At 41.7% G+C, this 144179-nt stretch overlaps 2 protein-coding genes across 3 annotated transcripts; both read right to left on the bottom strand.

Moving 5' to 3' along the window:
- Positions 1-18748: 18748 nt before the first annotated feature.
- AQP4 (aquaporin 4) lies at positions 18749-29273 on the bottom strand (the record flags this gene model as incomplete). Of its 2 annotated transcripts, XM_084260562.1 has the most annotated exons (5): positions 18749-20082; positions 22798-22878; positions 23249-23413; positions 24326-24740; positions 29242-29273. In XM_084260562.1, 5 exons carry the CDS (start codon positions 29271-29273, stop codon positions 19804-19806), a joined length of 972 nt encoding a protein of 323 aa, XP_084116688.1. In that variant the 3' UTR covers positions 18749-19803. The 2 variants fall into 2 exon arrangements, with proteins under 2 accessions (XP_084116688.1, XP_084116689.1); XM_084260563.1 differs by lacking the exons at positions 22798-22878; positions 29242-29273 and having other exon boundaries at positions 24326-24733.
- An 18547-nt stretch (positions 29274-47820) lies between these two features.
- CHST9 (carbohydrate sulfotransferase 9) lies at positions 47821-131081 on the bottom strand. The gene is made up of 3 exons (XM_084260875.1): positions 130973-131081; positions 63774-63811; positions 47821-49361 (listed from the first exon to the last, which is right to left on the bottom strand). Exons 1-3 carry the CDS (start codon positions 131070-131072, stop codon positions 48264-48266), a joined length of 1236 nt encoding a protein of 411 aa, XP_084117001.1. The 5' UTR covers positions 131073-131081; the 3' UTR covers positions 47821-48263.
- Between the last annotated feature and the right edge of the window lie 13098 nt (positions 131082-144179).

Raw genomic sequence — 144179 nt, 5'->3', positions numbered from 1 at the left:
GGGGGAGTACTCTGCACACTCTTCCCCTGCTTCTAGAGGGTAGTTTCAGACTAGATATAAGCAAGAAATTTTTTACAGTGAGGGTGGTGAAGCACTGGAACAGGTTTCCCAGGGAGGTGATAGATGCCCCATCCCTGGAAACATTCAAGGTCAGGTAGGACAGGGCTCTGAGCAACCTGAACTAGTTGAAAACGTCCCCGCTCATTGCAAAGGTGTTGGACTAGATGGTCAGTAAAGGTCCTTTCCAACCCAAACCACTTTATGATTCAATGAAATCTTCTTCATACTGAACAAATTTAGAAATCTAAAAAATTTCAAATACATTTTACAATCCTTCCTTCCTTCCTTCCTTCCTTCCTTCCTTCCTTCCTTCCTTCCTTCCTTCCTTCCTTCCTTCCTTCCTTCCTTCCTTCCTTCCTTCCTTCCTTCCTTCCTTCCTTCCTTCCTTCCTTCCTTCCTTCCTTCCTTCCTTCCTTCCTTCCTTCCTTCCTTCCTTCCTTCCTTCCTTCCTTCCTTCCTTCCTTCCTTCCTTCCTTCCTTCCTTCCTTCCTTCCTTCCTTCCTTCCTTCCTTCCCTTTTCTCTATGAAATTAAGAAATGTTTTCCTCTTCGGATATCCATTTTATTGATCTGTCACTGCAGATGACATTTTGCTTTCTAGGTGTAACTAAACCCATAGAGTTCATTACATGGCAGTGATGTTGAACTAGACGACCTTTAAAGGTCCCTTCCAACCCAAACTATTCTATGATTCTAAAAGAAAGGAAAATTGTAGGTAGCCTCAGACAAATTACCATAGTCAGCATCACAAATGAACACAGATTCATTACAATACAATTTTCACAGAAAGATGTCTTTGGGGGAAAGCAAATTCCTGCTTGAACACACACAGAGATATGTTCCAGCCTTCATTCGGTTATGAAAGCAGAGAGACCACTTCTATTAAAAATTAAAAAAAATAGATAATGATCAATCTGGAAAATTTGGTGAAGGTTATCAGATACTGTACCATCACATGGGTTTGATTACAGCAGATATCATCTTTCTGGACCAAGACTGAATAACTGGGATGTTTCATAGAGAGAAGGATGCCCTGTGAACATTGCCAGAAAAAAAGGAGCTTCCTAGGAACTTGTCAGCAGTGTGAATAGTTGAGGAAGTGCAGATGATGCAGTGCACCAGCACAAGCACAATGCCAAGTACCCTTACTGTGTAGCCCCCACCTTGACATATTTTCAAGAGCTATTTACCCTTGAATTTCCTCTGGTTTATTCTGCTTAAATTGGAGAGGGTTACAAAGGATGGTTTTCTCCATTATGTTTTTAACAGGAGATAGATGCTCAGTTTCAATTTTGAATAAGGTCCTTTAGAAGACAACGTTTGCATATTCTGCAAAATACACTTCAACTCTCATAGAACATATTCATTTGAGTGTTATCCAGTATCAGCTCATTTATATCCCTGCAGATATATGGAGAGTTTCCCAGCCTTGAAAGCAAAAATCAAGAGACTAGAATTGGCAGCTATTGGCACTCATTTGGGTGAGAGTTTTTCCTGTTCCTTGCACAGGTCTATATTATTTTTATCCTTTTAGAATTCATTCTTTTATTTTTGGGACCGCTGGAGGGGAAGCTAAGGAAGAAACCAGAAGCCTTAAGGTAATGACTCAAGTAAGAGTGTTCACACCTCCATTTTCTATGTGTGTTAAAACAAGAAGGGAAGAAGGCAGGCATGCAAATGCAGTCTGAGAAACTAGTAAATGCTCAGAGTGCCACTGGCAGCAGAGGCAAGAGCAGGATGATGAGATTCCTGGCTGAGACACAGCCCTTTCCTTTTGGCACTAGGGTCACAAATGGTCATTCACACAGGTCTGATCCCAGAGAAGGGGAGAGGTGAAGTGCTGTGTATGAAGCATGTCAACCCCAGGCAGCAGGTGTACGGGCAAGATTTGGGGGAAGGCAACCAAGAGCTTGAATTGAAGAAGGAGTTTCTTTGAGAAGGATGGGGAAGGTAGGATGAAACAGAAAGAAAAACAAGGTATTGTAAACCAAAGTCAGTCTTAGTAAAGAATCATAGAATCATAGCATCATAGAACCATAGAATCATAGATTGGTTTGGCTTGGAAGGGACCTTTAAAGGCCATCTAGTCCAACCGCTTTGCAACAAGCAGGGACATGTTTAACTAGATCAGATTGCTCAAAGCCCCATCCACCCTGACTTTGAATCCCTGATCCCAGGGAAGGGGCATCTACCACCTCTCTAGACAAGCTGTTCCAACATTTCACCACCCTCACTGTAAAAAAATTCTTCTTTATATCTAGTCTGAAACTACCCTCTTTTAGCTTAAAACCATTGCCCTTGTTCTATCACAACAGCCCCTACAAAAACATTGGCCCCCATCTTTTGTGTAGGCCCCCTTCATGTACTGAAAGACTGCTCTAATCTGTCTCTGGAGTCTCTCTTTTCCAGGCTGAACAACCCCAACTGTCTCAGCCTGTTTTCCTAGGAGAGGTACTCCAGCCCTCTGATCAACCTTGGGACTCTCCTCTGGACTCATTCCAACAGCTCCATGTCTTTCCTGTACTAGGGACCTCAGATCTGGACACAGCACTCCAGGTGGGGTCTCACAAGAGCAGAGTAGAGGGGCATAATCACCTCCCTAAACCAGCTGGTCACGCTTCTTTTGGTGCAGTCCAGCATATGGTTGGCTTTCTGGGCTGTGACACACACAGCTGGCTTGTGTCCAGCTTTTCATTTGCCAGGACCCCCACGTCCTTCTCTGCAGGGCTGCTCTCCGTCCCTTCCTCACCCAGCCTGTATTGATACTGGGGGCTGTCCTAACCCATGATTGGGACCCTGCCCTTGTCCTTGTTGAACCTCATAAGGTTCACATGGGCCTACCTCTGTGTCTTGTCCAGGTCCCACTGGATGACATCCTGTCCCTCAGGTGTGTCAACCACAACACTCAGCTTGGTGTCATTGACAAACTTGTGGAGGGTGCATTCGATGCCACCATGTCATTAATGAAGATATTAAGCAGTCCTGATCCTAACGCAGATCCCGGAGGGATGCCACTTGTCACTGATCTCCATCTGAACACTGATAGTTCCAGGTGATTATAAGCTAACCATGAATAAATTCAGACTGGAAATTAAGAGTTTTCTTGCTCTGGGAGCTGTAAGTGCTGGCACAATCTTCCAATTAGAGCAGCTACAGAAAATCTGCGTACTCTAAAACTAAGAAAGGTTGAGATGTTGTGTAAAAAGTGTTGTGTTTTATGGTTACCAGAGACAGTAAAGGTCTGGGCCTGGTAGCCCATGAGATCCTTTCCTGGTCTGAGTTCCTAATTAAATGAAGTATTTCTTTGCTGTGTATCAAGCTGAGGGTATGTGAACAAACATCTCAAAGGCACAGAAACCTTTCTGTTCCTCCTAGAGCTTCCCCACCAGCAGTATCTTCCCCAGCACAAACTGTACTGTAAACAGTAAAATAAATGGGAAACTTGAAGAACAAACAAGCACACACCAGGGAGAATAATGCTTCTGTGCAGGTTAATGAGAAGGGCTGGATTCTAACATCCTTGCTGCCTGTCTATCATGAAAAGCATTTCTTGTGACATAGAAAACTGTAATTCGGTGATGGAGGCTGACTTAATTACACAGTTCCTGTCAAATCATCAAACAAAAAGTACAAGAGGAACATTTAAGGGTCATTGAACTGTGCTCCTGAGGGCTGGGCAGAAGTGGTGGAACTCCAGACAGCATCAGCTTACACTCCTCATTTCTAAGGCAAGCAGGGCCAAGGTAATCACCACATTTTGGATAGCTTTATCATAGGTTTTTAGCACCATTCCTGTGGGATTTGTCTCAGTTGAAATCCAAAGTGAGCCTGCAGGTAGGTTTCTACTTTCTAAAGATTACATTGCCTTTTGGTAGTAAATATCATCAGTCTTCGCATCAATAATCAGAGGCATTGGAACTGCTTGATGATTATATTATCATAATGAAAACCAGATTTTAGGCAGATTCTGCAGCAGAATGAGCTGCAGCAGAAGCTGCCTGATGGACAGAACAAGTGTTTCAGCTCTTTTCTTATTTGACTTTTTATGTTAAGGTGAAAGGGCATGCTGAAGTAAACATAAAAGGCAGTGAAGCAGAGGGAAAGTAGAAACACAACTACACTGTAGTCAGAAATACCAGGGTGTGCGTGCCTGGCTCCTGGGCACCACTATGAACCTGCACCCTAGGATGACAGGTCATCCCAGGAATAGTCTGTGCTTGGAGCATGCAGTGTTATCGGAGAGGACTTGTGCATACCGCCATGTGGTGCCAGGTTTTATCCTGATGGACAAGCCAGGAGCATGGCAGGGAAGGGCATTTATTTTCCTCATGCACATGAGTTTAGATCAGTTTTGGAATTGGAAACTTGTGGTCAAAATATATTTGATCTCTGAGGCTGACCAGGAACTTGGGAAGGATGCCTTTTCTATTCAACAGTGCCAACCACCACAGTAAAAGGCATCAATGCCACAGTTGCAACTCTTGCCTTGAGCTCTCAGGGACCTCTGTGTACTTTTAAACATTCAATGAGTAGAGAGTCCATATCAAATAAGCAGGAATAATGTTTCTGTTCTGATGTAAAAACTGAAAGGATGAGCTGTATGAGACCCCGAGTACTCCAACTATGATTTTGTGGGTTTGAAAATGCCTTGAGAGTGGGACCATCCTCAGTGAGCAGAGGAGGAGAGCCTGCTGGGAATGCAGGGGAGCTGCAGGAGCACTGAGCTTGGTACAGGGGCTCCAAGGTAGTAGAGGGAGGAGGTTTGAGAAGTAACAAGGCAAAATATCAGCAGAGAACAAGGTACTTGAAGCAGAGGGAGAGGAAGCCATGGGAACACAATCTTCAAAAGTGGGATCTGTTCTAATGATAGAAAGTTTACAAAATAATGACAATACTTTAGTCATTGTCTTACTCAAAATACTGTAGTAATACAGACAAACACATGCAGAGCCTGGCTTGCAGTGGAGCCAGCACCGAAACATTCAGTCAACAGACTTGATGTTATCTGTTAAATACAGTGTCTTTAACCAACAATCCTCTTTCACTTTACATATGTCTTGGCATGAAAGCCATACAGAGAATCATAGAATCATAAAATGGTTTGGGCTGGAAGGGACCTTAATGATCATCAAGTTCCAGCCTCCCTGCCATGGGCAGGGACACCTCTCACAAGACCAGGCTGCTCAAGGACCCATCCAACCTGGCCTTGAACACTGCCAGGGAGGGGGCAGCCACCACCTCCCTGGGCACGTCATCAGCAAATGCTAAACCTGATGACATTACCCTCTTACTATTTCATCTTGGGACGACGGGGCACTGTTTGATGGTCTGGATGTGAATCTTCAGGCCTGTCTCCTAGACATGCCGCAGCATACAGCGTTACAATTTTCTTCCCACATCTCATTTTCAGGGAAAAGAAAAAAGACAAGAACGAAACAAATCAAGCCACCCCTGCCTCCCTTCGCAAAACCACTGCAAAACAGAGAGAAAGCAACTGGTGTTGCCATAAGAGGGCACACTGCTGCTGTGAGCTTCCACACGGCCCAGCAAATCTCTCCCAGGGATGAGAAGTGCCGGTTGCTTCCTCTCTGAGGCTGTGCCGTGTTTGTGTACTGAAGAAAGCACAGCAGGTTTTCTATGGAGTTTCTCAAATGTTTTTCTGCTGGCTCCTCTATCCCCACCCTGCCTCTCACCCTTGGAGCCTTTCTTTGGATTGCTTTTAATTGAAGGTTTCAAAGTTCGCAGAACCGTTGTGCTTAAAGTTAGTATTTCTGGCCAAAGTATTGATGAATCTGTAATTTCATAGAATCGTGGAATCTCCTGAGCTGGAAGGGACCCATAAGGATCATCAAGTCCAGCTCCTGGCTCCACACATTTCTCTCACTTAGTGTGTTACATCCAGGGAGCACACAACACTGCTTTGGAGAGCATACTGTAGTAAATACAGTACAGGCAAAGGAATCCTGTCTTGGCGTGAGGAGATGTTCAACCCTCAGAGTCAGTCATAGGAGACATGTCAGCAGCACTTTTGCACTGAGTCCCAGGCCTTATATTGCTAAAAAGATTCCGTAATTGTCAGTATCAGGAATGCAGACAAAAATAAGGACAGTGATCAATGAGCTGAAGGGATCAACATATAAATCATATAAATGAAGAACAGCAGGCGTTCTTTGGTTAGAGTTGTATTAACAAATGCCACAATATTTATAGGCCATAGACTTGCTGGATAGAGAAACTACATAGCTCAGCAGAAACAGTGTAGGAAAACAGAAATGAGCAGAGGCCACTACAAATGTACTCCTGACTTTCAGAGAAAGAGCAGCAAAGTCCTTTTCCAGGTAGGGTGGAAAGGTACAAATACGTGAACTGTGGGAAACAAGTCATCCGTGGCAGAGGGGTACCTTGGATGTTCTCAGCATTTTTTCTCTCCTTAATAACATTGATAAAGAAAGGGATTAAGGATGAATTACCTTCTGTTCAAATAGTACTTAGCATAACCATAGAGCTTAACCTTTTTTTTTCCCCAGCTGAAAGCCCAAACACATCCTGTATCATTCCCTTTCCTTTTTTAAAAAAGTCTGGAGACATACCAGATTCTCATGTATGTCCATGACATTGAACTTACAGTAAAAGTTCAATCTATTGGAAAATTCCTTCTATCAGTGAGGCATTTCAGAAACTTGAAGAGAATCTCCTGCAGCTCACACCCGGTTCGATGTTCTCCTGTCTGCCTCTGCACTGTTTCATGTTACTTCTTCTCCCCAGGGCTGTTTGTTTCATCACCTTTCTAGCCAATAGCCATCTAGCTTGTTAGGCTTCTGGGACAGAAATCATTCTTTCTTATACCTCCACACTTTCTAGCACAGTGAAGCTCTGACCTCCAGGTTATCATACTACGGTTAACTCCTAGTAATCATAATCTGATCTGCTCATACAGAATTGCATGTAACAAAAAGTGATAAACATCTATGTCAAGGAGCAAAACTCACAGCCTTCCTAAGTAAGTTGACAAGGCTGTTACTGCATCCGTGGCTGCTAGAAATGCCACAAGTCCTCTACATTGCTGTCAACCTGGTTGTTGTCAAGAAGATGGAACTATCTGCTTTCAAGTATTATGGCACTAGTGTTCTATACCAGGGATCCCTTAAAAATACTTGGATAACACTTGCTTCTTGCAGACATCGCATACTCCTAACACACAGTGCATGTTACTTTTCTATCCAGTTGACTGGGAACGGTCAGACATCCTCTTGAAGAAGAGTCTAAGAGTTACTGCCCATCAATGACACGTTGTCCCTTGACTACGTCCTGAGCAAAGCTAGGACTGATAATGTCAACAGTCTTCAAATAGTGCAGACTCAGCGTGGTATAAATAATTGTCATAGGCTACTTAACTAAGGTTGCTTCCCACTGAGGGGTACTCACTTGCCCTTTCCTAGGTTCTGTGGAAGACGGGTAATCTGAAAAGTCAAGGAACAGGACAGTGATACCCAAATGTGTTCCCATTAGATCTCTGCAAATATGTCCAATATCTGCTGAAGCCCTTTAGTAGCAATTGCCACTCCTATGAATGCTGGAACTATTTCAGTCTTTGGCATAGCAAGTACACTCAAGAACAGCACACATAGAGGGAAGTACCTTAAAACCAGTTGCCTGAATCCCAGGTGGGTGAGCACAGTCTGAGCCTCTGCTTGTGAGAAGGTCAGTCATTGAAAACACACATGTTGACAATTTCTTCTCAAGATCCCACAGCCTTTGCCTGTGTTGATTACAGAGGAAAGGATTTGCAGACCTGTGGGACCAGAGCCCTGACACCTAGATTCAAGAAGTTTGTGTCTTCCAAGGAGCTCAGCTGCTTTACAGAGCACATTTGAATTTGCAAACCTCAGGTCTGGTAACAAGGATTTAAAGCACATAATTTTGTCATTTGAGTAATTTTTGTTGTCACTGGACAAGATACTGACCTATCCTTGCAGCACAACATTATAGCTTTGTTTCCATACATTAGTTTTCCAGCAGAAAAAGGACAACTTATTTCTTAACAGAGATTAGAACAATTTATTGCTGCCTCTGGGACGGTGTGCTTAATTTTGAGTTGACCTTACTAATTAACAACATAAACTCCTGCCTCCCATATGAAATAGGTTTGCAACTGGATTTTGACAGAAGCTCTGATGGTCATGTAAGGAATGTTCTGAGGGACTCCTTGGGATGACAAAGTGAAGAAAAAGAAGTAAAATACAGTGAAATTCCTAGTGTGAAACATTTAATGTGAGATATCATTTGCTATGAAATGTCTTTTGAAGTGCCTACTTTCATGCTCTTTCTTTCACCATCTATTTTTAAAACAAATTTTATTCTTAACACAAACACTTTTCCAATAGTCTCTTTGAATTTATGTCAGTAGGGTCATGCTGCACAAAACACACCACCACCACCACTACTGCAGCATCTCTGGCTATTTATGTTAACCATTGTTTGAGACAGCTTCCAAGCCACCTGAGGTCACCTCCTGATATGCAGTCCAAGACTTCTTATATCAACAGATCTAGCCCCATCCGGAGGTTTTTCAAGCTCCCTACACTGCTGTGAGAATGACCACCCTAATCTCCTGACAGCATCTAATCCCTAAATCATTCCCAGGGGAGATAACTTTGCCTCCTTCATTTCTTACAGAACCATGGTGTCATTAAGAAGAAAGAGCTAATGCAATTGTAGAACTTGCTAGTTGTAAATAGTTTAATTATCAGCCTGGCTGTATTCTTTAAATTCTAGAGTTTCAGACGATGATGCTTCCAGCTCGCACAGTTGTAAGATGATCACGTGAGGTCTAAAGAACTGGACAAACAAAATGTTTTTGATTCAAAACTCATCTGACTTTAGAAAGCAAAATTGTGATTCTGACTTCTACCACCCAGATGGCAATATTTTGGAATTGGCACACCAGTTATTGTGAAGATTTCCTAATGTTATTGCAAATCTGGTCTTCTTGTCTTGTTTTCACCAAATAGACAGCACAAACCAAACCAAACCCAGCCAAACCAAACCTTCCCTCTATTAATTAGCAGCTGTATGCCCTCCAGGTACTCACTGATGATATCTTTCAACCTCAAACTCAAAATTGTGGGTCTGGGACAGCTGAAGAATATCATACCACCCATTGCAGACTTTTCAGTCAGGAGAGCTGTCAGTAGTGACCACGGGGAAGGGAGCTCTGTCTCATCATCTAAAAAGTCATGACACCTTTTTACAGCCCTGCAACTGCCATTAAGGAAGGATAGGGGAGGCACAGACACAATGATTGAGATAGTACCTTTGGCACTACCCTTCCTTTGGTCTGCAGAAGAAAAATAGCTGATCCACAGAAATCACATGCCTGGGTTATGCAGATATCTTTTAGCCATCAACCTTACTAGTAAAGTCTTGTCTGTAAGATAAAGAAATTAAGCTATTGCTGTTATTTTTGTCAATGAATTATTGCTATTACAGGGTGCTCCAAGCAGGTGGAAGAACCAGCACACAGACAGAAAAAAATAAAGTGTCTGTTCAGGTGATGTTCTGAAGGAAAGGGTCCAGTAAGATCTACAACCATGGTTGGAAATGAACAGACTGATCTTCAAGACTTCCTGGTTTGGTTTGCCTTCAAGAATGTACAAACAAGACAAGAAAAAACCCATCATGTTTCAGAAAAAGCAAGTTGTATTATGTTTGCTCAATGTAGGTGTAATAATTTGATACTTATAGAGGGCACTCGTAGCTTCATGTTAAATCAAACTGTGATGGGTGTTGGTGGATGAGAAGCTTAAGATGAGCCGGCAGTGTGTCCTTGCAGTCCAGAAAACCACTGTATCCTGGGCTGCACCAAAACCAGCACGTCCAACAGGTCAAGGGAAGTGATTCTGCTGCTTTGTTCTGCTCTGGCAGGACCACACCTGGAGTACTGTGTCCAGCTCTGGGATCCCCAGTACAACACAGACATGGAACTGTTGGAACAAGTCTAGACGAGGGACATAAATACGATCTGCAGGCTGGAGCACCTCTCCTAAGAAGAGAGGCTAACAGAGCTGGGGTTGTTCAGCCTGCAGAAGAGAAGGCTCCAGGAGACCTCATAGCAGCCTTCCAGTAGCTGAAGGAGTCTACAGGAAAGCGGGAGAGGGACTTTTTATCGGGGAGTGTAGTGATAGGACAAGGGGTAATGGGTTTAAGATGAAAGAGGGAAGATTTAGATTAGCTGTTAGGAAGAAATTCTTTACTATGAGGGTGGTGAGATGCTGGCACAGGTTGCCCAGAGAAGCTGTGGCTGCCCCCTCCCTGGCAGTGTTGAAAGCCAGGTTGAATGGGACTTTGGGCAATCTGGTCTAGTGGAGGGTGTCCATGCTCATGGCAGGGAGCTAGAACTAAATGGTCTTTGAGGTCCCCTCCAACCCAAACCACTCTGTGATTCTGTGAAAATGCTGTTGGTGTAACAATCATGAGAGCAGACAAGGCTGCCCATTTCCAGACTTATCTGCAGAATAAATACTTGATGTTGGCTAGAGAAATGTTAATACTCATAAGAGAGAAAATACCAATGGTTAGAACAAAAGAAAGGCAGTCAGGCTGCCTACTTTATCATCCTGTTTAAAGATTACTATTAAATCTTTGGCTAACCAGAGCACTTCAATATTGCTTTACAATATATAATATATACATATATATCATTTAAGTACACACAAATATATATGTGTGTATATAAGCGTATGCATATATGTAACGCAAATATTACATATTATGCATATATGTAATTCAAATATTACATATACTATATATATGTACACATAAATATAATATATATAGGCATGTAAAAAAGAAATTGCAAAAACAGTTTTAGCCATTTCCTAGAACTGCTGGACTTAGTATTTGAAAGATGTTTTAGCTGTAAGATTTCCTTCTTGGAACTGGAAAGCTTGTCTGCTGCATCCTTTCTTGGACGTGGAGGGAAGAACTCTGTCTACATGCCTCTACAGGAGTGTCTGGAGGAGCAGCCCAGAGCGACACAGCTCATTTCTTCTTGATATGTCAAGTGCTTTTCCCCTTCTCTGCCTGTCCTCAGCTTGTCTCCTTGTTGACTCTGGTCATGCACAACCCTGTATTTATTTTATTATGCTTGCATTAAACACAGAAATTAGTTCAGACATGTGAAGTCCTGCTTGCTCTGAATCTTCTGCCCACAGAGACACTCTGAATGGAAAGTACCTTCAGTCTTGGCAATGGCAAAGGTGCTTTCAACTATTTAGGTAGATTTATCTTTTGAGCTGATTCAGTCCCAAACTATACAAGGCAATTTTTTTACACATGACAAATCACTTGGGAGCCATTTCCAGAGCTGAGGGATATGATGTGGATTAAAAAATTAGCAAAATGTTGAGAAAATGGATAAAATATGACTGGAATTGGAAGAAAAAAAATGAGGTCCACCATGAAATAAAGGTCATAGAAACTATGTGTGGTTTATGATGCAAAATACCATCTGAAGTGAAAATGAAGAGTTTGAATCCAATAAAGAGATGCTTGAAGCTTCATTGTAAAAACCTAAGCAATCCCCATATGGCCCCAAATCCATTGAAGGACAGCTGTCTATACAGGAAATAGGGACAAATGGAGACTATGTGATGGAGGGTGTCATCAGATCCTGCATAGCAAAGGCATTACACAGCCAGTAAAGTTAAAGCATCCTCAAGTGACATTCTTTGACAAAGGAAAAAAAAGACAATAAAAAGGATAGTGAAAGACTTTGCTAGATGAGAAAATGAATTTTTTTACTTATTCCATAAAATTTTTCAGAAAAAACATAATACAGTGTGAAAGAAGGAGAGGTCTGTAAGAGGAAAGAAGACCAAATTCTGCACCCACCCCATCCAAAAAAAAAAAAAAAAAGGCCAAAAAACCCAAACCCCAACACAATGAACAAGGAACAAAACCCAAAGTGAACACACAAAGCAATTTTTCTAACTGGGGAGAAAATAAGATAATTTTGCTTTGACCTTTTCCTCACTACTCAGACACAATAGCAATAGCTGCTATATATAAACCTTCCATGCTTTTCAGCTGCTCTCAACCAAAGGATATTTATTTTTACTTAGAAAGGCTAGTGGTAAAAGAAGTTGGAGGATATTTTATTTACAGTGATAAATTAACCTATGGATCTCTTCTCTAAGGGTTGCTCTAGGAATGACTAGGATGCACAGAGATCCAGATGGACTTTTTGACCTCCTTTGCTAAAGCTCCCTCCATGGTATTTGCTGGGCTTTTTCAAAACTTAAAGGTTGGAGGACACAAAGCTTTATTCTCACATATTCATCCTGAGGCAAGAGAAGCATCTTCATTTATGGCCTAGCAATGTTTGCCTCCAGTAAATCTGAAGTATGTTGGGCAGCTGTGGCAGGAGGGAAGAAAACAAAAAAAGCCTTGTGTCTGAAACATTTGTGTTCATGTGCATCTTACCCTGTACAGCTGGTCTGACTCAGCTCTGAGGAGATGCTGTGCAGCTGTTTCTCTGGAGCAATACCTGTGGGCACACAGCACAGTGCAACATCTATGTACATCTTCCTGATCTCCAGAGTTCATTTTGTCCCTGCTCTGTCATCTTTAATCAGGAAGCATTAGGCTTTCTCTAACCGGATGTTCGTGCGCATATGTTCAGAACTTACAGGGCCAATCGACCATTGTTCCAGTTTTCCTATTGATGTTTTTATTGCAAATCGGAGCCCAGGGACCTGCCACAAGCTCAAGTCCTATCTTTTCAAAATGGATTACTTCTTTGCTGGATGCTGTTTGCTCTGCTGCAATTGTCTAAGACTGGGTTTGGCTGGTGCAACCCGACTTCATTTCTTCTGTGAAGCTAAGGCAGGATTTTGCTCTGGCAAGCCAAGGGATACGCAAAGTCCCCCTCTGGCACAACTCTGCTGACACCTAGAGAAAGTGGCCTCAAGTCCAAAGTGGCTGTAGCAGCTTCAAGAAGCTCAGAGGATGAGGCTCTACAGACTAAACCATCTCATTCCAGCTCTGATGAGCTCATTCAGCTGGAAAGGCAGGGAATAAAGCAAAACAAAGCAAAATAAGCGTGCGTTCCTATCTGAAGAGGGGACCACAAGGCAGCTAGGCACTGAGATACCAAGCAAGTGGAAAAAAATTAAGTACTGGAACAGAATAGTGGAATTATCAAAGGAATTTTTTTAAGGAAAAATGAATGAATCTTCAATGCCCTGAGATTTGCTGTTCCAAGGTAAAGCAAGAATCCCAACAGGATAAATGGAGCTAACCCTAAGGTAGAGTGGGATAATTCTAAAATGTTTCTCATGCTAGAAGGTTCCAAAATGTGTCAGGTAATATATTTTTAAATGGTTCAAGTGTGGAAGAAAAACCCTTATGGCAAATGAACCTTGAGAGGAAGAGCAGCAGAACTGGCTCCATGGCAGCAGACAGACGTGACCCCTCTTCAAACTGGAAGCCATATGGCTCAGAAAAATGTGCAAATAAATGACTAAGTCATTAGGATCTCAGTGGGGTGTGCAACCATCTCAAATGGGAGCCAATGTCACACAGTTTTACCCACTGATGTGGTCCATTGCTAGGCAGGAGTAAATCCTGAGCAAAATTGTGCCTCTCTATGCATCTTTCACACACAGGTGTGTGTACATATGGAGTCTATTAACACAAACCTTTAGACACACTGGGAATTCCAGAGCTTTGAATGCAGGTTCATGTCAAAAGGGAAGTAGAGACAAAACACAGTATGGAGGTCATTGCTGCGCGTGAGCGGAGAAGAGCAGTTGGGAGCTATGTGTGTCAGGTACGGGCCAAGACAACCTCTGCCTCTCCCCATCACACAGGGCAAGGTGAGAGACAAATAACATAAGCTCTGTTCACGTTTCAAAAGCACCTTGCAATACCTTTTTTAGCTAGATTATTCCATGGTCTTTGTACTTGCAAGGATTGTTTTTCTCATGAGGTAAGAAAGGTCAAAAGAAATTAAAAGGCAAGATAACAGTTATCAGTCTGATATAAAAAAAGCAGCTTATAACACTTGCAAAAGACCATAATCTGCAACAGATAAAGGAGTCTAAAGCCACAGGAGAGTTCAAAAGGAAGCTGATATTGGGAATATCTACACTCTTTAAAAGTTCTCTTTTTAAGCATGTGGCTGAGCCACAGTTGTTTGCATTTGTTGCTGCTGAAGCCAGCATTGCTTCAGCAGGAGCTTAGACTAGGGACATCACTCATCCAGCATGGCTCATACTCTTCCATTTCATGGCATGGATGTGATCCATAAGGCTACATGCACATCCTCAAACAGCTGGGACCACGTTTTTGTCCTGTAAGTGAAATCACAGTGCTAGCAGACACTGGCTAAGAAAGAAGTACACTACAAAGATCCCCCTTGCCCACAGTGTTGTTTTCCTGTTCTTTCCAGGACTCTTTTTTCATCTTAAACCTGCAGCACAACTTGTTTACCTTCCTAATTGTCCAGACACCTGGATTCCTGTTTAGCGAGTGTCTCAGAATGTCAGAGTGGCTCCTGCTTTATGTGGTTGTGTCCGCAAAATAATTTTGCTAGTTCTGCCTAAATTCCTGCAGGAACCTGTTTCATTAAGGTGTAGATCATATGTTGTAAGTTATAATGCACACACACAGACATACATACACCCCCTCTCCCCCCTTAAGCCTCTTGAGAGGTGTCCCTGGAGCCTGGATGCAAAGAAGCTGAAGGGAAGAGCTGAACCTCTGCAAAGGGTGAGTTTCAGTTACAAGTCTGCTCACAGCTCTTCCTGCTGATTAGATGCTATCCTAGGTGATGGGTTTTCATATTAATAATTTTCAAGATCCTAATTTACCTCCATGAATGTCATACGTGTCTTAAGAGCTAGCATTTGCATTCTGAGCAAGGAGCCAGACAACCAGAAATGTAATTGCTACGGGACCTGATTTCCATTGCTGAAATTCCTTGTGGGAGCTTGGTCTCACAAGCCATGCTTCAGAGCAAGGACTCTGCAGTGCCAGTGCCGTCTCTGCCACTTCTCAAATCCTCTAGTCCTATGGGTTTTATAAGCATCTGGCAAAATAAGTGATGGTCATATACCACTGTAGTTTCTCCTCCAATTGGTTTAGCTCATTTCCATAAAGATATTAAACCTCTTTCACAATCACCTCTCCTCACTGACAAGTATTTTTTCACAGTAAATCATTCATTCTCAGCAGCACATACTTCCATCCCCTTCTTCAACATGTTCTATTGTCTGGATTGAGATTTTTTTCTTTATCATTTAATCCTGAGCTTTAGAATCCAGTGACCACGTGGTGCCTTTTTTTTTTTTAAACATATAATTTATTTGCAACAGTATTGTGAGATACAGTAGAGTAGAAGTTGGAATCAGATAATCATGTATTATTTTATAGTGTCTTTTTCAGTAGATTATTCCAAACGTTACACATGGAAATTTTAAATCCTATAACATTAGTTCTGACATCATGGTGACTAAGCATTTCAACAATAAGCACTCTTGTGGAAAAACCCGTGTATGTTGTTTTCTTTCTCTCAGTTGTCCTAAATTACAGAAACTGCATCAGTATGATTTAGAACATGTAAGTGGGTAACACAGAGTTCAGTCTATATTTGCATCTTGTCTATTTAGTAAGTCCTTGAGAAAGATACACACAGGTTGATTTGAGATACAAAAAAAAGAAAATTTAAAAAATGTGCATGGTGTTTTCATCTCTCACCTTAGAAAGAAGAGTTCACAATGGAAATTCTCAGGTAATACAGATTAAAAACACTGAAACTGTGTATAACATTCTCAATGCGTTATACAGACTGCGGAGCACGGCAGTACCTGCTCTGACACCACACAGGAGAAAGGTGCAAACTTGAAGGCCATCTAGGCTTTCTAAGCAGATACTGTGGCCATTACTAATAATCAGAAATAAAGTGTATTTTTAAAAGCTCATGTGCAAATATCTGTGACAAGCTCAAACACTGCGTAAGATGAGTCTTCCTCCTGCATCGACTGAATGAAACTCCCAAATCCTTCAACAAAGGAAAAGCTGTGATGGCAACTCAAATGCTGCAAGTTTTTTGTGGTGATTTTTTTTCCTGAGAATAGTTAGAATTTGGCTGATAAACTCCTCAGAGATCATGCAACATGTATTGGTGTGCCTCAGTGTAGCCACCCTTCCTTTTCTGAAATGCCATGATTAAGTATTTTAAATGTGTTTATAAAGGTGCAAATATAGTTTTAAAACAATCATGCCATCATGGGGGAGTGAGAGACTCATCTGTGTTCTTTTTTAGGACCGCAGAATAATGACATGCCTGGCAGACTTCCTGTGATATCCATTCACCATCAGAAACAAAAGACATTTATCATGTCCCACCCCAATCAATAAATACTTTCAGGGAAAAACAAGTTATGTTATGGGGTGCAATTTAGAGTTGAAGGCCTTTACAACATGTCACTCAAGGAGTACTAAAGTACACATTTTTAAATCCTGTTAAGGCAAAAGTATTTCCAGTTCATAAAAAGGTCACGCTAGTCTATTATTTAACCAAATGTGACTATTTTACAGTGATGATACCACTGCAAAACAACTTAGAGAAGCCCATATCCCTGCAGGACAAATCTAAATCGAGTCCTAAGGGATGCTGAAGAGTGACGTTCCCTTACATGAATGGTGATCTCTTGCAGCAGGGCAGAACCATCTGTGATGACGGCCACTCCTAAGGACATACTTTATGGTGGGTCATAAACCTCAAGTTGAAAGCATATCTTTCCAGAATTAAGTATGTTGATGAGAGACTCTGATTTTTAAAAAAACAGAGGGAATTTCATGAGAGAAGCCATCAGAGCCTGGAAAATCCCAGGATCATTTCCACTGCAGTCAATGGCAAACTCCTCCATGAGTCACACTCTGTGGGAGCAGGAGCAGACCTACCGTATCTGGCTTTGCTACTAATGTCTAATGCACAGCAACATCTTTCCCTGTCTAGTGGTCTCTATTTTAGTTTCCTTTCTTTCTCCTAGTCTTTGTAGAAGCCTCAGAATCATTACCACACTTCCTTAATACAGACTGTTTCACGGAGGGAAAAGAAAGTCCTCCAGCCTTAGGTGGTGGGTGCCACGTGTGTTATGTTCACCTCGGCAGCACAGTGGGGCTGGCTGAGGAGAATATGCATCAAGCCATTTGTGTAAAGGACCCTTAAGCATTAAGCAAATCACAGCTTCTTATTTAAATAGCACAGCACCATGCAAAATTCACAAGTTGAGAGCTTCTAAGGAGAGTCTTTAATTAAAAAAAATGCAAAACTTTGTTTAAAAATCTGTCAATGCTATGTGTCTTGCTCTTCACCTGTTTAAGCCATGCAAAAGGTTTCATCAAAGTGTCCCTCTAACAAATACAGCATTTGAAGGAAAAACATGAAAAAGGAAAAGAAACCAGAATGAATCCCTAGATGAAAAATAAACCCCACAAGTTGTGATCTTTCTGACTGAATCTGTTTAGCGCAGCGTTCACCCATCTGAGCAGAGGTGTGCAGGGCAACCTGTGTTGCCCCTTCCCAGGAGACCCAGTCCTTGCTGTGGAAAGGAGCTCTTATTTGTGACTTCACATTGTCCCTTGCAGGTCCCTAACCATGCTCTAGCCCTCAAACTGTGATGCTGAAACTACCTTGGAGCACAGCGAAGGACAGGTAAGAGCTGTTTTACTAAAGTTGATCAGCAGCCGCCGCTGTGATGCTGCACAGGTACATGATGGGGAGCACAGCTGCTGCTGCTGGGTCACCTGAGGAGGTTCTGTCCTGTGCCCACATATGCCACATGCTGTGCTCGGGGGGGGTTGCAGGGAAGAGATAGTGGTCCAACTGGAAATGCATGGAGGAGACATGGATCTCGGTCTCAATGCAGGGAGCTTGAGTGATACTTTAACAGGGTTTAAGACCAGGAAAGTGTGAAACTAGGAAAATGATTATGGCAGGACATGCTGGGGCTATACAGTGCTACGAGCTGGGATAGTAGAATTGCCTTTGGATCATAGTGCACAGATTTGAGTATAGCAGTGGTTTATGATCTCATTAGAAACATCTAATTCCCTGTAATAAAGATAGCATGTAGAGTATGTCAAAGAGCAGACAAGGCTATTACAGCCCACAGTCAGGACTAGCATTTTCCCTCCCCCCCTCTTATTGCTAAATAGGCAGGGGTAGCTTTTCAATTTCAAAATAAAACCATACAATTACAGTAATAATACCATGCTCCTGACTGCTCTGCAGCTGCATATTGTAAAACTCAAAGCCACTGATCAGAAACAAAAGCAGTAAGTCACTAACAGCTTTACAGAAACGTTCTGCTGGGGCAATTATGTCTGTCAAAATACTTCTGTAAGGGAAAGACTGATTACTAAACATATTTCATGTCCCTTTCCCCCTAAAAAACACTGCAAGGGCTTGATTTTTTTTCCCTAACAACAGATTAAATAAAACCTTTGCCAGAGGTGTAATTAAGATTATATGAACACTAGAACAAGCATGGATGCTGTTCAAATAGTTAGGTATCGGTTACAACAAATAAACCCAGAAGCAGTCATATTTTTATGATCTGTTATAAAAAAATATCTCCCAATCAGTGTTTCAATACAGTTAAAAGTTAAAGCCCCTCTACATTACTAATAAATTAAAACCCCCATGTCTCCAACCATCTTGTAAGAAAGTAGGTAAGTAATTTAAACCTTTAGTTTACATAAATTAGCACAGAAATGTGTATTTGAACAAGTGCACTGAAAACAGATATGCCTTCTTTTCTTCTGATATCTCTTATTTGAGTTATTAAGTAACAGGAAAGCCTTTATATTCTTTGCATGACCTTGAGAGTCTGCTAACACTAAATGGTCAATAGTCAAACCCCAGGAGAATGTTTCACCAGATAGACAATGACAAGAGGGAGCATGAAGTGCAGTCAAATGCTTTGCAGCCTTATTACTGTAGATTTCAACATTCAATTTCAGCGTATTTACTCCTGGGAGGGGATGAAGGTAATATATTTATACTCCAAATCACGAGTAAAATTTGATGGGTTGATAGGAATTTTTTTTTTAAATACCTATTAAACTATCATATTTTCAGAGGTAGTTTGCAAGGCAATTGTGATGTACAGCAGTGGAAACAGTACTCCTTTGCTTGACTGTGGATAGAACTCTTGAGTACTGTTGGTGCTGTCCCTGAACCTCGCAGAGAACACTTAATGGATAAGATGTTCTAATCGGAGCTGACAACAGCCAATTAAGTGTCAGAAGAACAATCTGATAAGTAGGTCTTCATGTCTATAGGCATTTCCTGATATGTCTTAACTGTCAATCTGAACATTAAACATCTCTATCTTCATCTCATTATTGACTGATTTATTAAAGAAGAATGCTTCCATTTTTTTATTTTTTTATTTTTTTTTACTTTGGGATTATTCCAGAAAGAAGGAAAGGAATACAGTATGAACAACTCTCAATTTGGAATAATAGATGGGGAATCCTAATTATAACGAAGTCAATATTCCAACTGAGCGGGCATATGCATTGGTGATGCCACCAACATGCATCTGCCTGCACCACAGCTGTTAAGAGATGCTAGATGCTCAGTTTAGAGGAGATCTGTTTCTTTAATAGGTGGAAGGATATCTGTGGACAGGCTAGCAGGCTGCTCTCTGTTTTCAGTGCTTCTTGCTAGTCATACAGAAGACAACACCTCGCTGGATGGATCTCTTCCCTTCTTGTCCTCACCCCTGTCAATATCAATCACATGAACTACGCCAGGCTTCAGGATCAGGTCGTCGGTCTCTACGTGGCTCCTGTTATCATCCACCTCGATGTATTTCCCTTTGGAGGGCTGGGTAGCCTTACTGAAGACGTCTTTAAAACGGCGCTTGAGTTCGACATCTGGGCAATAGACGTACTCATAAAGAGCACCAGCAAGGACTGCTCCTATTATTGGTCCCACCCAGTACACCTGCAAAAAGAGGTGGAAAAAAAAAAGGCAGGCATTAAGCTCTGGAGCAAATAAAGATGCCAGCGTCTTGGAGAAAAGCATGTCACTACAGATTTTATTGAGAATTCTGCAGAATATCCTGGCCCAATCCTTCAAACCCACTCTGCTTTCCAGAAATGCATGGTCATGTTGCCAGCTTTCATGAACTGGGATGGAACCTGCCATCATACCAGTTTATGAGGCAGAGAAGTGTATCTACCTTAGGTTTCACAGATGGTGACCTGGAAATCAGCAATTGACTCCTCTAAAAAAGCCACATACGGATTTGGTCAGAAGGCAGTCTCTTATGCTACTAATGGCATTAGTCCTTTATTGTGTCTTTTTTTTTTCCTTTCCTTTTCTGCCTGCTCCCAGAGTATTCAACTCCTCCAGAAATTCTCCCTAGTCACCTTGAATCCAGTCATCTAAGAAGGACCTATGCTGACATGTCCATGAGATACAGTTAATACTTCCCTGATGCCTGAAAAAGATTGCAGACTGCATGTGTGGTTACCGACCTTCTCAAGCAGCTGAGTGGCAGCAAAGCTACAGACATCTCCCATGGACAGACACAGAGGCGTCCTCTCTGGCTGCCCTACCTTCTGTTAATGGAAAGTAGCTGTTTTCCCCCACACACTTTATGGGAGATTTAATTTATTTTTTTAAACTTTGTCCAGTAACAAAAAAAAAGTACAGGTTCTTTAACTTCCTTAGTTAGATCAACTGTAGTTATAACATTCCTTGAAGCCCAAAAAAAGGCTACAATCCTGCTGGAGTCATAAATGACTCGTGAAATACACCTCTCTGGTCACATACAACACAGACCTGCTCCGGAATAGCTTTGCTTTTAAACTAGCAGGGTTAAGATGACTGCAAAGCAGGCCCACATCTTTGAAGAGAAGCAGTTTTGTCAAGTTTTATTGATCCATTTCTGTCCAAGAGGCCTCTTCTAAATTTTCATTGCTTACTGTCAGACACAGACAACATATATGGGCTGTTTGCAAGATGACACACAGGATAAACACAAAAGCAAAAAACTCTCTTTCTCTCTGCATTGTCACTCAGAGTGACAATAAACTTTTAAGGAAACAAAACCTTTCCTAGTGCACGTACAGGCAGCTCTACTTCAGTGTGTAAGACTCACATTTCCAAAAGAATCCAAATCTGGGTTTTCCCACAGACAGTCAGCTACCTGATTATCTAATTTGAGTAACCAAATACAACTGACAGATGCAACTTTGTTGGATACCTATCTATTTCAGCATGACAGGCAGCAGTCCTGTAACAATAGTAGGTGCAGAAGCCCACAGACTTGTGTCAGTGGTTTGCCAGTGTCACTGCACAGGAGAAAAGACCATCTTTCCAAGTGACCAGGAGAGTAGCTAAGCTTTTCCTACAAGTTTCTCCATGGTACATTTGTTTATTGTTTACAGCTTTAGTTACAAATTACAGGCTCCATCAGAGTATGGATAATTAATCTTGTGAAAAACTACAGCGTTTTTTCATACGAACAAGCCGTTCACTGATAGCTGGGTAAATCTGCCTCAATAGGATAACTCTTGGGAACAAAGTTACACATGGTATCGTGTTTGCAGAATTGGAGCCTTAGGGCCTGAAGACAATGCCATTTCTGTTATTAGCTGCAGTGGGAGCAGTGTGGGCTTCATACTTTAAAAATCAAGAAAATCCTTACATGCACTGTAATATGCAGCTCTTCCAGTTAGCACTGAAACTGTCCCTAGAAGTGCTTTCCCTGCCTTTAATTAGGTGAGGCTGAGCTGCAATCCATCTCTCCTTTATAAAATGAATTTTTTTTAAATAAGTTTAATAGTGGGATGCTGCAGAAAACGACTGCATCGCTCACAATCTGTTTACCAAATTGTTTCCTGCGCAAACTCTCCTAGTTAAGCTGATGCTTTCAAATTGAAGTGGGTAACATTTGGCCTGGTCTGCAAAGACCAGACTGCAACCCCTTCATCTCTCGCTGCGGGCATTTGCAGATTTCTCTCCCCAGGGAGCCAGATCACAGAGGGTCCCTGCTCTCGTTTTATGTCTGCCCCAGTTTGCCGCGGAACCAGGTGAAACGTGAAACGTGACAGAATTACTTCCATAACTTCCCACCAGCATGACCAGGGGGTTTACAATCTGCCTTGGAGGATTTTTCTTTCTAGCAGTTCAGTTCTTTCAGCCTCACTGGATTGCTTTTTTTAATTTTATTTTTAATTTTTTGTATGATTTCCTTTCTACCTCAGCTACAACCTCCACACAAACAGCCCCCAAATAACAAGACACTATTCCACAGAATCATGGGCTGGTAGGGGTTGGAAAGGACCCCCGGAAATCATCTGGTTCAACATCTGCTAAAGCAGGATCACCTCAAGTGGGTTGGACAAGATTGCATCTTTGACAGGTTTTGAATGTCTCCAGAGAAGGAGACTCCACAGCCTCTCTGGGCCTCTTGTCCCAGTGCTCCGTCACCCTCGGTGTGATAAAGTTTTTTCTCATTCCAATGTGCTGCAAACCGCAACGTGGTCCTAGGTGAGGAGCATAATTATACTTAGTTTTGTGGCAGGTCAGTGCCTGTCTTCCTCAGCGATGGTCTCTATTGGATGTACTGGGATAGATCACTAACAACGATGTACAAAAAATCCTGACAGCTGTTCCACAGGATGGCAAAGGAAGCGTTAAAGCCGTTACCCATTGGTTTTCCCATCTCCCCATGATGACAGCAGGTCCAAACGATCGAGCAGGGTTCATACTGGCACCGGTGTAATTGATCTAAAGCACAGACAAAATGTTACCTGTTATCAAAATCTTGAAGACAGTTATGCAATTCCTGCTAGTCCCTGTACTATGGGGACACCCTGGTTTTGTAGGACTTCTAGTCTTGACAGCAAGCACTGCCACCATTACAAGTCTTATCACAAAATTAACCCAGTCCTCATGTAAGCAGGCAGAAAACTTCTGATGCAACACCATGTCCAAGGGGACCCTCCTGCTACCCAAAGGGATTTTGACGTGGATCCCTAAAGGATATAGCAGCTATATAGCTATAGCAGCTACAAAGGCCACAAAACTTTCCACTTACTTCTGAAGTGGTCATAAAGGGACAAGGGGTCTAGTTTTTAAAGAAAAGCCATTAACTTACAGCAAATAGATGTCCAATTGCAACAGAAAATCCAATTGCTAAAGCTACTGAACCAGTGACATCACTTCGTTTTGAATCACAGCTGGCAAAAATAGTAAAAACCAGCTGGAATGTAATTATCAGCTCCACCAGGAGTCCATGGCCAGCGGAAAGATCCCCGTGTACCTGGAAGAAGGGAAAGAAACACCGGAGATGAAACAAAGGTGATTTTTATAAATCAGAAAACCTCTGCATACATTAATTGTGTTTCAATTAAAGGTGTTTCTAAATGGTACACAGTGAAAGACAACAATGAAATTCAGAGGTACAGGTTGTTCCTCCCCCCCCACCCCCCCCACCCTTCCTGACTTTTCTCCCTTTTTTATTTTTATTCCGAGAGCCATGGAAAACTACTGCTGGACGGAGGACAGAAGGCTTAGAAGTAACATCCAAGAAGAACTTCAAAGTTAGGCTGCAGAAGTATAGTTTATTTTTACACAGGGATTTGCAAATGCTGCACTTCCCCTTCACCATTTTTTTTCTTGGGAGCACTGTAATTTACTATTCAATTATAAATTCATTAATTAGCCCTGACTTAATTAATTTAAATTTCAATTAAAAATTAAGCAGTGTGCGGCTCAAGTGCATTTTTAATAAGTCCTGCAACAGGGCTAACTGATGGCATTCCTTATTAGTTTAGAACAAAGCTGAAATCTAAGCCACAATCTATTTCAAAAGTATGTCATTTTAAATTGATGTTTTTTCAATCCCCATCATAATGGCACAGAATTAATTTCTCCCTCCCCAGCCCATATAAAAATGGCATTTCATGCATATATTATTTAAATTCTGTATGCAAATTAGCATTACCTGCTGTCATCAGATTTGGGGAAGTTCTAGGAAGGAGAACTTCTATAAAAAGAACAGCTATAGATACCATCCTGCATAAACCCATCCTAAGGAGAGCTTTTAAGCCCTGCCTAGATGTTGTAAATAAACCAGCAAGCTCATGAAACCTCTACTTGAGCTCTCCTTTTTGCTGCGTGACACTGACTATATCTCTTAGGCTAGTTCAAGAGCTGGAGGAGCAGTGATTACCGCAGTGACTCCCAGGCCTCCCACCACGCTTGGTGGCGTGACGAGGTAAAGGATGCCTGCACCCACAATGGCTCCCAGGCACTGGGCAAGAATGTAGAAGATCGACTTGGCGAGGCTGATCTTCCTGGTGCAGACCATTGCCACCGTTACAGCAGGGTTAATGTGACCTCCGCTGATGTGCCCAAAGCACTGCACCATGGTTGCAATGCTAAGTCCAAAGCAGAGGGAGATAAGGACCATGTCGACAGGCAAGGGCTTCTCTGCTCCACCCCAGTTGATTGTGGAACCCAGGCTGAGGAGGACAAAGATGAGCATGGCCAAAAATTCTGCCGAAACGGCCTTCCAGAAGGGCTGAGTCCAGACTCCTTTAAACGCCACCATGATGCTCTCCCACTTACACAGACGTCCACACTTACTGGAAAGGAAAACAAAGCTTTGTCAGAAGTCACCAAATAAGCCTTATGCTCTCCTGAGTATGAAGATAAGTGTATACTTCTATCCCAACTAACGTCTGCCTGACTTAGAATCTGTAAAGCCCCTACCACTTCTAGTGGCCTGTTGACCATCCAACTCGTTAAATCAGTGGGCATCCTCTTTTTTCCTAAACAAATCTGTGCTTATCACAAAGCAGGTATGACAGTTCAATAATAAACACCACCTTAGTCAAACCCAAACGTTTTTGATAACAGTGTAGCCTTGGGAAGTCCTGGGAGCTGTAAGAGAGAGTCTATTTGTTTGAACACTCACAGAAACCAATATTTCAATTTATATTTATGCAACAAGCGGTTTCTTCACTAAAAAAAAAAAAAAAAAGAAAATTGAATTCAGTCAGGAGAACACATGCAGTCCTAAAATTCTGACCTTTGAATTAATCATGTAATCAATAAGGTGCTTTCTTTTGGTCTAAAGGTGCCAAGTAAGCTGTCAAATAAAGCGGTATTTTCTGTATGTGTGGTGGGCAGGACTCTGTGTGGCAAATAAAGAAGCGTCTCAATTTTCCCCTCTGTCTGGAGATGCTATTTATTAGTCTACACTGCATTCCTGACGAGTTACAATTTTGCTAGATGTTCAGATACCTATGAAAGTGGGTCACCAAAGAAAAGTTATTTGTGGTATTAATAAATTAGGAGAATGAGCCAAAAGGGAAGCATTTTAATGAGTTTCTAAGGAATGCTAACAAGATTCTTCTCTAAAAACAAAAGCAAAAAACCCCAAACCTCCAACCCCTCCAAAAAAGAGAAAACAAAAGGAAGAATATTCAGCTGCTACGTTTGGGAACAGAATTTCAAGTGGAGAAGGGATGAATTTATGCTCAGTTTTCTAAGGTAACCGAGCGACAATGCATATTTAATACAGCTTACATCAGAAAGAAGCATAAAAAGCATGTCTGCCCTTTTCAAGTTATTGCAAGAGGAATGGCCCATGAATTTCTTAACAGTTGCAGTGAGTTAGGAAAAGGCAATTTAATCTTGTGGATGGAGCAAATAATTTGTTTCCCTGTCTCATTTCTTATGCTAATTTACTGTGTATTTTGGATAGGTCATTTGAACTCTATCTCAGTTCTCCAGACTATCAGATGAGAACAAAAATTGCATTATCTCCTGCAAATGGCTGTTGTAACGGCTTGTGAAGTGACCTGAGAGATTTAAGCGGAGGTTGCTGTCTGCTGGATTGAAGCTGGAACCTCAAAAGAGAATAAGGTGATCCCAAAATCTTCTAATTTTGTCTCAAACTCGAGACAAACAAAAAGATGTTTTTGTAAGATCTCATAGTAACAGTCAGTTAATGACCAACTATCTTGACTAGACTTTTTGTTCAAAATGTCCCCAAATCATTGCCTCCTCTAATGACAAAGTCTGTAGGTTGATCATCTTTACCTTAAAACAGTATGCCCATATTCTCACAGAAACCTAAAGGTTTACCTCTGACACCCTTACTACTTCCTCACTAATACTCTATTTTAGTGGACAAGGGTGCTAGATCCATACTGAGAAATACTCATTTTCCAGGGGCGTGCCCCAGGTGAACATTTCTTACAGGGATGAAGCCTATCTTGAAGCCCATGGAAAAGACACCTGGATGCACAGAAAAGGGAAACAGCACTACGCCATCCTTTCGTGCCCAGCTCAGTTCGGATGCAAGCTCGATTTTCCTAAGCAAAATGCAAACCCTAGTGTGATATTCCAGACTTCTGCAAAATTTCCAACCACCAAGGGCACTATGGGGGGGAATTTAGGTTTTTGGAGCTTGGGATAGATGGGCATGGTGACATCTGACTTCTTTGTCAGTGTGCCCTGACGCTCACTTTCTGTATGCAGAGAATACTGAGCTCTTCAAATTAATTACACTCCTTTTCCTGTAAAAGAGGATAAAAAAGGGTGTTCATATTGGGCATCAAAATCACAGCTTCCTCTAGTTGAGGAACGTCTTGGAAGGACACATTAAAGGCAAGCAGGTACATGCACGTGTACAAGAGACAGGGAGGATCTCGAAGATCACACCTTCTACTGAATTCTGATGGGGCTGCCTAGAAGGAGGCTATGACTTATGAAGGGCAGATCTCATACTGCTTCTCCAGCTGAGATCATGCCCAATCACTTCAGTCAATATTATTTACAGCCCCGAAAATGCAGAAGTGCTGCATGCAAGACAAAAATGTAACTCAAGCACAGGAACTTGCTCATCAACCTAAACAATGTTGCTGTTCTTTTAAAACAGCATGCTATGTGGAAAAAACCTAGAAGTGGTAGAACCACATTGCCAATCGTACTTTGATAGTTAATGTTCTAAACATCTATTTTTAATGCACACATCTTTTTTCTGAAGCAGACTGGTTTTCTATGATTTCATCACCCAGCAAAATGCCCAGCTGGCATGGCCAAATTTTTCTTTCAAACTGGACACCTTTCTTATCCACATAAAAAAAAAAAAACCAACAAACCTACAAATGTTAATAAGAGCTTAATAAGGTGTTTGAGCCCTGAGTCCAGTTTTTCACTTAAATCTAAAGCCTATCATCAACTTTGGAAACAATGCTGTCTCAAACATCCACTATTTTTCAGCATGCAGTTAATGTAAAGTTTTAAGATAAGACAGAGCAAGTGGTGAGTGGTTGTGCCAGGTTTGGAAACAAAACGTGTCTTTCCAGCAGCTGAGATTTGCCATCAAAGTTGCAAAACAACTTTTTTTTTTTTTTTTTTGTTCATGGATGCCTTAAATAAACACAAAATACAACAGAAGAACAGAAAGACACATGATATAATCACACATTAATTTCACATGTGGCCACACGTGAAATTCTGTGGTCTGGACTACAACATTACACAATAGATTGTGTTTGATAGGATGCATGTTGCCATCAGGTCTGCAGATATAAATATGGCTTCAAAGCAATAATAATATAAATAATCATAGAATCACAGACTGGTTTGGGTGTGAAGGGACCTCAAAGACCGTCTAGTTCCAGCTCCCTGCCATAAGCACGGACACCCTCCACTAGACCAGGGTACCCAAAGCCCCATCCAACCTGGCCTTCAACACTGCCAGGGAGGGGGCAGCCACAGCTTCTCTGAGCAACCTGTGCCAGTGTCCCACCACCCTCACAGTAAAGAATTTCTTCCTAATAGCTAATCTAAATCTTCCCTCTTTCATCTTAAACCCATTACCCCTTGTCCTATCACTACACTCCCCGACAAACAGTCCCTCTCCATGTTTTCTGTAGGCTCCTTCAGGTACTGAAGGCTGCAGTAAGGTCTCCCTGGAGCCTTCTCTTCTTGCAGGCTGAACAAGCCCAACTCTCCCAGACTGTATTTGCAGGAGATGTGCTCCAGCCTGCAGATCGTCTTTATGTCCCTCCTCTGAACTTGCTCCAACAGGTCCATGTCTGTGTTGTACTGGGGATCCCAGAGCTGGACACAGCCCTCCAGGTGGGGTCTCACCAGAGCAGAAGGGCAGAACCACCTGCACTGACCCGTTTGTCCCACTGGCTTTGGTGCAGCCCAGGGTACATAATAATAAAGGTTCCAGTACTGAAGTTGAACAGTATTTTTAAAAGTCTTCCTCTTCTAACTAGTAGCACCTCAAGGAACAGAGCAAACAGCCTGGACGAGGCTTGCAGCCAGCCGCTCAACATGACACCACTGTCACCCACAAGTTTTGTGCGCATGGCAGCTATTTACAGTCCTATCTCCGCAGCAAACTCCCCTGCTCCCCAACCTGTGCTGGCACCGGGGGCTGTAGCTCGAATGGACGCAGGGCACCCACTTGCCAAACTGTGGGGCAGGGGACAGGCTGCTCTTGGAAAACAAATACGCTGCCGCGGGATTTACTTCTGATCGCTTTGCCTCATTTTCCAGCACGATGCTGGGTGAGGGACTGACACGGACGTGTCCGCAGGAGGTGGGAAGGGGAGTCTCTGGAACCCGGTGCTGCGGCTCTATGGCTGTACGGGAGCTGGGCTTCCTGCACACCCATCTCTGTCGCGGGACCACGAGTGTCGAATAAGACAAAGTTTTAGGGTGCGGAAAAGGAGGGTGCGTGCTTGAGACCCTCTGCCCCCCTTCGCACCTCCAGCGTTAAAAGTCACTGAAAGTCTCCAGCAGTACCTTCTGCCTTCGGGGAGGGGAACGGCTGTGCTGCCCGGGAGCTATCCCTCGGTAAAACGCCGGGGAAAGGCAGCTCGCAGCAGCCCCGATCCCCCACCAGCGGCGACCCGGCTGCGCACGCCTCCCGGGACCGAACGACCGAGCGGGGGGGTCCGGCGGGAGCGGAGAAGGGGCTCCCCTCCCGCGGCCCCACCCGCCCTCCCCCCTCTTCCTCTACTTTACCCATAAAGTCATCTCCGATTTGGGTGTCCCCCCCTTCCATTCCCTCCCCACTTCCCTCCCTCCGCGCCCCGCGGAGGGCCGCGCACTCACCCGCGGCGCGGAGCGGCCGCTCCGTCGCTCATGCCTCCCCGGCGGGCGCGGAGCCGCGGCAGCGCGGGCGGGGGGTGAGCGGCGCTCGCCGGGGTGGGCTCGGGGAGCGGGGCGGGGGGGTGGCACGGCTCCCAACCATGCGGCCGGCCAGCGCCGCGCTTCCCAGCCGCGGTCCCCTACCTGCTGCTGCTCCGAGCGGGCGGGCGAAGGGTACTTGAGGAAACTGCCGCCGGAGCACCGGCTGCGGGTCATTTGCGATCATGTGAATATGCAGATTAATTCAGGGGGTTCGCGGCTGCCGGTTAAAAGAAGGAGCCGGGGCCGAAGCGAACCCACTCCGCTTCTGTAAGCGGGGGCTGCGCGTCTCGGGGAGGGAAGGACTCGGAGGTTCCTTCTCTGCCACACGCTGTATCGAAGGAGGAAAAAAAAAAGGCTAAGCAACTCTGCAGCCAGGGAGCTTTATCCACCTGAAACACCTGGCTAGAACTCGGAGGCAAAGTGGCTTTATATGTTGGGAGTCGCTAAATTCAACAAAGTTTTGCCTAGTGTGGAAAGCCAACACGGGCCACTGAAAAGAATTGCTGGAATTGGACCTTGATGCTGTTGAGCAAGTTCACTGTATACACTCTGGGTTCTCCTCAAGGTGGGGGCTGTTTGAATTTGCTCAACTGCATCATGGTCTTAGTATCATGATGTGTTTCAGCACTAAAGCAATCCAGTGAGAACAGCTCTTGGTGTAATAAAAAAAAAAAAATCTCAACCCCCAAACAAGTTGCCTGAGTTTCCAGGTATATAATTATTTTGTTACAGTACACCTGGAAACTGTGTCTTGAAGAAGACAGGGGTGAAAATGGAACAAAATGTTGAGAATATATATTTTTCTTTTCCAGTGGCTTAGACCTCTGCATGCAGCAAAAGACTATATGGCGTGTTACATAGAAAACATTTAAAGGCATACATTCAAGTGTTAAATGACTTTAAATAGCACACACAGACGAACTGTATCTACTGCCATGCATCCATACAGCAACAGAGAAAGAATTGAAATTTGACATGATGATCAGCCAGCCTATATGGGACGTGCTGTACCAGATAATCCTTCTGACCATTAGAAAACAGTGCAAGGTCTGAAGAACTGCTTTGGGTGTGGAAACCATGGACAGAAAGTCCTCTCTTAGCTACTGCTAGGAGACCATAGGTAAAAATTTATGCCAGCAATAAGCAAGTATAATGTGTAACACTATCGATTCAGGATGCACTGGAATAAAATTGCACGCAGAGCAATAAAGAAAGGTGGTCATAAAGTACAAATGTAGGTGTTTCTCTCACGTTTGCCTGCTCTTCCCCTAAAGCCGTGCCATAAAGGATAGCAACAGACATTCACGATTTAACAGCAAAAGCAAAACAGCTGGCTGGATCCTTGTCTGTCTTGTTGTCAGGTTTCGCTTCATTTGCTCATGGCTTGAGCTTAGTTCAGAGTGGGTGCACTCATCACCATCACACTGCCCTGCTCTTTCATTTGGTGTGTGTCTTTTCGAATCCATGCCCTCCACAGCCTGCTACAGTGATTCCAGAAACTTCAGGTCCTGACACTGTTTTGTTGACACATAAGCCCACTACATACACCCTATACTCACTGACCAACTTTTTCTGCCAAGGCTGCAGGAGTGGCTCCTCACAGTGAAAGGAATTCAGTTAGGATATTTCTCTGATGAAGGTGGGTTGGGTTTTTTTTGCCCCTATTCCCTTTCCCACCTGTGCCAGGAATTACTGTGCAAATCCCTTCTTTTTAGTGCTCTGTTTCAAATGTCTGTGGCTTCCCTTGGTGTGGCATGAACGTGCCACATCTTTTTGCACCTGTGTTTGGCGAAGCATCGTCTGATTACTTCAGCCTTTTATGCCACGACTGCTTCTGTCATACAAATCCTTTCCTCTCTTGTTCCAAAAGCTACAAAAGGCACCCGTACAAACCTCGAATTTCTTTCCAGCTTTGGAGCTGGCTGTTTCAAATCAGGGCTGAGTTTGCTTTCACAGCTTTGCCCTGACAACACACTTGCTTTTTGGCACCTTGTGAACACTGCTCCCGCAGCCCGTTTGTTTGTTCACAAACCGAATTCACTAAGCAAACCCAATAATTGCTTTCCCTTTTCTTTCAGATAGCACCTATCTACCCTCTTTTTGGTCTGCAGAGCAGATCACCGCTGCACAGAGAAGCCAGAACATTAATAGCTTCTGTCACTGCTACCATTCTTCTTGCGCTGGATCTTCTGGAGGATTAGACAAGAGTTGTGGCCACATGAACAGAGAAAGGCAATACTTCAGGCACAAACCTGGGGCAAACTGCGCTGTGCCAACTCTGATCAAACAAACCAGCTATGTTCTGTTGAAAGCACAGAGGCAAGGGAAGTATACCTTGAGATGACACAGGAAAATAGGTGAAAGTTGCTCCCCTGATTTTTCCAGGGACAAGTTTGTCAGAGTTGGGAGTTGATTGGGTTTTTTTTGTCAGGGTTGGGTTCCCCCTGCCCTCCCCCCCCTTATATATTTTCATCTGTATAAAACCTGGGTTAACTCATTTTTTACTTCTGCCCAAGGATGAAATACTCCTCCTGCTGCTGTTCTCAACACAGTTAAGGAAATAACTTACAGAAGAATATAAATTAAAAATTTAAAAATGGTGGTAGGGCTCAATCCATGTCAGGGGCTGAGGGGGTGGGGGAAATGCGCAGTTGGATCACACTGTGCCTCTGCTTCTTGCTGCCTCACTGAACATTAGATCTAAGTTTCTAAAGTCATTTTTAGGGCATCATGAATTAAAGATCTCTGTAGGAACATAAGCCATGTTGAGAAGATTCTGCAACACGTAAGACACATCCCAGTTCTGAACAAGGAGTTCCCAGACAGTTGAAACGTGCTGGATCTGGGATTTCTGTTTGGTCTGCTATGGAGGAGAAGGCACTCTGCCAAAGTCAGAGAGGAATGTGCAAACAACTAATTCCAGCTAAAACAATATGAGGGAGAGCAACAGAAAGAGTCCTAGCACTAGATTCTGTCACCTTACTGAGTGACAGTGTGGGAAGAATCCTGTCTCTCTTATGGTGAGTCTCATGGGTATCTATCCTGGGCGATTCTGTGTGCTTTCTCAGTGTTTAAGACCTTTGCCACTTGCTCCCAGCAGACCTGGACTGCTGTCCCTTATATTGCTGCCGTTAAGCTCCTCAGCTCGTGTGGCTCCTCTTGCAGCCTCCCTTCAGGCTTTCGGTTTCCAAAAGCAACGAGGCTTACATACATCTTCCCCTCTCTTTCTCTGGGTGTTCCTGCCCTTTCTGAGGGATCTTGAACCCGCCAACCATTTCCAGCTACAGCTGATGGAGGATCAGAAATCCCCAAGCTGTTTAGGCTCCTGCCAGCCCTGTGAGTGTGAATGGCTGTAGGTAACCACAGCGAAGGGGACGCTCGCTGCCGCTGGCAGGAGAGGCTCCAGGAGGATTTTTAGAAGTGCCTGAGTGATGGAGGGATTTAGTTGCTGTTTTCGAAGTGGTGTGGACTCCTAGGAGACTGAATTCCTTTGACCTTCCTTGGCTCCTGTTGACAAGAGCCTTTGAGAGCAGGCTGTAAGCCTTTCAGAAACCATTGACACTTGCAGAAACTCTCAGACTTTCTTCCCCGACTGACTGAAAGTTTCATTCTGTTGCCACTAAAAAAAAAACCCCACCCCTCCCCTCATCAATTTATATTTTGTAAGTTTGGGTTAAGCTTTGTCTACTAAAAGGATCTTACATAAAACACCGCTTACTGAAATGTGATCTTTGCACATTTCTGAAGTTTTAATTTTCCCGTGGTGTAATCTTGTTACTTAGGTCATTCATTTTGTCACGCCTTGGTATCAGTCTGGTCCAGGTTTGGCTGCAGGGCTATGTTCTCCTGACATTTAGAGCAAGAATTCCTCGGGAAATCAGTCAAGAGATTTGACATTGCTGCTGGCCAAGCTCCAGCGGGTTTAGTTTTACTCCCCTTCTCTATTTATTGTGAAATCTGTCCGTCCACAAGCTGCACATTGAGTTCCACGCTAGAGAAGGGGAACTGAAAGGGACAAAATGGCCATTCATTTGGGGGATTCATTCAAGCTTTTCAGAGAGGTTTTACAAGAAGCTGTGCTCTTAGATGACTGCTGAGCTTCCTTAGCCCTGCTCTATTACCTCCCTCGTGAGACAGTTTGGATTGACTGCCTTTTCTTTTCTCTCTCCCCTTACCTCAATAGGCAGCAATTACAGTTGGAAAAGCAAAATTAAGAGCTAGGTAGAATGGGAACCACCTGGAGGCTTTTCACCTCTAGAAATTCAAACATGGCACAGGCAGGCCCTTTCCTGGGAATATAGGGGGGAAAAAATGGTGATTTTTCTCCCCTCTTGCCACAAACTGCCATGACTCCTATTGCAAAAAAAGCTGCACCAGTGGCAGAGAGTATCAGGGTTTGATGGATTGGAAGGAAGGAGCCTGAAAGCAGCCCTGCTCACTCACAGGAGTACAGGAGAGGTGAGAGAAGAATCCTGTCTCGCCTGGAAATGGGGGAGAGAAGTAGCTACCTTAGTAGGCTGGGCGGGGAGGGCACTGACATGCATCAGCTAAGGGCAGGGTATAGGAGGCTCTACCTGTGCTGGGACGCAAAAACAGCCCAACACGCTGATGGTCTGTGTGCTGAGGGTTGTGTAGTCTTAGCCAGAGGGGTCAAAAAAGATTTGCCTGACTTTGCTAGGTGAGACACTGAAATCACTGAAAATCAGCCACAGATAATGAGGTTCTACTGTGGTATGCTCTTGTAACATCCAGCCATGCTTTCCTGACCAATCTGAGTTGCTCTCCCTTACAGTCCTGCTGCTGTTTCTGAGCTCCACAATACCAAATGCTTAGCCTCTTCCCTCACCACAACTACAGTTTCCTAGAGAACAAAGCTTAGTCAAAAATCATGGAGTTTAAGACTAGATGGATTTTCTCATTAACTTTATGCATTGTAGGCCATTACACTTCACCTCATGACAGGGCAAGAGGAAATGGCCTCAAGTTGCACTAGGGAAAGTATGCATTGGACATTAGGAAAAATTTCTTCATCAAAAAGGTTGTCAAGCACTGGAACAGGCTGCCCAGGGAAGTGGTTGAGTCACCATCCTTGGAGGTATTTAAAAGACATGTGGGTGTGGTACTGAGGGATGTACTGTAGTGGTGGACATGGTGTAGCTAAGCTAATGATTGGACTTGATGATCTTCAATGTTTTTTCCAACCAAAGTAATTAGATGATTTTATGGCACATTTAGTGAGTTTAAGAACTTATATTTGTGTTTTGGCTTTGCATGTCAAGATTTGTGGGGTGTGGGGTGTGGTGTGCAGCGGCTGCAGGGGTGGCTTCTGTGAGAAGTTGCTAGAAACCTGCTCTGGGTCCAACAGAGCCAGAGCCAATACCAGCCATCTACGAGACAGACCCACTGCTGGCCAAGACCAAGCCCATCAGTGATGGTGATAGCACCTCTGTGATAACATACTTAAGAAGGAAAGAAATTAAAGTGTAGTGGTGGCTTTTGCAGCCAGAGAACGAGCGAGGAGCTGTGAGAAACAAAGTCAGTGAAGAAGGAGAGAGAAGCTCTAGAACAAAGATACCCCTGCAGCCCATGGTGAGGCAGGCTGTTCCACCTGAAGCACATGGAGGACCCCACAGTGGGGCAGGTGGAGAAACCTGAAGGAGGCTGTTACCCAACGGGAAGGCTGTGCTGGAGCAGGCTCATGGCAGGACCTGTAGCCTATGAAGAGACTGGGCTGGAGCAGGTTTATTGGCAGGACTTGTAACCCTGGTGGGGACCCATGCTAGAGTAGTCTGGTGCTGCAAGTCTGCATCTCCTGGAAGGGACCCATGCTGGAGCACTTTGTGAAGAACTGCAGCCATTGGGAAGGACTCACGTTGAAAAGTTTCATGGAGAACTGTCTCCTATGGGAGGAAAGCCCATGCTGGAACAGGGGAAATGTGTGAGGAACCCTCCCCATGAGGAGAAAGGAACAACAGGGACAGTGTGTGATGAACTGGCCCCAATCCCCATTCCCCATCCCCTGTGTTGCTGTGGGAAGGAGGTAGAGAAATTGAGAATAAAGTTAGGCCTGGGAAGGGAGAGGTGGAGGGGGGTATTTTAAGACTTGGCTTTATTTCTCATTCTCCTAATCTGACTTAATTGGTAATAAATTAGATTATTTTTTTCTAGTTGAGTCTGTAATTGGAGAACAATCTCTCCTTGTCCTTATGTTAGCCCACAAGCCTTTTGTTGTATCTTCTTCCCCCGTCCAATTGAGGACAGGAGTAATAGAGCAGCTTTGGGGTTTACTGGCATCCAGCCAGGGTTGACCCACCACCATTAAAAAATATATTTTACGAAAAACACCCTTGCTTTTCTATGGGATAGAAAATCCACCCATTCCCTTGGCAGCCCATTCCCAAGATGGAAAATTTTCATCATCAGAAATGGTTTTTGTCTATAAACCGCTTTTGTATGAATTCACCACATTGTGGTTCTTATTATGCTGTTCTCTCCTGGATTAAAAAGGCTCTTGTACTTCTCCTGTGTCCCCAAGAGGATACTTATATAATGCGAGCAAGTCATCTCTTCATCATCCTTTTGATAAGCTAAGCAGACTGAGGTCTCAAAGTGTCTCACTCTAAAGAAACGTCTCTAACTTCCTTTTTCCCCAGCTCTTGTTTGTATCTTCACCACTTTTTCAACATGCATTTTAAAATGCATTTTTAATATGGGGCTCCCAGCAGGCATATTCTAAAGTAAAAGCATTTCTCATAGCACACCCAGGAATTGAATTAGCCATTCTTACCACAGCATCTCACTGGGGAAACATTCTTCCTTGCTCCTCCATGAAAGCTCCTCAGGCCTTCTTGGGATATAGCCCTCATTCTGCAGATAAGTCTTGTTTCACTCCAAGACATGAACTTTTACAGACACTCTGTCTGACTGGAATCATGCTAGAGAACAATCCAGGCTGCTGTGTTTGGCCATCCTTTTCTCAACCGACTAATTTAAGTCATGTTTAACTTATACCGGCGGTGAGTCTATATTTACTTCCAGATTTACTCACTGAGGAAAACCCCGAAGCACACAAGGACTCAGGAATCTCTTCAGACCCCTGACAACTGCTGCCATGATGAGTCCATTAAGTACTTTCCAAGATTTGTCAACCAGGTCTGAATCCATTTACCGCTCCATGGGTAACCTACGCTGGCGATGCTTTAAACAAATGCCACCTGGCATTGTGGTAAAGCCTCTAGAAAGACTCAAACACACTGCTCCACACAGCTACCTCTGTCACCCAATGTGTAATTGAGAAAAAAACAACCCTAAACTTGCTAAATTTGTCACGTGTTGTTGGTAGTCTTCTTCCTTGTTTACTTCTTTTGGCAAGGCTGAGCCTCAGTGGCAGAGTGCCCCATGCTAGGGATTTGTACTTTGTCCTAGCCACCTGCTGTGATATAATGATAATATATATAATACATATACAGCCTCATATTCACAGGATTTATATACCTACTGGAAATGTGTGCTGTGAATTGGCTTATGTAATATCTTCTGAGAAAGACAGTTTTACCTCAGATCGTTCAGGCTACTTTTGTAGATTACAATAGCAACTGTCTTCTTAATACTGTGTATTTTACAGGATTTTCCTCCATCTCAACATTAATACCTCCTAAAAGCTAAAACCTCAGGCCATAGAAGTGATGTTGATCTTTTTTTTTGCTATGCAAAGGTTCATCTTTCTTTGAACTAACTGAAAAGCAGGGTCTGACTATGAATATTTACAAGTCAAAGCTCTTTTGTCCATAGGCTTCTAAAGAAAATCTGACAGCATGGGGTTTTCTTTCTAAGTCCTTTGTAGAACATTAGTTTCATTTCTGACAGTTTTTCATGTTTACATCTTGAAAAAAAACATCAGATGAAGCCTCATAACTTGTGATGCAGGTGCCACCTTTTCACTGGACTAGGAGGAAGGTTTCAAACTCAGAAACGGGATTTGGAGATAGTGTCTTTTATGGCAGAAGCTGTACTGCTTTGGAGATTCTTGTGTTGGCTCAAATGTCAATAAAGATAGTAGAGATTAATGCCAAGAAACAAACACTTCTTGCTGCCATCTTCAGCTTTACTAATAAACAGATTATAGTTGATGTGTGAATGGAAGGATGGATGGATGGATGGATGGATGGATGGATGGATGGAGAACATAGGAGAACCAATCAGTTAACAATGTTCTGTCTTCAGCTACTGAACTCCAGTGGGTGCATTCTGGGAGTACATGCAGCCACAGAAAACATTCATTTAAGTCATAAAGCTCTAGTCCAGTATTTGCTTGTATTGGCAGCCCACAGGGATGGAGGATGAGTGGAGAATGCAATCTGCCAAGACTGAATGAGATCAAGCACAGGGCCAGAGGGCTCTCCTACAACTTCCACATCTCGTGTTCCTTTATAAGCAACATTTTCTAATCTAACCTCCATGCCTGCCTTCTTTGGGCACTTACAGATTGGCAAACTGCTCTTTTGCTAAGCCAACTGAAGGGAAAAAAAGCTGAGAGCTGTGTGAATAATTAAAAACAATGCCAAAAGGCATTTATTCCAGAAGACTTTGGGAATAATGAATATTATTTTAACTTGTTTACAGACTTATCTTATTAATACAGAGCAACTAGTCTGAGACTATTCTTTATGGCTTACCTCTTTAGACTCATCAGTCTTTTCCCTTTTCCTTCCTCCATGCTTTGCACAGACTGTAAGTAACCCTGCTGTAGGTTGCTGTTACAGTGGATCTTGTGAGTTTCATGGAGAGAACTGGTTTTGTGAAGACAGATATTGTATTAAATTACTATTTAAAAAGGAGGAATCATACCTCTTCAAAGATATGAGCCAAAAAAGTCTGATTCCTCTTAAAAATATATCTACATTTCTAAGAATGCCCATAGAGAAAAGGAAATTTCTGAGGGGTTTATGGCTTCACACGTCCCTCTTTTCTACAAGCCAAACATCTACAATACCCACCTGATTTTCAGTTTCACCCTGCATACTTGACAGACACGAGCACATTTTTCTTACCAGCAGCGTGGCAAAGCCAACATGCCTGTGAAAGGGATTCTTTTCAGCTACATGCCTCACCAGCACTGTCATCACTGAGGTTCCCGCCATGACGTGGCTGGTCCCTGAGGTGTGAGATGGGGCAGAAAGCCACCCAGCCTTAAGTGTTGCAAGGTAGAGTTTGCACAATGGGCTCTTCAAAGATGAGTTTTGACTTCTAAACTGAACTTACTTGGTGTGAAAGGCACAGAAGGGCACTTCCACAGAGCCTTGTGACGCAATTTTTGCTGTCCAAAATCAGAAACTTGTAATTTATCCTTAATAGGCCACCCTGATGCCAACTGCATTGCTTCAAAGAGCTGACACTGTACCTGAGAAACTGTAAATTTTTACAAGTTTCCAAAACCATAAAAAGGTATAAATGCCTATAAAATCTTAGTAGCCTGTAGCCAAAAATGTTCCCCTCACCTCGTCTTCCCTTCCCTTCCCTTCCCTTCCCTTCCCTTCCCTTCCCTTCCCTTCCCTTCCCTTCCCTTCCCTTCCCTTCCCTTCCCTTCCCTTCCCTTCCCTTCCCTTCCCTTCCCTTCCCTTCCCTTCCCTTCCCTTCCCTTCCCTTCCCTTCCCTTCCCTCTATTTTATTTTACCCTATTATATATTTTTTTTAATTTTACTCATGTGAGGATGCTGAAGTGGAACAAAGATCAAGTCTTGGAGGGGAAAATAATCACCTGAGCAAGTGTAATTTGTTGGGAAAATGGAGAATTTAAGTCACACGAGGAAAACAAGTGAATGTAAAGCAATAGGGATCATAGTGTAAACCAAATGTCAAACAAATAGAAAAATGCATCAGGGGTTTCTATTGTAATCCAGAGCAAGGAATTTTTAGACAGGAGTCTGTCCTGATTAAATAAAGAATAAATAAAATACACATCTTGCCTTACTGTTCCTTTGAGTGTAGAAGATACTGAAAGTCCTAGACCATTTCAGAAGTCTGGGCACACCATTGATTCACTTGGGTTTTGTGATGAGGCCAGAAAGAAGAGAAAAAAAAAAAAAAAGAGCCTGGGAAACCCTATAACTGTCCAGTCTCAGTGGTTTTGTTACTGTGCCAAAGTAAGGGGTCAGGGCATAATAGCACTAGAAAAGCTCACTTGCTGTAGATTTTACATAACAAGTTCCCAGCTTCTCTCATTCAGCCTGTGTGCCTGGTTCTACAACCAGGAGAGCAAAGGGAGCAGATCTCTGCTACAGAGGTGTCAGTGGGAGATCTTGTTTTCCTTTGGTAAATTGCAAGAAGTAAAAGAAATGCTTTAGGACTTGGGGAGTAAGGGGGTGGGGTGTCAGGTTGGGGGGGGGGGGGGGGGGAAGAAAACTGAAAATGCTAAAAGGAACCTCTCACAATTTCCCAAATTATTCCCTCTCCATCTCCATGGCTTGCTCAGAAACCCATGGGTTTGGCAAAGCAGCCTCTGCTGCTTCCAGTTAAAGTATGTTTAGGGATATCCTTTTATGCTAAAAAGCTGTTAGGCAGAGTTTCCTGGGAATTGGGTTCTTCAGTCACACTCAGGACTTTCCTTTAGGGCCCAGCTGCTTTTCAGAGGTGTCCCCTGCAGCTCCTATTGATGTGCCTGACAGCAGCGGTTGCTCAGCCAAAAAGTTTTGCTTGCTTCCTCCGAACACTGACTTGTGGACAGAGTAGCCTAACATGTATCAGCTGAAGCTGGCAACAGCAGTCCTTTTTAAAGTAAGGCAAGGCAGAATTGTGAGCCAGATTCTGCCCAGTGACAGCATTTGCATTGGGGGTGTTTCTGTGTGGAGAGGCAGTGTGGTGTCCTGGACCCACTGAACCCACTTGGCTGGAGACAGCCAGAAAGGTTCAAAGAGAAATGGGAGAAAGGAATTTGCTGGCAGCACGGTTGAGACACAAAACAATTTTGTCTAACTTTGGTTCTGTGTTTGTGTTTTCCCTGCTATTCAGGAGGACCTGCAGGGATCACGAGGATTTCGAGAAACATCATCCTCCCTCGGAGCTGAGCTTTGCTGTGATGTAGTCTCAGCGTGCTTTCACAAGAGATACAACAGCAAGGCAGCACTTTCTTAATGTGCACTGTCACCTCTAGCCACAATTAACATTCTCCGTTCTCATTAGAGGTTTTCCCTCTGTCCCTTTTCTGTTTTGCTTTGTTTTTTCCTTTTCTTTTTAAGAGAATAGCAGGTCACAGGAAAGGTGACAGCTGCTATCTGTGGCTTGGAGTGCATTATAGGTGGTAACACTGTAACTTCCTTGAAAGTGGAGATGCTGCAAACTTCCCACTCCCCCTCCTCCCAAGTTGCCCATCAAGGAACCTCCTGTAGCCATATCCATGACCAGAAGCAGGTGCAGGTGCCCAAACTGCAGACCATGGGCCCAACAGCATCCTGTCCTGTGCAAGATAAAGAAGAGAAAAGAAAACCTGTGCAAGAGTGAGACTTGCAGCCCCTGCAATGAGCTCAGATTCATTTGGAATAATGTCGTGGCTCTGCAACATGCCAATAAAATATCTACCTGGCTGTACAGCATCTGATAACTTTGCACGTACAGTGTTACCATACTCATTCTCTGCTATAGCCAGAGATAATCTCAGTCCTATCTATACATCTGAAGCCAACAGGTGGGAAATCACTTTCTTTAGAGAGTGTGTGCCTTATGTGCAATTAAGAACTTTAAAGTCAAATGCAGGGCTTAAGCTGAGTAGCTCCTCCTCCTATTGCTGAGACACATTTGGCTGAATGCTACAAGACTTACATATGTATGCCGTGCAGCTGCATGTGCCTTTATTAAACACATGCATGCATTTACACGTGCATTTGTGCCAGTCGGTAGGGACAGAGCTTCTAAGTAGGCTGAACTCATCTCCTTAGACCCACATCATGTCTCAGATGAACTGCAACTCACCATCACGGGTGGCCACGAAGATGATTAGGGGCCTGGAACATCTCCCCTATGAGGATAGGCTGAGTAAGTTGGGACTCTTCAGCCTTGAGAAGAGAAGAATAAGGGGGGACCTAATTAAAGCCTATAATTATCTTCAGCAGGGGATGCAGGGGGAATCAGCCAGCCCCTTTTCAGTGGTCTGTGGGGACAAGACAAGGGGCAATGGCTGCAAGTTGGAGCACAGGAAGTTCCGCACCAACATGCGGAAGAACTTTTTCACAGTGAGGGTGACAGAGCCCTGGGACAGGCTGCCCAGGGAGGTGGTGGAGTCTCCTTCTCTGGAGATATTCAAGACGCGTCTGGACGCCTATCTGAGTGATATGTCCTAGGGAGCTGCTTTGGCAGGGGGGTTGGACCTGATGATCTCTTGAGGTCCCTTCCAACCCCTACAATTCTATGATTCTATGATCATCCCTAAAACTTAAAAATCGGTCTCTGTGTGCATGTGACTGCTTTTATTAAGAATGAGACAATGCAACAGGCAGGTGCCAGTCTGCCTACATCCAATATTTACACCCAAGTAACTAGCTTGGGAAAATGAAACCTTTAGCATTTAAGATCCCACTGATGTGTATCTACAATCCACCAAGTGTTCATTTACATTTCTGGTGCTGAAATGCCCAAATAAACCTGCTCTGCTCCTACACCTTATGTCTCTGAGTGCTGTTTTTGAATGCAAATTATATGGGATGCTTCAAACTTGCAAATCTTGGGAAATTAACAGTATTGGGAGGTTCTATGGAAACTGGGGTTTCTGGGAGGAATTTGAGAAAAGAAAAAAAAGCTGAGATAGGAGTAAATTCTACACAACATGGACAGGACAGATACTTGTGCACAGATGGTGACTGACGGTACCATCCTCTGAGGCAGGCTTATTTGTGCAGCCTCAGTGCCATGATAACATAGATGTGCTGGACTGGAGCTGGCTCACGTTTGACAGCTGAGAGCAAATCAACAATTAGTCTCACCCATTTGTGTTGACATGCTTAAAGAGGGTGGGACAGTGTATGTGAGATGTCAGAGGAAAGGAAGCAACAGTTATGTATTCTAGAAACCAAAACCAAGCTATGGTCATGGCTTTGAGATTCTTCCCTTTCCTTTCATATGGACTCCTTCCCCTCTCTCAGGGTTGTCAATCCCATCGATTTCTGAAGGCAAATAGAATTAAGCAACATAGTCTGTACCAATGCAGTCCCTGTGCTATTGGTAACCTCCACAGAAAAAGCAGCTATGTTAGTAGGAGATACATCCTGAGAATAGCTAGCAGCCAGGTAAACTGGAGACTGTCACAAACCTTGAAGGACCTCAGCAAGGTCTGGGGGGAACACAGCCCTGGGTACTGGGCTATGCAGTCCTGGTGCCTGGGAAAAGGCAGGAGTTTGCGTGCATGGGTGGAACCCACTGCTGCTGCAGAGCTCTCTAGTTGAAAATTGCTTTATTTAGGGCTACTGTACCAGAAGAAAACAGCTTCTCTTCATTTGGGCTCAGCACAAAATGAGATGGCAAGATTCTCACCCTGTCTCTGTCTGCTCCTGCTCCTCTCTGTACAAAAGGAACCGGAGGGGCACTTTCCCCTGGTCAGACAACCTGGCAGTGGTTTTGTGCCGAGGCAGTGCCTGGGCAGGCTTGACAGATGCACAGTGTTTTGAAACAGAGCTTGTATTCTTAAGGCTGCCAACTGCCCAAAACAGAGCTGAATGATGCACTTCTCGGCTGGAACAAAGCTGGGAAGTCCCCGGCTTCCTCCAAGCCACTGGAAGTAAAAGATAAAGAAAGGCCATCAACATCCCATGAATTAAATTCCATATTAATACCAAATTTCTAACCACAGTATTTACCCACATAGTTCAATGATTTTAGAAGGCACATAATTACTTCCCATTTACAGGACCACTTCACCGGTGGGGAAAACTGAGGAAGACAGCAGCTCCTATTTGTCCAACGAGTGCACGAAGTTACAGACCTTGGAGGAAGATCCAGGTATCTGAAGTGCAAGAGCAGAGCTACACCTAACATTAAATAAACCAGTGGAACTCTCTGCAATTAAGGACAGCACCAAGAGCTCAACAGTTCTCCCAAGAAATAGATATTTTTATGACCAAATTTAATCTAAGATAGTCTCAATAAATTAAATGACTGTTTCCTACACCTACCCATGTATACACATTTCAAAAAGTAAATCAGTGCAGATCAGTGCAGAAAGTAAATCAAGGCAGATTCCCTTGGCTGAGTCAGTGAGTTACACCTCCCTCAGCACTTTGTTCCTGCCCTGCCCTCTGAACTGTAAATTAATTGGCTGATACAGGATGGGTGCATCTGTATTTTTTATGGTCTTGATTTCGGACATTAGGTTCTGAGGCCAAATTCATTTAGTTTTGAAAGCATCACAGAAGGTTATATACAACTGATAAACTAGTATTAACATTACAGTTAAAAAGACTTATCTTATGCATTGGTAGCCCGAAGGCACAAACAACATTTTTATATATAACCTACATACACAATACAAAGCTCCAGTAAAATATTTTCCTCTCAGACTTTTGCAAAGTGTCAGACTGTAACTTTCATTTAAATTTAAACTACATTTAAAATTAAAGTGGTGATCTCCAATGACATATCACCAAGATAGAACAGCCCGAGTCAGGAGTAGCTCCAATAAATTTGGCCTTTTGGGGGAGTCACACCAGAGCACATTCCAAGAGGATGTTCAGTGCTTGATTGCACTGTGGCTGCACACCTCTGACTTCTAGAAAGCAACAGTTTACCAGCAGTTTTAGAATAGATGTGGGTAATGGCTGTGTTGGACTTTTGCACACTAAATCCTACATGGAAAGAGGAAACTGGCCCATGGTAGGTAAATATATCAGAATTTGAGAATGCACACCTATGCTGTTTATTTATTATTTTAATTTTGGTTGAATTTATCTTTTAAAATATTTTTACTTTATGATTATATAAAATAATTTTGATTGTGGTTCATTTTAGAAGAACGTGGAACATTGTTTTCCAAAAATCACATTTTTTTTGTTTCAGGAGGGAAACACGACTCTATGGCATTTGGAAGAGACAAATGAGCCAAGGGAGCACTCTCCTCCCACTCCAGCCCTTGTGCAGGCTGGCTGTAATGCCTTTACAGCACATTTGACTTGCCCCGACAACCGACCTGCATTAGAAAAGTGCTTAGAGATCTTCAAGTGAAGAAACATTCATGACTAAAAAGCATTTACTGTAATGAAGCCTCTCCAAAGAGGCTCTGCGTGCTGCAGCTCAGCTGTATTGGAAGTGTAATTGCACCGAATGTTGTGGAGTGTGTTTTCATTCCTCTTTTGCATACGTTCAATATAATTTTCTGAGTAAAACAAACATCTGTGCACAGCTGTGCACATGGGATCATATACTAGTTATAGTGGATGACCTTCTTTTTGCCTAGCTGCCTGACAGAATATGAGCCAAGTTACAACCCAACCTCACACTTTGACCTTTTAAAATTTACTTTTAAAAATAGAGGTTATCTTTTATGCTGCAAATTATGCCTTTATCTCTTATAATCCCATAAGTCAGACATCACAGTCCCACTTCAATTATGCTAAACTCTTATGTTAATTTTAAATCATGTAACTTAATTCTTGGCAAAGCAAGCTGGTGATTTTCAAAATGTGGTTAATGAGGCAGTGTACAATCTAGATTCCACTACTGAGATCATCTGAATCCCTTAGGTCGCTGAAGATGACTATGGAGAGGCTGCTCTTTACAAAAGTCTGGGTTAGATTTTCAAAAAATGAATTTTTAAGTGCAGTTAGGGGCTATGAAATTTGAAGTTGAGCATACAGAGAAGTTAAATTACTTTCACTAGAGCTGTGGAATGACAGTATGGCTAAAACAATTATGCTTCTGTGCACATACTCACTTTCAAGGCCTTAAGTAGCACCCTCCCCTTTTAAATCACAAATGCCAACCATACCAGATTTTCAAGATGACAATCCAGGGACTTGATGTCTATGTCCATGGATGCAATATCATTTTCCCCTCTCATTTGCAGAAGACAAACATTTGCTAATAACTTCTTTCACCCCCCCACCTTGACTCAAACAATAGCTTTATCTATGACCAGTTAGTAGATGAAATCTTATGAGACTGAACAGTTTTTTTCAATACAATTATGTTCCCCCCAAGTTTGTCACTGAAGCAAGCTCAAGGTGAGGCTTAAGTTCTTCAGAGACTTCGTCATCTACTATTGTTTATTTCTCTGAATTAATGAATTAATACAAAACTCGTATGTAGACTGTTGCTTCACATGTTTTGTCGAAAATATTGACACATAATTTACTTTTTATCTGTAAGCTAATAATGAACTAACACATATCCACAACAGTCAAGACAAACCAAACAAACATTCAAAGGTTGGTGTACATTTATTTTTTATTTAACAGCTTCAATAGCCTCCCTACAAGGCAAGAGAGATTCATTCAGGATTTGAGGTGGGAATCAATACTCTCCAGGACCTGGAGAATTCTGTTGCGCCTGTGGAAAAGACGCTTTTTATACCAAGGTCAAATCCAAGTGAAATGTAAGTTAGTTTTTATGTGAGTTAGAAGGTTGGATGACACAAAATCAAAACTCTGTCAGGATCTGCTCTTAACATTCTAATGCATTATCCCACTTGAGAATGACAGTCATGAAAGTGCATGGCTGAAGAAAAAAGAGCAATAATAAACTATGCTGGGTAAAGACAGAGGGTAGCTCAGTAACAGCCACCGGCCAGCATGCTGCCCCGCGGGCTGAGCTCCTGGCTGTAGGGCACCTGCGGTCCTCGTAGTGACCTGGGAAAAGGGGCGCAGCCCTGGTGCTCCCTGCTCTGAGACTGAGCCCCCTGGAAAATTGGGAGGGATTTCTCTCAGAAGTCAGACACCATCTTGAGTCTAAAAGGGGAGACAGAGACATGTTGTTCACCTGAGGAAAGGCGTGCATCAGGGCAGTTGGATAGGATATCCTGTCCCAAATACTTCTCAAGTTGACACCTATGGTCCATCTAGGCACAGCAGCAACTCATACAAGTAACAGTGTACATTTACCTGTCCAAGACATCCCTGTGTTTCCTCATTGGTGCCAGAGAGCTGTATCTCTCCTCACTTCATGGTAATGGTGGCTTGTGGGCTTCTTCCTTCTCCTCCTCTTCACTCCACAGCCCCAAAGAACAGGCTGGCTTTGGTTATGGGTTCTGCAGGTCCTATACAGCAACACCTCTGACCTGGACTACCCAGTATGCTTTACCTTTCCCCCTTGGAGCTGCTCATTTGGCTGCAAACAGAGATGTGCAAAGCCTGCTTGGTTACAAGCTGGTACCACAGAAGCTGGAGATGGCTTTTTTTCCTCTTCTGAGGAAAGAGAAAACCGAGGGAGAAACAAGCAGTGAGGGTATGTAGGAACACTCTCTCCCTTCAGGAGGGACCCACTATTACACCTGTGGAAGGACTGAAGCTGTACGTTTACCTGTGATGAGGGAAAGAACAGCAACAGCACTGGTCATGAACAGTCATTGGAAACAGAGGAAAAGGACGTTTTACTTGCATCAGATTCCTGTCAGGTTGTTTCCTTATTCCACAACTTGCTACATCAAGATGCTGGAGCAAGATGTCCCAAACCACTTCAGAAAGCAAAGAATAAGCATCACCCTTATTTTGGAAGGGCATAGAGATTTCTCCCTACCTATTTTGCAGATGTTTCCCTTCCTCCTGGGACACAGTGGCCACCCATCCTGCAACACCTTGTGCAACTGAGAGCTGCAGGAATAACCATATGTATTGGTCAGACAGCACTTGAAGGAGGAAAGAGGAGGACAGAAGGTACATTTTCCTTTTATAACCAGGACTATGGGACTCTGGACACAACTGCCTCTAGGAAAAATCACCAGTACCCATCCCACCACATAACACTGCACCATCCACTTCACCCCTTAGGTCTGCTGGCTGCTGACAAGGCAGGAAGGACAGCAAAACGCAGGTGACTTCAGGAACCTGTGGGGACAAAACCAGTGCCTGGGTTTAGGAAGAAATGGGCATACACAAGCATCCTGGGTAACAAATTGCTGGGAGTTAGGCTGATGATTGGACACTGGCAGACCAAGAGCAGTCACAACAGTTGCAAAGAAGATGCTTCACAGTGCAGACCTTATTTCAGAGCTACAAGCCCTAAGACTTTTTCCTATCACCAATGATGAAGACCATCTTCAATACTGGGACCACAATATGCATCATGGCGTTGAGTCCATCATAAATTAGTGCACCAATCAAAACAGGGTAGTGGACCATGACCTCAGACTGCAGGCTTACCCAAACTTACTCTGCTCAACAGTTGAGCTACTGCGTCATTTGTAGTTTTATGAATTTGTATTCAAAACATCCTTCAATAAAAAATTACCAGATCTAAAACCAGCGACACTCTAATGTCAATCAAACAACCAAAAGCCTTAATACTGAGAACACTGCAAGCATTTTAGAAAATTAGTCAGTGTTTCTTTATTAATAAGTGACAGAAAATAAAAAAGACATTTAAAAATAGTTTCAAAAACTTTTGCTAAAGCAGACACACACACAAAAATCATGATATAGCTGAATGCTTTTTCCTTAAACCCTAAAAAGAACATTAGGTAAGCTAATGCAACAGCTGTCTGCACTACCACTTCCACAGTATAATCATTAATGGTAAAAGCAGCTTTTTCAGGCATTGTAGTGCAATTTATAATGCTTACAGGTCTTTTTTTTTGTGTTCATTTTCCTATAACTCAATGTCAATTGATTTCAACCTAGCTTACAAAATCCCCACTAAGACAAGACAACTCCACTTAAGCAGTAATTTTTTTTCCTTTCAGGGCTAATATCAAAGAAGTTGTTTTGAATCCCAAAATGATAAATATCTAATAGAAGCCTGGAGCTGTTCTGGTGCTATACAATTGGTGATGTATAATTGAACATTAAGTAATCCAAGTAATAGAAGTCATAGGTCAGCTGTCGCTCCTCCTTAGACAATTCCTTTAAGTACTGCCTCACTACTTCTGCACTTGTTCTCTCATCAGAGGAATGTCTGTCTTTGAATTTAGGAAACTTCAGCTCAGCTGGAGCACCTACCAGCTGCAGAAAGTAATTGGCATCTTCTTCCAGGGTTTCAAATTTTCCTATAAAGTCATAGTTGATGAGGCAGGGATAGCAGAGTTTACTGACTTGCTCCCAATGAATGTCCATTCCTACTGGGCGATGGGAATCTAATAAATATTGGATAAACTCTTTGAACCTAACACCTGATCCTGTTTTCAATGCCTCTTCATTTGCATTTTGTCTATACTTTTTAATTATTGCCTTCCCAAATACCGGATGGTAATAGCTGTTCGGGTGTTCAAACTTATCCCTGAAAGCAGATACCAGTCTTTCCATAGGATCACGTACAAATATAGCCTTGGTGTACGTGTTCAAGCGTGTGTGTATCCCTTTCAGGTCATAACTGTCCAGTTTCCTTAGATGCTTTCCATAGTGCACATCATCATGGGAAATGTTGTGTGCTGAAGCAGCGAGTCCGTTGAGCACCATAAGGACCCTCTTCCAGTTGGAGCAGCCTGCTTTTGGCACTTCACAGTACAGGACCTTGTGCCTGTCCTCCACGTAAATTCTTGACACCAGGTGCACGAGGTGGGTCTGGAGCTTCTTTCTGCTGTTGTATCTCTCACAGAAGTCATGCAGGAAGGACCTGCGCTTTTCCTGGGCACTATCCACATCCTTCCACTTGCCACCCTTGATGAATGTCTTATTTAAAGGATGCAGTGCAGGAGGTAAATACACCCCTCTGAACCGGCCCAGAGGGGACTCACTCATCTTCTGCTGGTCAGACAGTTGGCTCACCAAGGAGGCAGCCACCACACCAAGAGAGTCAGCTTTGCCCCGCCAGTGCTTGCCACCTGAGATGGCCATCTTGTGCTCACTGAAGCCAGGAGGTGTGCTCCTGCTCCACACTGCTCTCCTTGGCATCCCAGGAGGTGGGAGTGTGAGATCCTGCAAACATGGAAAGGAGCAGAGCTTACAATACAGTGACAGCCTGACACAGCCCATTCACATTGCAGCAGCAACAAGGATGGTGGTGCCTGCTTGCAATCAAGACACATTTAGTACTACAAGGTATTTTTTAAAAACACTTGATCAATGCATCTAATTTATCAACAAGCTGGGCTAATTACTGAAACACACGCTTCTGAAGCTTACCTGTTAGCACACAGTAGGTCTTCCTACAGAAATAAATAGCTTAAGCCACACTTTTTATGACAGAGAAGCTGATAATCCTAGTAGGGGTGGTCAGGTGCTTCTCTCTACCACATTTCCCCCCACAACAGCACTGGTTGCATTGCACAGCCGCCAAGAGCTCTCTGAAGTGCACTGGTGCAGCTACACTAACAGCTGCTAGATCTGCTTTCACTGCTGTGACTTGGAGCAGGCCTTGTCCCCCAGTGCTGGTAGGGGACATACCCATGGCTCCTAAAGAGCTGGCATCAATGGGTTTGAGCAGGGTGTAGTGACAGACAAGATTCTCCCTCAAAAAAGGTCCTATACTTATCCCCTGCTAAAACAGATCACAGAAGTGGGATGCATGGGACTGCACGCACATATAGGTGTTTGACACACTGATGTCTGCACCTGAGCTAGCTGCTTTCATGGATAAGGCAAAACCAGTACCTTCAGAGCCTATTCCATCTGACTTATTTAAACATCAATATAATGACATCAACTAACTAAACATCAACTAGTGACCCTGCAAAGAATGCAAAAAGATGAGACTTTCCTCCCAAACATCTCTTTTAATGTCTCCAAGCCACCAAATAATCCACAAGAAGCAGAAGCCGTAAAGCTTTGATCTGAGTTTTGCCATTAAATTCTTCAGAGTCCTGTATTATCCAAGTCGATGGAAGAGTTTCTTGCCATTTAGGAATTTCCTGAGAGGATTCCATGTGCCTACTATGGCTTGTAGATTTTTCTCTTTTGTCAGTAGACAAGCCTGCTGCACTGAGACATCTACTCAGATGCCCATTTTCATTACACTTCTGCAGAAGTGGGGGAATGATGGTCAACAGGTTTTTGAACATCCTGTTGCGAATACTAGATAGCCAGTTAGATGGACACACACATGCAGACTGCCGTACTGATTTCAGAAGTCTAACTTTTTTTGGAAACCTACATAAAAGGGACTCTTCTGCCATAAAGTGATTACACATTTACTGAAAAGCTGATTTGTGGACTGGCAGACCACAAGTGTGGGTTTGGGGGGATGGCAAAGTTCATAGGCCAACTCAAATAAGGCTGTTAAAAATTCAGAGGAGTAATGTAAGAAATGGTAACACATGGAACACAACTTGAATTCCAAGTTGAAAGAAAGCCTACGGAAGAACACGCAGTTCCCAGAAAAGTTCTCCCATCTTGCTGAGCAATAATTTCCAATGACAATAACAGAACTGGTGGATCATGCTATTCTGTATCACTGCAAACCACTGATGGTCAGGTCTTTGTTTTCACTGAAATGATTGCTGTATTGGTTAAAGCAAACAAAAGATCAGAGCCATGCAGGACTTGTCCCTCTGTGAGAGAGGGCAGGTCAGTGTTTTTAGAGATTCACAAGGATACTTGGATTCTTTCAGTTTGGTGTGGTCAGGCGTTTGGTGATTTTTTGTTCTTGTTTTTTTTTTAATTCTGTTGTCTAATATTTCATTTTCTAAAACAAACACAACCACAACTAGCTAGATATGTATCCATTCTGACCTAGGGCAGAAAGAATTCTGGGGACTAGCTAGTGCGTAATAACAGAAGGTAGTATTAGTAGTAAAAATGGGAATGGCTATGAGCCTAATGGGAATTTCAACTTCCCAGTGAATGGTGGCTTGCAAGTGCTACTCCTTAACCACAGTCTTACAAATAAATTGGATGCTTTGGTCTTAAAAGGAAAGCATGGAACTTTAAAATGTGCAAGTTAAGAACATGGGATGCACAGAATTCAGCAACACACCACCAGGATCAACAGAAGTAAGAATAAAGTTATACCACAATGCTAAAGTAACCAAAGATTGTACACTCGGTGCAGCTCTAGGGAATTTTATCATTTACTAGACAGTCTCCAGTGATAGGTGACTACACTGGTGTTTCTCCAACATGGAGAAAATTCAAGACACAGCAGCAGTACCTCATGACTTCCTATGGCACGCAATCTGAATTTATCGGTCTATTTCAGTGCAACGACACTTAAGCCATTGCAAACTAAAGCCACTCAAATGAGCTCTACACATCAGAGGAAAGTTCAAGCCTTCTGAATTCAACCTGCCATCTTGGACTAGTGGAAGATGCCTCAGTTCCACCAGGCCAAGAGGGAAAAGGACAGACTGAAAGGTGTGTGGTCTAGATTTTGTTTCATTTCAAATGGGATCCAGGACCAACCTCAGGGGATAACCCAAGGAGTTACCAGAAGATGATTGCATTTCAGTCTTACAAACTGTGAATGCAGCTGTAGGAACCACTACTGAAGGATTTTTCATGGGATTAAAGACTTCTAAGAAGGATGAGCAGACATGTTCAGAGAAATCTCAGGTAACACCCTAAAGGAACAACACATGAACAGTGGGAGTCACTTGAAAGGGGCTTCCCCCAGTGAGATGAAGCAAAAGAATAAAGAATCTATCAGTAAAAAACAGGCCCAAATAGAAGGAGTGGGGGAAGAAAAAGTCAGAGTAAGAAACAGTGACATGGAAAGTTCTGAGGACAAAAAAAAAAAAAATTAAATATGTAAAATACTATTAGTGTTTCCCCTCCCCACTTTCCCTGTCACTGAGACACACAACCCATAGTAAATACAACTGCACTGGCTAATAGTTGCTGTTACAAGCTCCACAAAGGACAGTGTGCTTGCAGTAAATGTTGGCTGTAACTTCCTCTGTCTAAGAATGGGAACAGACAGTGGTAATTTTCAAAAGCATAAATGGCTGTTATGTTGCCATGGAAGTTTTCCAACTCAACCAAAAAAAAAAAAAGAGAGCCAACCTTTCTATATACTTGCCTGAGTAACCTGCTTAGTAGTTAAAGGTAAGATAAACGAATTAATCAAGCTTTACTTTTGATGAAAAATATTTAAACTAGAATGTTTTCTTAGGACACTAACAGAAATTTTTAAATAGTGCCATGTTTCTTGAGTAAGACTACCTGACAGTCCAGCATATTTAGCTGCTGCCACTCCTAAGTGCTCTTATGAGAGAGCTGAAAGCCCCACGCTCCGAAAGGATTTTCAGGTTTCACATTACATAATGTGTTAGTAGGCTTGCACAGAGTGAGGTGCCTTCTTTGGCTTCCTCTTGGTGCTGGTGACTTTTTGATGACCATTTTATGGCACTTTAAAGATCTGAATGTCTCCATGTTATATTGAATTTTTTCACACCCTGAACAGGAAAACTTGCAAATGCAATAAACAGTACACCTACTTTCCTAACAGTCCACCCCAGAAGCTGCTTAGCCCTATTATTTCAGAAAAAGCCTGAGCATACACCAACAACAAGCAGCACAAAGGAAATCCTGTATCAGTCACTAACTCTGAATCCAGGTCTTGCCATACAAACAGTCCTTACCAAACTTCTCAAGCCAAGTATTGAAGTGCAGAGACGATCAATTTATGGCTTTCCAAAGAGCTGCTAAGTTTGGGAAAGATGCCTGGCATGGGACATGAACGCCATGGTCGCCTTGGACAGATGCAAGGCTGTCTGTGAGCTCTGATGACAGCCTATGCACCAGGTTGTGCACATTTCATCCAAGAATTAAAATCCAGTGAGGGGCTGCACCTCTCAGTAATTATGCAGACTGCCTTGTACTCAGTTAGTGTTACTGCATTTGAAAGAAAGTTTAAAAATGGCCATGAGTCTAATTTAGAAGAGTATGCACATTCCCTCTGTCTTCCTTTAGCTAGGTAGGAACCGAAGACAGATTTTAAAATTAGTTTAAATAAATAAAAAAAGGAATACAACAGGATGTTAGCATAGTTTTTGGCTACTGGCAGGCAACACAGTGAAGCTGCTGAAACAAATGGCATTTTTTAGTCATTAATGGGTTCATTGATCTTTTTTGACATTTTTATTGCTGGAGATTCCCTGTTCCTCCCCATCCACAAAAAGATTTCATTAAAAAAAAAGAAGTAGCCAATACTTTCTTTTACATACACTGAAGCTGTCCTTTCCTTTACTTCATAAACTACTGGGAGAGAAGAGATTGACTACTGCCAAGAATGGTTAAGACTCATCCAATTATGCTTTGTGGTGGTTTTACAATACACAAGTGGGATCTCATCTAGACAATTTGCAATTAGAGCAACCCACCATACAAAAAAAAAATCCAACAACGATGCATCAAAAAGGATGATATTCCAGGGCTGATTTACAAAGATTTAATGGCCTACAGTGCAGACAGCACCGTGTTTCCTAAATGCTTTAGTATTGGATCTTAATTTTTACTAACAAGAATAATAAAATTGAGTCCAACAGAAAATGTAGGACAAAGAATAGTGAAAGAAAGAAATATTCTGGTTTATCATGCTTTTCTGTGCTGCCAATAACTTCATTAGTATTAGTAATGTATGTTTGGTTCTCAACATCTTGCTAATCTCTCTTCTGTTCTAAAACGTTTCCTGAAATAGTCCTCTATAATGCTCCTTAAGGAGCAACTGCATGAATCACCTGGGTGCCTACTGTGCTCTGCTTTTTACCGTGGTGTGCCCTGAGGATCCTCTCAGAACTATTATACTAAATAGCTAACATGAGTGCTCTGCGAAGACATGGGTATTCAAAGATTATAAACTTCAGTCCTTAAGACACGAGTAGGTTGAGATTATGGTTTTTTTTCCCATATGAAACTTAAGAAAAACAGTTATTTAGAAGAACAGAGCATTTGTGTTTTCTGGGGTTCTGTAGTACATACTCACAAAAGTCCACAAGAAGCAGCAAAGGCCCACCCCACCCCAGTGATGAAGCAATGTGAGTTTGAAATACATGCTTGGAGTATATATTGTATCTTCACCTATATCTCAGTCCTCTGCTACCAGGTGTGTTTGGCAGTGCCAAAGTTCAGCACGAACTGAGAGCACTAGATACCATACAAATCTATTTCTTTATGTTGCTTCTTACACGGGGATTGTATTATGACCATATAATTTCAAGACCTTACTTATTTGCCTAAGATCTCTCAGAAGGTTAGACAGAAATGCTCTTCTGAGGCAGGGTTCATTTTCCAAGTTGCTCTCTGACTTTCTGATCAGGGAGCATGTGGAGATCAGTCTTGTCATTTTGGTGTTTAGATAAATGCAGCTGGAATACTGGAGCGCTGCAAAACAAACATCCTCTTACCGGCATTGTAGGCGTGTGTGTCTTTGAAAAGGTAATATATACTTTTAGCCTAAACCTTATTTGCTTAAAATATCAAATTCTTCACATAATTGGGCAGTTAGAAGGATTTTTTCAGCAGAGGCCCATGATTGTTGCAGATGTCTCAGCATTAATAAGTAGTTGAAATACAATTAAAAGTTTGCACAATTCCCATCTTCACCAAGCCCGGAGCTATTACTACCTCACTTTAGCTATAAAAACACATAGAACTACACTTACACATGTATGTGCAAGTTTTCTTTAGCGTGCCAAGAGAAGGGATTATCCTGAACTTTTTTTGTGTGAGAAGACTCTTTACAAAACTAAGACTATTTGCAAAGCATAATTCAGAATGGCCAGGCTCCTCGAGCTAGCACCTAAATGTGCTCACAACTTTCTCCTGTCAAAGCAGCTGTGTCATGTAGTGTTGGTGAGCTAAACAAACCCCACAGAACCTCCCAGCAGAGAGGCTATCCAGGCTGGCCACGAGTGACATGAAGTATTTGCTGATGAGGTGCTTCACCTTCTGTGAAGTGGAGATAAACCTCTTGATTCATCACTTGTGCTTAAAACAGCTACTCCAGAGATAGACGTCACTAACCCCTCACCTCCCAGTGGAGCCATGAATTTATGGCTTATCTAATTTATTCAGGGCAAATCACCACTGCTACATTCCTCACAAGGCAGAGCTGACAGATGCATTCCTTGTGAACACTGCCATGGTACTTCTGTCTGAGATACCTCATGGCTCACACACAATTGAAGAGGAAGAGGAAGCATGAAACAACTGGGTTAAGAACTTTCATAGTTCTTTCTGCTTCTAAAGTTCTTTCACATACGCATACACCCCTCTGACATTAAATAGCAGAAAGCATATTCCTAGATTTTAATCTAGAAGAAAGATGTTTTGTATGTGGAGCCATCAGTCCTGCCAGGTAAAACTTACTAAAACAGATACCATGTTTTCCTATGGGATACGAATCCCTAAAGCACATGTGCTTCCCTGCACGCCTCACAGATACACAACTCCTGGCTTTGCACAGAGCTCCCCCCCTTCTCCCTGCCTTCCTCTACAGAAAGCAGAGTCACCTGTGCTAATGAGGCCAGGCAGTCTGCACGAGCCACTTCCATGAGCTGATTCATATGGTCAGCAACTTGGATGAAAGAAATTAATCTCTAATTTCACTTGCCAATTCTTGTTGACATCTGGAATTAACTCCCTCCTGCTTCTGCCCTCACAGTTGAAACATTTAGTTTCTCCAAAAACATATTCAGAATGGAAAGGATAAGAAAGATCAAGGCACAGTTAATAAAGTCCCAATAAAGATGCTATTACTACCAGAAGTAATATGTAAGCTTGAATGACACATTAAAGATTCACCAAGACAACTGCAACCAAGCATTGCAAATAAAAACGAGCACCCCACCCCCTTATTACTAATGAAGAAATTGTCAAGGTTGATTGATGGTAATGATAAACTGGCTTCTGGCTAGTGCACTGCTGCTGATGCTTCCCTAGCTTTCCAACAACGGTTTCACAGGGCTGGCTCTTTGGAACGTAACTTACAGACTTGCAAATAAAGCACAGACCCATTTCAGCCCAGGCAGCCTGTGCTTGGACGGAGCCTGCAGCCAATTTGCATGGAGTGCTTGTCACTAGATATGTAGCTAAGATGCAACTGTTAATAAAAGGCAATTTTTCAGATCACGGACCATTTAACATTTGGGCATATTTATTCCAGCCTCCTTTGCACTTGTTTTGGGTATGGGTAAACCAGTATGTTCAAACAGCGTTTAATTGTGAACTCAGATGTCCTCCTCTCTGTAAACTGTTAATAAAACGTAACTCAGCCCTGCAGTTGGTAGCCAGAAATCTTCATCAGTACTCTCTCATTTCTGTACAGAACACAGCAGCTTATTCCTGAAATTCAAAATGGACTCAAAGTAGGCAGAGAATACTCCATTCATGAAGAATAATGCTAGAAAAAAAGACTTTCTGGTTCCACTGACTGGTAGGGTTTACTGTATGTATCATCTGAAGACGACGTTTTCAGGGAATCCCTATATATTACACATTGGTCTTTGCATATTACAAATGTGAATTCATTAAATAATGTTAACATGCCTACTCAAAGAACAGAAGCAAGTTTAAAAAAACCTAAACAGCTCCTTTCATTGACAAATGCAATTCTGAAAACTGTTACTTCCAAGTGTGAGGTAATTCATATGCACATTCCTTTTATGAAGATGAAATAATGCCTCTTGCATGTTCACAACTCAAGCTAGACAGATTTTTGAGCACATTACATATTTTAAACAACATCTATTTTCCTCTATAAAGAGAAGGACTGCTGTTTGAGGCTAGACTCCGACATCTTTTTATGCTGAGGGATCAGGGACCACCATGTCCTGGCACTTGCTGACCAACACCCACCCTGCACAGGGCATACCCGGTCCCCATTGCCCCATCTGCATGAGTGGACACATTTGCCAGGAAGGTGGTCTAACTGCTGGACATTATCTTTGGAGGTTAACTAGCCCTTCATACTGGGACTGAAACCCTGGGTCCTCTCTTCCAGGGAGTGCTGTAACTACCAGATATTGGAAGAGCCTGCCTCTCTCTCTCTCCAGCTCACTGTTATATACAGGAAGGCTGCATCATGGATCTTACAAGTAGCAGAACTTGTAAGCTTGAATCTGCTTGGGCAGAAGAACAAAATTAGCCTGGACTTCCTTGAATTCAAAGAATCACTCAGTTTTCACATATATCTCAACACCATGTTAAGACCATCACATAGCATTCTTGTAACTGGTGCAAGTCCAGTCTGCCAGGTATTGGCTTTCCGGGTGAGATGGCCTTTTCTGGGTTTCCACCACAATGAGATAAGAAATGCCTGGGTTGGATGAGTCCTGCCAACGCTAGGGCACACCTGTATCTGCAGAGAAACAAGCCTGTGAGGCTCAGCTGCCTCCTCTGGGAGGTCATGAATGAGCAGAAACTTGCAGATCTGGATGTGAAACTTCAGCTTTCTTCCAAACCTACCTTTCCTCCCACCTCCTCCCCCCGCCCCCCCCCCCCCCCCCCCCAAACTAAACAGTTCCTTAGATATTTGTTCTGAGTAGCCAAATGTAGAATTTGGATGCCCATTAAGATATTTGGCATAAAAATGGGGCAAAGAGCATATGTTATATGGGGAAGCAACATCAGAAGCCCAAAGGGCTTCAAGTCAGGTATCAAATCCATTCCCTCAGTTACCTGAAAGAAATTACTTCAGTTACAAACATCAAGCTAAAAACCAGCTGTTCAACAAGGTATCTTTACAAGTGGTGATGCAAATAGTAACCTAATTTTGGAGGAGTTTCAATCGCATTTTCCCCGTCCCTTCTCTTCTTGGCCAGCACTTCCAGTTCCTGCGTGGACCAACTGGCAGTAGTGGGCAATGCTGTGGCTCACCACCTGTATTTTTACTCAGTGGCCGACCAGCTCTCTGCCCTCTCCGAATATGGAGCTGAGATACTACTGACTGCCTTTTTCTGCATCGAGAACAAGGTTTCCCCTCTGACCACACACCACTACTCAGCTCCTTTCTTATAACTATGTCAAAGTTGGATAAAATTGTCCCCAGTTTCAAATGTTACTGCAGGAGGACTGAGAGGGAGATGGTCTGACAGCGTAACTGGACAGGTCTCCCTAAGGCACCCAGAGCATTTTCAATCAGCAAAACATAATAAAGAAGATGATAAACATCTGTTCTCCTTCCCCACAAAAGCCACCATGCCCTTTGAGAAGAGAGGCCTGCAGTGTAACACTGTGCCTGTGCACACACAGCAGGATTTTGCATGTTAGTGGCTGTGGTAAAATCCACAGGGTATTTTTTCTGGTAAACAGAATCCGTCTGTCCTGTCTGCAGGTAAACACACGTATCTTCCAGCAACAACGAGACATCTTCCTCTTTTAGAAATGGTATGAGAAGTTTCAAATGTAACTAGGTTCAGTTGAAGAATATTAATGTATAGTCAGGCATGAAGAATTCAATTTCCCCCAAATTGCTTTGGAAGACATAGTAAGGTCTCTAGAGGTCTCAAAGCATTTTCCCCTCAATCACAATTAGCATTTAATTCAAATTAGATGACTTTATTGGTAAATAAAAAATAAATAGAAATGTATAATGCACTCTAGGTTGGCAAATATCTCAAACCCATGTTTGCCTACATCCATACACTTTTAAACAAAATCACGTGTTCAATTTTACAAAGAAATATTATTACTTGAGAACTAATTACATTCATTAATTACTGTGGGACAAAATAGGCTGTCAATTTACAAAGGGGATCATCCAGCGTGCACTCCCTCCTCACACTGACTGAAAGGTAGCATACCCTGTTTTCTGTGGAGGGGGTTAACTCATGCTTATTATCAGTAGAAGAAAACACCCTAGTTTATGCCATAGCAAGTTTTTTTGGTACAGCTACCCGCTCGGTATGCATTAATCTGCAAGCAGTGCCACCAACGATCAGTGTGCCATCCAAACACTAGCTAGTTCAAGCACCACCCCTCCTTGAAGCAGAGGAATAATGAGAAAGAAGGGCGCTGTGGTTAAGGGTAGATGCACTGGCCAAAACCACAGTGTTTGGTTTTGTAACTGAACAAGTCCCTTGACCGTCACACTTCATTTTTCCATGTCTGCAATACAAGGGAAGATAATAATTGCCTACCCCATGTGAATATTGTTATTCCTAATTTCTGATTAACACAGCTAGAAAATCCTTGCCATTTAACAGAGCAAGAAAGGACAGCCAGAAATCTGAGAATCAGGATTGCAATGCAACTTCCCAGCCTGTATCTCCTTTCATTGCTCAAACCTCACACCTCTTCTCTCAATACTTTTATCAAACATCCAGCCTTCTCAGTCTGTTGCATACTCTAATGCTTGGATTTTTTCTCCACAAGCAGAATCATTCTTCATAAAATTGAAGATATTTTTATCTTCATACACTGCATGTTCCTATCTGTACAGCCTGAGAACTGGTTTCCTCCAAAAGGGTACTGAAAAGGTTCTCAAAAGTTATCTGCTGGTCTTATTTGAATAATGTGTTTTTCTGAGAGTCACCACCTCAGTACTATACATTATTTAAATCTTAAGAATTGTTATGTTATCTGAACTGGCAGGGGGCAAAGGATGCAGCCCCAATCAGCCTGGAAGAAATCAAATGTTATGTGTAGGGCAAACCTGAACAATTTTTCCTGTCCAATTTTCCCATTTAATCAGATATCATGTAACAAAAGGAAAATTAATTTTTAAAAAATGTGCAGTTTCTGCTTACTGGTAAACAAAATGTGCAACAGGAGCAGGAGGGATCTCATAGTCAACCAGACAGGGCTTACAGGTGCTCACCTCATGCATATGCACGTAAACAAGTGAGTACCCACAGGACAGCATGAAGGGGGAAGCTCTCCCAGCAAATCAGCATGGCCAGACGCCTACGCAGTGCCTGCACATGACTGCATGCTGGACAGGGAGCAAACGGGAGGAACTAGAGGTCTGTGTGCAGTCTCACTGGGATCAGAGAGACACAGTGAGACAGAGCTGCCATGGATGGGTACAGGCTCTTCAAGAAGGGCAGGCTGTGACAGCAAGGCAGAGAGTCACCCTTACAGTCAGACAGGGGAGGGGACACATGAAGTTCTGCCTTTGGGCAGATGTCAGTGGAGAGCATGTGGGTCATGACTACAGGGCAGACCAACATGACTAACACTGTGGTCGGTGTCTGTGACAGAGTGCCTGGAGATGTAGATGAGGTCTTCTGTGGACAACTGTAAGCAGCCTCATGTTTGCAGACTCTGGTGTTCATGGGATATTTAACCACCCAACTTCTGCTGGAGGAGCAGCAGAGCAGGGCACAGGCAGTCCAGGCTTGGGGCGTGTACTGATGAAAAATTTCTAGCAAAAGTAATCAAAGATCCAATGATGAGAGGTTGTCTGCTGGACCTCACACCTACAAATGTGATAGAGATATGAAGGTCTTGATGATGGCAGCTGCCACGAGAAGGCAGAGTTCAGGATAATGAAAAGAATAAACCAGGCAAGCAGCATGGTCACAACTCTGGGCTTCAGGAGAGCAGAATTTGGGCTGTTCAGGAACTGGCTTAGAATAAACTTAGATATAAAGAAAAGGTGGCAGGGGTCTGCACGTGTGAAAGAAGAACTTCTGCAAAAAAGTTAAACTTTATGAAAAAGCATACTAGAGGTGGAAACTGGGACAAATCACTTGAGGGAATACAGACCCAGTGTGACCATGCGGGAATTGACTTGGTAAAGCCAAAACCCACATGGGAAGAATGAGAAAAGCAACAAAAAAGGCTTCCAGAGTTCTATCCCCAGCAAAATAAAGACTAAGGAAAATGTGAGCCCACTGTTGATTTAGGCACCTGCTGACAGAGGATATGGAAAAGGCTGAGATACTCAGTGCCTTCATTATCTTGGTCTTTATTAATAAGACTGACCTTTCCATAGGTCTCCCATGCCCCTGAGATCTAAGTGAAAGTCAGGGGCAAGGAAGTCTTCACCTGGCAGAAGAGGATTAGGTTAAGGATTATTTAAATGACCTGGACATAAACAAGTCCACAGGACCTGATGGAATGCACCCACAAACACTGATGGAGCTGGAGGATGTCAAATGGAGTTTATTCTTGATTATCTTTGAAAGGTCGTGTTGATGGGGGAAGGTACCTGAGGACTGGTAGGTAAGGGTGACATTTGCTTTCAAGAAGGGCATTGAGGAAACCACAGGCTGGCCAGCAATGGTGCTCTCATGGCAAGAAAGCCTCCTGTGTTATATTAGGCAGACCACTTACATGCTTTTGAGAGGCACTGGGCAAAACCACATGTAGGAGTGTATACATTAAGGCCACAACACCAACAAATCTGAGTGGTAAGGATGAAACATCAAGGATTGCCTTCAACCACCTTTTGAGTGGCAGGCTGTAATGTGTTTCCTAGCTGTGGCTGTTAGAATTAGAAGCACAAAGCTATTGCTGTTTCCTTGTACTTCCCTCAGCAGTAGTTAATGCGCTACAGCTAATCAGGCTGTACATTGGCACCAGGATTTACCCTGAAGTTGCAGTGGTAGTTCAAAACAGGTATTGAAAAACAGAGCACATACCTGTTCTGGATGTCTCTGCTCAGGCAGAGTGGTAAATGACCTCTGCTGTTAAATGAGCATACATAAGTGACAAAAAGGCTGCTCAAGAAAAACAAGCAAGTGCCTTATGATCAAAAGGAACAGGAGCCAGTGAAGATGGTAACTAGTCAAAGGTTTCTGGAAACAGAATTAATTTTTTAATCTATGTTGTAGTTCACCAAACTTTGTTTAGGCTTTAGAAAGAGCTAAGAACCACACAGAAACAACAGTGGTCTTCAAGACCACAGACAGGGAAAGGTTTACCTGCCTAGCAAGAGATCACTAGAACAGCAGGTTTATCATATCCCCATCCCCTCTTGGTTTCATTCACCTCTCAACAAGACATTTCCTGCTATTTGCCCCTTTGCACTCCTGCTCCTGTCAAGTTATAACATCATTCATCTTCCGCAAAGCTACTTCTCTCTCACTTAAATTTCTGGCAGCCAGTTTAACTCAGTGTTACTGCACTGACTTAAAGGGGACTGGAGGATATTAAGACAGAGAAGTACCTTATCCTGCACATAACCTTTCACAACCAGTATTGCAAATGAACAGTATCCTTCTATGGGAGTTATTCCATTAGGAGCAACCCCAGTTCAAACATTTTTATTGAAGTAATATTACTACAAATCAAATGTGCAGTGGCTCCACAATTCTGCCAAAAATAGACTAGAAAAATTAAAATTATTTCTAATTTGAAAAATTCTTCCATTTCTTAGAAGTCCAAAGGAATATTGTATGGAATGGGGCATCACCAGTTTCACTGGTATTCAGTTAAAAGTGAATGTCTACTGTTTGTTCCCAAATCAGCTTTATTACAGCTTTGTAAAAGACATACTAAGACAACGCTGTTTTCCTGCAAAATTAGGTGTTCTTATGTTGACTGCAGAGAGAGAGAACTGGTGAGAAATTCAAGGATAGCAAGCCAATGACATGTGAGACCAGACCAAGACGGGATACACAAAATATATTACCTAATACACCTTTTGCAACTGCGACAAACACCTTTTTTACCACAACACAATCTTCCTCAGAAAAGGGCAATGTCATCCACAGAGCTGGTTTTGTCACAGAGAAAGCATGCAGAATAGGTCTTCCATCAGCCATTCAGTGTCCTGTTAATGTAGCCTCAAGTTGTGTTTTAAAAATACAACTGCCCCCCCTTCTGGCCAAGAAGGACTTCCAAAAGTGGTTTTGTAAGACATTTCGGAGCTACTTTTAAAATACATGTTGGTTTATAAAAGTCAGTTAGACTTGTTTAAGGATATAAACTCTCAGTCAAAGCGCAGAACTTCCATTAAGATTCAAAGTATTTCTACACTTAGAAAAAGTGAAGGTTTTCATTTGCTTATGTAATGCCATATTCTGGGCTAAATGCATTCACTCATCTATTTCTCAAGACAATGGGAAAGTTGTAATAACTCTGGATATTATGCGGTATCACAGGACCAGGCTGCTTCCTATAAGCTTCCAGATACACAAGAGCTGACTCGGTCAGAAGCAGTGCCAGCTGAGGCCACTGCAAGTGACCACAGTGACATGGTGCTGTGCTCTGCCATGGCAGGGGCAATGCTGTTAGACCCAAAACAGGCTGCCTTAGGTGGTCAGTCACCTGGAAGGTTAGTCCTCCATCTAGATGATCAACTGACATATAACAGTGTTCTAACGATGCCAATGCCTCTAATTACACTTTTTAAGGAAGACTACTTAAGGAAGTTGTCTGATCATGTGGTCCTTAGCACACCTAGGTAGTTAATATTAGCCTGTTCTGTGATGTTATCCCCTGTAATTACTACAATTCTTCTACATGAATAATTGAGTAACAAAATGTATGAAAGTGTCAGAATACCTGATTAATTACCTGTTGTTGCAATTTTTCTCCAGACTCTGAAAGAGAAAGAAAATAGTTAGTTTGTACATAGTTTAATGAATATGTTCATGTACACGCAGAACAAAAAAACAGTGAATTCAGCAAAAAAATAACCAATCCTTAGAATTAAGAAATGTATAAACAACTTGAAACTTCAAAATCAAAATCCACCTGAAGTAAAAGAAACACAAGCCCCTCTTAATCAGGATGTGATAAGAAGATTGGGATAGGTAGCCAATCTTGATAACCTCGAAGCCCATGAGGAATTACAACATTTAAAGTGAAGACAACAAATTTCAAATATGTGCTATGAAGCACCTTAACCTTGTGAGATGTACTGCTGCACGTATACGTGCCTGAAAGACTGGTAGCATCCAGCTCAGGATTTGACTGTTGGAGGAGAAAAGCGGCTTCTGCCATTACCCTAAAATAAAATTACATGCCTGTGTCAGGACTGAGGTTAGGCACCAGCTGGCTCAAGGGAGAAACTCTATCCTGATAATATCCATGAAGTGGCAAGCTGAATTACGGTCTTGCTTCCTTACTCTGGCCTTCTTCTGCGGTGTCCTTCAGCGTGCTCCTGAAGACACGATCAAAGCCTAGACAGAACATTGCTTTTCTACAGCCACCTGGGACACCAGCAGCAATGACACCTCAAACCTATTCTTTCCTTTTAAATCAAAAGGGACAGTAATTTTTGCTTCATTTACTGTTCCCGTGCACTAGTTATCAAAAGGGCAGCTGGTATCAATTACCTTCCCTTTGCTACTGGAGACCATCCACATGTATTGGGGAAAGTCATGAATTTCACACTTACCTATCCAGCTAGGCTACGTGAACCCAGAGGGGTGGGTTGTTTTTTTTTTTTAAAGTAATGATAGGACACTGTTTACAACCTGCCAGTATCACTATTAACTGTCAGTGTCACCTGCCTGGCATGGGTGGCTGCCACTTCCAGCACTGGAAATGATATCCCATTCCAATAGAACCTTTTTTTGAGCTGATACGTGTGGCACAAGATAGAATTTTTTTTTTTAATTAGGTGAAAATATTTGAAGTGTTAAAATATAGCATAAAGACTCTATTAACTAAAGGAAAATGATCTTACCTACCCATTCCTGAGAATACACTTCAAGGAAAGCATTATAGATAATTTTAGATGAAGACAATCACTTAAGGCTATAAGATTGTCTCTCATGATAATGATTTCCTTCATGCTTGTGTTGTGTTTTTATTTGGAAACAAAAATTGTGGGGTTTTTTATACCCACCCCCACCCCCAACTATCATTTGGGGGTGACTTCTCAAAACATTGTTCACAAAGTTCATCTTTGGGATAAGTATTAGTTACAACAACAAATTCTATTTTAACCAAATAGATTGTTGGTAATAGAAGATTAAAGGAGTATGTGTTTTTAGCATTCTCTAATGATATACAAGTTGCTAGGAAAGCAGAGTGTTTGAAATCTCTGGTTAGATCAACACTGTTTTGCTCAAAGGTTTGTGGACTTTGAATACTGATGCTTTCCTGTTTCCCAGTACATTTGTTTTTAGGCTATTTTGATTCACTTTAAAGGAATTTTAATAACTTTCTGTTGACAGCATGGACAGCTGGTCTTGAGAATTAGTGAAAATTCACTTGCTGACTGAGGAAGGAAGTGACATCAATGAGTTTCTAAAGTCAGCCCAGGGGGAAAAAGTGTGCTCCGCCAGAGTAGCCTTTCATGCCATTCATTGTATTTCCAGTGATGCCTCAAGATGCAAATTGCATTATCAATCAAACTTGTGGTTTCTACCTCAGACAAATATATAAAAAAAAAACCCAAACAAACCCACAACAGAAAGACTGGGAAAGACCTTTATGGCCATTCCTGACACTGCTAAGGAAAAGGCAAAGATGAATTTATGGTACTTCTCGTTCAAGTCTTAGTTCTTTCTTCTTGTGATTTAAATACTATAGTATCAAGGAAAAAAAGCAGTTGCAGAAGTGCCTATGCCAGTAATGATGACATGGGTTAAACAGGACAGAGATTGACTAGGCTGTTAAGGATAGAAGAGAGATCAAATTCAAGGTCACCAGCAAATTGAATACTGTGTTCCCCATTTATTTGCTAGATGATCCTTGTCCTCATCACAGAACAACTATGTGAATTTGGCACAGTCAGCAGTTGTGCTCAGAAGAGGCCAAGGTCTGTAATAACAGGGATGCTGCAAATGAGGGTGGAAATACATTGGCACCATTATACGGGAAAGGCTGCAGTGTCCTGGTGAGTGCTGTACTTTGTTTTAGGAGAAAAGCTACAGAAAACAGTGAAAAAAATACGAATCCATGAAAACACCTTTTTTCTTTGCCTGCATAGTCTATTTCCCTCTTCCTTACCACTAATAGATCATCATTAAGTCAAAAAGAGAGATTCTTTCAAAACCAGAAACTATCAAATAAAATTGTCCCTCCAGAAGTCAGCTTTAAAAAAATAAATTATTTTAAAAGGCACAAGAATGTTACACAGTGACAACACCTACAGCTCTGAAAGGGAGTTCAGTGATGACTAAAAAGCAGATCAGTAGAAGGCTTCATCACTGAAAGAGAAGAGCACCTCTCCTGTGAAGACAGGCTGAGAGAGTTGGGCTTGTTCAGCCTGGAGAAGAGAAGGCTCTGGAGAGATTTTATAGCAGCCCACCAGTACCTGAAGGGGCCTACAAGAAAGCTGGGGAGGGACTTTTTAGAAGGGCATGTAGTGATAGGACAAAGGGGAATGGTTTTAAATTGGAAGGTGGTAATTTTAGATTGGGTATTAGGGAAAAAATTCTTCACTACAAGCGTGGTGAGGCACTGGAACAGGTTGCCCAGAGAGGTGGTGTCTGCCCCCTCCCTGGCAGTGTTCAAGGCTACCTGTCATCCAGCAAACTGTTCCCAGGTGGGCTCAACAGTGCCATCTGACCAGCCTTGAACACACATGCAAATCAGAACAACTTAATCATAGACAACTCCACCTCACTGATACTTAGGTTAAAAGGATATATTTGCCAGTACAAACTACAGTTCTTATTGTCTGCAGCTGTGCTTTCCTGCCACTCAAATGGAAGCTAAAATGGTGCAACTGGATCCCAATGATGTCTTTGCATCAGGACTAGAGAAAAAGACCTCCCAGATTCATTTTTCTTTTGTTTCAAAAAAAAAAAAGCATAAACCCCATACTTTCGTGTGGGTTTGGATAGTTGGGATAAATGACCTTGGCAGTTTGACCTCAAGCTATATCACTTTAGAAAAAAAAAATATAGCAAACACTCTAAAATATTTAGCTGTATTTTCATACACCAATTAGTGCACTAATTCTCATTTCAAGGACAATCTGAGCTTCTACTTTTTTTCTTTTTTTCTTGCTTCCCTGTTCTTTTTATAAGGAAGATTACCTTTAAGAGGAATAATGTATGTTTTTCTAATGCAGCTGACCAATGCAAGACATGCCATAGTTGATGCTGTCACAAGAAACTGCAACATTGACTTCCCAGCCTTATGCACACAACGTACACAAAGAACAACATGTAATTATGCACACTATGCCCTGCTTACTTCCATACAAAGGAATGTGATATTTGTGCAGGTTTACAGATTAATCTGATGTAATTCCTTTTAATGTTAAACTACTTCCAGCTCAAATATAATTAAGATCACCAGGTACAAAAGATTCAGATTGGAAATATGAGTACACCCCAGCAGAACAAATAACAGCTTGATTGTGTTTCTTATGTTCACGTAGTTGGATACACTACGGATTCTGACAGCATGTTTGTTCCCTCAGTATGTAGCAGCAGGGAAAAAAAAAGGTTTCATTTCAAAAGGCAAAAGAGTACTACTGCATTTAATTAGAGAGCAAAATCCCTTAAATACGCAGATCTGCCAATTTATGTGACGTGACTGCAACAAGTCCTAGTAACAAATTATTTTTTTCATCCCCCTCCAAAAGCAAATCCCAATTTATACTTTAAGAAACCATCACCAACATCAATAATATGAAGGCTCTGGAATCAAAGGTTTGTTTCCTTAAATCTTCAGATAATCCTACTAATATTTGTGGCATGGCAGTAAGGCAGAGGAGAAAAAGAAATGCTGTCTGTCTCCCTATTCCCAGCTGTCTGAGGGTTTTCTAGGCTGAGAAAAGTGGGGAGAACCCCAGGGGGCAAAGGGGACCCTCAGCCTTGATGTGAAACAGCTGTACACGTAGCCTGAAACTGTCATATTCACACAACTAAGTGGGAATGGCAGTACTAAGAAATCTGTTTTGAAGAGGGAATTCAATATTCTAGTATCAGTTTAATTTTGTTTTCCTAGTTCATGACAGAAACACTAACAGCTCTGGATTTCACTTTATTTATATAGATCTAAATAAAACCATACATGACCTATTCGGTTATGATCCACCCCACTTTCATTACTTGTTTTCTAACCTACCAGAGCAGAATCTGAGAAGCAAAAGGAAACCAAAGTACTCAGTCGTGACAAACTTCTGCAACAATTTCCCATGGCACCAGAGCCCGAGGAAGAAACACTCAGATTTATTTTTCAGACTTCTAACTGAGAAGGTGTGACACTAACAGATTATCTTCTGTGAAAGCCTGCAACTTGGCACAGAAAGATTAAAATATTTAGGACAGAACCATACATTTCCTATAAATTATCTGCACAATCTACGAGGTCTGTAGGCAACGGGTCCCACAGATGTGCAAAGCATTTTCCTCCTCCCTCTAACAAAGAATTCAGAAAACTGAAATGGCTCTTTTATACTATTGCCTTCTAAACCTAGTTTAGCTTACTTTTGCACCTCTGTGATAATTATGCAACTGAATATGATTACAGTGGCCTACAATGTATTAATCTCATCTTCATGGTATTGCATAATCCTTCTCAGTTGTCAGAACGCCAACTCATAAGTTGCCCTGGCAGTAGTAAACATAAAAAGAAACCCAAGTTGATACTGATTGAAGCAAATGAAGGAAAGTTGGCCATCTCAAAACACTGAAACTCTCACAGCATTCCAAGGTTTCCCTAGCTAATTTTTTCTGATTACTTTTGATATGAAAACAGACCTTTAATTGTCAGTGTCTAATAAGGATGCAGAACTGTTCCCTGGGAGGTTCAAAGGACCCTGGGAAACTAAACATTTACGAAAGCTCAAGTAGCCAAGTGTCCTATGTTGATTAACATATACCATTCAGTTTCCACCTAACAAAGTCATAACAAGAAGAAATCCCAAAGGAAAAAAAAAAGTAATGGAACTGACAAAGAAGCATTAGTCTTAATAGGACCAATGGCCCTCATTCATTAATTCTGTTGTGCATAAAAAGGAGAGGAGGTGTAATTCAAATCCATTCATGGACCAAATTCTGCATTGACTAACATTGTCTAACTACACTTACAGCAAGATGTTAGAATTAATTAAAATTTTTAAGCTTTACATGCCCCCTGCCACATCAGAATTGAGACCTATTTTCAAATTACACAGAACTGCCAGGATGCCCACTGACAGAATTAGTAGGCAGGCTTGTTTGCCAGTTTTCTTCTAAAAGGTTGTGTTTTATATATCTGGGAAAAGTGAAAGCAAAAAAAAAAAAAGACACCTTTTTCCTTTAGGGATGGAAGATTTGAGATAATGGAAGCATGCCAGGCAACATATTTGGTTTTAACATCAACACAATATTGATATCATGGTTTGGATGGTTTCCAGCTAAATGTCAAGTATACTATCAATGCCTATTTGGCATTCATCCTGTATCCAACAACAAGAATAGTTTGTTTCAGTTTTGGTTTACAGCTCACCATGCAAACTTCTTTGAAATGCCTTTTTCCTTTCGTCCAGCTACTTCCTGACTTTTTCAGACTCCTGGTCTCTTAAGGAACTGAACGGAGCAAATCATGGATTCCTACTCATCTGCAGTTATGCTGGCAAAGATGAATTAGTTATGGATTAGCAGATACACTTCCTCAAACTCTATCACATTGTGATCCAAGTCCTAAGGTAGAAACTGCCTCAGTTCTCATGCTGGAAGGGCAATTGCTTTTTCATTTGAAGTCACATGGATGATCAGCCTCCACTTTCACATTGCCAGTTATGTATGGTGCTTTATATTGTGATCATCTAGAGGATAGGTCATATAATCTGTTAAAATGCCTTTTCAACTGCACTCCAGTGTTTAGCTCAATTGCTTATCCATAAAATAGGTTTCTGGACTTTGACACAAAAGAAGCTATTTCCACCCATTAGTTAGTCCACTGCAGTTTCCTATATCAAGGTTATTAGTATGTGTTAAATGAGGGATGATTGACCCTGATTTGTTTTATTGATGGAAAACCATCTGGCATTTACTGTAAGAACAGCATGTTAAGAGCTGTCATGATAGAAAAGACCATGGGGAGCAACAAGAGCTTGAATCTACCTACTCAGACCCCACACAGAAACAAAGCTGTGGGCATACAACTCTTATTCATCAAGTCTGTTATGGTCTTGGGCAGCTGAAGCTTTGCATTGCACTCACAGTGGGGCTGAAACATTCCAGTAGTTTGTGTTTGGTTTTGGTTGCTGCTTGGTTTCTGTCTCCATTAAAAACATAAGGTTACCCCTACCCACATGAGGAACATGACTGCAGTTGAAATTTGCAGTCAGATTAACCAAGTCAAGGCAAAGCCACACAGAGTCATGACCATCCAATCTGGCCGACGGTCATTCGCTTGTAGTGATAATGACTTGATACCCAGCTCTGGAGCATACTATCCTCATATAAACTTAACTAGAATACCCTGGAAATGGCATATAAAGATCAAGGCAGTAGTACCAATGGGTACCTACAGGGTGATGCCCACAGAACCTTGTTTTGGACTCACAAACAGCTGAGCTACAAAGCTTCTCTGGTACAAATCAGAAGTAGTGGTGTGCAAGATGAGCATGCAGCAAGCCCAGACAGAGGTGGAAAAAAATCCAGCTTCTTCATGCTAATTACAAAGTAGAGTCCTCCAGCAAAGTTTGCATAGGAAGCCTTAGTCTACATTTTCTGTATTTCAAAAATTAAAAAGGAGATTAATTGTCTATACAACATAAGGCCAGGAAGCGACCAGTGTTGATGATAGCAAATATGTTGTCAATTTACTACTCTGAGTTTTACCCACATAAAAATCCCCCAAACCTTGTACTTTTTTGAATCTCCTATGTTTGGTTATTTCAGGTCTAAATCTACCACTCTAAGACATGCTTTTAGCACACTGGCCTCACATAACTTCTTTGAAATTATGCCATCTGGAAGTAAAACATTGCCTGATGAGAATGTGACACTCACAGAAAGACACCACCTACATTTACTAGGAAGATTACATGCCAAAATATCTGCAATTAATCCACTGGTAAAGAACAGAGGGGAAGAGGAAAGGGTAAAACAGGAACCCTTTAAAATAGAGCCTTAACACCTGGAAAACAGAAAAATTCTCTGAAACAAATAATTTTATAGGAAAAGAAAACTAGTAGGAGAAAGACAAAAGAGAAAAAAGCTAGAACATAACCTTTCCTAATACATGACTCAAATTAAGATTGGTCAGATACAAAACAAAAACCCTACAGCAATCAGTTGCTGCAGGGAGTACAAATTTATCTATGCTTTGTATAACCAGAGTATGACCTTTTGTGACCAGCTCTTGTGGTTGAATTCAGTTGTAGTTATTGGAAGTAATTTGTAAAAGGTCATCCATGACTGAGAATATAATATGAATCTAAGATGCACAAGAGTTCAGGTTTGTGCTACTCAAAAGAAAATGGGGACAGAGAACTGTGTGGGAAGCTCAACCACTATTACAGATGTTGTTCTTAAATGGAATTTGATACTTTTGCAAGAGTAATTGAAATAGTCAATTTCTGATACATGAATTATTAGAAAATATATGGTTTTCCATGCTTGTCATAAATCGTAGAATCTTTAAGGTTGGAAAAGACCTCTAAGATCATCAAGTCCAACTATCTGTCCAATATCACCAAGTCAACTACACCATGTACTCGAGTGGCAGGTCTTCATGTTTTTTGAACGCCTCCAGGGACAGTGACTCCACCACCTCTCTGGGCAGCCTGCTCCAATGCCTGACCACTCATTCAGTGAATAATTTTTTCCTAATATCCAATCTAAACCTCTCCTGAAGCAGCTTGAGGCCATTTCCTCTCATCCTATTGCTAGTTACTTGGGAGAAGAGACCAATACCCCCGGCTACATCCTCCTTTAAGGTAAGTATAGTGTTGTGATAAGATCTCCCCTCAGCCTCCTCTTCTTCAAGCTAAACCACCCCAGTTCCTTCCGCTACTCCTTGTAAGACCTGTGCTTCAAGCCCTTCACCAGCTTCATTGTCATTCTCTGGACATGCTCCAGCACCTTGATGTCCTTCTTGTAGTGAGGGGTCCAAAACTGAACACAACAGTCATGGAGCAGTCTTAACAGTGCTGACTACAGGGGGACAATGATTTCCCTAGTCCTGCTGGCCACAGTATTTCTGATACAAGCCAGGATACTATTGTCCTTCTTGGCCACCTGGGAACATTGCTGGCTCATGTTCAGCCATATCCTTCTCTGCCAGGCAGCTTTCCAACTTCTCTTCCCCAGGCCTGTAGTGTTGCATGGGGTTGTGCTGACCAAAGTGCAGGACCTGGCACTAAGCTTTGTTAAACCTGACAGAGTTGGCCTCCAACCTGCCCAGATCCCTCTGCAAAGCCTTCCTGTCCTCGAGCAAATGGACACTAGCATCCAATTTTGTCATCTGCAAACTTACTGAGGGTGCACTCCGCCCCCTCATCCAGATCATTGATAAAGACATTAAGATTGGCCCCAAGACAGAGCCCTGGGGCACACCACTTGTGACTGGTTGCCAACTGGATTTAACTCCATTCACCACAACTCTCTGGGATTGGACTTCCAGCAAGGAAGTGTACTGGTCCAAGCCACGATCCACCCAGGAGAATGGTGTGGGAGACAGTATCAAAGGCTTTGCTGAAGTCCAGATAGACAACATTGACAGCTTCTCCCTCATCCACTACGCAGGTCACCGGGTCATAGAAGGAGACCAGGCTAGTCAATCAGGACCATGCTGGCTGGGCCTGATTCCCTGGTTATCCTGCACACGCCTAGTGAGCACATTCAAGATGAACCACTCCATGATCTTCCCTGGCACAGAGTTCAAGCTGGATCATCCTTTTAGCATTTCTTGTAGATGGGCATCAAGTTGTCTGTGATCTCCCCTGTTAACTAGACTGTCAATAAATGATGGAGAGGAGCTTGACAAGCTCCTCTGCCAACTCCCTCAGTATGCTCGGATTGATTCCACCCAGCCCCATGAACTTGTGAGTGTCCAGGTGGCACAGCAGGTTGTAAAGAGCTTCCTCCTGTATTATGAGGGTTTATTCTGCTCTTCATCCCTGTCTTCCACTTCAGTGGGCTGAAGGCCCTGGGGACAAATGGTCTAGCTAATAAAGATTGAGGTAAAGAAAACATTAAGTACCTCAGCTGTTTCCTCATCCTTGGTGGCCCTGTCCCCCTCTGCATCCAATAATAGATGGAGATTCTCCTTAGCTCTCTTTTTGTGGTTAATGTATTTATAAAAACAATTCTTGTTATTCTTTACAACAGTGGCCAGACTGAGTTCTAGCTGGGCTTTGCCTTTCTGATTTTTTCTCTGCATGACCTAACTAGATCCCTGTATTCTTGTTCTGCCTGTCCCTTCTTCCAAGAGTTGACTACAATCCTGAAAATGTTACCAAAGAAGTTTATATTACAAATAAGGCTATTTGTTTGCTTATTGTAATTGAGTAATTTTTTGACATCTAGAGCACTGTAAAACCTCTTCTTCCCACTGTACCTCCATTATGGGAAAATATTACAGACACAGAGCTTTTCTTGTAATAAAGGAAGCCAAAAGAAAGATGGTGAGGGATTTAGTATCAGGGAGTGCAGTGATAGTACAAGGGGTAATGGCTTAAACTGAAGGATGGTAGATTTAGATGAGATATTGGGAAGTTCTTACCTGTGAGGGTGGTGAGGCCCTGGCACAGACTGCGCAGAGCAGCTGTGTCTGCCCCCTCCCAGGCTGACCAGGGCTCTGGGCAACCTGGTGTAGTGAAGGGTGTCCCTGCCCATGGCAGAGGGGTAGATCGAGATGATCTTTGAGGTCGCTTCCAACCCAAACCATTCTGTGATTCTATGAAATAAGGTTCTTGGCTAAACATCTATATCTGTCTTTCTGCACACACAATTTAGTACTGGCTTCGGTTTGTTGGGTTTGTTTTTTTTTCAAAACATTTTTGTGCCATATTTTAAGGATCTCCTTAAAAGGAGCATCTATAATGATGTTAAAGCAATCCTCAACAAAAAAAGTTCAGTAGACACATAAAAGCACTGTAGATATGTTGTCTGAACGTGTTTTTGAACATCAGAAAATTCAGACCATCGTTCATACTGAAAAGGCAGTGGACTAAGGAAAAAGACACAGTAATTTACGGGTAGAAATAAAAGAAAATTCATGCAAAATAGATCTGATGGGAATTACTGAATCAAGAACATCTCCCCAGAAATCCAAAATCAACCCTGCAGGACATTTGGCAAAGGATTCACCACCACTACATGAAAGCACGTTTTAAGCTTTTGCCAAAAAAAGTCTCAAAGGAATATTGTCTGTAAAGCCAAACCTCCAGTTCAAGCTTGTAGTCTGTGCTACCACTAACTTTGGCTAGCCAAGTAGCAACTGAGTATTGCACACACTGTGGCTAATGGCAACGTCCTCCTTTCCTGCAGGTGGAACACCCTGATGCTCCAAGCCTCGCAAACTGGACCATACTCTGCTTTGGGAGGAGCCTTTTGCTTACTTTAGAAACTCTCATCATACCTCCCTCTGCATTGCATCCTTGCTGTGCTAACTTGGATAATGGCAGCACTCAAAAGTAGAAACAGCAGGGATTGTGAAGCAGATTCATCTGGGGAAATCTGTGAGAACTGGACTCACACATCTTACTGAAAACGTGGCTAAATGTTTCTTTTTAATTAAACGGAGACGGAAAATAACAGCTGTAAGGTGGTACCCATAAACTGCAAATTGCCCCAATGCTAAAAGCATAACCAATACACTGTATCCATCTGATCACTGAGGGAAAGCACAATTAGATGTTCTCGGGTACAGCATGCCTTTTTCATGCACAGAAGGTAAATTGTCAAATGGACTTTAAAGCCACTCCTGCAGGTTTTGTAGACACAAGCGTTTTCTGCCCACAAAACACACTGCTGCTGCTTGCAAAGGACCACATGTATGTGCCAAAAGCTGGTACCTAGGTACAATCTGCATCCATAAAACATATGAGTGCAGTTTTATAGACATCTACGAAAAGAACATGACCATATAGCACACAACTAATATTTACACAGCAGCTTTCAGCCAACAAGCTAAGTAACCTTCTTGTAGGACATGCCAGACACAAAAAGGGGAGCTAGAATTTTAGGGCTGAAGTTGCAGCCACATTCATTACTGGCAGACTGATTTAAGAGATGAGTCTACCAAGCCCTGGTTTGCAAACCATGGGCATGTACTAATACCTGCATCAACGATGATACCCCAATATTCTGGGGGTAAGATTGTTTCATCTGCTAAATTACAAAAGAATTCTGAGGGAAATCTAAGCACCAAGTCATTCAAAATATTTTTTCATGACTAAAAACCCCCTAGCTTGTTTATTCTTCCACAGTGATCTTTTTCAGGCATTACAAAATAATCCTGAGTGCCTGACATGAATCAGCATGTGAATTACTGACCAAATTAGCTTCAGCAAGTACTAAGCAACATAGTCATAATAAGGTGCCTTTATTTACATGTAAATTACTAATTTCTACTGAACTGAGCACAGTGGATGAGTCATTTCTGTTCTTCTGACAGGAGAACACAGTCAATATTGTATCTGATAATCAACAAAACTTGTTATTGGCTTCTTGCTAACCACAGAAGCAAGGCCTTCACATATTTCCACAGATTAAGGGGGAAAAGATTAGGTCTTTTTACCTTATTATTTATAATGGACACAATTCTTTATATAGGATCTAATTAAAGGAGGTAAAAAAACCACAGAGGAAGTGTGGAGAAATTATCTTCAGACTAGAAAGTATTTTGGACTAAAGCCACACCAATTGCTATTACTTAAATAATTAGTGAATAGTAAAAAACCCCAATCTGACAGGACTGAATTTCCTGCTTTCTAAGGGATCAAAAAAAGAAAATGTGATAATTGAGCATCCACCCCCCAACACAACTTTTGGGCATCACTAACATATTGACCTATTGCTATAATTAAAGTGATTTGTGTACTTTAGACTGTTTACAATATAAAGGTCCAATTATTGCAAGTATATGAGAAGCAAATAGTCAGAAAATTAATTTTCCATCTTGATGTTGCTGGCAGGGAGTGAAAGGAGTGGCCAGGATTTTTAAATGGATGGTTAATTAGATGTACAGCCAAAGACAGGAATAACAGAGCTGCAAAGCAGCTCAGAGAGCTTTCTTCTGTTCATATGAGTGTATCAGTAAGGTACTTACTTTCAACAATACTTTTTGTTAGCTAGCTTCCAAGAGCACAGAAAAACAAACAAACTGAAGCACCTGTGGGTGCTACTGTGTAGCACCAAACTTACCTTAAACTTAGTAGCAAACCCACTGGAATAATGGAAGCTAAGCTTACAAATCATGGGAGAAAGACATCCAGACACAAAGAAAATAAACCATAAAGAAATCCCCTAGTTTTTAATCCTTGTTTCTGAGAAGAGAACAAGCCACTTCTATTAATGCAACATGGATTCCTATTAGTGCAACATGAGCTCCTATTTTTTTTTGCTGAAGACAAATGACATCACACAACCACCTATTCATGCTTAACGCCCACATAATCTCAGCAAAAAAAAAAAAAATAGCACTTTAGACAAGCTACAGACACACAACTTTTCTTAGGGTTTGGTGTTGTGATTGACTTAAACTGCTCAGTGTGTGGCAAAAGTGGACAGTCCAGCTCTTGCCACAGCAGTGTGACGTGATCTTTCTCCTCGTGCCAGTACAAGTGCAAGTGCATTGTGTGGTGAAGACACATCACAGCCCTGATTCAGCTAAAAATCAACTTGCTTAGTAGGCTGGGTTTTGTCCATATCAGCTCTGAACAGCTACATCAGCTGTGCAGATGGAGACAGATGTGTGGCTGGGAAGAAGAGCAAGCACAAAAAGTGCCCTCCTGGGGAAGCTCACATGTGGATCAGGTTAAACCTGCTGCAAATCCACATCCTCAGAGCTGTCATCTGCTCCTGAACCATCAGCACCAGAATAGCAAGTTGTCACAAATGACTGAATAGCTCAAATGAGCAACAGTAACAGGTCTCTTGACTGCCTGCTATTTTCGTTCAGGGCTTGCATAGTATGGGACTATTTTTTTAAGTGCTCAAATACATTGTGTTTGGCTTTCCAACAGGTATTATCATAGAATCATAGAATGGCATGGGTTGGAAGGGACCCCAAGGATCATAGAGCTCCAACCCCCCTGCCACAGGCAGGGCCACCAATCTCAGGCCTGGATCTACACAAGGCTGCCCAGGGACCCATCCAACCTGGACTTGAACACCCCCAGCGATGGGACATCCACTACTTCTCTGGGCAGCCTGTTCCAGCACCTCACCACTCTCTCTGTAAAGGACTTCCCCCTAATATCTAATCTAGACCTTCCCTCCTTTAGCTTTAATCCGTTCCCCCTTGTCCTGCCATTGTCTATCCTTTTAAAAAGTTGAATCCCCTCCTGCTTATAAGCTCCCTTCAGGTACTGGAAGGCTGCAATGAGGTCCCCCCGCAGCCTTCTCTTCTCCAGGCTGAACAAGCCCAGTTCCCTCAGCCTCTCTTCGTAGGGCAGGTGCTCCAGCCGTCTAATCATCTTTGTGGCCCTCCTCTGAACTCTCTCATGATAACATCTCATGAGACTCCTGAAGAAAACTTAACAGGCACAGAATTAGTGAGAACATCTTTGCATGGATTTATAAAAGAGACTGTTTAAAAGATAGGAAATGGGGCATAGGTGTATAAGAGAACAGTCTAATTTCACTGTGAAGAAAGTCACCAGTGGAGTCCTACTCCCTCATGTTGGAGACCCACTCTTCAACATGTTCTAAAAATCACATGATCAAGAAGATGACAACATTTGCTGATGGTATTAATCTATTTGGGGTAGAAATGGTGAAAGCTGAAGAACTCTTTACAATTTTGTTGGTAATAAAATGACATATGAAATGCAATTTATGCAAAGTGATACTAGGAAACTTTTTGGGGAAAACTTTTAAATGAAACTTCAAAGTGGTGGACTCTCACCTGAGTTCTGAGCCCATTGCTACTCAGGAATGAGATCCTGGGTTGGTAAAACTTCTGCGTAAACATCATCTCTGTGCTCACAAGTCAGAGAAAGCAAACTGAAGACTAGAGGAAAAACACAAACCCCCCCCATTGTGTTACTGTTTATACACACACTCACATCTTAAAACAGTCGATGCGATTCTGATCCTTCCAGCCATGTGCAGAACTGGAGAACAAAGGAGGGTAAGGAGACGGAGTGGAAGGACGGGGTGGCTTACAAGGAGCAACAGTCACAAAACCTGGCAAGGCAATGATCCAGAGGGGAGATGATAGAGATCTGTAAAATCATAAGTGACATGGAAGGGGTGAATCAGAACTGACTATTCACTGCCTCTTTTAACAGAAGGCCGGGGGCATCTGATGAAGCAGGCAGATGGCAGGTTCAAAACAAACATGAGGAAGCAGCTCTCCACACAACTGGGAAAGGAAACTCGGGAACTCTTCGCCAGGGGATGTTATGGCTGCTAAAACTTTACATGGATTCAGGGGACAACTGAACAAGCTGAGAGGCGGGAAATCCTTTGGGGGCTGCTAAGCAAACAGAAACCACCTCTGGCACAGGAAGTCCCTGAAACACAAACCGGTGGAGTTGTTGAAAGTCACATGAGGGGGTTTCACTTTGCTGCTGGGATACTGAGCAAGACTGAGCTCTGGCCTGATCCAGTACTGCTGCTGCGGTGTGCAACACGAGACACTAAAAACCAGGCCCCAGTTTAAAATACTTCAGAGCCCAGACACCCGCAGTAGGTAGGTCCAGCATGGCTTATTGACATGGCCCACTGGTAGCAGGCAGTCAAGGGAAGAGTAAAGCTCGCACCACTCTGAGCAGTAGGGGTACATCACGCAGCAGTGAAATTCTCACTTCTTGACCCTCAGAGAAAGTGTTTACTATGGTAAGCAGCGGAGCAGCCAAAGGGGGGACAGCAGTGTCCTGCTCTGGGGGTGGACACCTGACCTAGCAGGGTGTGCTCACACAGGAATGTGTTGACCTCTCCCATTGAGCCAAGACACACACCTCCACTCACAGGGCACTGACCAATGCATAGTCAAGTTTCCAAGGAAGAAGAGACCTGCCAAATATTAAAGGTATTATCCCACAATGCTGTGGGGTAAACATGCACAATGACCCTCAGTGACCTCCAAACGTACCTAGAAAGTGTATTGCGAGCAAGGGATTGACCTGCAGTGTCCTAAGCCACAAGTTAACACCAGACCATTATTCCACACCACAGGCTAGAAACACCAAGTGCACAGGAGGCATTGCAGGAATTTGTTACCACCTGTCAGTTTTCTGGTTTCCTGTTTTCCCTCCCTTGGAACCACACGAAAATCATTAGAGAAAAACAAATGAGCTTTTTTGAGAGTGGAGCTGTGCTGGACTTTTTGTTCATATAGCAGATATTAATTTAAAGAATACAAATAGCCCAACAGCCATTAAAGTGAACTCTTAAGCACAATTTCTAATTATACTGCATTGATTAAACACAATTATATTTTAATTAAGCTTTGTTCACATAGTAGTCCTCCTATGGTTTTTATCCTTCTAGAGAAAATAAATCTCTTCTAGACATTTGTTTTCATGGCAAATAATGCTTACCACTTCATTTATTTTAGAAGTGGAAGCCAAAATCTGCACAAAGCACTAGATATGTCAGTTGTGTTGGGAAAAAAACCACCCACCACAAACCCAAAAAACCGTCAGCTTTAAAGTTCACCTGCACAGAAAACCCCAAAGTCAAAGCCCACAGTGTTTTCATTCCTGATTCTTATGTCCTACCAGCAGGCCCACTTCTACCAGTTTAAGATGCTACAACTTCAGCTTCTGGGTTATGTTAACATATTGTAAGAGTGCTTCCAGACTATTTCGATGTAAAACCAGGTTACCTACAATCACGGCTGACCACCAGCCAAGTGATTTGCACAGCAGAGAAGATACACCTAACGTTAGCACCTGCTGCCCTCTACCTGCTTCACTTAAAATGTATGACCAGTAAAGCCAGAGAAAACTTCACTTTCCAATTTTTTTACTTTCTCAGTCTTACAACTAAGCTGGTCAAACCCACTCTGGTCATAAATGATTTCTAATCCATTTCTCTCTGATTACAATAGTAAGAAGTATTGTTGCTCTCTAGGCTGCGAATGATATGAGGGAATGCCATTACAAAATGTGCAGATATTTAATTTCTTGCATATTTTTACCCCTTTTTCATAAAACCTAATTTTAAATTTCCCTTGACAACACTCAGTAGGACTGAGAATTCAGATGTCCACCTTATCTTTCCAGGAAACGTGGTGAGAGCTGCACTGCTATGAAGTTCATCATGACAGACAGAGAAAAAAGAATTTCACCTTGTCAGTCTGTCCTGCAATACGATCCGTGCACCGAAACATTTCTCCAGGCTATCTGAGAACCTGGCACATGCTACAGAAGGGCAGACCCTGATGCCTGACAGATAAGACTACACCATAAAGGACAAACTTCCTATAAGCCATAGCAGATAGCCACTACCATGAAGTGAAACTCAGAAAAAGTTTGTCTGAATAGTTCTGACCTAACATCCAGCCTAAGTGATGCTTCTGTAACCCACAGTTACCATGTCTGACTCACATTTTGAATTCTAAATTCACCCAAAAGAATTGTTTGAAATTACTTAGGTTTAAAAAATTGTCAGGAACTCTTTTCTCTTGTTTTTTTTTTTTTAGAGGCTACACCTGTGCAGTCTGTACTTTAATGTGGCTTCCCTCTGAGCTACAGAATAAAAGGTATTGCCATGTCCATGTGGAGAGGCAGAAATGCTTCAGAAAGACACTCAGACAGCCAGACCTCGAACACATGCATGCAAAAGCTGTGTATGCATGTCCATTAATTACAAGAAATGGTTCTAAAACAGAAAAGATACAAGAAATCACAGCAATCTACCTATTACCATCTCACTTTCCCACCTGTGGGTCTTCCAAAACATACCACAGAAGCATTCCTTCCAGGTAAGGCAGGAGATACATAGAAATATAAACGCTCACTTCAGATATTCAGCTACTTGGACCCATGTTTTCAAAGCTTTCTACATTTCCACGCTTTTAATACACTTTCCAACAAAGATGCACCGCAACTGCATGCCATGCTCGATGAAAGGTATGTGTAAACCAATACTTGCATTCTGCATGCCTCAGCATGAAGCTGGCCTGGCAGCCACCATCCCCAAGTGCCACTTTTACTCTGTGATTGGCAGTAACAGCCAGGAAAAAAAGCCACATAAACCCAGCAAACCCCACCTACTTGGGACACGCCTTGGTTCACTCTCCAGCCCACTGTGACAGTGTATCCATCAAAGGGGTATGAAGAAAAGAGGTCCCATAGCAAACTCCCACAGCCAGTAGGTAAAGCTGTCTTTGTGTTGAGAAATAATGCATTTCTACAGGTGTACTAGGAGCTGCCAATGTGCCTGGGTGTGGACAGGCTGCCAGTGAACCTTAAGCATCTCCTTAGAAGCTCACTGGTGTACACTGGAGTCCAGGAAAACAAACCACTACAGCATAATCTAGGTGGTACACAATAAAGTACTTTAAACCCTTTTATATCAAAAACGTGCACCCCACTTGGTACCTTAGGTGCTTCATGATCACTGTGTGTAAATGAGTGAGGGTTCTGTTTTGGTTTGTTTTAACAACAGGAGTTTTTGCATTTGTAAAATTGCAGCAGATATTTTCATACTCAAGAAATGTATCTGTGATTATTCCCACCTCCCACCCCCTGCTGCTAAATATGATGATTTGTTCCACTTCAGATTTTATTAAATTAATACTAATTGAGCAGCCTGTTGGTATATTTTTAGCCTGTGTGGCTTTTGCACTAAGTCTTGTATGCCGTGGCCTCTCCTTAGCCTTCCCCTTTCTCCCTTGTCCCAGAGGAAGTGTTTCACTGTGGATCACTGCCCTGAAACTCTTCTGGGTTTGCAGATATTTATAGGTGCCCATGCATACCCGTGAATCAATAATAATTATGCATATATAGTGTATAAACATAAATAATCGAACAGACATTTTTACAAGATGTTTTAAAGAAAGTTTTTACAAAAAACCACCACTAACCAAAACACAGCTAATATTGTGTGACTAAGTGCCCCCTAGTGACAAAGTCCAACTCCAAATAACTTTCACAGCCACTTCCAAGCCTTACAGTTTTTGTTCTCAGTATCTCAGGCATCTTTTTTAGGTTTTTTATTGAGTGCTTGGGGTTTTTTTGTTTAAAGAAAATGAAGCACAGCAGTCAACAAAACTCTATGTTAGGAAAAAACCCTATTACTGAAATTAAATAAATAAATCACCATGTTAACCTAAAATCAGCCTTATTTATTGAAGCATGACTGTAAAAGTTTCAGTGTTTTCCCACAGAAAAATCAACGTGAATATTCCTATAACTCAAGAGAGATGCATGGTCAGCTCCATGTTTGTGTTACACAACATCCAACAGATATACACACTTCTGTTGCTTGTAAGAGCTGCCTGCTGATGAGTGGCGATGCTGCGAGAGTGGGCAAGAGAATGAACTCTGGGCCAGCCCTGCAACCCTTGCTCCCTGCTATAGATCCTTCACCCCACACCAAAGCCCATCTCAAGTCAGTCAGCAAAGCCGGCCCTTGTGATGGAGCAAACATGTCTAAAGGGAGTGCATGTAGCTTCATCTGCTCCTTTACCTTCTCCAAAGATTTAAGGGGAAACCATGTACTTAGGGAAGCTTGGCTTACAAATGAGCTCCAAGGAAAAAAAAAAAACCAAAATAGCCCACCAACATCCAAAGAGTAAAAATCTGCTGTGGGTTTTTTGTTCCTCAAGCATTTTGAATTTGTAAAATTAAAGTAATCCTAGAAAATATACCAATGCCTTTTACCTTAATTATTAACTGTACAAAGGACAGCTGAAGATTCACAAGCTGTTGTTAATACAGAAGAAAAACACACACTGCAGATCTGCAACCAGACCTATGGAGGCCACTTCAAAACTATTCATGGCTCTTCTTTAAGTAGTTCTCCAAATTTTTTTTTTTTTTCAAATGTTATCCTTGGCTTTTTAATGTGGAAAATCTCACACTGACAACTAGGTTTCAGTTTGTAAAACAGCCCTGGGTCATTTTTTAAAAGACCAATAATGACTAATTTAAGCAATGCCATTGTCCGAAATGCACTTTTCTTTAAAGATTGTGTCACTTCATTGAAAACATATTTTTTTACTCCACACTTAATAAGCACAAATTCTATTTTTCCAGTTTTTCTAATGAAGGAATAACCTTAGCATGTTAATTTTCTTTGCTACACTTGCTGTCTTTGCACTACTGTAATCAATGTTATTAGCTGGAAAAGTAGTTTGTGTTCTCACAAGTCACAGTAACATTGGGGTTTTAGTCAAAAGCACCCCTCTGGAACATTACATTCAGGGCTTAAAATACAGCTTTTTCAATAAGTAATTTCTTACCGAAGATAAAGATCAGCTCATAAAACAAGAGACATGGCAAAAGAGACAAATTGTTCAAATGCAGACAGAGTAAAACCTCACCGATAAATTCAAGACTCCTACGGAAATTTTGCTTCCCCAAAACCAAACACCAATAGTTAGAAGGTCTAAATTGTAAGTTGACCTTTCAAATTACTGTCCAAAAAAAGTACAGGTTTTTTTCTTAGTACTTGTTCACAAATTTTAGGAGAGTTGTTACACGTCTGTCTCTCTGTTCACATTCAACATTAGCTGATATTGGTTAGAATTGACATATAATAATACCAAGGACTATAAATGCAGACTGGTTACCTACCCATGGGAAGGAATAAACTACCCTTTATTATTTTCTCAATCATTATAGAAAAATCCAGTGCCTTCTTAAGTCTAATAAAAGCAGACAAGAAACATGCTACTCTTACACATTCATGAGACATAAAGCTCTGCAGTTCAGTGTCTGTGGAAATTTCTTCTGAACATATTAAAATGATCTTAGAGCTCTACAGAAACCTTGCTCATAAAACAAAAAAAAAACCCAGGATAGTTAAAATTAATACATCATAAATAAAACATGCATTTTGGTATATATTAAGTGACAGGTCTCAGAAGCTCCACCACCATGCACACGTTAACACAGCAGCAAGAACACGCGCAATTCATTAAACCCACTCAAGTGTACTAGTTCTTCCTGGCATTATTCATAATTGAAACATTTCAATTTTAGTTAACAGAAAAAAAACCCCCACTAATTTAAAAGTAAAACAAGGAAATTAGTTCTGTGTTTCTGGATTACAATCCCACAGTGCCTTCAACTAGCCACATTTAGCCTCAGGGGGTTTAATTAAAAAAGGTTCTGTGGTTGTTGTGATTTTTTTTTTTTTTAAAGAGGCAATGTAACCCACTCAAACAGAAACCTTTGCAGACACAGATCTATCAAATATTTCTTCCCAGTCTGCTGTAGAAAGCCAGGCAGAAAAACAATTTTAAAAGTCTCAGCTTATATTTTAACTTCTATTTTACTTTGAAAACCTCATTCCTTTAATAGGAATGCTTTATAAATAGGTATAAGGAACAGACTCTCCCACAAAGGAGCTTCAGATCAGGCCCTCGCAGAGGAAACTCCAGTGCTTGTAGCAAAAAGCAGAGGAAGAGCAGTGCACCCTGCGGGATTTACTACTGGGGTGACAGTCTTCCCTCCTTGTCCAATTGCTTTAACCACAAAATTTCCCTGCCAAGCACCTCATTTGGACAGCCTACACAGAGGGAGACAAAGCATCCTGAATGAAACAGATTGGTATATTACAATGAAAATTAATCGCAGAGATGTGGATCTCCCATCTTGGACTCAATATTTGCAAGTCAGAGGTATATACATCACAAGCTCTGACCAGGGTCCACCATTATTACTTGACATTTCATCTGATTTGACTTTGCTCACAGAGGTGAGCACAGACAAAGTACATTTCACTACTCTTGGTCTGTTTCAGTGGCTCATTGGGGCTCCGCATTGCTGTCCTCAGGCACAGACCCACCTTCTGAAAGGAAAAACGTCACACCAAGATATGACCCCATGCAAAGCACAGGCACGCCCTGCGAGACTAGGCTCTGTACTGCCCCTACATCTCATCTCACTATACACGTTACAGCACTGCCCAGGGCACTTTGCAGGCAGAATTGCCCATGCTTGTCCAAAAGTTCTGCTACGTTTCAGTGCCATTCCCAGAAACACCACCAACTTTCCTCCACGCTGGGCACTCTGAAGAACAAGATAAAAAAACATATTTTTGAAAAGTTATTCTGAAGTCTCATTAGAATATTACCTAATTGGAGCTGGGAGAGCCAGGGGTAAGGGACCACCATTTTTTTTTTTGCTGTATTCCTACATTCTTCCCTTGCATTTTGCTTTTGGTCTCATGCTGGAGACCAGATAATGGTACTCAGCAGATATTTGGGCTGTCCCCATGTGGCCTCTTATTGTTCAAACAAGCAACCAAATTATGTCCTGCTTATATAAAATCATGCGAAAGCTATTCCAGTGCAACACCAGATGTAGGAGGAGACTGCAGTTCTGGCTTGCAGCTGATGAATTCCTGAAACGTAGCTCTGTGTTGTTTCTGTTACCTTTTGCCAAGGTACAACAAAAAGGAAGAAAAAGCCCAGAAAGTTCCTTGTGAAGATCCCAATTTCCCTTAAAACCTGGTCTAGCTTCTTTATAATCTCTTCTCTGTAAAATAGTATTTTCATTATTTGTCCAGTGAGGCAAAAGAGCTGTACACACTTTTCTAACTGCACAATAAAGAACTGGTTTTTACCTGAAAGTGTGTTTGCCATAACACTTAATCACATGGGGTCAGGGGAAAAAACTACAACCCACAGTTACAACATTAAACAACTCCAGCTTTTAAGTTTTGAAAAATTAATAATTATGAGCCAGCAGTGTGCCCTGGTAGCTAAGAGGGCCAATGGGATCCTGGGGTACATCAAAAGGAGTGCTGCCAGCAGGTTCAAGGAGGTGATACTCCCCCTCTACTCTGCCCTGGTCAGGCCCCACCTTGAGTATTGTGTCCAGTTCTGGGCTCCCTGGTATAAAAAAGACAGGGATCTCCTGGAGAAAGTCCAGTGGCACTGAAACTTTCCAGAGGAAAGGATGAATGAAATGGGGTGGTTCAGCCTTGAGAAGAGACGACTGAAAGGGGATCTTATTAGTGTTTATAAATACCTGAAGTGTGGGACACAGGAGGAAACAGCCAACCCCTTTTCAGCTGTCTGTGGGGATAGGACAAGGGGCAATGGCTGCAAGTTGGAGCACAGCAAGTTCCGCACCAGCATGCAGAAGAACTTTTTCACAGTGAGCGTGACAGCACTGGAATAGGCTGCCCATGGGAGTGTGGAGTCTCCTTCTCTGGAGGTATTCAAGACCTGTCTGGATGCCTACTTGTGTGACCTATCCTAGGAACCTGCTTTGGCAGGACAGTTGGACCCAGTGATCTCCGGAGGTCCCTTCAATCTGTGTTTCTGTGATCTTCACCAAAATGTCTACAATCCTTTTTGATTTTTTATTCAGGAGAAAAATTGCTCTGAAAAAAACCCAAAGCAACTAAAATCTTTATCATGCCATTGTTTAAATAGCTCCCACCACAAATAAAAATATGCTGACAAGTCTACACGTGCCCAAGGTCCAGGCCTGCATCAATCGACTGGTCAGATGAAAGTCATTCTATTAATTTAATAGTCAGACTATATAACAAAGGAGACAAAACCCTACGCTCTTAAATTGTGTTCTGTCTCTCCATAAAATCGTCCTCATGAATCCAAACAGCAAGCAGTTTACCACTGGAAAGCCGGGAGAGTATCAACGTGCATTAGCTACAACACACCAGCAAGGGGAGTAGTAACACTTTGAGAACTTCTGTCCAGCCACAGTAAACTATACATCAACGGAAAAATTATGTATCGACTATTGATGCCAGGCGGCATAGACAGTGGAAGGGACATTTATTCTACCGGAAGAATGTGAAATTAAAAAAAAGAACCCAAACAACCCAGAGCCTTGCAATGCTATTTGGTTTTGAAAAGAAAGTGGAAGCACACTTACATAACATAGCTTCATATCAGCCCCGTATCCCACCCAACATAAAACCCTCTCAGAACAGAGACAGTTATTTAATATATTTTATACTCTTAAACGAAAATGACTTCATATTCCTATAAGAAGCTTCCTCAGCAATTAACATGTGGCACTGCTGGAGCTGGTAGGTAGGAGGGCCGAGACATTCTCAAGCCCAAATTGCAACCCCTGCTAAGGAAAGCAAAAGGTGAAATTTCTTAAAGCAGGCTTTCACTGCTGGATCGCTTCATTAGGGGCAGGTAACTGCCACTTCAACAGAAGAGCTTATTTTATAACAACTGGTCTTTTGAACGCTCTCTGCCTCTTCGTCGTATCATGCCCACTCTTCCCTTCCAGTCCTATACTACTATAGCCTATAGATACCCCCTGAGCAGTGGCATTGCCCAAAATAACTACAGCCCAGCCACCACGGAGCAGATGACCTCAGATCCAGAGCAGGAGAATGCTGCACCAGGGGAAGCAAAGCTGAGAAGGAAAAGATGCTGCCTGCACCTGGGTCAGCACTGCAGTCAAGGTTCCCACATTCATCATACGGGCTTTTTTTACAACTCTGTGAGATTTTTAGAAAGGCAAGAAGCCCTCTCCCGCCAAAATGTCACAACTTCAGAAGAATTGCTAACCAAGTAGGTAACCAAGGCATTTAATCAACTTGTAAATGCCCAAGTGTGAAGACATTTTAAGTACTAATCATGAAATTACTATGCATGACAAAACTCAGAATAGTGTTTTGCTGTAATTGTGCATAATTTAACTCAAAAAAGCAAGAGCAGTTATATTTAGATACAGAAAGAAAGAGGTCAATTTGATGAGGGGGAAAAATGCTGTCATTTTTAATAGTCTGATAAGAAAAATTCTTCATCCAGTGTATGAATTTTAGGATGTTGATTCCCTAACATGACAGTGGGACAAGCCATCAACAAGGGGATACTGAATGGAAGAACTGGTGTTCCAGAGCCACGACTTCAACAGAAGAAATCCTCCTCTGTTACCTTAAAGTACACTTACAAATTGCTCTGTGCTTCAGCCATTAGAGGCAGACAGAGACCTGCATCTTCATAATCCCACAGTACGGCTGTTACAATAAAGCAATATAAACTTTTCCTTCCTTCTGATAAGGACAGAAATATTAAACAAAGACTCCAGATAGTTTCAGTGATTTTTTTTTAATAATTCCAAACATAATTTCCTAATTTTGAGTTTGTAATTGGATGTTGATGGGGTCAACCCCAGGCTTGGCTTGGACAGTGTCTTGTTTTCCTCAGAGTGAGAAGATGATGTGGGACACAGGGTGATGTCTGTCCTTGACACACTGCAGTTTCATTGGGAGAAGCTACATGACCTACCTGGAATCTCACACCACAGGTTCTCAAAAACGGAGTGTCTCTAGCCAAGAAGCTGTCCAGCTGTGCAAGACTGTATAAGAATTGCCAAGACCAGATGAAGGGATGTGGGGGAAGAGGAGCCTGTAGGCCTGTCTATCCCAGTCAGTTTAGCCTGTGTCCTCCCGAACTCTGTCAACAGGTCACCAGGCAGAAGAAGAGACATGGGCTTCATCCTCCAAGACTCAGATACAGACTTTGCCCTTGTTTTCTACTCTTTCCCTCATTAACATAAACCCAAAAGACAAAGACATCCAATTCTTTACCTGGCAGAAAAAGCCAGCAGACAAAAATGAGCTGGTGTCCAGCTTCAGGACTTGCTGGCACTAATCTGGGGATATCACACTTTAATGCATATTTTTAAAGCCAGAAGTAGAAAGAATATAAGAAAATTGGTGTTCTAGTATTAGCAGTAAGTGCCTTTTCCAAATAGCAAGCTCAAAAGGTGGGTTATAGTTATAGGGGACTCCTTCTGAGAGGTACAGAGGGTCCAATATCACTAAAAGGCTCTTAGGGAAGTCTGCTGCCTTCCTGGAGCCCACATTAAACACACTACTGGGAAAATCCCCAGCCTGGTATGGCCGTTAGACAGAGACATGTTGGGATGGCTACTGTGAGCTAAATGTCTCAATGACCAGCTGGAGTGCATGAAGGACCCCCTGGGGGAGAATGAGAAGCCAACCAAGATCCTATGGGTCAGAATTAAAGAGAGTGCAGGGACAGGGGACACTCTACTGGGCATCTGCTACATGCCACCTGAGCAGGGAGACTGAGTGGATGAGCACCTCTGTAGAGGGGTAGGAACGGTCACACCTTCACAAGCACTTGTCCACATGGGACCTTCAACCACCCTGATACCTGTTGGAGGGACAACACAGCAGGGCACAACCAATCCAAGCAGCTTCTGGAATATATTGATAACAACTTTCTTCTCCAAGTGACAGAGGAGCCAATGAGGAAAGATGCCATGCTGGACCTTGTTCTCACCAACAAGGAGGGACTGGTAGGGGATGTGACACTCAAGGATGTGAAGCCTTGTCTGCAGTGAACATGAAATGGTGGAGCTAAAGATCCTTGGAGGAGCAAGGAGGGCGCACAGCAAACTCACTAGCCTGGACTTTGAAAGAGAAAGTTTTTGCCTCTTCAGGGATCTGCTTGGTACAGTACCATGGGCCAAAATGCCCAAGACAGCTAGCTAGTATTCAATGGTCACCTCCTCCTAGCTCAGGAGAAAAGCATCCCAACAAAGGGATTCAGGCAAAAATGCCCAGAGGCCTGCATGGATGAACAAGGAGCTCCTGGGAAGGTGCAAACACAGAATGGAAGCCTACAGAGGCTGGAAGCAAGGGCAGGCAGCCTGGGAGGAATACAGAGAAGCTGTCTGAGCAGCCAGGGATCAGGTTAGGAAAGCTAAAGGCCCTATAGAACTACATCTGGACAGGGATGTCAAGGGCAACAAGAAAAGCTTCTGTAGGTATGTCAGTGATAAAAGGACCATGAGGGGAAATGCGTGCCCTCTCCAGAAGAAAGTGGGAGACCTGGTTATGTGGGATATGGAAAAGGCTGAGGTACTTAACAAATATTTTGTATCAGTCTCCACCAGTGAGAAGAGCTCTAGCCACACTGCCCAGGACACAGAAGGCAGAGGCAGGGACTGGGAGAACAAAGAACTGCCTGCGGTCAGAGAAAATGGCATTCAAGACCATCTATGGAACCTGATGGTGCACAAGTCCCTGGGATCTGATGAGGTGCATCCATGGGTTCCAAGGGAACTGTCTGAACCACTCTGTCATACTCAAGTAATCACGGCAGTCTGGTGAAGCTCCCACTGACTGGAAAAGGCAGACCATAACCCCCATTTTTGAAAATGGAAAAAAGAAGGAAGGCCTGTGAAACCACAGGCCAATCACTCTCATCTTTGTGCCTAGCAAGAATGTAGAGCAAATCCTCCTGGAAACAGTGCCAAAGCACATAGAAAATAAAGAGGTGGTCAGAGACAGCCAACATGGTTTTTTAAGGAAAAATCATGCCTGAAAAATCTGATGGCCTTCTAGAATGTAGTAACAGAAGTGGTGGACAAGAGAAGGATGACAGATACCACCTTCCTGGACTTGTGCAAGGCATTTGAAACTACCCAGCCTAACATCCTTGTGTCTCAATTGGAGACACATGGATTTGATGGATGGATCACTCAGTAGATAAGGAATTGGCTAGATTGGTCACACTCAGACAGTTGCAATCAATGGCTCAATGTCCAAGTAGAGACCAGTGACAAGTGGCATTCATCAGGGATCAGTAGTGGGACCAGAGCTGTTTTTTGTCTGTTTTTGATATGGACAGTGGTATTGAGTGCACCCTAAGCAAGCTTGCCTACAATACCAAGCTGTGTGGTACAGTCAACACACTGGAGGGAAGGGATGTCATCCAGAGGGTCCCTGACAGGCTTCTGTGGTGGGACTGTGTGAACCTCTTGAAGTTCTACAAGGCCAAGTGCAAGGTTCTGCACAGGGGTCAGGGCAATCACAAGGAGAACTGCAGGCTAGATGGAGAATGGATTGAGAGCAGCCCTGAGGCAAAGAACTTAGTGGTTTTGGTACGTGGTTTTGGTAGACGAGCAGCTCAACATGACCTGGCAACATGTGTCTGCGGCCTGGAAGGCCAACTGTGTCCTGGGCTGCATCAAAAGCAGCATGACCAGCAGGTTGAGGTGGGTGATTCTGCCGCAGTGAGACCCCACCTGGAATGCTGCATGTAACTCAGCTGGAGCACCTTGTCTATGAAGAGAGGCTGAGAGAATTGACCTTGTTCAACCTGGAGATGAGAAGGCTCTGGGGAGACCTTATTGCAGCCTTCCAGTACTTGAAGGGGGCCTACAAGAAAGCTGGAGAGGGACTTTTTATCAGGGACTAAAGTGATATGTCAAGGGATAATGGCTTTAAACTGAAGAAGGGTAGATTCAGATGATATATTGAGAAGAAATTCTTACCTGTGGGGGTAGTGAGCCCCTGGCACAGGTTACCCTGAGAAGCTGTGGCTGTTCCCTCCCTGGCAGTGTTCAAGGCTGGGCTGGATGGGGCTTTGGGCAACCTGGTCTAGTGGAGGGTGTCCCTGTCCATGACAGGAAGGCTGGAATGACATGATCTTTGAGGTGCCTTGCAACCCAAACAATTTTGTGAATTTATAAAAAAGGGTGCAGAAAGCACAGAAGGTACTATAAGAAACTATCTCATTAGCTTCTTCCAAATATACTGTAGCACTTGACCTTTAATGAATACATTTCCAAGAAAATACTCTTATTAAATCACAATCAAAATTCCTTTAGATTAATTTAAAATAAGTAAATTGCATTAGCATAAACATCTCCATCTTAAAAGGCAGGCTTCTTGATAGGTAGCTTTCAAGGTATAAAGACTGGAAAAAACACGGCTTTAGAGACCAGTTTCTAAACTTGCCTAGATAGCAGCTAAGTTTGTAACTCTTATAAAAGTAATAAAATGTGTGTATTTTTCCCCTGGTTGTGTACACCTTTTTAGCTTTTGAAGAGTAAAATTTTAATTAGTTGATTTTGAAGTCCTCTGAAAAAAAATCCATTTTGGTTTATTTCAAAAAGGTAGTTATGAGATATAATTTCAAGAAAGTATGCGTAAATGCAAGTTTCTCTATGTAGGCATGATACACATCACAGCCCTAGGTAAGAACTTACCTGCGGTCTATACAGAATTAACTCAAAATCTGAAGTAGTTGCCATAATATTTTTGTAACCACAAAAGTTTTGCCCTTTCCCTGAATGGTCACTTTAGATATTGTGCTGTCATTTTACCTGGACATTAACAGCCTCATCATAGACAGTCCACTTCCTTCTGCAAATAGCAGTTTGGATGAGTCTGGCCATGGGCTTTACTGGGTCAGCCCAGTACAGACACCCCTAGGCAATCCCACACCCCTAGATGGAAATGTCTGGCATGACTCCAGATCCAATCCTGCTAATCCTTCTTTTTGCCCATTTCTATCTTCCCAATTTTCAGTCTCTGTATCACAAAGAGGCTCACGGTGACCCAGTTTTCCTGTGTTATTCTTCTTCTCCCTTATGTAAGTAAAGCCTGAAAGCATAATTTAATTTGCAAAAGGAGAACAAATACTCAAAACCCATAACAAAAAGAGGACGCTGGACAGAAATGTTCTGGGATGAAGCTATAGTATGAAAGTGAGAACAGCTATGACTGGCTTTTCGCCTTTCCCTCATCATAAGACTCCTCTCTCTCCAGAGCCTCCTAGCTCTGGAGTTTTCAAACGTGCCTCACCCTCCTTCATCCTCTTAAAGATATCAGAAAATGTTGTCTCTAATTTCCTTCTCATTTGCTAGGCAAAAATGCAGATTCAGTGTCTTCATTTATTTAAAAAAGTAATATGTTCCTAATTATCAGTTGCCTTCAGAACTACATAACGCTTTTCCTACTCTGTGAAATATTTGGGTGTTTGAAAAACTTTTCTGCTCAAAATCAGCAAGAGCCTAAGATTATGATGATTTTATAATTACAGAAAAAAAACCCACTTGTGACTAGCTGAAACTTCCAAATGAAAAGGACAAAATGTTTTGAAATTCTTAAACTGCGGACTCTGACAAATGCAGATTAACTAAGAAAGGATCCTTTTAGTCAGAAGTTGTCAAAACAATAATGTCAACACAGTTCTCCAAGGAAATAGATTTAAATAGTAAATTCATTTGAAACTTTTTCCTCTACCCTGTTTTTCACAGTTGCACTGAATCAGCATTTCCTTCTGAAGGAGAATATGCTGTCAGAAAGATCCCCAGCTTGCTCTAAGGCTCTGCACGTATCTGTATTTTCGCAACAGGGGAATCAAGGCCTGACAAGATGTTTTTCTACAGTAAGTACTGTAACCCTTCTCCTTAAGATACAACTGTCTATAACCCCAGGCCCAAGGCCGGTATGCCACAACTGTGCAACTTTGGCTCAGATCTCTGAGAAAACCACCAAACTGTGAGGCGGGGATGTGAGAAAGCACACAGGCTGGAGCCCTGCAAGGTAAGAATGGCAAAACTGCAGACAGAGGTACCGTGATTCAGCTGAGGATGGATGCTGCTACAAGGATTCAAGAGGAAAAACACAGATATGAAAAGTACTTCGGGGAGTGAAAGAAAAACACAGCATCTTACCTGCTTCTTTCTCTTCTCTAGTTCCCTCAGATAATATTTTTTAAAAATGCACAAAGTAGGCAACTGACTGTAGTGAAAGCTCAATTGTAATCTGGAGTATTAGCTCATCTGTATATTTTTAACATTACTTCCCAATTGCTAAAGCAGATATTCACTATATATAAATGTATAAACCAGTACTTAGCATTAACCTCAAATAATCTTTTGGTATCTTACTTAAGTTTTTAGCTTCATGCTTCCATGTATCAAGGGCCTAATCTTACCTGATTATTCTCGCTTTACTGAATTATTTATCCTCTATCCTCATTTCAGAGCTTGGAATGAATTATAGTAAATCCATACATCTAGCAGCTTCCAATAAACCACATTTTCCAATATTATTTTTAAGCACTTACACTACAGCATGGCAAGAGGCACGATGTGACAGATGCTACAGAATCACCGAACATTTGATGATTACTACATTAATTTTATAAGAGGTGTTATACATATCCACATGGACCTGTTAGCAACTGTATCACTGCCGAAGTGGTTAGAGGAGATGAGTTCCCACAGAAACTAGCAATCAGTAGAGGTTGGGGATACTGATACTGGAAAAAATAGGTTCTACACATACCCAGAGTCATCTACAACAAGGACACGTGTTATTTGAATATGTATTAATTAATTCTTTCACTGTAGAAGACAGGTGACTTACTCTTGACTACGCATACATGTAAGTGATTTAACAGGTTTTCTCTTCTGAATAAACTCTTTCTTTAGGAAAGACTACTAGTATGCCATGGAAACCTGTCATTTCTGAGGCTGGTTTAATGTAAGGTAAGTTGGAACAGGACACAGAAATGGGTTGATTGCCACCACATGATCCAGGAGGTGAGACATCTAGATTTAGCTGGGAGAGTACCATTTGTGGGGCTGAACTGGAGGTGCTGTTTCTGGCCAGGGCCCTGCAGCATGTTCTGCTAGGAATGAGATACTTAAATGATATCCAGGGAATGAGGCACCTTCCAGGTGACCAAAAGCAGGTCAGGTATAAGGTGTACACCAAACCCATGACACTTACCAAGGCTGTGGCTCTGTACTAACATGAAAAATTATTCCATTTGCTCTGAGCTTTAGTTAAAGAAATAGGATTGTTCTTCTGTTGGATGTTCTTGCCTCTCATATAATAGCCAAGACCAAAATTAATACAGCCAGCTCCTTTTACTTAACATTGATTTCAGAGGACTTTTTCCAAAGCACTTTCAAGAAAACAGGCAGTTGACATTGATCACTGATGGTTGTATACCACAAGTCCAAGCTGAGTGGCTCCAAGCAGCACCTCATTCACAAGCTTCTCTAGCCTTAAAGTGATAAAGAACTAGTTTATGCACCAATGTATATATTATTTTCTTCAGAAGCTATAGATACAGGACATAATTTGCAAGCAGCCTCATACACATACCAAATTTGTAAGATGAAAGGGTTGGAGACAAAGAACCACACTGGTCACACTCCCCTCCCCTATTGGTATGACAGTGGATGATAAAACGTTCATGCTAATTTCTTGGATTAGATACCAAGTTGTCTATGCTACAAAGTCATTGAACAAGTACTTCTAATGGTGCCAATGTAAATTATCACAAAGCAAGTCATTTATTTCACAACCTAAACTGTAGATGTGTACCGTACTACCAGATATACTTTGAATACAACACAGTTGTCACTGTCTGCCAGTCTTTCTCAGCAATTACTTAGTCTCCTTGTGGTATTATGATGATGCATAATATATATGCAATTCACATCTTTCACTATTCTAATTGTATTTTCTTCCTTTTTCTAAATTCAAGCTACACACAAAATTAAAGCTGTATTTTCACATATGATTAATTTTATAATCATCTTAAGTCTGTTCCAACTCAACCTAAAAAGTTGTGGAAGAAAATTCTAAACTAAAAGAAAAACAAAGCTGTTAAGACAAGCAGCAGCAGCGTGAGACATATAATAGGGCTTAATTACATCTTATACAGGCTTAATTACAGAAAGTGGCAGAAAGAACCTGCAACATTTCATTGCTAGAGAAGAGTTATCAACTCTGTTTCCCAAAGTTTTAGTACAGAAGTGCTATTAATTGCTTACCACCTGCATACAGGATTGAGATTGCTATTTAGGCTGATACCCACATCACAACTGCCACAAAAATGGATGACAATTACTTTAATTTTGTAATAATAAACGTAGAAATTCTTTAAGATACCTAGGGAATTTAAAGCCACCATTTACAAGTTCAGCTTTCAGCAGCAACTAGTTTACCCTTTTTTCTTCTTAAACTCAGGATCAAATATTGTCATGTCCTTCGATATTCTTGTTTAATTCCCAATACAAGGCAAGATAGTACATACCAACTTAAGTAAAACAGCCATTTCAGAACTAGTTGAAATACAGTATTTCATCCACAGAGGAAGTGTTAAATAACCTGTTTTCTGGGTATACAAACTGAATTTTTTTACAAATACAAATAGAGAATTTTAAGTACATTTTAATTGCCAATTTCAATTTCGTGACACATGTATTGCAGTTGTACACAATTATTTAGATGCAAGTGATAACTTTTCATTATAATCCAGGAGGGACTCATTTAAGTGGAAAAAGCCAGCACTGTGTTGATTACTGTATCATTGACAGGTTCACGCTGGCTTTTATTTGGACCCCTATGACACACCATTATGTGTTTGCCCTAAGTTATGCATTATGTGATTTAAGGGAATTATTAGCTATTGCCTAATAACATTTTGAAGATACAAACAAGTTACAGAAAAAAGTTTAAATCATTCTTTCAACACTTGGTGGCAATCTGTCACCCCCCCCCCCCCCCCGCCCCCGATTTTTTCAGCAGTGCTGATTTTAACAAGAAAAGCACCTTTCACTGAAAATAACCTGACAAAAGAATTCAGAGCAGGCCTAATCCATTCCTGCCTGCTTTGATAGTATTTAGTACAATATCATTTTGTAAACATTCTGCTATATTTGTTAACATCTTTGAGCAACAGCACTCCAAAACTGGTTATGCAGGCTAAGCTATTTCCTGGTTATTCTTCATAACACAGCTGAACAATTTTGCCATGCTGCAGAGAGCGTGGAAAAAATACTAACCATGTGCTGACATTCTCCCTTTCATTCCATGTCTTCAAGAACAAAGGTGTAGACACATGGGGAAGACCACCAAGAAATTGGCCCTCCTACACCTTGTAGCATCAGAGCTGATAAAAAGGACAGGATGGTTTAGGGTGAAAGTGGCACTCATTGTGTAGGACACTGTTGGCCAGCTACCTGGGGATTAGACCTACAGACAAAGATTATCGAGACAGAAGTTATTCACATCATCTGACCTCCCCCAGCACATTTTATTGCTTCCCCCCCCAGTGTAGAATGGGATGTCTCAAGCAACAAAGCTTTAAGTAACTTTCTTTAGGAAGCTGTTCAATAATGTGCGACATCCCTGACAGAAAACTGACATCCCTTTAATTTAAGGATTCCTGGAACTCAGCTGAACACTGCTGCTATTCCTCAATCATCCAATCATTTAATCCACTGTGTACTACTACTTTCTATGGCTATCAGCATTAGTAGCAAGTTCAGTCACTCTTGTAACATAAAAGAGAGAGAAAACAAAACCAGAGGAGGGGAAAAAGTTTTCTTTAGCTTCCTTACTTCTAAAAGTTGGAGAATTTCTAGTAAGAGTTGATTGTTAGCCCAGGGTTAACATCAGCAGGTGCCAATATTTTACTCATTTGCCTCACTGGCATTTTTGACAAGATGGTGATGGTGGAATCAACAGCATGCTGAAGAGGTGTGGCAATGAAGACAGTAAAGAATAAAAACTTAGGCTTAAATCCTGACTGCTGCAAAGCCTCATTAGTACAATTCACCATGTCTCAATTCATCACTGCTCATTATTTACAGTTCTCCAGCTCATCTACAGTCTGTGTGACCATGTTTCAATCCAAGTCAACATGTATCAGTTATTTGTGTGTGCTTTGGTGAGATAGTATCAGTTGGTTTACTAAAACGGACATATTATATCACTTGCCTTTCATCTGCTTATTTTGTAATCTTATCACAAAGGTAAAACAGCAATCTGGCTAGCATTTATCCTTTCTAAGCCTATTTGTCTTATTGCTTATGGTTCCATTATTAAAGCTGAGGAACATAATCTTCTTTACTCCACCTCTCAGTACATTCATCATTTTCCTGCTTTTTATGGTTCTAATTTCACTAGCTCTTCCCAGTTATAGTCAAACAATACTCTCAGAAATGGACCTTGCCACAGGAAAAGAAGCATCTGCACAATGGGGATATGGTTTGTGGAAAGAAGCCCAGAAATAGAAATCAAAGTATAGCAAATTTTGTTCCTAAATCTGCTTTCTCTCACCTTAATAAACTGCATGTGCTAAAACTCAGTTCTTCAGCAAGGAGTACAAATCCAGCAGGCAGAGCACTTCAACACTTCCTTAGCTATAACCACATGAAAAGTCCCTCTTGACTTCAGGGTCTACTCAAGTGTCACAAGCTTCACAGATGGAAAAAAAAATATCAACTGCAGTGAATGACAAGTCTCATTTATTAGCTCTGAGGGCCTACCTCCTGCAGATGGAGGAAGCAATACAAAACACCAATTCCAGTGCTGCTGAGGAACTTTGAGGTCTGTACAAGTCAGCTCTTCTCACACCGCTTTCTGTTGTGCCTCCTGATGACCATTCATCCAGAATGAACATTCTCTTTGTTTTTGGGCTTTCAAATTTTGTTTTTACCATTCCTTGGGAGGGCTTGTTGTGCGACCCCCCTGTTACACTCACCCCATGCTACTAAATTCACACATACCCAATCCCCCTCTCCAGATGGCAGAAATGATTTGAGATGTTATCCTATGCTGTAGAGCAAGTAGAGGGTCTTCAGCCACAAAAACCAAGACACATTAAAAAGACCAAAAAGAAGAGTAATTAGGGGCCTGTGTTTTAAATACATATGTCAACTTTGCCCACAGAAGCTGTAGTCAATCAAGTTGGGTAATGGTTAAGAACTGGTTTTTTTTTAATACAGCATTTTGCAAGTCCCAGTAGACTTTAATACTTACTGAAGAGATGAAGTCAAAAAGATCTGTCTCTTAATATTAAGACAGATCTAGAAGAAAATACACCAAATAGAAGGGAATACCATGTAGGAACAGTTGAAATCAAGGAATAATAAAGGAAGTGCTAGTGACAAAAGAGGAACAGCAGTGTTTGTTCTGGATTGGATGCAGAAGCAAACTGAACCATTACATTTAGAACTGTAGAATCATTAAGGCTGGAAAAGACATCTAAAATTAAGTCCATCTATCAGCCCTATACCACCATTCCCACTAAGCCATGCACCAAAGTGTTACATTTACATGGTTGTTTTTTTTTTTTAACACCTCCAAAGATGGCAACTCCACCAATTTCCCTGGGCAGTTTGTTCCAATGCTTGACCATTTCCTTGCTTACCCCTGCTCATTTCCCCGTCCCCCCCCCCCCCCCCCCTTTTTTTATTTAATGAGCAACTTGTGCTTACTTTAAAGAAAAAGAAACAAACATTCAAGATTTCAGACATCTATGAAACTGAAAACTCTGCAAGGTCATTCAGAAACACTGTGGATATGTTGAACAGGATTCAGTGAACAAAATGGATTTGCTCAAACTTGCGTGAATGTCATTGACCTCCACAAGACTGAAAATATTAAGATTAATGATTGTATTCCAAGTGTTACACCATCAAATAGATCCAGTGGACCCTTGAACAGATATAACCAAATGAGCAGCTCTAATTCTGTGTCCTGCCACTTCAGACACATGGAGTCTGGGGTCACGCTACCCAGTATGAAGTGACTGAGGAAGCGGATCTTCTGGCTGGTGCAATAATTTCTCAACAGCACAGGGATCCTGCAGCAATTTTCCAACACAACAGTTGCCAACGGAAACAAAGGGACACCCATTTCACTGATGGAAGTACAGAGCACTTCAGTGCTAGTCAGAGATGTACACACTAAGGTGTTTTGGCAGCTGAGGTAGAGGGCAGAGAGGGGCAAAGCACACACACGCACATGCTTTGAGAATGAATAAAAAAATCCCACTCTCAATTCCCTCCGCATTTCTCAGCCAAGCTCCTCTCCTCACCCTTTTCAGTTCCATAGGAAAAAAGACCCACAGCCATGATTCACACAAAAAGGCAGAAAGGACGTATCCTCACACACTTAACACTTTGCCTTAATATTTAGGTAAGGTTTACAGCACTTTCAAAAAGAGGGTTCTACAAGGTGTCTCAGCTGACTTACAAGAGAGACAGAGGTATTCCAGATTGTACACTACTACTGAAAATTCAGACTAGGTAATGTGTAATAAATATGTAATTACTCTCCTGTTAAAAATTAGTCATGGGGCATATAATTTAATTACTACTTCACTTAGATTACTGCAGCCACCTATTCAAATACAATAGGCTGTGGAGAAGAACCCCACACGGAAACATTTTCATATCTGGTTTTAGTCAATGTGCCACATGTAGTTTTTGAAAAACATTACTCATTTTTAATTTCAGAACTGTTTTGCTCACATAGGCATACTGTGCTTCAGAGCTGCGTTATACAACATCTTATGCATTTGCAAAATTGTAGTGCACAGCTGTTTTCTTACTCATACTCCATCTTAAAATTGAATGGTTGGAAAATGAAGTTTGTCTGAAAACAATCACTTCTGATCTCATTTAAGTTTACAGAACCCCCTATGAAAGCCTCTCTCTCAGCTGAAAATGTGATTTACCAGCTAAACAAATGCTGCCCTGAAACCACAGCCTGGAAAGAATGGGGGATTTTTCAGTTTCATTCTTTTCTTGTTTGGTGATTTTCAACCAAAAACCTAGAAATGTATTTAAGGGCAGAAGAGCTGAGGAAACACAGCTGACTCAAATAGGTCAAGTAAAACTGGGAAACAGCTGCATGGATATCTTGTACTGACCAGAAGCTGTAACTGTCAGAGTAAATAATTATGCTTAATAACTAAATAAATATCAAACTAGTTCTGTGAATGGTCTTAGCTAAATGTCATTTTGAAGTAAGAGCATCAAAAGTCATTTGCAAAACTGGGTGTAATAGGTTACAAGCTTAGATCTAAACAGAAATAAGGGTACCTAAATTGTTTCAGGTTATTTAGTGGCACAACTCTCAGTCATGCCAAAAAGAGGAGTCTCAGACCTCAGAAGTAAGGGTGATACTTGTTTCCTAAGTTAGAATTCTCTTTGCTAATACTAGAGACCATGTTAGAGAATTGCCTCAAAAATGATGGGTCTGGTGTTTATCTGAAGAAAGCAAACTAAGGAAGTGCCTGTGCATGTGTGCCACCACCATGCGGTCAGCCCACATCATGTACACTCTGCTGAAGACCAGGTAGCCAAATTAATGCCTGCCACGCAATAGGTAGCTGCAGGTGAGAAATTATCATCAGTGTTTTCCAGTTCCATACTCAAGAACACACAAGGAGTAATACTAGGCAGCATTTAATAGTGTTTTTCCCCATCATTTAGTGCTCCAATGTAAACAGAGTTACCAGCTCCAAGCCTGATGGTGACATCACACCTATTCTTCTCTGATGGCTGTCACACCTCCTGTGGCCCACTCCAGCCATGACAGCTAAGGAGCTACAGAAGCACTAAGTGACACTCACAAGGGGAAAAGAGGAGATGGGGCTGGTAGTACATGGGACTGTACTGATGTTGGTCTCAGCCAAGTCCTATATGGATTCAGGTGAAGACTAAAAGGCAGAAGACCAAGCGTCAATTAACCAAAAAAAGGAATACAAGGTAAGGCCAAGGCCAATTTTTTTTTTTTTTCAGAAATCTTATGGAAGATTTCCAGTAGAGAACACTGCAAGCTCTAACAGCATCCAAATACTGGGGCCTGACATGTTGCAGGAAGGTATTCAGGCTAATGAGGGGCACCCCTCTGGGGTATGAGATCAGACTTCCCTTGCTACACCCCTAAAACACCAAAACACACCTATACCAACATCTTTGCACAATAACTGGGGGTAACAGCTGTTAAAACAGGAGAAAAGCAGAAACTATACTTTGAAAAGATTCAGAACTTAAATAAACCTACTTCCTAATTGAGATGAACAATCACACTTTGGCAGAAGGCTACCAAATATGAACAAAAAGGGAATTTCCTATTAAATGCAGGAAATCTTTGTTTCAGCAACAAAACCTGGATCACCACCAGGCACTAAAAAACTAAACTGTACTAAGGAAAAATAAGCAAACACTGAAATGATTGCTGGTGGATGCTAGCCCATGAAAATGCATGAAGACAGTTACCAGAAGTACTGTCAACAGCTAACCTTTCAGAGCATTTCTTCTGTAACACATTGAAAGGTTCACTTTGCCATTAAGCAGAAAATATAAATATATACTATCCAATGAATTAGAAAAAACTCTACTGATTTCACACAGTGGAATGCACTATGAACATAATTAAGTAATATGAAAATAGAAAAAAGCAGGTTTTGCTGGTTTTGAAGTGCAGGACAGAAATATGTGCTTCTGCATTGTAATAGGTTATTTCTTCTCTTAAGGCAAATGTTTATGATTTTATGCCAGTCCATGGGATTGTCTCAAGATAACTAGATCTTCTATATTCAGCACACAAATACATTACTCCATTTTATTCCTATACAAACAGCCAATTTCCCACTATTGTAAAATGAGCATACAATGAAACCCATATTCACCCTACTCCCACAGTGTCTCTTCTTTATACAGAATGAATAGAAAATGGAAGAGAATTAAGCTCGTGTGGCCAACTCCTAACACCTTCTGAGTGCTTGACAAATAAATGTCTCCAAACTTTTATAAGTATATAATATTCAAATATATAGATAAAATTCTGATTAATTTTATTTTATATCTACATCTATCTATATATACACGCACGAAGTTTTAAGGAAAGCTAAATAATGCAGTGATGTTTAACACAATGTCCATAGCAACATCCCCATCTTTTCTCTGCTAGAAAACTTTAATTATAAACTTAATGCCATATCCAATGTTTGGTACATTTTTTTAAAGTACAGCACTCAGTATGAAAGTCCATTTCAGGCCTAAAAAACAGTGGTATGGTACTAGAAAGCCATTATCTGTATATTAAATTATACTACATTTCACTTACACGACATTTCATTTTAGCTGTGATGGCCCAGTAATTACTACTGATTGTTTCTGATCTTCCACATATGAAAAAGCATGGCTGGTAAATTAGCAATGATAACCAATAATGAGAAGCAAGGGCATTTATACTTTCTCTTAGTACACCATTTAATTGTTATTAAAAAATCCATTATGCTCTGTATTTTCCTCCGTAAGGCAGATCCAACCCATTAAATATATCTTTTATTTTCTCTCCTTTTTCTAACAAAGATCACAAGATATTATCATATTACCTTTTCTCTCTCACTGCACTGCCAGGCTCTGTCCAACCAGTTTGGAATTTGCTTTCACTTTCAGACATTTATCTGCATACAGTTAGGTGAAAGGTATTATTAATCACATCCTGTTGCTAGGCTACCTGGAGATGTTCATTTAAGCTTAATGTTTCCCTTTGTTAAAAAGTGCCATGAGGAGCACAGATTTGAGACAAGAAAACTGCCTTGCAGAAGCTGCTTTAAAAAAACCCCACAAAACTCTCATGACAGAATATGCATTAACAAGAAAAATAATTAAAAAACCCCCACATGGTCTACAGTTAGCAGTGCATAGTACAGATTCGTCTGAGACATGGTGGACCTCTGGGGTAGCAGATATGCACAATAAGAATTAGAATCAAGGTTCAACGTTAAGCCTCATGGCTGCTGAAAGAGCTTTAAAGACACTACAATGCCTTTGTTCAGGATGGCTCAGCTCGGACAGCATTATCTGACATTCAGCGAAATGAGCAGAAACACATTGACCTCATGTAATTTGAAGCAAAACACCATACGTACCTGGGTAAATTGGCATATGGTTTGTAAGATCCTTGGTACAAGCTTATGTGAAGATTTACACCCCTGCATGTAAATCCATTCTATGCCTTTGTTATATCGTAACACAATACACTAGTTTCACAAACATTTCATTAAGTAAAACAAGTTGATGAAATCCCACCAGCCATAGTCACCAGTCCACATTCTCCTACTGAGGGGGCCCAGTAAAAGTAGCTGCACACTCCTGATGAGGTCCCACTCATATCTGCCACATCCAAGAAGAGTTACCAGTGACTTGGTGGAAAGTTCTGCACAAGAGGTTAAGGATCTGAAGAGGGGAATGGGATTTAAATGGCTCCTTTTGCCTGGTGAGTGGCAGCTGTTCTGCTGAACTGGAAAACATGAAGCAAAATCCTAACACAGGCAAGGCCATTCATAATTTTACTCCAAGATTGCTGGATGAGGCTCTCCAACTCTTTCAAAGTCTTTAATGCAACCTGCTTCCTCATTTAAAAATCCACAGAAGGCCCGGTCTATGTTACAATTTAGTGTGGCCTGTCCTGCTTAGTCAACTGAAGCAGGACAGGCCACATTATTTCCTTTACACTCTGCCCCGGCCTCTACACAGAATTACAGACAAATTACACCATGTTGCTGGTGTACAAAGCTGAAATACACCACTCCTACTCAAAAGACTGGCTTTCAAAAAAAAACACAACTACTTTAATGATTTTCCAAAAATTTTGGTGATACTAGTTGTAGTTAAGTGGATGAGAGCAAATCCCATCTCTGTAGGAGCCCTTTCCAGTGCTGAAGACAGAAAGGGTTTGCTTTGAAACTATTGATATTTTGTATGTGTGCTCATCTGAAAATTTGGGTTGTAGCCCTTACAGACGTATAAGCAGCAGCAGCAGCTGCCATTCAGTGCTGTGGGTGGACACACATAACTACCTAATTCATCTGTTCTGCTGAAATACAAAAATACTGAATGTCAGTGTAGACTGGCAAAACTTTTCTGATTGTGGGGAAAGGAAGACTCCAGCCTGGGAAGTTTCATCCTGAAAGCAAACACAGAGCTTTGACAATGTGACTTCACCAACACCATGGAGTTTCCAATATAGATTCCTGACTTGGATACCGGTTATCATGGAAAACACACATGGGTGCAGATTGTATCAACACTATGACAGTAGTATTTACAGACATAAGCAAAACATTACCTTCTGAGACCAGCAGTGACACTTGACACTACCCTCCCCTTTTTTTTTTTAAACTCCTTTTACATGATGCCTTCCAAATAACTACAAAAACCAGTTCTCCTCCTAACTTTGTGAAAAACTGAGGCAAAATACTTCTGAAAGACATTACTGCAGTGCACTCATGTCTTGCCAAAAGACAGCACAAAGGCATCTGTAGTATGGAACAGTAAATGGTTTTTTGGAGTTTCCCTTTCCAAGTAAATTATTTCCAATTAACTTTCATTTCTACCCTATCTTTACAGGCATAGAGAAGTTTGCATTCACCATTTTCAGAAGTACTAAGCACTGGATTCTTAAGTTCCTAAAGCAGAGATTTTTCTTAAAAGCTGGGATTATGCCATTTGGGTTTTGAAGTACCTACTGGTTAGTTTAAAACATAAGTAGAGTTTCTTTCAGCTGGTATTCAATTCTATTTATTCTTCAAGAAAAAAGAAAACAAAACCAAGAAATTGCTGTTGCCCAAAACAAACCTAAAAGCCTGCAGGCATGTTTCTGGCACCCATTCTGGTTTAAATTTCCTAATTGCAGTCATGTTTTCCTTTCAGAAGGCTGAAAGGAAACCAAAAAGGCAATGCTGGAGGCTAAGCTAGTGCTGGTGATGTCATCATAGGAAATTTGATTGTTTGATCAAGGACAAATTATTTTGTGTCTTTAAGAGCAGCAAATACAAAGAAAAAAAATGTCAGCCAAGAACTTGTCATAACAGAGGCTCTCCCACTTGTGTGGGTCTGAAACACAACTGCAGCTGCCCTTACAGAATAAGAAGTTCTATAGTGAACAAATCTAGGAAGAGAATGTGGGGGATGTGACAGCATAAGCTCTCTGGTCTAGGGGGAAAGGCAGTTTTAGAAGCCACAACCAGTTTACAGAAGCCCAAATTGAGCATCAAAAGCATCAGGCTGTTTTCTTGTTCACAGTACCTCATCTGTTGTCTGAGGCTATGTTTAGTACCCAATGTTACATGTCGCATCCTCCTGTGGCCAAATTCTCAGATGCAAATAGCATAAACAACCCAAAAAGAGGTAATACTTTTTTTACTTTGGATACTGACATTCAAAAATATTGAATGAAAAAACATGCAACAACTGCACAAAGCTAAAACTTCTGCCTGACCACATAGTGAAGAACAGCTGCTCTTCTGCACTGCAGAAGTGGCCAGAAGGACAGAGGCCGTGTCAGTTTAGGGACAGAGAGGAGATGATGTTCTTTAAGTAGTTTAAGGAAAAGATGAAGAGCATGAAATACAGGATCAGTAACTTATGATACATTGGTTGTCTTAAACAGGGAAAAAAATTCTGGCAGCTCAGAAAATCCCTCTGCTTGTTATAAACAGAGATGAGCAGCAGCTTAAAAAGAGACAAATACTACACAAGTTGAATCACACCTACCACACAGTTGCACCTACTATGTCACCTGATGAAGTATCTAGAGAGTAATCCCCCTGCTGCCGGTATTTGGAAAAACCGGATTTCACTTCCTACAGACTCAGCCATACAGTATGAACCTCCTTATGCTGCCAGGAAGAGCATGCAGGTTTAGCACTCACTTCAATAATTTAGTGTCCTAACTGCAGGTACTTAATTTAATGGTAACACCTACAGTATTAAGGTTCTCCACATGACAAATGATGCCTTATTTTCATGACACACTTCTTAACTTCCAACTTATATTGAACCTTTTGCTGTTCAGCTAAAAATGTTGACTTGTCTTTTTCTAAGGGCCAAGACAGCTTTTGTTTCACAGGCATCACCAAGACATCTTTCTGACTTTATGGCTCTTTGCTCTTTATGCTCCTCATTTAACCAATCAATCTGCTTTGTGTAACAATGCACTCCATGAAATCTTTTATTTGTGAGTAAATTTAGTCTAAAAGATTCTGATTTCACCTATAGTACACTTCAGGTCTGTTTCCTCAGACATACAAAAAAACCCTCAACATTTCCTGTCTTCCTAGCTCTGTGCACGCAGCTGAATGTCTCAAAGAGTTCCAGGTTCCTGCAACAGGAGTAAGATTTCAGCTACCACCCTAAGTGTATTTTCTAGAGGTACAGCTATACCCATCTTACAGACTCATCCAGCTGTCTTGGCATGATCCAAGTTTGAAAAGTGGTTCTTTTCTTGTACCTTAATTGAAAATGAGTTCTCTCAAATACAGTTTGCCCTTTTCAACCTTTCTTACCTTCACCCTTCATGAAATATGTCTCCTCATCTGGAAAACTCATTCCACTTGAATTGTGCTCTGGTTCCACCTGACAGCATCCCTCTGTACTTTCCATCCAAACAACCCCTGTTCCACTGGCTCCAGAGATCTGGCCTTCAGATACTGTTTTAGAGCTTTGATGGCCATGTGCTACTGTTCATACTGGAATTGTAGTCTGAACAGACTATTACAATTTAAGCCACATATATTTGTTATTAAGAAGCAGAAGACGATCTGTTCTGCACAGTAAAGGAAGTGTAAAAAAATGTTATCTCCAGAGTACTCTTCGGACATGCTTTGATGCACACTTTAGATTCAATTATTGTTAATTGCAAAACATGAAGGTCATAGGGTGGACTATACATCTTCAAACTGTTTATTAAAATAGCACTCATTACTAAATTAATTGTATCTGCAGTGCTATTTTTCTCCTGTTACTTTCCATCTCTCCACAGCTTTTCAGATTCACAGCACATTTTTTCCAGTATTCCTCTACAGTAATTCTGCAATTCTTTAAGAGAAATGACAACGCCAAAAGAGTAAAGGTTTTGATTTTTCTAAGTAGTATTGGGCTATAACAACACCAGTGCATCTATTAAGTAAATAACACCAAAATAGGACTTAGTCTGATTAAGAGTACCTTTTGAAACAAGTTTAGAGGATCAACATTTATGTTGTTAACATCTTAAGACAATGTTTGAAACTGCTGAAAATCAAATGTCATTTGTAGGTAGAAGTGATCAAACTCCTATAGCATCCTGCAGATTCTTCCATGCCAAGAGTTTCTACTGCTGCTACAGAAAGAACCCAAAAGATCCACAAGAAAAAAATCCAACCCACAAAAAACCTGGAATATAAAGTACTGCAAAAAGACAACTATAAGAAATTACATATATATAACTTAGAAACAAGTTTTCCAATATTGGTAGTTCCCTATTTACTATCAAAGCCATGCTAATAAGTAAGACTCTAAGGATAAGTGAGCAAAACAAGAGGAGCAAGTAAGCGACCATCAAGAAAGCCACCTATTATACTATGGTTCAGTTGTTGCCAAAAACCATCTTACAAAGGAAAAAAGGAAGAGACTTAAAATTCTATTTGTATTTCGAGGTTTCAGCATCAAGTGAGGAATTTAGCTAACTTTACATTCCACATACACAAAACCATGAACTGTATGGGATTTTCTCTAGTTTCTTTTAAACACAAAAATGATTTTTAGGATTATTTAGATCTCAAATCTCACAGGAACCTTGAATCACTAGTGAGATGTTTTACCCAAATTATGTATTTTTAAGGTGCCAAAATATTGAATGCACAAACTATGTTTGGAGACAAAGTTTAGGAGTAGCACTTTAAATTACCTTGTTTTTACATACCCTCCCATTCACACTCCTATGAAGCTGCAGTAACCCATGAAGAATGCAGTATAATTTAACAAAGCAACTGCAGGTAACTCCACCCCCATTTTTTGCTCTTTGGTTTTATAAAAAGAAAGTCAGAAAAATACTTTACACTTCATTAGTTTTGTAGCATCTACGAGCATAGTGTCAGCTAACCAACCACTAAGCTACCAGAAGTTTAATCTTTCAATATTCAAAGTGTTGTCTTATATTCAAGTTCCCCCTGCTCCATACGTAAAGCAAAGGTGTAGGAGAGTAAACCCTACAATTACTAGCCAAGCAGCACAAAGCATGTATCTGTCTGCCAACCTCTAACTCTTACATCATCTGCAATACTTCATAAGACCTATTTATTATAAAAAGTTAAAAGCATGGCTGAAGCTCACTAACTGCTTGTAATGAATAAACACTTTTCTTCAGTAAGAATGAGAAAATAATGAAGTATACACACTTGCATATAAAAATAGTAAAAATAGTAAAAATAAAACAAATCATTGAACAGCTTTAAATTATGGATGCACCACATGAGAAACAAAAAATCAACCACAAACATTTTGTGCTAAACCCATGCTGTTCTGGAAAGAGAAGCCAGGCATCAAATGGCTGGTATTAGAAAAACAGTACGCAAATAAATACTTTGCTTTACTTCTGATTAAGGTCTGTGTACGTAAATTCTCAGCATCATTTCATGCTCTGTAACTTCACAAGTAAATTTATCCTGGTAATGGTTTCTAGGTAGAGATTTCTCTGGATCTTCAGTGCCGATGGCTAGCTGGCATCAAAACCTGTGGTTTCAACTAGCAAGAAACCAAAAGCTTTGAAGATCTTCCACTTTACACCAACTAACTATCCAGATAAGGAATTAGCATCTGAAAGCAATAAATAGAAAATCAGCTTCAGGGGTCAAATGCTATTTATTTTTATTTTAAGGACAGATTTAATTGTCCTGTTCAGACAAAATTGCTGTTGCAACAAATAAGGTCCTTATGACAACAGTACTTTGGACATCAGAAAAGGATATATATGAATGGCCATGCTGTTTATTTTTGACTATTTGTAAGACCATAGTTCACACACCTCTCCCCCATTATTGGTTTAACTGGACTCCTCTTTCACTTTAGCTTATATTGAAAACATTTTCTTTTAAGGTATTTTTGGCACAAAAGAACATCCTAGTAATAAAACATTACAACAGATAAGAAAAGCAAAGGGAGTTAAGGCCTTTAAGCTAACTTACTCTATTTATTGGTGTCTATTGGTTCTGAATATTTGTCTTCTACTTTAATATGCCTTATTATATATAGCTCCTGGAATTAAGATTATAAGAAAGGAGCACTCTGCCTGGGGGATTGAATGAAAAAATGGGAAAACAAAAAGAAACAGTGAATCTGTCAAGCTTAGATAAAAAAATACTCAAAAGAATTATGGGTGATAGTTCGGATATTGCACAGGAAATTTCACAACTTTGTCTTAAGAAGGTACATCCTTGATAATAAGCACCTGCAGCTGTGTCCAGTTGAGGTGTTCAGCACCAGAAATTATCAAATTATTATCTTTACACCTGCAAGGTACATTTTTCCACTATGTTTACTCCATTCTTTGCCCTTTTAGAACAATCCTTCACTCAAGTCACACTTCAAGCTTGTAGAAAACATGAACAAACCCAAACATTTTTCTATATTAGGCTAAAAAAACCCACAACAAGCTGCATCAACAACTCATATAAAAAAAGAAATGGAACACAGTAAAAGCTTACTATATGCAGGAATATTTTGACTCTTAGGATTCAATCTACCTGATGCAAAACATTTAAACATTAGTATTACCCTACAAAAATTGCATTGTGATCAACATCAATACCTTTAAAATACACTGAAGCATCTTCTACCATAACTCTTTCAAAGGGAATGGATGCTGAACTTCAAGACTGTAAACTTTGTATGTGTTTCTAGTTTGAATGGTTAGTTGTAACCCTTCTTTTGGTCCTTACACGAATACTCAAGTTATACACCACTGTTTTACAGATACTGACAGATTATTTATTGAAAGTATAACCATGAAGCTATTGGTTTTAACTTACTATATTTCATTTATTAAGGGTTTAAGTAGCTATTTAATATTACTTGATATTTTAAACCAAGCAATGCACAGTATGTTTGTGAAGGGTTTTCTTCCTGTTAGTGGGGAGTTTTTTGGGGGGTAAGAGTTCGGTTTTTTTCATTTTTACTTTATTGGGCCAAATATACGAGGACATATGGAACCAGATAATTTGAGACAGTGAACAGAACTGTCTCCTAAACGCAGTGAACTAAATATTCATACTGACACACCAGTTACTGGCAGTTCTTAAACTAGGATAAATAAGGAAATATTTACATATTTCACATTTTTTGCACCACCTGTCCACTTTGCATCCACACCTACTGAGCCTGCATGCAGTGACCATTATAATTTATGAGAAATCATTTTGTCTGACTGGATCATTTTGATAAAATAAATGAATTGCTTACAAGAACTTTGTAAGCAATGAAAGAAAGGCATAAATCTTGAGGAACAGCAAAATCCTATCTCAGGATTTAACTTATAATGACCCAGTCTTTCAGAGTTACAGAGAAGAAATAAACAGAATTTCATTTTTCTGTGGGGAATATTCTCTTGTCTTAGTAAGGAAAAGTGTCAAAAGACACCAAACATCTAAAGAAAAAAAAAAGTCCATTGAACCTGAGATGATACATCCCTGTTAGTATGGGATCCAAGTGCCAGAAGAAACTTGCAAAGTAGGACCTGGAGTCAACCCTGCTTTATTGACAGGGAATGGGGCATGCTATTATTTAAGGCTTCTTAAGAAAGATGAAGCAGAACACATTATCTTCCACCTTATCTAGGACCTCAATTAAGAGATCACCCTTCCCCTCACAGGAAAGGAAGGTAAAGGTTTGATGCCACAAACCTTGAATTCGCTGTTTACCAGGTAAGCACATCTCACATCGAGTGAAAGCCACCTACCTGTGTACAGCAGAAAGAAGCTTCCTGAATGTATAATGGCATTATTTTCCCCTCCTACATTCACAGGAATCATTCACACTTCATTGATTAGCACCTGAACTGGTGCTTAAAAACGTTAACTTGAACAAAGTTTTACCGCAGTTGAATTAACCTGGAAGCACCTTGAAAGCCTTTGCAGTTTTATGTAAGTGTAGCAACACGGTACCCCTTTCTATTTGTGGCTACGTTTCCCTCGCACACCCTCTTTAAAACATTTGTATATGGAGAACACAAACTGCCACCTCTGGGGGGTACTCGGAAGATTAATTTTAGGCAGAGGAAACCAGCCTCTTTCTAGCCTCTCTCTTAAGCCCCTGGAAAGACAGCGGCTCCCTAGGAGACGCTCAGGAAAGGATAATTAAACTGGGTTTGTAATTGCAAGCGGGAAAAAAAAAAAAAAGGTAGTGGTTCAGCAACAAGCAGCGGCTCAGCACCACACGCCGCTCCCGGAGGAGAAGCGGACAGAGCCTCCCTGGGTTGGGATAAGGGCAGTTCACTGACAAAAGCACAGTGAAAGGGGAACAGTAACAGCCGATTACACTCACACCCGGTCATAACACAGTTACCGACCCGACGATTACAAAGCGCTGCACAACACAAGGATCCCTCAACATCCAGCAGCACTCAGACTGCTCTGGAGACACCCTCCAGAGGTTCTTCCCTCCTCAACCAGCCCCTTTTATAGGGGAGTGATGTCAGGTGGTGTGGGAGCGACCTGTGCTGACTCAGCTCACCTGTGCTGACTCAGCCCACCTGGGCTGGCTGCTTGGGGAGGTTGACTCTGGCCTGGCCAAAACCAGGACAAAAAGGTAAAAAAACATTGCTATTTTTTAAGTTTAAACCAGTGACTCACCTGTATCTGTCCCTGCCTGCTCTCAACTCATTTTCAGCTTTACCCAGGTGAATGTTTGCTCCTCCCAGTCTGCCCACGCTCCAAAGAAAAACGCTGCCAACTCTCTGGCACAACCTTAGTCTAAATCAATGTGTGACACCAACCTCGTTTACACTAAACTTCATGTCTCAGTCACTCCTGGAGTGATCTCAGGAGGCAAAAGCAAGCATCTCCTTCTCCCCTAACCACAGTAGACAAGTAGATTAGCCTACTGACCCTAATGTTTCTTTTCCAAACTCCTCCCTACACATTTGAGGTGGTTTGTCCATCTCACCTCCTTTCTCCTATATTTCATGATGCATGTACCTAGGAGTAAGATGTAAACCTTGATGAATCTCCATACACAATTTACAAAGCTTTCCCTAAGTCCCCTTAGACCAACACAAAACTTCTTTATTCACGTATCACCACCATGGTTTAACAGAGCATGAAAAAAAACCCATCTTGATCTTCTGCAACTAAATCAGTAGTCAAATGACTTCACAACCATAATCTACTAATGTCCAAGACCAAAACACTATAGAAAAATTTCTTCTCTTTTTTTTTTTTTTTTTTAACCACCTTAGGACCTCTAAGAAGAACAGCCTGTATCCAGGCAGGGGCAGGAGAGCAGCACCACCCACTACAGAACTATTTACACCCAAGAGCATCCAGGCACACTCATTTGGGGATTCTGCAATCAACGGCTGAAAAAATTCAGGCACCTTTGGTGGCAACAGCCACATCATGTTCAATACCATGTGGGAAACACATTACAATGTGTTATAGTTCAAATCCAAATACCTCAAACTTTTCAGACCAAAAGTGCACTATGAAAGTGGTCTTAGTTGCTTAAAGCATGAAAAGCATAACACTGAAGTAAGCTGACATTACCCTCATTTCCATAAACCACTGCAACTACTGACTGACGCTTTGCAATTTAAGCAAGAGAGGAGTCAAATTTATACTGGCATTTCTACTGTCAGGCAAAGAAGTATGCAGCATGCATAAACCTGCACTCCCATCTACTGCTTGTCACTGTATCAATGAAAAGCAAGTTCACATGTCACTTTTTCCTCTCCATTTGCATTACACATATAGAAGGCATGATGGTCGGTATCTTTAACAGTGTTTTATATTTAGAAACTATCAGGTTAGAAGTCATCCTCAAAACAGTTGCCATGTGCTTAGGTGGAAGACAGATTATTTTTTTTTAACTGAACAAAATTTTTGAACTTCTTCAGCAGATTCAGCAATCTGAAATACATATTCTTGCATCTCAATGGAACGGTTGCTAAAAATAGACTTGGAGGACTTCTCTAAGAAAATTTACTCTTCAGAAGGGTATATAATTTTTTACTAACATAAGGTTTCTCCAAACAACAAATGTGTAAGAGAGAAAAGATCCAGTACAGGGCTTATATTACTTTCTGAAAGCTTTAAAATGTTTGATCAGCTCTGCTTTGGAGATTAATCTGTGAATTAATGTTGCCTTTTCCTTACTTTCAGGAATTGAATTAAAAAGGAATGCAACCTTTATCTGATAGTTCTACCAAATACAGTGCCATTTCTATCAGAAAATGTAATTTAGTAGAATTAAAATTAAACCCCTACAAGTTCAATGAAGGATGGACAAAACTGATTTCTCTATCAGACTCTCCAACTCATGCTTCAATAAACTGCACAGGCAGACTTTGCTCACAAAGTTCTGAGGTTTCTTCATCTCAAATCAAAACTTAATCAATTGCTGATGCAAGGTCTCTTTATAAGAAATCATTCTTTAGAGGACAGACCACAAAACTTTTGCTAATCGTCTATGAAGTACTGCAGCTAATTAAACAAAGCACATTTGTCAAATAAATTGAGTGATACATTATCATTTGCCTTCTCACTCTTAAATTCAAATATAGTAATCCATAATGCATCTCAAATACATCAGCACAAGTTTAAGGGGCCTTTGTTGCAGCTAGTAGAAAACTCAATTATTCTTCTGAAGGAATGACATTCTATTTTTTTTCCATTTTTGACAGGACACTGCATTTAAGCTAGACATCATATATTGCTTTGAATCCAATAGTTCATTAAAAAGAAAACCCAGAGATTAAATAATGTTATTTTTATTTTTATTACATTTTTCTTTGAAATAAACAAGGAATAGATGACTTTTTTTATTTGTATTTCTTTTCCACTTTGATACAATTATATTTCCCAGTAAAAAACATTCTGAAAGATTTTCAGATAACCTTAACTTACTTAATCAATATTCTTCTGGGATACAAAAACCCGCTATCTTTACACAATTCTAAGGAAATCTTTGCAACTTAATTTTCCTTCTCATTTTCCTTCCCTTCCCCCCCCTCCCCCCCCCCCCCCCCCGCCCCCAAAGTGCAAACTCTTGTCAGGAAAATAATAAAAAAATTTATTAAAGTTAGTGTAGTTACTTGAATCTATTTAGCATTAAGCATGATTTCTCCAAGAGCATTTCTTTGACCCACCTAGGCTTGTGGGCTTTTTTCCTCAAAAATATTTGTTGTACTGGTAGTTAGCTAAATTGCTTCAAATTAAAGTTATTGTTCTCCATTCATGCATCCCTCACATCTGCAAATCTCGCTCAGCAGTGACCATTTGACACTACAGTCACCTTCCTCATTAATTGTCAGCTAAGACAAGAAAATTGAATTTTTGTCTACTGAAGTTTAGGCAGCAGTTTCATAGCTGGACAGAACACCCTCAGCTGCTGTCAGATGCTCAGTTTCTCGCAGCTAAAGAAGTGAATTGGCATACCTATACCCACTGATGACAGACAGCTCTTCTGAGATGAAATGGCAGCAGGTCAGTTCCTCTAAGCAGTCGCAAGGGCGATGGCAATAGCTTCACAAACACCATTTAATCATTATTCTGTTCCCAAAGGTGTTACAGCTGATTGATACACTAAAATTTCATTCTAGATGGTGATAAAAAAACCCAAAACAAACAGCCAAGCTATCCTGCTACTCTATTTGCTATCCAAACCCAGCAAATGTTTTGCCCAACTTTGACTGTCAGCTCCATTTCTAATCACCGGGCAAGCAACATTAAGCAAACGTGGCATTCAGAACGCTTGGTGTTTTATATAAAAAAACCCCACAGAAATCCTCACTTATTTCTCTCCCTTTCAATTTTAGGCACTAAGAGATGAATGGTTTTTCAAAAGCATGAAAAAATATCCATCCAATCAAAACCTAATCATTATTGCAGTCATGTTACTGACCTCACTGGCAGAGAAGTGCAGTTCTACCGGTTATTCATTTTCAAAAAATGCTAATCTTCCTCTTATGGATAAAGTGCTTTATACCCAAGCCCCTCTCCTCTCAAACATCTATCAGATCTCTGACCTGCTCTTATCAAAATCTCTCTCCTGGAAAGACTGTTTATTTACACACGTGGGAAGTCAATCCCGGAACAGTCATGAGTACAGTTAAATAGATACCGACCCAACCCCCCCCCCCAGAAAAAAATAATTGGAAAACAACATTCTCCAAGTTACTATCAATTATTTGATAAGTACAAAGCTGAAGTGATACAATCTGTCGTTCCTGACTTACAGGTTTTTTTCCTAGAGAAAAGCACAGAAAAGTACCAAGAATATAAAAACGTAGCCACGATGTTCTGTTGAGCCAGTCACCCATTAGTCACTTTTTTATTTTATGTCCAGTAAACGACATTCTCACTGGGACAGAAGGTGGAAAATCTGTTGCAGTGATTCAGTGATACTGACTCCGGTGAATATTTCCCTTAAAAAAACCCCAAACCAAACCAAACTGCATCATAGGAAAAATGCTACTAGGAATCTCCAGTACACTCAAGCTGGTCAACACTCAAGCATAATCCCAGAAGAAAGGCATCAGTTGAGGGGACATCCTACAAACTGATGGAAGGAGGAGTAATCCAGGGCTACTGAACATATCTTCAATAAAGGAAGCCTCCAAATTAGAAATGACAAAGGACAAAGAAAATGCTCTGATTCATTATTGTTACAAACTTGCTTTATTCTTTCATAGCCCTACTCTTGGCACTGTGGCAGAGACAAGGTGCCAAGCCGTGGGACCTTCCCTGCTGCCGTGGTTCCGCCCCGGCCACGACCGAGCCTCTCTCACTCAACTCTCCCCTCGCAGGGATCCATGGAGGGGAATGGGGAGACCCAGACAAACCAGGGCAGGGCAGGACAGGCAGGTCACTGGGACAGGAACACAGCAACAAGAGGGCTTGCAGCAGAGCGCACAGAGCGAGCGGTGACACAAGGCAACTTACCTGCCTGACACCGACCGTCTGGCCACTCCACCCAACCCCCTTCATGCGGCACGGCACACACCCTTGTGAGCCAACTTGGCTTACCCTTTCCAGCTCCAAGTCAAAATTAACTCTAGCCTAGCTAGGACACTTGGTTTGGTGTTTCTTCTCTGCCGATGAATCAGATTCATGGGCCTCTGGTTGGGATACCTGCAGCTAGAGGTGACCCGATAGGTCTTGCGTGGCAGAGGGTGATCACCTCATGACCATACTTCCCTCTAATTAGCTCAAGTAGCTTTTCTTAATCAAACTGAGGGCTTTCAGGTTTGTAGCACTGCAAATGCCTCCTCTCACTGGTATTCATGTCAGTCCAATACTTTAAGACTAAGCCATTATGCCCAATAAAGATTCCTCATTTGGAAAACTATCATCCATTTTAATTAAAATCTGACCTGTTCAGAAAAGAAAACTCACAGGAGCCTGATTTGGGTGTTTTCTTTTTCTTGGATCCACTTTGTCGGTCCCAGACATTTTTTTTCCCCGAGGGCTGAATGTCATACCACCAACCCTCTCTTATGTCTGTTTTGGGCTCTGCCTTCCCTCCCTTCCACTGTTCATCTTTTTCCAGCTCACAGCACCACTACAAGGCAGCACCTCCATACACAAATTCTTACTGTTACTTTCCATTAGATGTTTAGGTATCAGATTAGGCCTCCTTCCCCCACAACAAATGTTTTATTTTATTAGTAGCTGAAAAACATTCCTAGATGGGTGTAGTTTCCAGCAAATGGTTTTGATGCTAGAGTATTTGGAAATACAGGAAATGCAAACATATTTATTTGTTCAGTTTTATTGCTATTTATTTAAGAACAAAATGTAACTGTCTGTAGCAATATGACTGCCTGAAACATCACCTCTACACCACAAATACTTGTTGCACCAGTGTATTATCACAGGAAAAAAACAAAAGGAAAAAAAAAAAAAGAAAGAATATTTACAGAGGAGGTTAAGGACTTCACAGGAACTGAAACTTAAGCACTTTCAATTGGTCAAGCTTCAGAGTTCCTCACACAAAAGAATTCATTTGCTAAGCATCATCATTCTTTGAAGTACAGACTTTTTTGGTATGGGGGATCTTAACATGAGGAAAGTACTTTTACCTCTCACCATCAAAGAAAAAAAAAAGATATTCCTAATACTCCTACACATTCACCCACTTTACAAATTGCACCCATGGGAGCTTCTTACAGATATTTGGAGGGCAGGAAAAGAAATAGCAGTGGGAATTGAAGTACTTGGAAAAACCTGAAATATCAGAAGTTTTCTCAAGGCAAAAACATAGTTTTGGCCAGGTTAGTCATAATGGACCTGCAACATCCCACCCTTCAGAACAGCTGTGTGATGACAGCCGCCTTTGAACAGTGCCACTGAAATATGATTCAGTGGTAGAGAATTTAACTAATGAATGATGTGTGAGAAACAGCACAGCCAAAGGCCAGAAATATTTTAGTGATAGGAACTGCCAAAGTAATATATAGTTATTAAAAACATTAACATACAGAATAAATATGTAACAGCGTTAAGTAAGTTTAGCAAAATTATCATAACATAATTCATATTAGAATAAGAATTAAATGACCATAGTATTTGGCTTACCCTCCTTTCCTATCATCAAAGGGCAAGAAACCATTCATTTCAATGCCATTTTTGTGATCTTTCTCATTTTTCTATGGTTTACCTCAGGTGCTAAACAGTAACAAAACACATTTGTTAGTGAACCTGTCAACTCCAAGCAGCATATTATTGGAAGATGCTGAAGTAGCCCTCGATCCTTTCTTGGATCTTTGGCTCTTGCAAGAGGGATGAAAACAAGGTGGTGGCTCTTGCTATGGAGTTAGATATACTGGAAGTCCTCTCACACAGAGGAAATATCTGGTTTTCAGGCACAAATGAATGCTGAAAGTATAGCAACGATTTCTAAAATAAACAGGCGAGCTCCCAAGAAATTAATATGAATGACTCGAGTAGATATCAGTCCACATTGATTAGCCCATATAAAATACCAAGATTAACCTCTAGCTGTGAAGAAAGTTGGTTATTTATTTGTACTGTGGCATTTGCTCACCACAGATTTGTCTCTGCTTGAATTGACTCTCAGCTGTCATTCAACCATGTTTTATTTACATCGTATTAATGCTGCTGCACAGTATGCATATTTTGGTAGCTGGAGAGGCAAGGCTGACTACTTGCCTAGAATACCCTGAACCCACCCATCAGTCATGGCATCTGACGGTTTTATCTGGGTTAAATTTATATATATACATCAGTCCTAAACCTGATGCCAATAGAGTTTTGTTATATTGCATGATCAATCATAACTTAAGAGGTAGCACACCTCAGCTATTTGCAGATTAATTCTACCAGAAAGAAATTTCTGCCCAAAGGTTAAATAAATCATGAAGTATTTATACCTCACTGCAGCTACCTCAGCCTACATAAACTCAGTCTCATCTGCCTGTTCATCTTCAAAATAGACACACTGAAGTGAAAAATAGAAAGAGAAAAGAAGTAGGGTGAAGTTAATTTTCCTATCTGTAAGAGAATAAAGCAAAACTTAAGAAAAAAATAATTCAAGAAGTACACCATCATGTCCATATCATTCCTAATAGTTCACATACACTTTGTGTTGGCCCCTCCCCCCTGCCCCCTCTCCAGTGAAACAAATTTGAAAGATAGGGGAAAAAACAGTGGGTTTTTTCAGACATTTATCATCCCCTTCTCTCTGCCACCAGTCCCAAAACTGCAAGAGCAAAACTTTCACATAACATCAAACGGAGGAAGAAGAAAAATCATCAAACAGTTCTTGTAAAAATACATTTGGTTTACATTTTATTGCTTCACTGGATATCATTTAATCAGGGGCCAGTCAGCCAGCTCTCACTCTAATGATTTTGCTCCTACAAGTAATTTCTGTAGTGATTAGAGTCTATTCATATCAAATGGACATTATTATTGCATTAATAATTCAGTAACTCCCACAGCAAGAGTAAAAAAGAGAAAAAAACATCCAAGTAAATGCCAGTCCCTCTACCAACCTTCCTGCCCTGTTTTTTTCCCTTCCATCACTGAATACAGCAGATTTGTTTCTTGGCATGTCAGTATTTTATGTATTCCATGACCTCATAGAGGACTTCAAGTAGGTATAAAAGGTTAAACATACTGAGGACTTTACATTCTTATGGAAGTTTCAGATTCTAAGGAAAACAAATTTTTGTTGGATTTATTAATAACTGTTCTGTTGAGCTACTCAGCTTGAGTGTTTCTAAATAGCTTATAAATCAAACTGAAGTTCATGAAAAGTCTTGATTCTTTGGCCCTGCATCAAGAAGAGAGCTGATATCTTTCCGGAAAGTGTACCATAACTCTTGACTGCAATTACAGAATCATCTTAAAGCAATGACATTTAATGAATTATGTACCCAAGACTTTTAAAGTAACAAGCTGCTTTTTATACACAATTCGAGTGTCATGAACTGTGTCAACAGATTACAACCCATTAGTTCTCAGTAGTGGACAAGGCATTCTGTGCATTAATGAACCTTTAATGATAGCAAAAGAGAGGCAGAAAGAAAGAAAACCACAAATAAAATTAATGCATCTACAAGTGTTTTCTTAAATTACCTTGCCATGCTTCACTTGAAAAGTGTACTGTAATACTTTAATATACTGTAGTATGGAGTTTTTTTTAATACAGTGGCACTATTTGCAACACAGATTCCACTGTATCATGTTTTTCCAGGAATACAGAAATAATTTTTCATAGATTAGCAGAGCAAACAGTGAAATTACGTCGACCCAGATTTATTAAACTTCTACATACTAAAGCTTCTCCTTCAACTGCTACTGTTGTGAGGCCAAAGTCTGGTAAAATACATTTGAAAAGTAACAGGCCTCACAGGTACTTGATGGAAGAAACCAAAAGCTTCCATGGCAAGTAGCCATCCTTTCGCAGAAGAGCTACAGCTTTTGTCACCACACTGTTGACTCAAATGCCTTCTACAAAGGACAAAGCTTGTGGCCTTTACCCTGCCAGCCCCAGCCAATACCAGCTTTTTAGCACTCTGACTGTTCATGTCCCTCAGGAGCATAGACTTGATGTTATGCCCCCTCCAGTGGAGTAGCTGACCTTCCCACAAAGTTTGTATAGTTCCCACTGAAACACTGCCAAGTGTTTCACACAGCAGACAGCTTCCCAAGGAAACAAAACTGGTGGGAATCGCACTGCAACTCACAGCGATGTGTAGGAAACACTGCTTGCACATCACAGCAAATGGATTTCTTCAGTGGAGATCCATGACCCTCATCCTAATCCAAGAACGCATGATCCTTGCTTGCATTGTTTTGCACAGACATGTTAGGGAGCCATCAACTGCTTCATGAGAGCAGGAACATGCTTTTCTTTTTGATCATAACATTATCTCCTACCTACACCATTCTCTGAAAACACAGCATGCTTATGCAAAGTCAAAGTAACCTCTCATGGCATACATCTCTGAAGAACTGAGAAACTATGGAGTTTTGGTAACAAAACTAATAATTCAGGAACAACTGTGTTTCTTTTTCTTCCCAGGGTGTGTCTGCTCTTTCTAAAAGTTTAATCAAGAATATCAATAATGATAAAAAATCAGAGAGAAAATTGTACACAATGTTTATTACATTTATTATGTCCTATTTCCTATTAATTGTTTCCTACATTATATTTATTATTTCCTATATATTAGACAGACCTATTTTGTGGATTAATGGTGAAGCATCAGGAGCTGATATTTTCCTGTTTCTATTTAATACAACTGAGCCCTTCCAGCTCCAGCTAGCAGAACTCACACACCCTGTCTTGCTAGTTGATCATAATCAAAGCCCCAAATCCCCAAACTCTCTTTTCTCTTACAAGTAATCTACCAAGAGGCAATGTGCACATACCTAGGGCACAACTGCATAACTCTAAATAACCCCAAGTTCACTCGAGCTGTTTCTAAGTGCATGCTTGTATTAAGCCTGGATTAGATCTGTAGCAGAAAGTATTACAAACCTTTAACAGCTTCTTGCTCCATCTATGCCCTTACACACGTGTGTACAGTTGGGTAAGCTCTTCCATTGCTAGATTATAATTGGTACTGAAATCACTTGCTCCATTCCAATCACATTAAATATAAAATCAATTAACACCTCCTCTTCTTTCACCTGGCATTTGCTCACAGTGAAATTTAATATTGATTCTGATTATTCTTAACCTTAGGCTGCTGATCTTTAGTTACTTTTCTGGACGTTACCCAGTGTCCATGACATGCAGAAGCTGTCCCCCGAGGTGCATGTCAAATTTTGTGGCTATTAGGCCATCACCCATTATGTTCTAGGGCAATGAAATGCTTTGCCAGGAGACAAGTATTGCCTTGCTATCTCCGTTTCTCAAAAAACTCAATTTTCCATAGCTAACAACTTACTTCGAGTTGCCACCCCCGTGTTGTCTGCTTGGCTCGCAGCAGGATTTGCACATGTGAACTGAACTCCTTACAACTGCTACCTCAACACCAGAGTTACCCTTTATCCCACACTTGCCATTTTAGGACCTTCTGTGCTGCAGCATCCTTGAGCCAAAAAATATTTTTTATTAGATTGAAAGGTCTAGCTTCAATCACATCCTTTTTCTTTGAATATTACAGAACGATAAACAGGAAAATTATTGTTAAATAAATTCTTGAATCTTCTTTGCTTAGCATCCCTAGTCACCTCAAAAAAAAAAAAAAAGACAAAAGAAAGATTTCTATCACTCTTCAGATATTTTTGATAACCCAGGTCATTGTCCCTTATAGATGGTGCTAAGTGTAGCTCCTCTGAAGCCAGAGGATTAAGAGACAAAACCTGTACTTACTCAGCCTGATTTTTCTAGAGCTATGCACTGTGAATTTCTGCCAGGATCGTGTGATAGAAAGCTGCATGGTCAATATAAACAAAATCATTTGAAACAACAAAGCCACAAGGGACAAATTGCATTTGCGCGCAGGTACCACACAGTTTTACAGAGGTCAATGACAGCCTTGGATGCTGTTACTGTGGGGATGCTCTCAATGTGGTAAGGAAACAATTGCTTTTGATGGATGCAAGCAGGACTGTAAGGACTGGGAGTATCATTTAGGGGATAATATTTTCTAGGTTGCAAAGTACTGATGCCACTTGCTTACCAGCTCTCCAGGCAGCAAATCAAGATCAAACCAATCAAAATCCAAAGCAAATGGGGGTGTGTGTCATGTTTTATTCCCCATCACTTTACGTCAGATGAGGCTCATAGCTTAAACTTTCCCCAGGCATGGATCTACAGAACAATGCTCAAAATAAAGGATATTGTGCAGTTTCCTTGAGTAATTCATATTTATAGTTTCACAAAAAGAAGAGACTTTAGCTGATTTGGTCATTGACCCTGATTTTGGACAGAAATTTACAAACTTTGGAGGGTTTTTGTGGTGTTTGTGGCAGTGCTGTCTAAGCATAGCATTGGATAGAACTGAACTAACTCTCCTTTCTGGCTAATGACAACAACATTCACTCCTGCAGATACAGCCCCAAAGCTCAAGCTTGGAGGAGCTGAGAAGGAAATCACTATGTGCTGGTCTGACACGAATCTTCTCAAGTTCAAGCTGACAGTCATGAAGTACCTTCTACAGAAATACTGTAAAAATGTAGAAACATTCTTTTTATTTGAATAGGTCATTAACATAAATGCAAAGAAAACCCCCAACCAAAAAGTGAGACAGTTGTCTGAGGCAGCAGGGACCTAAACTTGAAAGCCCTGCCAATCTCTATGCTGCCACGCAATAACGATTCTCTTTACAAATAAAAAAAAAAGAAAGAAAAGTAAATCCAGTTTTTCCCATGTTAAAAAAAAAGGAAATTTTATTCTTTTAACCTTTTGCTATGAGGCTCACATCCATTGCAGTTTTTCCAGTTAAATCATATACGTCATCTGTAGGACATTAATCCCTTGAACACTGAAATGGCTCCCATTACTTGTAACATGTCAGCCTCCCGATCTTTAAATATTTATTTCACAGATGTTGCAAGATAATAAAGAATTGTCCCTGATTTATAGCAATAACCTGCTTACAACAACAAGAAGTGAGTGAAATGGAAGCGCAAAGACAGAAGCAAAAAAGCTCTTGAGACTGAACACCAAAACAATTCTTCCCTACAAACTGATCCTCATGTATCCAAATAGCTGAGTGGTGAGAAGGTAGGTTTCTGTCTAAAATGTCTCCTACCAGCAGTCCCTACTCCCATACAAAGAAGGGAAATGAAGAGGATACTAAAGTAAATACACATGCATGCATACACGTATGCATATACACAAATACCAGAATTTCTAATTTATTTCTGGTAAGATACTAAATGTTTCCCTTGGAATTTTGCAGAGACCACATCACATGCTCTAGCAGAACTGTTTGTAATCAAGCGATGTAACAAAGCAGTTTGACACCCGACACAGAGGTAAGCAGCCTCAAACGTACTCCAGCAGCTACCACTTGCTGTTTTGGAAATCTGCATTGCACTTAGGTGAAATGGAACAATTCAGGAACAGAGAAACTTTTATTTCAATGTTTTTGTACTATTTTGTACTTACAAATGGTGAGAGCTGACCTGCCTGGTAAAAATTATCTCTCCACCCTTCTTGTTTTCTATAGGCTCTATGTATATCACAGTCAGCCCACCAAAGAGATGAGACTGCAGGACTTGATTGCCTTGATGACCAGCTTTAAGGAAAGGACTTTCTGGAACTGTGGAGGCGCTATGAGCTGAAAGCTGTTAAAAGCAACAACAGTGGTGAACAGCAACTGAAAACTGACCTCTCAATGACAGCACATCTGTTAAAAAATTAAAGAAAAGTTGAATAACTTGTATATCATGTAAAAAAAAGCACAGCTACTTAACAGAAAGAATGATTGCTAAGGGCTCCATGTAAAAATACGTTTACAAAAGTCATGTAAGGTTCTGCTCCAAGGATATGAGTAACTGGAAAAGAGCGTGAAGGCTACCTATACATGTTTTGTAGCCAACTCAGAAGAGCATTTTGTAGACCATGACTCACACTCATCCTTCCTAGGAAAGAGGACACCCCACTTTTTAAGTGCTCCAGTATCAAGCCAAAAACCCCTCCTGCAGTAGTTACAATACAAGTTCTGAAGTAAGTTCATTTACATACACGTATAAGAAAGTTATAGTAGCCTCTTCCAGAAGTTCTGTTTGAAGATAGGCAAGAGAGAGTATGTTCAGGTGTCCTCAGTACAATTAGAATATGTACTACATCTTTCTACAAGTCAACCCCTGTGGTTTAGGTAAGAACAAGATTAGGTGGGTTGTCAAAAGCTTGTACATAATAATAAACAAAATGTCATCATCTTCTGCTCAAATATGTTATGTAATGTATAGCTGAGAGAAGCACCAAAAACCTCAGCCCATTTAGTTTCTTTTATACACTTGAACATGGAAGCTAAATGCTAAAGGGTTAAACACGCCACCAACTCAGAAACACCCTTCCACAATACCCTGAGGAAACCAGTATGGCAGAAATTTCCTTTAAGAAATTATTTCTAAGATTAGATACAATTTAGTTATAGGAATGATAAAAGCAGAATGAACAAGATGCAAGATTGAGGGCTTGTGGTGGTTCAGACCACGCAGGACTTCAACAAAATAAGTATTTCAAGGTTACTAAAAAACAAAACAGATTTTGTTTTTTCCCATGTACAGGACCTTGCACTTGGCCTTGTTGAACTTCATGAGGCTTGCATGGGCTCACCTCTCAAGCCTGTCAAGGACTCTATGAATGGCATCCCTTCCCTCTGGCATGTCAACCCCACAGCTAACTTGCTCAGGGTCCCACTGTCAATGTCTCCAACAAAGATGTTAAACATGTCTGGTCCCAGTACTGATCCCTGAGGAATGCCATTTGTCACTGGTCTCTACTTGGACCTCAATTACACACAAAATGTCCCTTAAGAACCATCACCGTTGTTCCACTTAAGCAAAATTTAAATAGAAAACAGCCCACAGAAACAGGAAAGACTAAATATGAACTTGTGTGTATGTATATAATTTGCTATGTGGAGTGTCATGATAAGGAAGTAGCTCTCTACATGGATGCAAAATATCCTACCAGATTGCCAAAGGAACCAAAAGATCCCCTTGAATTACTAAGTCTAGCAAAGTGGGGAAGAAAGACCACCTGCTTATGCAGAGCAGCATGGATACAGCTTGGATGGCTACAGCAATAGCAGACTAAATTGAGAAAGGTCATACCAGTTAATGGAATTATGAAACTTTTCTTCATATAGGATCTTTATCTGAATTTTTATTCTGATTCTTTAAAAAAACAATAGCTCACAAAAACAAGAGCTGTGACCTGAGGAATGGGCACAAGATCTATTTAATGAAGCTACTCAGGAGTTGGGTGCAGAAAAGTACAGGAAAGCACTGACTGTGGAAAGGAGCCTAACACCCACGGGCTACTACAAAACTGGTACTCTATGAAGTGAGGAGAAAGCATGCAGGAAAAACCCAATAGCCTTAAAGTGGGAAACAAAGCTGCTGGAAAAGAGAACAGGAAGACTTTCTCATCCTCAGGAACCAGAAATATATAGAAGGACAGGAGCAGTGCAGACTTCTTCACATTAATTAGTGGTCATACTGGACCCCATGAACACACCAAGGTGTGTTCCTTCATAGAATGTTTCGGCTTGGAAGGAACCTCAAAGATCATCTAGTTCCAGCCCCCCTAACATGGGCAGGGACACCCTCCCCTAGACCAGGTTGCTCAAAGCTCCATCCAACCTGGCCTTGAACACTGCCAGGGAGGGGGCGGCCACAGCCTCTCTTCACAACCTGTTCCAGTGCCTCACCACCCTCATATTCATGAATTAACTAGGCATACTTCAGAAAAAATAAGTACATAAATTTTACTAAAACACCCACAAAACAAGCAAAACTCCACACAAGCCCAGCATGCAGATCTATTCACAAAGATATTCTCAGATTATTTTGTAGCAATCTGTCACACTAAAACATATCAAACACTCCAAAAAGAAGAGCTTTAAAGTAAAAAAATTATAATTCCTATAATAAAAATCTAATTCACATCCATACATAGCAGGATTAAAACACAAGTATCCTTTGCACCCCACACCCCCTAATTCAGGTGATTCATGGTATAGAACACATCATCAATTCTAGAAGACCCAGCAGTTTGCTTCTCCTGTACAAGATTAACAGTGTTGGAAATTACTAAGCATGTAATAAATAGTAATTGCTTCTTAATCAATACCACAATATTTGGTGCTTTCACTGAAGAATTTATATTAAGCTGCATTTATGTACATGAAGTTATACAGAAGTGAATATATTTATATATGGTGAACTTGAGTTGCTTCAGTGTTGATGTCAATGAAGTTTTCAACCACGTGAAGTCTGTATGTGTTGACAATCACGATGGACTATTCTTGACATGTCTGTTCCCCATGACTCCTCTGAGGTGAACTGAAGACACCCAATAGAAGGGCTCTGCTACACCTAAGTAAAGATACATCATCCTACCTTTACAGGCTCCATGCACAGAGCAAAACCAAGAAGCTCTCCTGTTCTGTCAGCCTGCTAATGTCTCTGAAATGCCGTCAGAGCAGCTGTTTCTTAGACATCTCTAAATGAAAGATTTTCTCTTTTCAAATGTATATTAATGACAAATGTGACTAAAAATAGCCTGTAGAGTCCAAGCACAGAGGGAGAGAGCAGAAGACATGACTGTGCTGAGAGGCACATCCAGCTGCTGAGCCTGCAGGTGCATTTGAAGTAGACGGACAGGATGAAAGATTAAGGCAGGTGTTCCTGGGCTGGATAAATTTGAGTGATGAGGGAAGTTTGCAAAAGTAAATAAAAAACCCCAACATGCTTAGAAAAGATCAGGTCTAGAGGAAACTAAGACAAGTGGGGAAAATCAAATCACAGTGGTGATCTCAGGTATGTGAAGAGCAAGTAGTAAGAAGAACCAAAACCACATAAAAGAGCAACACTCTGAAAGAAAAGTGTCATTAGGTCTAGTGTGAAAAAATATGAACAGCTAGAAAGAGAAGTGGTGGCAATGGGAGTGACAAGTGTGAAACCAAATAGTCTGACTTGAATATAGCAGGACAAACACCAATAAGGAAATGGTAATTGTATGGCTACCATACAATTATCTGATTCCCCACAAAACTTAGGTCCAACTGGGAATCACTCACACCACTGCTCAGAGAGTTTGAGAAATAAATATGAACATTAGAAACAACAATCAAGTAAAGTGTCCTATCTCTTCCAGTGACTGTGATTTATAAAGTCTCCTAAATCAGAGGAATGGGGTGGTAAGCAGCAGCACCCCACTGATGCAAAATGGGTATTTTCCTAAACTCAAACACATCCAACTTTCCATCCTTGAGCAACCAAATGCAAGCACAAACGCTGTAGGTCTTGAACAGGGCACCATGGAAGATAAATATAGCTCTGCTACAACAAACACTTGTCTCTACAGGCACATAGCATGGCAGTTGAGAAGCACAAGGCACACTTTCCATTTCTTAATAGAACACCAAATTAGAGGCTCAGCCACTTGCAGAGTAGAACTAGCTGTCTTACAGCTGTGTGACTAGCAATACAATTAAAGGAGCACATAAAATCCTTGTAAAGATACTTATCAATTTGGGGTTCTCCAGATATGGCTCATCCCCCAAAAGCCTAGTGCACAACACATGGTACTATGAAAAAAAAACACAGCAGAAAAGGTTAAAAAAGAACAAAAAAAAAAAAAAAAAAGGAGTGCAAAATGCCCATAACTAAACTAACGTGTATTATGAATATGCAAATATGGTTTATTTCATATCACCTCTTAAGCAGTGTACATATGGGGAACATTAGAGGACTGAGCTGCAGAAGGTTCAGAGGAGATACAGATGTTTGAAATAAAAAGGAACGGCTCTCTATACATTGCATTGGAAGAAGAGGCAAGAGCAGGCACCCAAGAATGATTTTTCACCAGGCTCTTTCAGACTTGCCTGACCTAGCGACTGTAGAGAATGCCAAAACTCATTTGTTTGGATCTTGCTGAAGTGCTGTCACAACAGCAGTCCAGTGAGATAAAAGGGCACTCAAAACTGCAGTCGCACTTAGAGCTCACAAACCATTTTGTTAGTCTCTCCAGTAGATTCCATTTTGTTACAGAAACATTTTCACATGGAAATGAATTATTTGTACAAGGAGAAGCCTCTCTCCTGAAGAAGATTATGACAATACATCAAAGAAAACCCGAAAGCAAGCCTCTGGTTGCCCAAAACAACATAGTATGTTCTAATTCCCCCTATACTGTATTTTTCCTGTTTCTTTTTAATGGTAGGTAGATATGGACAGAGTTAAGGAGTGGAGAAAACAGAAATAGCAACAAGGAGCACTGCAAGGAAAGAATGGTTAATTACAGCACAAGAAAAGATGCAAGGAATGTGAAGAATGTCAGCAAGTAAATAAATCAACAATCTACAGTCATCATCTACATTCCTGAACTACCTTGGAAGCAAGGATATCTGCCCTTGGCATTCTTGACAACAGTAGAGATTTTTAAGGAAGACTGCCCCCACAGCATGCTCTCTTTCTGCCAGCACGCCTTGTGTCAACAAGGGAGCCTTTCCAAAGGGAGTCTGTACTACGTCTTTTAACAGTTTTGTTAATACAAGCTTATAAATACCTTGGACCAGCCCAGAAACATTAACAAGCTGAAATTAATGCTGTGATCATTGCACTTAGCTGAAAAAAACCCAACCCAAAACCAAACACAAAACCCTCAAGGTCATTGTCAAACAATTGCAGGAATGATGCGCTAGATTTTCCCCACTGCTCTCTAAAACATACCAGAGCCGAGCAGCTCAGATGGAATAAAAGCACCGATCAATAAAGCCAGAAGACTAATGTGGTTTTACAGATGTATTTCTTCACAATGGTATCAGCATACCATAAAGTTTGAGCTATACAGAGGAAACGGAAGCTGAGCAATAGAGACAAGAGGACATAAAAGTCAGGACTTGTTAACAAGTTGGGAACATTCTTATTGTTAATGGTAGGGGAAAAAACCCAACAACTAAAAACCCAAACAAAAAAACCTTCCAGAACACCAAAACAGGACTACACTGTCAAGTAACATGCCACAACAGAAGTGGATCCGCAGAGAAAATCAGTGGGAGGTAACAACCCTACAGACATCTACCCTTTGCACATTTCATTCAAAAGGTTTAGGTGCACCCGGATCAACCTGTGGTGCAAACTGAAATATGGTGGAGGGGCAACAACAGAAATTCAACTCAGGAGCATAACCCTGAGCCAGTGTTAATACAGATTTACTCAAAGTTGCAATATGACTCTGATGCTATATATAAAAATGGCTTTTAAGTCCAGTATCTAATTCTGTGTTAAATGAAAAACCCAAACAGGATAGGGTGATTCCACATAAGCATTGCTGTTAAGAAGCTCACTTTTGTCTACGCAACATACATAGTACTAATTCTCAAAAATCTGCTTTGCCACACAAATATAATGTACCAAACCCCTCTCCCTCCCCACCCCCCAAAAAAACCTCAAAACAAACCAGCATACAGAATTATTTCTAAATGGGACTTGTTTGGCTTCATGCATGAACAATATGCTTTTGCAACACATGCTTTTGCAAATGAAGCCGATACAATACAATTAGGTAGCCAGGGGCATCTTTTCATGCGACTCAAGAAATTTCTTAATGAAGTGTAGCAATTTAAACAAGTCTGTTTTCAATGCCATTCCACTGCCAAATGGGGGGGAGTCCCCCCAACTGTCCATGTGTATTCAACAGACTTGAAAATAATCTTTGAGGTAATAGATGCACTTGCATTTAAAAAAAAATAAAAAGAAGAAAGAAAGAAAATGTACTATACCTATATGTTGTTCTTCAATCCAGGCTTGCAGATACATGAAGAGGAGTAGACCAGCTACTCCAAACATTAGTACAGACACAAAGACTTGTCTTAGGTTCATGACCCTGTCAGAGGGTTACTTTTCAGCTTTCAGAAAGATGCATGGCTCAGTTTTCTGCAGTTTTCAGTGTGCCTGCATTTTCTTCAGTAACCTCCTCTGAGACAATGACCTGGAATAACAAGAGATGGAGCTAGTTCTTGTGTTATATTTTTACTCTTCATAAGAGACTGTGTAAACAGCATGCTGTATACAAGCTGGAGCTCTTATGAGCCGTTACTTTCAGTGCTTAGATTTGTATTCATGATCTCAACAGTCTTTCTATCACTGGATGAGTTCCAAACTGAAGTGTTTCTCAAAGTGTCTGTGAAGACCATTCCACCTCCACACTGCCAGACATCATTTATTGCTGTAACAGAGGGGAGTGACACCCCAAATGAGATGTCCGGGTGTCACACCAGTATACCACTGCCCACCAGCCATCACAGCTGAGAAGGTACAGCAGCATCTGCAGGCTCACCAGTGTGACCAGGGTATTCCCTGGTACCCTGCAATGGGCAACCCAGCTCCTGTGCTTCTGGACCACACAACCCTGTGTGCCCAAGAAAGGATGCCTGCAGTCACTCCTGAAACACAACTCTGCTTGCAGTGCCTTGGCATCAGTTCAGCATTCGTAGGACCTCTGCATCAGTTCAACCAATTCTTTTGGGAATCATGCTCTGACATTTACCTTCAAATATGAATCTAAGTATAGTTTTGCAGGGTTAGTGAAGGTCAGCATAAGACAATGTCAGTAACACAGCAACATGGGAAGGACTTGTCAAGAACCCAATTCTTGCCACTAAGTTCAATGGGAATGAGATCAAATGAAAAAGATTACTTTCTTGCACAGCACAGGGCTCAGAAAGAAATAATTTACCTGATACCCCGCTCCTGCCACAAAGGGGCCCTAAAATTCAGTTTATTGACAGCAGAACATAGAAGACACTGTGGGTCATAAAAAAAAAACCCAGCCCCTTCACCTCAATCAGAACACATTCACTTTGAAAGCATGTTACTAGATGCTGAGGGGCAGCTGCTGAAACTGGCCTGCACAGCCAAAGAAAGAGTATTAAATAATTCAACACAATGGACACTCTTGTGAGCGCGTATCTGATAGAACAGTTTGGTTAACTACTACAAAGCATGCAAACAAAAACTTTCAAAGGAAGACAACCAACTGCAAAATGCTTTAAAGTGAAATCTGTTAAAAGAACAGGGCTGAAGCATGTGTGCATCCAAATAAAGAGAAGAACAAAACACAGGCATTTAACAGTTATTCTGAAATGTGCAAGTACTGCGCGTTCCACAAGTTTGTATTTTTAAATAACTCAGCAACCGTTCATCTGCAATGCTGAGTTTCTAAAAATGCACACGTGCATAAGGCTAAGCAGGAACTCCCATTAAAACCATTAGAAGTAGCTGTTGAATGAACAAAGTAACTACATTAAGGACACGAGGTATCAAGAACAACAAAACAGCATTCAGAACTTTACAGGACCTTTTTCCAATTCTGTGCCATGAAAACTACATATGCTTCGCTGAAGCACAAACCTGCCTGCAGAAAATGTAAACCAGAGTTTAAATATTAATCATTTTATATGTAATTGTTCTGCAGAAGGCAGATAGCTAGGCATTAACAGAATGTAAATGTCCCCTCTGAAGTCTGTTTCAAAGCTGGAATGAAGGTGAGTAGGTGCTTTATTACATCTTTTTCTTTCTGCCTTGATTCTGCAGATCTGAAGTTTCCTACACATTATATACGTGTACCTGTTTGCAGCTGTTCTGGTGATGCATAGGACTGGAAGCAAGCAGTGAGGACTGGGCAAAATCCTAGAGAAAATGCTTGGGGAATTCTCTGTGAGATGCCTTTTGCAAAGGCATGGGCTAGTGGACCCTCCTTTCAGCCAGCTCTTCTGTAGCTGGACATCTTTTCCTACTGTGCCCTCAGCATTCCCAGACTTGCCGTCTTCCTTATCTACACTAAAAGGTTTATTTAGGTCTTTGAACCTAACTTCAATCCTACACCAAATGCACTGCTTGTATGTCTTCAGAAATCAGCCTGCTGAAGAGACAGAAGCTTCCCAGCATAAACAGTGCTTCAAGAGCCATCAGTCAAAGGACCAACAAATACAAACCTCTTCTGTTTTCCCCCAGACAAAAGCTGTGTTGTTCATGCAACAGGACATTGACAGCATCTGGATTAGGAGAAAAAGAAAAAAAAATAAAAATAAGACAGAAAGGTCTGAATGAGTATCTTTGAAAGAAATTAATTAAATTGCAGGTACTGGGAAGACGAATTAAATTTCTTTTGGAAAAGTTGTTCCAAATCCATAACTTTCTGCCTTACAATAAAAAAGCAGGCAATCTAGACACACACAACAAATAGTGGCATGCCTCCAAATAAACCCTCTTTTGTGGTTTTGTCACTTGTTTCCATCTTTGACTACACAGAACTCTTGTATTTTCTGCCCTCCTTTCTGAAAACCTCTCTGAGTGGGCAAGAAAAGCTCTCAGGCCACTTGGGTGATGCTGAAAGCAAAGTATCTCACACCACATCTCCATGAACATTTCTGACATGTGTAGGCTGGTACTGCTGTTTTCTCCAGCCGCTTGCTCTCATCATCACTGACTGCCCAGCTCTTGCCACTGCCATGAAGGCTTACTCACCTGCACAGTAACATTCAGAAAGCTCATTCAGCTAAAAACTGCCACAGAAAGAAGGAATGGGGACCTTACTGCCAAAGGAAGTCAGGAAACACTTCTTTAATCAAACTACATCGCACATAGGATTTACCCAAGGAGTAGTGCCAGTGGTTTTTCTTTTAGCAACACCAGCCATCGCATGCATCCATGGCACATGACAGCATAGGGTATACAGTTGACCTTGCCCAAATACCATCATGTGTGAGTGCAGCACCATCTACAAGCCTTGCATCATCACCTTTCAGATGGACAGTAAAATCAGGAGCACTTTCAAGCAATTTAATCTCTGAATAAGGAAACAAATGTTTCTCTACTAGGTTATTTTCAGTTTTTAGTGGATGGAATTACCTAAAAGGAAACAGCATTTTTTATTTGCTTTAATTTTTTTATAACTACCAAACACACCCTAAAGCCAATTTACTCCACCATCACAGTCACTACAATTATCTTTGTATCAAGAGTTTTCATGCTGCTTGTAATTAGTTTAATTTATTTAAATTTCATTTATATGAAACCATATTCTTTGTTTATGTGTTGGCTAGGTTTTAAGATTAGTTTTAAATAAATGTAGCATTAGTTTTAATTAAGACTACCTATTTCAGCACAGGCTAGACTAAATGCATCAAACCCGTACAAAATGTGAAGCTAATCTGCTACTTTATAAGATTTTTAAAGGCTTTTCAGCTTGAATAAGTAGTTTAATTTATTTACCACAGTGATTTGTAACCCACATATGAAAAAATGATAGCAGCATTAAAAAAAAAGTCTGTGTCTATGAGTCTTCTAGTAGAAATTGAAAAATGGTCACACAACACTGACAAATTTGCTCCTTTAGTATTAAAAAGCAGTGGTTGTGGATAACAGTCTCTGGCGTCCTGGCAAAGAGGAAATACCTGCAAATATTTGTTAATCAAGATGAATGCTCTCTTGTGGCTGTGAAGGAAGAACCAACTAGCAATTACTTTCAACCTAGAGTATTTCCAAAAGACATCAGCTGTATCCAGGCAAAGGTTCAGCATCCCTAGTTAAGCCCTAAATGCTTCTTTCACCCAAGTCCTGGGGCAACATGGCTCCGCTGACCATGCCACTGGACAGGATGCTTGATATGGGGAACTAATGCAGCCTAAGAAGCCACTGTGTGTCTCTCACCTATGCTGAACTCAAGTCTTTCTTTAGCCCAACCTCACTCTCATCTCTTTTGAAACTAAGGGCTCCGATGCCTCACCAATTTCAATGCAAGTCTTCACAGAAAATGTCGTAGTGACCCTTGAATTTCAAGAGTACTGAAGAGATATTATGACATATTGCTCTTGCCTATCGTGGAGAAACAGTTTACTTGGCAACAAAACCACTACATGCCTTAGGAACTCAACAACTTTATAATTATTCATATCTGAGACCAAATTGTTTAATTCCATTGTCAAATTTAAAAGTTTCAAGAATCTACATTCCACTCATTTAAAACCATCCGTTTTTCCCAAAGTGTTTTGGGTCCACTTCAAAGAGGTACATACTTATACAGGGCCAACACAAGCAATCAAAACAGCACAGGCACCCAAAAATGGGGAAGACTGCATCTCCTGCCTTTGGTATGATTGCTCATTTCAGTACATCATCCACCTTTCTCTTCCAGGCAAGCAAATACACCTGCAGCTGAGCAGAGGAACCTCCAGCACTCAGGTACCATTCCTAGCTTCTTCCTATTCCAGACAACACAAAATGAGGAGAGGATGTCACCCTCTATGTCAATGACCAGCTGGAGTGCATCGAGATCCATCTGGGGATGGATGAGAAGACAACTGAGAGTTAATGGGTCAGGATTAAAGGGAGCACAGGGACAGGGTGTCTCCTATAGGCCACCCAAACAGGAAAACTGAGTGGATGAGCTCCTCTATAGACAGGTAGGAGTAGACTCACATTCACAAGCCCTGGTCCACATGGGACTTTCAACCACCCTGAGATCTGTTGAAGGAACGACACAGCAGGGTACAAGCAATCCAGAAGTTTCCTGGAACACACTGATAATAACTTCTAAGTGACAAAGGAGCAAATGAGGAAAGATGCCATGCTGAACCTCACTCACAACAACAAGGAGGAGTTGGTACGAGGTGTGAACCTCAAGGGCAGCCTTGGCTGCAGCGACCATGAAACGGAGTTCAAGATCATCAGGGTAGTGAGGAGGGCTGGTTCACTAGCCTGGACTTCACAAGAATATGTTTTTACCTCTTCAGGGATCTGCTTGGTAGAGTACCATGGGGCAAAGTGTCCTGGAGGGAAGAGGAGCCCAAGACAGCTGTCACCTCCTCCTAGCTCAGGAGAAAAGCATCCCAACAAAGGGAGTCAGGCAAAAATGTCAAGAGGCCTGCATGGATGAACAAGGAGCTCCTGGGAAGGTGCAAACACAGAGTGGAAGCCTACAGAGGCTGGAAGCAAGGGCAGGCAGCCTGGGAGGAATACAGAGAAGCTGTCTGAGCAGCCAGGGATCAGGTTAGGAAAGCTAAAGCCCCTATAGAATTACATCTGGACAGGGATGTCAAGGGCAACAAGAAAAGCTTCTGTAGGTATGTCAGTGATAAAAGGACCATGAGGGGAAATGTGTGCCCTCTCCAGAAGGAAGTGGGAGACCTGGTTATGTGGGATATGAAGACGGCTGAAGTACTCAACAAATTTTTTGCATCAGTCTCCACCAGTAAGAAGAGCTGTAGCCACACTGCCCAGGACACAGAAGGCAGAGGCAGGGACTGGGAGAATGAACTACTGCCCACTGTCAGGGAAGATCAGGTTCAAAACCTTCTAAGGAGCCTGACGGTGCACAAGTCCCTGGGACCTGATGAGATGCATCTGCAGGTCCTGAGTGGCCAAGCCACTCCATCATATTTGAGAAGTCATGGTGGCCTGATAAAGCTCCCACTGACTGGAAAAAGGGGACCATAACCCCCATTTTTAAAGAGGGAAAGAAGGAAGACCTGAGGAACCACAGGCCTGGCACTCACCTTTGTGCCTGGCAAGTCTGGAGCAAATCCTCCTGGCAACTATGCCAAGGCACATAGAAAATAAGGAGGTGATTGGTGACAGCCAACATGACTTCACTAAGGGAAAAATCATGCCTGATGAATTTGGTTGCATTCTACAATGAGGTTACAGCATTGGTAGAAAAGGGAAGAGTGACAGATGTCATCTATCTGTCCAGTCTAACAACCTGGTCTCTCAATTGGAGAGATGAGGATAAGGAAATGGCTGGATTGCCACATTCAAAGAGTTGTGGTCAACAGCTTAATGTCCAAGCGCAGGCCAGTGACAAGTGGCATTCCTCAGGGATCAGTATCATAGGCTCATAGGATACCCTGAGTTGGAAGGGATCCATAAGGATCATTGTGTGCAGCTCTTGGCTCTACACAGGGACAGACAAGTCAGAGTATGTGACTGAGTGCATTGTCTAGACACTTCTTGAATTCAGCCAAGCTCACTTCTGTGACCACTTACCTGGGAAGCCTGTTCTGGTGCCTGACCACCCTCTCAGTAAAGAACCTCTTCTTAATACCCAACCTAAACCTCCTTGGTCATAGCTAACTGGGACCAGAGCTGTTTAACATCTGCATCTGTGACATGGACAGTGGGATCAAGGGCACCCTCAGCATGTTGGCCAGCAACACTAAGCTGCATAGTGCTGTCAACACACTGGAGGAAAGGGATGCCATCTAGAGGGTCCTTGACAGGCTTCAGATGTGGCATAATGGGTCAGGCAAGCACAACTACAAGCTGGATTGAGAGCATCCCTGAGAAGAAGGACTTGGGGATGTTGTTGAGCTCAACATTACCTGGCAATGCACAAGTGCATCCCAGAAAGATGGGATGCACCAAAAGAAGTGTGACCCACAGGTTGAGGCAGGTCATTCTGCCCCTCTACTCTTGAGACCCCTCAGAGTATTGCATCCAGCTCTGGGGTCCCCAATACAAGAAAGACATGGAAGTGTTGGATGAAGTCCAAAGGAAGGCTAAGAAGATGACCAGAGGGCAAGAGCACCTCTCTTATGAAGACATGCTGAGAGAGCTGGGCTTACTCATCCTGAAGAAGAGAATGCTCCAGGGAGACTTTACTGCAGCCTTCTAGTACCTGAAGGGGGCCTGCAAGAAAACTGGAGAGGGGTTTCTTAGTAGAGCCTGTTGTAATAGGACAAGAGATAATATCTTTAAATTTAAGGAGAGTAGAGTTAGATGAGATGTTAGGAATAGATTCTTTACTGTGAGGGTGGTGAGGCCCTGGCACAGGTTTCCCAGAGAAGCTGTGGCTGCCCCCTCCCTGGCAGTGTTCAGGGCCAGGTTGCATGGGGCTTTGGGCAACCTGGTTGAGTGGCGGGTTTCTCTGCCCATGGCAGGGGGTTGAAGCTAGATGGTCTTTGAGATCTCTTCCAACCCAAACCATTCAGTGATAAAAACAATGGCCTCTTATCACAGTGTGTTTATGTAACTTACGATTTCTTTGCGGCTATTATCCTCACCAGTTTCAATATCAAAACCATATAATAACAAAAAAATAGATTGCCTCAAACTATTTAGAAACTTTTCAATTCCCCTCCACCTGAAAAAAACCACATGATCAAGATGAGTGGTTAGCCAACAGAATACTGATGAAAAACAAACCTCTTGATGAAAAACATACTCTTTATAACGGTCAAAACATTCATATTACTGTGGGTTACCACAAATTCCCACCCACTCAGCATGTCCTTAGACAGAACTGAATTAATGAAAGCAAAATGAGAAAAAGGACAGAGAAAAATAGTATAATCTCTCATCTTTGGTTTTTTCTTCCCTCCTTACCCCAAGCAGCAATACATTTTCTCATATCTCCACAGGTATATCACAGCAAGAAAATTTTGCACCAAGGAATGTCCTGCTGGACACTGGCTAGTTTCAGCTTAATCAGTGGAAGGATGTAAGGGTATCTTCTCAATTCCAGACTCCCCCTCCTCCTTCACTTCTCATCTGTTAGCTTGTGACCTACTTCATGCATAGGTGATCTTCCGGGATCACCTTTCCACTGTCCACGTCTCAACTTTCTGGCTTCACAACAACTAGCACAAGGCACAGATCCAGCTCTTAACAATGCTTACACAGTTCCTCATATCAAGTAGTATTACTTTTCATTCTGGTTTATCCTAGTGGTTGCTAGGAATAAACACACATTTGCCATTTTCTCTCTCCAGCAAGTTACACTGAGCCTTATAGTTGGGTGAAGTCAAAGTCTTAGGTGTGTAGTCAGATCAAGAGAACCAAACTCAGTGCTGATAGGTTTGTAGATATAATAATAAACAAACCAATGAACCAACAGAAAATGAAACTAAGTAAAAAGTCCCATAACGCCACCCTTCCTGCCCATAGCAATCTCCTGGGAGAGACTGGGGAAGGAACGGTTAACGATGTGGCTGAGTTCAGACAGGGCAGCGCCCTGATGACTTTCTGTCTCACCCCACAACAGTACCTGGTGCCAAAGAGGGAGACAGACAACCAGCGTCCAGGCCCACTGGTATATCAGTCCTGTGGAGACCTCAGCAACTCCTCCACCTGCAGAGCTGCTTATAAGAAGGTTGCTTCGAAGTGTAACTGAAGACAACATCTGCTCTGCACAACTTTTATCACTGGCAATAACATAAGATCACTACCTACCAACCTTGCAAATCAAAATAAGAGCATTTTGTTACAAAAGCAGTGAATGAAATATGGGGATTTCTTTTCAAAGGAGAGCACTGCTCAAGCAAATCCTTCACTCAAACACTGAAAATCCTGAAACAATAAAGCTACTTTAGGAAAAAAAAAAAGCTTGAAAATTTAAAATTTCATGAGTAATCAGGAAATTCCAAACACCAATATCACTAAAGTAAATTCCCACCCAGCCAAGTTGTGCATATTTAACATTTTTCTACGTTACTCCCCCTTGTTACATAGCAGACCACAATGTTGTTAAAGCAATTACATTTTGCTATTAATGCACTTTATAACATACAGCATGTTTTACAAAAGTAATAGTGTGGCAGGGAAAGTATGGTTTGCATTTCATCTGGCCATTTTGATCTATTAAAGTCACTGGGTCCTCATTATCCTTTCAATATATTTCCCAAGGAAAAAAAAACAAAAAAAGGAAAAAAAAACGCAAACACAAAAACCCTTTTAATGAAGCAATGGATGTAAGCAAGACTTATTTTAGAAAAGAAGCATCTATTGTTTTCTGATGCCATTAAATCTTTCCATAGGAATTGCGCCAGGTGACTGAAAGCTGTCCATAGCACCTGCATTGCCTCTCAGAGGAAGCACAGACACAATTGCTCACCTGGTCCTGTTCCTCAACCATAAATCCTATTGAACTTCGGACAACATCGGTTTAATCCACAGAGCAACCCTCAGCCACTTGTTTGTTTAAAGCTGCGGTTCATATAATTAGTCCTTAGAAAGAAATAAACAAAACCTATGCTTGTGTTAAGGACAGGTAAATGTAGGTTTGTCCTACCCATGAGGATGCAGGATAACACACCAGCCTCGTGAAAAGTTTTGCTTGATTAAAAAGAACAGGGAAGACACTCCAGTCGTACACAAAATGATGGGTTTGGAACTTTTTACCAGTATATTCAGTACCAAGGGTTTCGTTCTACAGTGGCAGGACGTGTCGCTTCAAAGAGGAAAAAGCATTATTATTCTTCATACCAGCTCCCAGCCAGGATCGAAGGACCCTACTGCCGCTCAGCAGACAAAGACAGGTTTGGCATGCTTAGCTCTTACCTGCCTGAAGCACTGAGTAGTCCTCTGGAAGTCACCTGGATTTGGGGGAAGACAGAAACAGGGCTCAGGAAAACAGCAACTTGATGGCTCTCAATCTTCCAGCAGGGCTGGAGGTGGTCTTTCTTCCCCCTTTTAGGACAGGAGAGATTAGGAAAAAGGCTGTGTCAATGCAAGACCTTCCTTTTTTTTTAAATGGATGAAATTACACGGTCTTGTTTATTGACTGCAGCGAAGGAAGTGCTACCGGCATGCCAAGTAGGCTCGCAGTCTGCCCCAACCGTCCCCTCCACCTCTTGAAACGCAGAGCCAATACTAGCTTTTTCTTTATTATTATCATTATTATTTATTTTATTTTTTGGAGACGTGCCCTGAATTCCCGAGTCCCGTTGCGTGACGATGGGGGGGGGGGGACGGGGGGGGGACGGAGGGGGAGGGGATGTGTGCGGGGTGCGGGTGTGAGGAGTCAGCAGAAAAGTTGGTCGATCTGCGGAGCGCTGCCTCGCATGGTGCCGCGGGGAGGGGGTGGCATGCTCAGCATTCCCCTCAACTTCTGGGAATGCTCTGGAGCCCTGGGCACCCGAGACGACCCGCAGCATTACCCGCCCCCACCGCTCATCCGAGAGGGGACGACCCTCGGCGACCGGTCCGGGAGGCGGGGAGACCTCAAGAGAAAGAAGCAAGGACTCTCCCGGGCCACCCCCGTCTCCTACGGGGGCGGACCGCGATAAACGTACCGGGACAACCGCGCTGCCTCCTCCCGCTCCCGCCGGTAAAAGTCCCGGCACCCCGGGGCTGGGCGGTGCCGCTGCTTGCGGGGTCGGGAAGGAAATCCCGCAGCAAACCCGCCCTGGGCTGGGAGCCCGCGCCGCGCCTCGCCGCGCCCGCCCCCGCGGCGGCTGCTCACCTGCCCGCCGCTCCCGAGAGCCGCCTCTGCCGCCGCGCCGTCACACAAACTTTCACCGCAAAACTTTGGGGCCGGGCGGGCTGGGGAGGAGCCCCCCCCTGAACGGGAGCTTTTCCCGTCCCTCCCTCCCTCCCCGCCTCCGGTGCCGGGCGGGTGGGTCCCGGTGGGGGCAGGTAAATACACCGCTTGCCTGTCCGCCCGCCTGCCCCGCTGCCGCCGCGTCTGCGAAGCCCGTGTCATTGCGCGCAGCACTGCGCTCCGATCCTGCCTCCGAGCGCCCCGGAGATTAAGCGCTTTGCTAACAGGTTTTGTTTGCTGTTACATAGCCAGAGGTAGGCTCTCCCTGCGCTGCCTCATACATGTATCTAAGCTGCCAGGTAGAGGCATGTCATAGCTCGAATTAGCTACGGAAACAGGTAGCAGCAAAACTTTGCTGCTGTCGGTGGGAAACGGGGTGGCAGAGAAAAATAGGTGATTAGTGCTTATTAGCACTATAATGTGCATTGCAAACATTACCATCTTATTGTGACCACAGACCAGCCATGTAGATAAATGACATTGCCTCTCTTAACCTTGCTTTGCTTCAAGGAAGTCGTGGAAGAAAAGGCTCTTGCTAAAATGGGGTAGGTACAGAGGACTTTGGACTTTCCAGAGCTGTGCCCAATCCATCCTATCAGGCTATCTCCCCGTTAGGTGTGTCACTGCAGTTCTGCACCCTCAGAATTACCCCAGCACGTACGTTTGAAACAGTCCCTGTGTCACTGCCCATAGCTTGCTTATGACATAAGGCCCTTCTTGCAATAGCAGTAATGTAACACTTCATGTTTTTACAACATCTTTTACCCTAACAGGTCTCAAAACATCTCTCACACTGTTACAGCCAGCACGGGGATCACTTCTCCAGCTGGTGAAGCACAACCACTTTGGCATGAAGCTGAACATCACCAACTGGCTCAAGACGGTGGTTCAGAGCAGACAGGAGAGAGCTGTGTGCTGCTTTGATTTCCAGTGGGGTTTAGCTAAGCAGAATGTAATTACCCTGACCAGAGCTTAGACATCAGGGATAACACATGTTCATAGAAAAGTGCTCCAGCATCTGAAGCACTCACAGGCAGTCAAGACCTGCGCACAGGCGTGTTCCCTATGGATTTCAAATCCAAGCACTAAGCCATCATGCTCCTGCTGAGTTTGAGTTGTGTGAGTACATATAGCCTCACAGTGGTGCTATAAATTTTCTCTCTTTAATCTCATTTAAGGATCTCCCTAGTCACAGTTCATTACAGAGGCTAGCAGCTCAGAGCAGACCCACGGAGCAAAGATTTTTCCTTTAAAGCCAACAATATGGATCCACTTTTAAAGTTCTGGAGAGTGAAGACTACTCTTCACACCTGTAGCTTGTACGGCTCTCTTGTAGAAATAAAAGGGGAGGAAGGAGGGAAAGAAATCAGTTTACCAGGAGAATATAACCGTTGCTTACTGTTTCACAAGAGTTGAGTACGTTTCCCCCCTCAGACAACCTGGCAGGCATGTGATACTACGATAACCATATGCCCTAAAAAAAAAATCCAGGCTCAGATTTAAATTACAGATCTATTAGTCCCCGATGGCCAATAAGGTTTGAGAGAAAAACAACATGCCTACTGAATTTTAGTTTCCTGAGGTAATACACTCAGAAGATTGTAATGAAGGTCACTGAAGCTCCTAATAAGGATATACAGATTAACCTTCTGAGCGTTGTAGATTTAATTTCACTCAATAAGTACATGCTGCAAACATATTTCTTTGGATTGATCTACTCAGGCTGTACCCATCAACTGATTAAAGTTATATATAACACTGAAAATATCAGATGTCTTGATTTTTATTTTTTTTATTCAGTTAAAGGAATAAATTAATTGCTTTGGGATAAAGCCAAGTCTTGTTTTACAACTTAATAAAAAAACCCCATGCATCTAGCTTATGTAATACTCGTTCCACCACAGGTTCTTCCAGTGCAGAGGGCATATTCCAGATACGGATTTAAGAATCTTTACAAGATTAAAAATTCAACAGGCAGGTGAAATTAGACACCGGATTAGGAAACTCATCAAATACGTAAATGTAATCAGCACCTTCTGAAGCCTGACATGTAGCAAAAAAAGAAACGAATTACGAAAGGGTGGCGGCAGTCTGTCTGTGTCAGCAGGCTTGGTAGGGAGCCAGCACCTCCATCAGAAACCCTATTCTTGGCAGGTTTCTGCATGTTTCCTATGACTCCTGGTAGACAAGCAGCTCAATGGTTAAAGCAGCAGAGTCATCTTCTGAGAGCAGTGAGGCTGCAGCTGGGTGGTGATGCCTCCTTGCAGTAACAGGAGTTAAGTCAGTGCAGCGAGAGAAGAGAGGTAACAGTGTCATGAGTTGGTACTGAAACCTGCCAAAAATCACAGGTCGATTTGCTGAAATAAAAATGCATTTACTTTACAGTGAGACCAATTTAGGCTCTTTAATAAGCACATTACCTGTGTGGATTTTCAGCTTGGTTTGCAGTGACAGCCATGGAGGAAAGTTTGGTGTGGAGGATAGGTCACAGGTACCCACACTCAAAACCTCTTCTCTGCAGGCTGCTAGTCCATAGTGTGTGAGCCCCCTAAATCCCCTGTGGGGGCTCAGGGCCATTCCCTCATGAGAGCTGGGACAGGCTGCTTCCATTTGAGACTTTTTATGTTTTACACCAAAGCTATCTCAGCCACCTACACAGATGCACACAC

The sequence above is a fragment of the Gallinula chloropus genome, assembly GCF_964237585.1.
Source record: "Gallinula chloropus genome assembly, chromosome: 2".
Lineage (NCBI taxonomy): Eukaryota > Metazoa > Chordata > Aves > Gruiformes > Rallidae > Gallinula > Gallinula chloropus.
The sequence above is the reverse complement of the archived record's forward strand: the minus strand, read 5'-3'. Positions and strand labels throughout refer to the sequence as shown.

Bases quoted from the DNA above. Each gene is read 5' to 3' on its own strand.
- CHST9 (XM_084260875.1), bottom strand. From the start codon at position 131,072: ATGAACCTAAGACAAGTCTTTGTGTCTGTACTAATGTTTGGAGTAGCT. The intron at 63,812-130,972 runs GTATAGTACATT...TTTCTCTTTCAG, and splicing joins GATTGAAGAACAACATATAG to AGTCTGGAGAAAAATTGCAA. The intron at 49,362-63,773 runs GTATTCTGACAC...CCATGTTTGCAG, and splicing joins AACAACAGGTAATTAATCAG to GATCTCACACTCCCACCTCC.